The sequence below is a fragment of the Chiroxiphia lanceolata genome, chromosome 12 (genome assembly GCF_009829145.1).
Source record: "Chiroxiphia lanceolata isolate bChiLan1 chromosome 12, bChiLan1.pri, whole genome shotgun sequence".
In the NCBI taxonomy this organism is placed as follows: Eukaryota; Metazoa; Chordata; class Aves; order Passeriformes; family Pipridae; genus Chiroxiphia; species Chiroxiphia lanceolata.
The window spans coordinates 9,859,721-9,979,819 of NC_045648.1; the positions used below are offsets into that span (position 1 = coordinate 9,859,721).

A 120,099-nucleotide genomic window follows, 5' to 3' on the forward strand; every position below is an offset into this window, starting at 1 on the left:
AGAGCTGCAGGGGCACTTAATCACTAATGATCTGGTCCACCTTGAACAGCTGGGGAATTTGCAGTAGCCCTCACCGCGGCCAGCATTTTGTATCTGATTTCTCTGTCCTTTGGTAAGGTCCCCAAAACCTTACATATTTGGATATAAACCCAGTCCCTTCTCCATCATCTGACTTCTGAATCAGCCCCTAAAAGAACACTGTATTGGCACTAGGTACTGTAGGTAGAATAACCTCCATTCTCTGCCATATGCCCCATGTGGTATTTTAAAAAATAACTGATTGCTGCCTGATGGTTCTGCTTTTCCCCATAGCTCTGGGGCTGACTGTATATCTTCGGGTGTGTTAAGGTACGATGCCAGACTAAAATCTGCCTTAAACAAACTCCCAATAGCTCTGATATCACTTTTAATTTATATTATAATTTCTAAATTCTAGTTGCTCCCCGGTGATTTTTTTTTTCTCCACAAACGCATCTGGAGCTGAGAAGCAGTTTTGTGCAGGAAGCAACCATGTGTATGAAATGACACCCTTCTGTGTCTCTTGCTTCTCAGTGCAATCTGACCTCTTTCACCAGAGTGGCCCGTTGAATCCCAGAGCTTCTGGGCAGTTCTTAGTATTTTACCTAAAGTAAAAAATTCCTGGGAGTGTCCACAAATCTGAACCGGCATCTGCTCTTTTCCTGTTGTTTCTTCTTTGAAAATATAAACAGAATGTTAATTACCTTGCCCTGATTTCATCCTGCTGCTCAGTTTGTTTCCTTTTAACTTCTGAATCTATTACCACCTGCCAATTTGTCTAATCCTCTATTCTGGCAGATGTAAGGTTTTAGCTGAGATTCCTGCAATGATCCTGAAGGAAAATGAGCCATATTCCACTAGGTCAACAAGACTCAGAAAGCCAAATCTGTTACAAACGTCACTTCATAATTTGCAAAAATTGGAATCTACACACAGAAACTTATTTCCTAAATTTGTTCATGGATGCATTCTGAGGAGCTTGACAATCTCTCACATGCAGTAAAATAAGTCAAAGCTTGAAGATTTGTGCCTCCAAAACCTTCAGAGCCTTTTGGCCTTTTCATTTTTGTCATGTTTTGTTTTTAATTGAATAATAAAATAAAACTTTAAATAATCTGGAAAGTCCTCTTTAGTTCTCAGCACACACAGGAAGAAAAAGCTGAATCAGCATTTTCACACGTGCTTAACTCCGTAATTGTGTGCTGTGCTAAATTACAGAGCTGTGCACAGGTTTCATATTACAAGGACTACTTTAATTTTATACAGGGAAAAAAAGGAATATTTTACACTATATTTTAATAAATAATTAATATTAAACTGCATCTATTAAATAAAGGTTCAAACTTGCACAGTGCCGTAAGCTCCCACTGGATGGTGTTTATCGACTTGCAAAATCAGGATCTGGTACAATGGTATTTGGAGTGCACTTCTGTTTCATACTGTGCCAGTTCAATATTGCTAACTACAGGTGTTTAAAAAGCATAAAGTGGTCCATCAAATATCAAAAGATTAGCTTTACGCTTGCCAGATCTCTAAAAAATAAATAAATAAATTTGGGGTTCTGCTCATTTGCCTTCTGGTTTTTGATACTCTAGGGTTCAGCTGGCTCATGTTTTCATGTTTTATCTCTAACCATAAAGGTGAGAACTCTTTTTTGTTGGAAGCTGAAGTTTGCATCTACTCACTAGCCCGCAGGAGTAGACTTTAAGAAAACATCAAATATCATTAACACTCATGGGAAAATCATGAAAATGGGCCATGCTGGTTGATAACTTCACTAATTTACAAATTTTTGTAATAGACATTGGTGCTTTGAACTACTGATGTGAATTAGCCAGGTTCTACTACTTACTTAATAGTCTATATTCCTTGTGGCATTGAAATTACTGTGGCTCAGAAACTTACTCGACAGCTGAACACAGTGTTGTTTGCCATGTGAACTTGGAACAGATTTCCTGGTAGAACAGTGGGGTTTTTACATTTTACGTTGAAATAGAAACAGTATTTTAAGCCTAGATTGAGTATCTTTAGTTACTCAAATTGTTTTAATAATGAAACTTTAGGTTTCCCCTCCTGTTTCAGTTCTTTGCCTCCAACAGGAAGGTCCAATTTCTTGCCATGGATCTTCAATTTTGTTATTTGATGGATGAAACACAGTCATAGGTGTTTTGTGAGCCATTTTTAAGAAGGGACTGTAAACCCCTGACCATTTACTTTTCTTGGTTTGTCTAATAGAGGAGCTACTGAAATGAGACACAGGGTAGATTTATTGGAGGAATGAACAACTGAGTAGAAAAGAACTAATATACACTCAGGCTCTATTGCTGATGTATCACAGCATTGTTCCAGTAATGAACTTCTCCAAAGAATTAAGAGTTCAATTTGAAGGCTTGTTCCCTTGTCATTTTTGCACCTGGCTAGATTAACTGCCTCAAGAGTTGGAAAACAAAAAATTAATATCTAAAAATTTTGGACCCATATTTTACCCTGTGTACTGTGAGAAGGATAACAGAGTTCTTTTCTTTCATAAGCTAATTTAGTGCTTTAATTGGCTGTTGGGTGATGTAGAAAATATAAAATCTCATTCTATACCTCATACCTTGCAAGAACTGGATCCATCAGTTCAAACAAGACTATCGTGGTAAGCACAAAACAAAATTAACTGAAAATTAAGGGAAAGACTTCTTATCTTCTAAAAATCTCCCGTGCTGGTAAGTAGGTAGAGTAAGTAGAGAAGAACTACACATAAACCCACCTAATTTAAAAGTGGTGTTTTTATAAATTGAACTAATAATAACAAAAAGCATTTTAAATTATGAGTTAATTAAATGTCTAGATATTCTCTTTACTGTTGCATTAACTTTTACTTTATTTTAGTATTAACAAAGTGCCATACTTAAAATTACTACTGAAGTACTGGATCAGTATTTGTGTACTTTGTATTGTGACAATGAAGCAGTCTCAGCAGTCTCCTGTATAGGTTTAGCATGTTTCTAACAAACTGTAATTTCTATTAACAATTGAACAAGCAGAAAGCTATTCATCCACTTAATAATATGCAAATGTTTACTATTCTAAATATTAAGTGCTCTAAGTATCAGGGGCTGAAAATACTGGTACATTCATTCATGTAGAGTTGTTTTACTTCTGTGTCAACTGAGGAATGAATAACCTTTCATTTAGTTCACCTAAAAACCTTTTCTGCACTCCCTGGCTCTGCAGCCAGCTACCTTTAGCAGAACATGCCAGGGTCCATCACTGAAATCCCACTTGAATCACATTTTAATTGCTGTTAACATCCATGACTTTTGTTGCATATTTCACACTATCCATGCTGACCTGATTGCTAGTAATGTTATATAGGTACTCTATTAGTAAGGTTTATGCTTTCTTACACTACTATAAACTCTGATTTTTATAAGAAAGTAGGATACTTTTAGAGCACTTACGTTTGCGTGAAGTCAGCAGAAGTCTGGAATGGGCAGAATGTAGGTTTGGGCTTTTGCTTTAGTAAACGTTAATTACACAGGTATTTCCTGCAGAAGGAATTACTCTCTTAGAAATACAGAGCTGTATTTTGAGAGTCAGTATTTTTGTGATTTTTTTCACTGTGCTTTTTTGCTTTCTTAATCCAAAAGGGTGGGTTTTTTCTCAAAGTTTGCTTATTCCTTTGGTGTTTTACCCTCGCAAAGTACATCCCCAAGATTTTGATTTTCAATCTGGAATCCTACTGGGTTTAGAATTTCACTGAACTTTTGTGAAGTGTCCTGGCCAAGGAAGGCTTGCAGAACTGGGCACTTTTAAGTGCAGAAGTATTTTTAGTTGCAAATATTAAAAAAATGCACTCGCAGCTGTTCACACAGCAGTGATTGGAGTGGTTGGAGTCCTGGAGAATGCTGATACCTTGATATGTTTTATGAGTGTACTGTAGCTGTGCTTCAGGCAGAAATTCTTCAGAAGAATGAAGAAAAAGAACACCAAGTGGAACTGTTTAAATTTAAAAAAAAAAAAAAGGAGTTACTTTTTTTTTTCCAAAAGAGGCAGAAATAATACCTGTGTTCATATACATATATACAGCAATGGAAGTGTGTTTTCATTTGGGTATACACTCTAATTCTGCTTTAATTACAATTATCTCAAGTAAATGTCCTAACATAAGAATTACATAGTATATTCTTTTAGAACTGATTTTATGTCATTTTTTTCATACTGCTTATGAATATCAAGCTGTCAATTCCATACATTGAAAAAAAATGAGTGTAGAAACACAGGCAAAACAAGATTGTCCAGGGGGCGCAGAGAACGTAATCTGCATATCGACTTCCTCAGTGTCCTCCACTCTTCATCTGCCCCATCTGAAAGGAGCACCAGCATTTCTGCATAAATGTGTTCTACCAAAACCCACCCAACCCCGACAGCAACCTCCTTCTGCATCTGATTAATGGCCCACCAAGCCCAGCAGCCCTTCTCCTTGTAAAAGCCAGTATTGACTATAGGGTTTTGAAGCCAAGCAATTGATTTCAGCCTGTGAAGACCTCACGACCTGAACTTGGCAGTCTGCACGTAGTCTTAGACAGCCAGTTTCAAATTTTAGAGATTTAAGACATAGCAGTTGGTTCAGAGAAATTTGTTGACATCTGGATGCTTTACACAAACAAAAGTTTCAAGTTTAATTTTTTTTTACTTTTTTTTTGTTTGATGTCTGCAATATCTATTTGGAAGAAAGCATAACTGTCATGACTGTGCACTGATACTAATTAAAAACTTCCAATGAAGTGTGCATCAAACACGGCAGTTAAAGAAAATCTTCTGGTTTATTTGCTTTTGTTTAAGGAAGAACACATACAAAATAACTGAATCCTGTAAATAAAATAAAATTATAAATTAAGATAAAATACCACCCTTTTTCTTTTTCTCTATAGCCTCATGCATTCCTTTCAAACATGAAATAACTTCTGAAGGAAGGATGGCTGTGGTGAAAATCAATATTTTTCCTCTAGCTGAGCCTACTTCAGAGAAAAGTCAGATACTGCCTATGCCCTCTGCTTGCATCTAAAAATTTTAGGTTTCATTCCCTGTGGTAACTATCATAACTATACAGCTACTTCATACAGTATATATTGACTTTGTAAACTGTGGTTGTTCTCTGGTGCAGGGATCAGTATTCTGGACTGAGCATTCAAGTGTGGAAACAGGAAAAGTCTGACATGTTATTAGATGCGTCCTTACTCATGCTCTTTGTAAGATTTCCTACATATCCCTGGATAGAAAATCAATGGTTACGTATGAAGTATCTGTGGTTGCCTATTGGAAAGCAGCAATATGCTTCCTGAATTTGTGAAAGAAGCTTGGCTTTCTTATTTAGCAATGGAGGACTGCAAAAGACAAAAATGGAGTTGACATATAATAAGCCTTAGCTTTGCCAAGTTTATTGTGAGAAGCACCAAAAGACACAATGAGCAGGAAGCGAAGACCTTCATACAAACAGTTCCCTGCTAACTACAGCATTAAGATTTGCCTTTGAGCAGAGCAGAATCTACTGCTTCTGCAAAACAAGACAAAGTTAATGAGGTAATATAACTGAAGCTTAAAGAAAAGTGACTGCAGACAAGAAGGGAATTAGAGAGGAGAAAGGTACTTATACAGAAGAATTATTATTAAGTCTCAGAACTTAATATAAGCGACTTCCGGTGTTTGCACTATTCTAAGTTTAAAAAATCATTAAACAATATAATAATAATAATTTTTCAGTAGAATTCTATTTAGGAACAGGGCCTTGTATAATTATCAAATAAAAGATTATTTCCTGCTACAAAGAGCTTTCCCCTCTAAGTGCCAGTCAAAAGTGTCAGACAAAAATATATTGCTAAGTGGTCAGTTGGTTATTTGTTTAAAGTTCTTAAACCAAACTGTGGTTTTAGCATCTGGGGGTGATCATATATCAGCACTGAGCTCACGTTTGTCACAGAGTTGGCAATTGCAGCTTTGCAAGACAAGGTCTACTCCTTCACATTTCAGATGTGAAAACAAAGAAGAGTATGTGCCCTTACAAGGTTGTAGTGTCTGGTTGAGGAATCATATCCTACTAAATATGATAGGCCAGATCCTGCCCCTGGTTATGTGCCTTTGTCAACCCACTGACAACATTAACTACAAAATAATATAAAGTGACACAGAGATTAAGCATTTTTGCAGCTTAGAAAGTAGTGAGCTCACCTAAGAACATCCAGGCATTCTAGGCTTAAACTACTTATATCTTGCAGCTGCTAAATGTTCTTTCTGCAGAGTATACACATTACATAGCATGCAGGTGGCAGTCATATCCTATCACTATTGTATAAACAGTTTATTAAGCATACACGGTGTGACAGGGAAATGGAAGATAGCCAGGAATTTGATCTTACCTGGTGCTCTGCTGCTGCTGCTTCACGGTCTCTTGCCATGCTCAGAAGTCCTATGCTCTGTATTTGCTTCAGGCCTAGAGCGTCAAAGTGTATCAGTTCTTTTACAAAGCCACACAGCATCAGTATGACATGTGAAACTAGCCAGTTCTACAGCTCTTTACACTTCAAATGTTTTCATGATATTGAGCCTTACAAGAAAAATGTCAACCCAGCCTGATCTTTAAGCCTTTCACCATTGAATCAACACATGTGTGCCACAGATATTTAACAGTAACTGTAGAGATGGGTGAACGAGTTTGTGGAAAATCCTGACCCAACATGTGTTTGCCCCAAAAGCCCTCCCAACACTCTCTAAAGTTCCTGTCACATCAGTGGAGATCTTATTTCTTTATTACTCCTTGCTAATTTCCTGGTCATTGTGCTGTTTGCTGATGATGCAGTAAAGCCACATCCATCATCATAACCAAGCCCTTTAGCTGAGTCTACACAGCTTAGTTATGAAACTTCCCTTTGGTAAAGTGGAGAGGCAAATACCTACTGTAAGGAACGACAGTTGCTCTGTTGGAACAAGCAGGATGTTTCACATGCTGGAAGTGAAAAATATGCTTAAATACTCTGCTGAATTTTTCTTCTTATATAACAAGCCATTTTTTTTAAAGGAAGTAGATTAATTCTGAAAAGGAGGCAGGGCAAGAGGTCAGGTGTTTTGGGAAGCATGGGCCATCAATGTATTTGCTGTTTTACATTTCTCTACATTCTCTATTTTACCATTACATGTCTCCCCTTTTCCACTACTTTTTTTTCAGGTTTACTTCCCTTTTATTCTCTGCTGCCCTCCTTTTTGTTCACACCCTCTGTCTCTGTAAGGACTTTGCTTCATAACTTTGTCATGTATAGAATTAATTTAGTACTTATCCATTATTTTGTGTTATTCTGCTTTAAATGTGTAGGTTCCACTGTCCAAGTAGAAGCAAATGACCTGTGTGAATGCTGGTGAGCACCTTGTTCTCTGTGGCTGACAGGGTATAAAGCCTGTCACTCTTAATTGCCACCACAGATGACCTTTCAGCCTGAGTTCTGAAGTTCAGTCATGAGATATATGGTATTTTCCAAGCTATTTGCACATGTTTTAACTGAAGACTGTGTGTATGTGTATGTAGCCACGGGTCATTACACAAAGTGAAACCACCAGCTTGTGTGTCGTAGGCCACCAAACAGTCACCAGCTGATAATGACTCTGGGTTTTTACTAACCAGGGTCAAATTCATGCCAGTGACCTAGAAGAACAGGGCTCCATATCTCATTACTAACATTCTGAGCAGTCCTACAAACCACTGCATTTAGGTCTTCAGGTAAAAAAAACAAAATTAAAAAAAAGATCAGGAAACTAAACCAGGTATTTCAGTAAAATACATGTGTGGTATATTACCACATTAAACACCATCCAGAAAGCACGAAATTCTTCCACTCACAATCTGATAATGCATTCTTAGCATGCAGATACCTTCTTATACAGAACAGCTGAAAAACTATCAACGAGATCCATAGGTATTAATATGATAGAGAAGCAGCTCCAGTCTGCAGAGCAATAACAGACACAGAAATCCCTAAATAGTTATTTATTTGATACCCCTTAACTTTTCTGAGCGAGTCACTCTGGTCTGTTCAGTAAATAAAAATATTCACAGAAGCCCCTCAAGTGCATTTTAATAGAAGAAAAGGCATTTCAAAATGTCCCTTAAGTCATACCAAGATAAACTGTAAACTTTTAAAGAAATTTCTTTTTCTTAAATCCTAAGTCATAAATGAAGTGCATTTACAAATATCAAAATAGGATCCCATTAGTCAAAACTTAGGATTTTAAGTTCTTTTTCCTCATTTCAAGTCCTTATGCAATCTTTTTGTTTTCAGTTTTGAGATTACGAGTAACTGTTGTAAAGTTTTAGGATATTTGGACAGAAAGGACTCAAATCTGCAGGATACCCTTAATGTGATACTGATCCAACAAAAAAAATTGCAAATACATGCTTCAATTCAGTTAAACTGCTGATTGCCAGAATACATTCTGGGATTTAGTTCTAACAGATCTAGGAATTTGAGGTCTTTAAAGCCTAACTAATTTAAATAAATGTATACACTCAGCCTTTTACTCTTCTTAAAATGATAAACAGTACAAAATCATTAACTCTAAGTTCTTTCCCACGTTGTCTGTACTACCATATAAAACATTTCTAATGTAAATGTCCTAATGTTGTCAAGGTAGTCATTAAAGTAGAACTCATAGCCCCTGGAATTGCAGTTATGCCATTCTTGTATTTTTTTAAATACTAAATCCTAAAGTTGGGCTTAGTATGTGAGTAAAGAAATTAATTTTTAATATTTTGTTTTGCTATAGATTGGGATCATTTGGTTTGTGAAGAGCACATTATTCAGCTCAGGCTTTTATATATATTCTCTCTGCAGCAGGCTATTAGCCACCTTCAATGCAAAAAATATGTTGAAATATTGTGTCCAAATTAGTTCATTTGCCTGAAAGGGAGTGGGAGGGGAATAGTGATAGTAAGAAAACTCTTTGTGTATGTTGTTCCAGGCATGATAGCAGCCTTGCCAAATCCAGGTGTTCAAAAACCAGAAGACGGTTCCCCAAAACACAAAATTGGATCAAACATCACAAGACTAATATCTGTTTGTTTTTCTTTTGATTTACTTTATGGCTTCTGAGATTTAATTTTTAAATGAAAGCGGAGATTCTTACCTAACCACAGAATTTTGGAAGCTGAGAGTTAAAGAAAAAAATCATACTGAAAACTTCATCTGCTCCTGCTTTTGCCCACCCTCTGTTGCTCGACATCTACACTGAAACTGTGAGGAAGGGACTACACAGGCCATTTCACCAGAGCTGCAGCACCTGCATTCCCCAGCACACTGTGAACCTCTGGGCTGCCAGTTAATGTAGCAGTAAGTCTGCTTTGTGCTGGGGAAGTGATGCAAGTGAAAATTAATGGCCCAGTGAGTCTGGTCCTGCACCGGAATCCAGTAGCAGCATCACCTCCACTTCTCTGTTGCACTAAACAGAGGCACATCTTCCTGCACTGAGAAACATGGTGGTGATTTACAAACACTGGAAACCGCTGGGAAAGGTGTCATTGGTGGTTGTAAAATGGTTTCCAACTTCAGAGAAGATTTTTTTTCTTAGTTTTTCAAGAGGATCTACTTCTGTAACACAGAATTGTAGTAGACAGATTTATGGAGTTCATCTCAGAAATTAGTTACTGTAAATGCCCACAGCACAACACAGGTTACCCAAATAAATCCAGCTGTTGGTACAAAAAGACATTTCCAGGATGGCAGCCTTCTATCTGCAGTAATATAAACCAGACCCCATCACAAACTGCAAGGTTTTTCAGCTAAATTCAGGACATTCATCCCCAATAAGTGTGAACACTTGGGTTATTCAGACAGATTTCATTTGATCACTCCTGCAAAGGACAATCAGTGAACTCTGAATCTAAATTTTACACGTTTGAATGATTTTGCCTCTACATAAAGTAAGCTGAAGAGACAGATGCATGAAGTCTCAGAGACTTCATATGAGTCCAACATATGCACCTTCAAGTTTGTGATCTGCCTATGATTATCTCTTAAAAAAGAAAAAATGGAAATTGAATAATGATTTTTTTTTTCAGAAGGAAAACAGGGGAACAGGCACATCTGGTGATCAGGGAACAACAAGAGTAAGACAGATCTCTGTTTGACATTTTTATCTTATGTAACACTGACTTTGCAAACAGCTTTACAATAGCAGACTTAAAATATGGTTTCTATTTATAATCAGGCTAATCAATTACTGTGTAAAGTAAACAGAAGTCTACTACTTCTATAAATTAATTAACCCCAAAAGTTTTCAATTTAAATGTAGTCAGTCAAATTTACCAGCAAGTCTCACCTGAGTTTTAAGGTAAGAGTATAAGTAATATACTCTTTATGGAGTAAGTTCAAGCATGGGATGTTAAGTTGCTGTGTTGATATTGAGAAGTTCAATGAGTATTTTCAAAACGTTGTTTACAGAATGTCTATGGAAAAAAAAAAACAATGTTGTGAGTCAAGTTTGTAACCACTGTTAACTCCACTGGCTGCAGTGGATTTATAGCAAGAATGTATATGATGTGTTTAAATGGATTGGCCTGTTCCCTTTGGCATAACAGAGGTCATTCCAAGATGGTGATCTTTTATGGAGCAAGTAGGTAAGAGCATTCAAACCTCAAATAAAATTCAGTTACATACCCTGTCTATTTGGAGGATAAATACATACCAGTTGAACAACCAGCACTTCATGCATGGTTCTTATTCAACAAAGAACTAAATGAAACAACCGAATTTATCACAGTTTCTTCAGAAATCCTTTCCAAAGTGCAGCACATGAGGATCCCACTGCACATCTCCACAATGTCAAAATTGTCCCCTGGACGCTGGTATAATTAGCTTTAGAGACTGTCCTAGTTTCAAAGTTATTTCCACGATACAAAATGTGGAAGGAGAGGCAATGTGAATATGCTGACATAAGCAGGTCTCCTTGACCCATTCCTGGGACAGCATTATTTACAGTGTTTAGGAAACTATCTGATCTCTGAATCTGTTTGTCTAGTTCAGTCTAGTGAGTACACACCTAATAGTGCACTAGCCCAGTCTAGCACTCAGAAAGCATTACTGTGTTTCTAACCTGATCATCCCAAGCTTATGCAACTGTGTTTTCTGTCTTTCCCACTAACTTTTGAACCTATTGGCCAATCTCAAACAAATTCGATAGAAGATCCCAAAGATATCAAGTTCTACCCAGCTACATGAAAACTGATGACTAGATAGATGACTGGCCTCATTAAGAGAAAAACTGCAACGTGAACTCAAAAGTTCTGTTTTGTCTGGCTTACCAGCTGGACAATCAACACACAAGCAGCCACAGGACATGCTGCCTCTTGCCCAAGTAGTAATTAGGTACAGCGATGAGACCTCAGGATACCATGTATGGACAGCAAGAGAGGACAAGAAAGCACAGGTGGAAGATTTGAGGTCCTGGATGGAAGAATCATAAGGCACATGAGAGGAGGCAGCTGATATTACTATCGTGGAGCCTTACAGAGACATAAGATTAAAAGACAAAAGCGTAGGTGTTGATTTTATGACAACATTCTTCATCACCAGGAAGGTGTGTAGTTGGTGGTTATCAATAATGTGCAACTCTTCCTTTTTGATTTTCAAGAGAAGAACCTTTATCTGAGAATCTGATCTAGGTTAGATGCTCAGTCAGAAGTCAGTGGCTCTATAGTCAACTGCAGATTCTATGAATGTCTTTGTTGCACACCACACACACAGGTGACATAAGTTACCTCCTAGATTATATAGATGCTTGAAGCTACAGTATATCACATATCAGACTATATTAATAGATTCAAATAGGGACCACTTGGTGACCATGCAGTCATAATGCTCCATGATAATATATATGTAAATACCAAGGAACATAACAGCTCTTCAGTAGTATGTGACTATATTGACTTACTAAGGTATATGTTATATAATCTAACTACAGGGGTAACAAAGAAATAAAATTCACTCCTCAATTACTACAGCACTGTTATTCTTTACTCTCTGACAATTGTGCATATCCTCATTGTGACCTCCAGTTAGAAGTTTTCAGTGTCCTGAAGAAAACTGAAGAAAATGTGCAAAGATCACAAAGATGAAGTTACATTTTCAGTTGTTACCCTTTCTCATACAAAACTTCAATGAAATTCTTCCCAATAGAATAAGGAAAAATGTAGAACTGGATTCTTTTCTTTGCCAGGGTGCCCATGAACTGCAATGTATGGAGCATTGCCACCATAAAGGAACTGGTATCGATCATGGATAGGGTTTCTTCTGAAAATAATTCTACTGATTTTGAGCGGGGCACCCAAGTACAAAAATGGGCCCTATCATTTCTGAGTGCTCTTGAAAAACATTTTTGATACAAATGTCATGCTTTGGTAGACCCATATGCTATATGACTAAACAAGAGGAATACTTGTTTTATGATGCCTTAAAGAAGGCTATCATTATGCCATGTAAGAGGAAAGCAATGACTATACAAATACTTCAGTATATGGTAAGACAATAAAGGCAGGAGTTTTGATCTGCATCTCTGACTCATGTTCATGAATTCATTTACCTCAGTGGACTTATTTACCTCTGTCTTCAGACAAAAAACTATTCTCAGTGAAAGATTAATATTCAAATGGTAAAACTTCCCCAAACTCGTGGCTGACAAAAGTCATTTTATTGTCGGATATATATTAGGGTTGCTGTGAATGAAATCCCTCTACCTATAATCATCAAAGGACTGGTGCTTCAGCTGGAGATCAACAGGCACTAGTGACACTGTGGAAATGCTGAATATGAAAAGTTCTTATTCAAGGAGAATCAACATCTGGAGATACCTACTGGCTCTCTGGTTCCTCTGTATCCCCAGAACAGCACATTGTGCTCAGAGATCTTGAGCAGGACTCTGGAATTAGCCCCTGATTAATTTATCCATCTCAGTATTTCTACTGGGCTCATCAACAAGATAACTTGTTAAGAAGTGCTTAACTGCCTATTCAGTTGAGCATTATTATTGCCATCAGCATTTCTTGTGGATCTTTCAGTGAATTTACAATTAACCAGAGCACAGCTTGAATCTACAAAATCTTGGCATGTACCAATAGCAATGGGGGACAGGACTCTTCAGTTCAAAATCAACAGCATTAAAGTAGTATCACTGTAGTGCATAAAAATCTGTATTTTCCCAGACCAAAACCAAAAGCATAACCTACCTCTTACTTTTTATAGTTCCTTATATCTCCTATACTTCCCTATAATAAAAATACTATCTGGTAACACTTTCCCTAACAAATAGCAGTGCCCTGAACAATCTTTACTACTATAAGTTCAATGCCTGTCATGAACTTGAGAAACTTAATCATGCTTAAGCACTAGTGGCATCAGTCATTTCAGAACTGGTTTGCAGCAAAAGCATCTCCTTGGAAGTATGGAGCACAGAACTGCCATTGAGCTCAGTAAGACTGACACTGTGTTTTAAGCAGAATACTTTTGCATGTGTTGGAGAAAAATTGCCAGTTTATCCCACAGCTTATAAATTGTTTTCTTGAGAAAAGTTCAGCTCACACAATTAAATGTTTAAATTTGCAAGCTCTTTTCTAAACAATATTAAAGAGAATCATATTCTGACGTATTTGCTCTTGGTGGTTCCTGATCCTTGAGTGTTATTTTTGATGCCCAGCTGCAGATTTCATTTATGCAATCTCAGTGTTTTGGGCTTGCATTAATGAAATCTGTTAGAAGCAATCACCTGTGGCTGTGTCTTTGGCTTTTCCACATCTTGTAGATCAGCAGCATGAAAGATAAAATACTGACACAGAACTACTAATCCAGGTGATTTTTGTCATAAAGCAAAAAGCACAGTCACAGAGCCTTTGGCCTCTTTCTCTGCAACAAATTCCTGTTGCTTTCTAGATTGTGACTATCGGGGCTTGTCAGGTCTCTCCCATGGATAAAATATTTGTACTGGTGTTTTGCCAGCTGGCAGTTTAAACCAACGCAGCTCATTGCGAAAATGTTTTGCCTGGGTTTTAAAATCAGATCTAGGGTTAAACTAAAGATTGTACCAACTGTATGTCTTAAATCCATTCATTCCATCTGACCTGTAAGTACACATCTGCTGCATGTTAGCCTTACCCTGCCGTCTGACAGTGGCACACATTTGAATCCTCATCATTTTGATTAAAGACTTGGTTTTGTTAGGATGTCATGTACAGTATATCAAAGGAGATCAGTAACCAGTCTGAAAGTCAGATGACAAAGAAAACAATCAGCACATGCACAGTTAAGCAGAGTTTCATGAAAAGAAGGCTTAACATAATGAGTCATAATTTGGAAAAGCGTCTCTAAGTGGTCTCAGTACTCCAAACTCATAGTGGACAGTTTCGGATTTTAGAAATGGTTACTAAGTGCAGACAATCACAAGAGATGTGTTGTCATGGGCTCTGTGCTGCTCTGAGTACAAATTGGTTATCTCAGACAATCAAATTGTACAACATTCAGACTTAAGACAGGCAAAGCATAGTATATTTCAGAACATTTGGTAATAATTTTTTTAAGTTTTGGAGATTTTTCCAGCTGTTCAGTAAATTAATGTAGAATAGGAAACTCTTTCCTTTAATCAATGGATAATGAAGAGCATTTGTTTCTGACTTGTAAAGATATCTAAAACACTAACTCTGTCTTTGTTTAGTAAAAATATGATTTTTTTTGCCTACTACATTAAAAAAATCTGCCGGTTTCTGCCTTTCCTCTGATTTCTGGTTTAAACATTGTAACCTATTATGTTTCCTGTTTGTGTTTATTAGTGTGTATATAAGTGCATCTGTGTCTGTGTGTCAAGACCATTATTAATCATAGTAATGGCAGGGAAAAGAAAGAAAACTTCTAAGCCCACTGGAAGAGCAACAGTGTTCCAGTAAGTTCAAGGTCTGCTAGGATTAAGGTTTGGCTGATCTGAGCCACCTGCTCTTCAAGGGAATGCAAAAAGATGTGAATACAGTTCCTGAAGAAGAGAGCAAGGATTAACTAGTCTTAGGAAAAGACAAGTCCAGATCTTTGCTGAGAAGAAATGGTCAGTGTTAGCTGCCAATCCTACCCAAACAAAGTTTAGGGCCTGCTGCTTGTAACATTTTCTTTGATGGTTACCTCTCTACATGTCTTTATGTGATATTTTAAAAGTAACATTATTTATGTAAGATAGATAGATAGATAGATAGATAGATAGATAGATAGATAGATAGATATTTCTCAAGGTGTGTAGGAAAATTTGTTAGAAATCTTTCAGCTAACTTTAAAACTGCATTATAAAATCCAATAATTTGTTTTTAAAACAGAAATCATGTTTTTTATGACCCACCAGTCCTTTTGTTTATATCACTTCAGGATTTCACAAGTGAGTAATTCATAATCACTTGAGCTGTCCAATGAGGGATCAGGCTCCCATCCAGTGTACATATGGCACTTGTGCCTTCAGGCTTAGGGTTTTAAAGCCTGTAAAGAAATGCAGTCAGGCAGAACGTGGACTACCTGTGACCGAGAAACATGTGCTCATTAAAGAACACCTCTGCAGGAGAGCAACAGCACAGCAGCTGGGGAAGCTGCAGCAGGGTGGATTTCCTTGGATCACCATGTTAAATGCATTTGGAAGGCAAAAGAGCAGCTTCTTGCACAAATAGAAAGATATTACGTGGACACACCTACTAACTGGAAAATGCTGATGTTGAACACATGATCAATGCGTTTCCCAGGTTTCCTTTTAGAATCATCTGCGTTGTTTTAATGCACTTAAAGGCATCCTGTGTTGTATCTTCTGCACTGACACCACCTGAAAATTTTCCATGGTATGCTAGTATTTGTGTATGATCTTCAGCAGGAAGCTCTCCTTTGGTCTTCTAAGCCATGTGCTATTTATTATAGAACTAGGAGAGGAGCTGATATTTTCCCAAGCAATTATGTGAATGGGGACCATGAGCCCTTTCAACTTCCAGTAAAACTCACCTGAAGCATTTAAGTATTTTGAAAATTTCAACAACCGAGTTCTGAAAGAGCTTTTGAAAGAGCATGATCACAACCCTGTAGTTAATCTTTATGAAATAAATATTTTTATTTCTTTTTGATACTCATTCCCTCTGTATCTTTACACCACGCTACAAGCAAAGATAACTTTTACTTACCAATCTGAGTTCACAAGGCTTTGTAAGCATTAATTTACTAATAGAGTAAATAGTTTCACTGGGATTTCCTTGCCAAGACTGACTGAACATCTTAACAATCATAAGAAAATGTGGATTGCTATATTGGTGAGACCATCATATCATAAGTGATTTTGACTTGTCTTCCTTTTGTAGGCTTCACTGCCCTAAAAAACACTCAAGTGTCTTATCAGACCAGAAACCACAGATTAATAGGATGGCTATGGTAACTTATATTTTCTGTTAGTGCTTGTGTAAGCTCTGTTAAATCATTCTCTCCATCTTCAGTCACTGGATTAAACTTTGGAAAAAAGGTAGATTGCTCTTATTCAGCAAAGTTTTCTTTGCTGCACACTGCAAAGAATTAATATGATCTTTATTCCAATGGACAGCATCAGAAATTATAATGCAGTTTAGGCTCTTATTCACTGTACAGGTGAATGTACAGGTATATTCATTAGCACTTTTTCCTTCCTCAAGTTTTTGTTTCTTCTTAGTGACCACAATCAATGTCTGGAACATCCCTCCAATATACATCCTCTCCCAACACTGGTTTTTCAGGATTTTCCTTTTCCTTTCCCACACCATTTGACAGGTTTTGTAGAGAATATATTTATATATATTTCTTTAAATAGCACTGAAACTTATTAATGGCATTTTGCTGTATTAATACATAGATAAACCACACGTTTATAATAATTATACTTATTTTGGACAATCTGCAGATGCAATATCAAACTTGTCTTCAGTTTCAATGGTGCACAAGACACGTCCGCTCATACTCCTTAGCTACCTTATAAGCTACTTTATTTACATCCATAGAGAATGAACAGTACCATGGCAGTACACATAACATCAAAAGCTTTCCCTCAAGAAGCAGCGCAGTGTAGTTCCATTTAAAGAATGAGGGGATGAATCAAGCCTCCCTCATTATTTCTGGGAGATTTATCACATCTATTTCCATTAAAAGAACACTAGAACATGAAAATGAGCCTACTGAGTCACAGCAAGAGTCTCTGTATCCTACCTTCCACACCAATGGATGCCTAGGGAAGAGTAGCAATAAGACAAACTCTTGAGAACAACAACACTCAGTGCTACCGATGTACTGCATCTGAAAGCAAATCTTTGCTTAATTCCTTTTCCAGTAAGCATTGACATTTAATCTTCTGTTTTCTTCCAGTTTCTACACTTTCACACTTTTTCACTTCAGCAAACTTTAAAGTGTTTTAGGAAATTAAGTTCCTACAACAACAAAAGTGCATCTTTACCATTAACAAAGCAGACTGACACTGGCAGAAATAACTTTGTAAACACAAAATGAACTCCACAGCATTGTGAGATAATATGCATCTATAAAATGCACTTTTACAATTTTCTCTCTTTTGTCTCACTTAGGAAAAAAGCAAAACATTTCAGCAGCAAGTTTATGGAAGCCCTGTTACAACAAGAGACCTTCAAAGGTACGTGCTAACTCTCGTACCTGGTGCTCAGCCAGCAGATGGGGCTATTAAAGTCACATGAATGAAACAGAGGAACGGTGTAATTTGCAAAATTAATGAAACTCTCTAAGTAATAAAAGTCAGAATAAAGTATACTTTGCAGCTTAGAAGAGATCTGGATGCATTCAATAATACAATAATTTACTGTATTTTTTTCAAATATGTACATGTGCTGGAGAGAGAACTAAAGGTATTGCACATACTAATTTCTTTTGTATGGATGGAATTTTATTGCTTGTGAAGATGCCCGTTTATAGCAATGTGACACTTTTCAAGTCAGATCTAAAAAAAAAGAAAAAAAAAAAGTAAAGGTGTCATGACTGCACACCAAGTATTAAACCAGTATAATTTCAGTGTTTTGAATTGCCATGGGAATAGCTGAGTTCCCATCAAGTTAAGTCTTGCATAGGTAGCAGTCATGCTTCTCTTTTCCTAATGGTGCTACCATCACTCCCTTCCCTGTTGACTATTGTTCAGGTATAATTATAATGTGCCTGCAGAAATCCCATTAAATGTCTCGCTTTTGTTTGTAAATTATATGTATCGTAAGGTTTATGAACTGATTTTGCGTGTTAAAAATTCACAGAAGAATTCCAAGTAAAGAGCTTTAGAACACTATTTTTCAGCAAATGAAAATAGCAAGAGTAGACACCATGTCAGTATTTTAAAATGGAGATTTGGGCCTTTTTCTCCAGCTCAGCTGAACCTGCCTTTCAAATATTACAAAGGACAATTGGGCATTGCCTAAAGGTTGTCTGTTTGCAAGCAACACAGCCAGTGAGCAATTTCTTTATTAAGGGCACAGCAGACATGTCATTCAGCTGCACATTTTGCCCAAATCTAAACCCAAAGATGCTGTTGCAGACCTTGCAGTTCTCAAATTGCTCCTCATCCTACCAAAACATATTACTGAAGTACACTTTTGTTATCAGAATTGATCTGAAAAGTGATATAAGCAGAACGAGATTTCTTGTTTAAAAATAAAAGTTCATCTGCTCAGAGATCTGGAATCACATAGGATCCTGGAGAAAATACATTAAAATGAAAGCAGTGAAGGCAAAATGAAGGGACATATTTCATAAAGTACGAGGTCACCCTGCTGTCTCAGTAATCTTGTCTGTCTCTTCTTATCACTGAATTTAGGTATGAGTTTTCCACATATCTTATGTTTGGAAGGTTAGGATTGATACTTGCTGAAGGGTATAGGGTTCACCAAGCATTCAGACTGCCCAGCTGTGCAGTAGTCTGCAGCTGAGGTCTGTACTTTCATAAAATGTAAGCTATCAAAACTGTTACCTTATTTCTTAAAGGGCAAGGAATACACATGAGAATTTTAAACCCTGCATCTGATGTCTTCCTTCACGTGAGTTTCGAAACAGTTGGCTTTTATACATCAATTAGTTTTCATATATTTAGATGGACTGAGATGGAGAATTAGGTCCAATAAATCTGGAATTAGCACACTATTAGACATTAAACCAAACCCTGGCTTTACTGCAGTGCTCTACATTTTACCTCACTCTAGAGCTGAGAAACATGGAAATGCTAGCACTGGTACATCAAAGCATTGGAAAAATTTAATCAACGGCACCTTCAAGCTATTATGCATATCAAGTGGCAAGATAAAATCATGAATAACAAAGTTCTGCAAAGTGGTTGCACAAACAGTGTTGAAGCAATCTTATAAAAGCGTTCTGCTGGACTGGACATGTCCTCTGCATGGAGGACACCAAGCTCCCAAAGGAAAAAACGTGTAGTAAACTTTTAATGTGTGAAAGATCAAGAGACCGACCGAGGCAGAAGCAAAAAGATGCCCTGGAAAAAAAGAAAAATGAACCTCACCCATTGTGACACAGGTAGCAACACATGTGGCAAACAAAACGTGTTGGCGAGGCCCATTACCATCTGCTGCAGAAAGCTTGGAAGAAAGACATGCAAGCCAAGAGGAGAAGAGGGTAACTGGCAAGCAGAGAGAGTGTGAGAGTGGGAGCACGTGCAGAGAAGCTGCAGAACCAGCCAGCGAAAATGATCCCGGTGCACGGAAGTTGATGTCACACAAACTCGTGCTTATTTCGTCTTCAGAACAACAGGCATCAACCAGTGATGACAAATTCACATTTGGACCTTCATGCCAACCCTTAACCTGTGATGCAGCAGCTAATGTTATTCTTGGAGCTAGACAGTTTTGTCTTGCCTAAACAGCAGTAACCTAAAAGAGTGTGTTCACTTCAGCTCCATTAAAAAATGTGGGTGGGGTGAAATACATGGGAAAGAAGCAATCGTGAAAACAATCCATAAGGAAGTTCATTTCATGCTTCTAAAAGGGTTTGGCAATAAGCAATTGGGGATTTTTGATTAGGGAAAGGTCCTTGCTCTGAAAAAAAGAGAGAGATCATTTGTATGGTAGATTTGAGAGAGAAAGGGTTCAAAGGCAGCCATTTTTATAAAAGAAATCTTCTATTATTTGTATTTTCTCCTTTTCCCCTGCCAGCATCTGCTCTAATTCTTTGTTACTGAGCTTAGGAGACTCTTACTTTCACAGGAGACATGAAAGAAGGACATTAAGTTCACGTCACATCTATGAACGTGTTGCCATGTCAACAGGCAGTACTTTGTGGCTTAATTATTGATTGACTCATGCTCCTTTAGGACATAACACAAGCAATAACAGCACACTGAGCAGCTTTTCTAACTTAGATACCTCTTTATGACATATAAGAGGTGTGGCACTTCCAATCTAGGCATGAGTAAGGTCTATGCTGGAGCTTTAGCATAAAAGACCCCACCACAGTCACCTTGCATAAAGAATATGGTGGTCTCAAACATACGTAATTATATTAATCACATGGATAAAGAACTAGGATTAGAGCCTCTGTCGTTAAGATAAAAATTCCTTAGCCTGCACAACCCCAGCTAAAGAAGATCTTTTTTAGGTAATGCATAGATTAGTTCCTACAATCACTCAGTCATTCAACAAGTCAGACATAGCAACCAGAACAAGTTATTTACAGGCACAAGCTGTGGAGTAAGAGAAGGTAAGAATTTACAGTGCATTATGTAACCCATGGTGGCTATTCATGCACTGTGTTCCTGTGGGGAGTACAAGGTTGATTAGCCCACTTTCATTGAGCAGCAAATGACCTAAACTTACCTTATGTTTACCAAGATGTAAGAGCATATACCCTAATTATTAACCATGCAGTACCAAATACTACAAACTACCACCCTAACTTGCCTCACAGGAATCTGTTCCCACAGCTACATTCCAGTTAATTGTCTATATGCACAAAGCAAGGGACTGTGAGCAGGTAGAGAGGAGCACTGAGTAGCTCCGAGAACTCTCAGTAAAGTTTGAGGAAGATAAGCGGAATTGGAAGAGAGAAGCCATATTTTTTAACATGACAGATCTGAATCTGATCCCTTTTGTAGCTGGGTAAATCAGGATTATCTATGCTGGAGTCTTACGAAGTCTCCTTTGCAAGGGTAAATTTGGATCTTGTATCTGAAGCGTGGATTCTTAGGCACTCAAACACAAAGAGAAGGGCAGGGTCTCGTTTTTTGAAAGAGAGCATTTAAACTAGGCAAAAGGTAAGTAGGAATGCAAGATGGATCTCTAGTCCAAAAAGAGAATTTTAATTTTTTTTTACAGTATAGGCAACTTCTTTGGAAATACCACTTAAGATTTTAAGCTTAGTGTTCTGGCAAGTGGATGCACAGAAAGAACATCTTGGAACATCCTTTTGGTATGTGTGATCATGTTCACATTTTGCAAAGTTTGATATTTCAACCCCAAGTTGTAGACAGAGCAGTGCTCACACTCAATTTGTCACTGCTGTACTATTTCTATATGCTGTGGGCCAAAGTAAGTGCTCTTTGCTGCTTAGTTCTTTTACTGTAACATATAGAAATAATTAAGATATGGCTTTAATTTAGAAAGTTACATTTGCACCAAGCAAATTTAAATTAGGAATGTTGACCATTTTTTTTTCAATTTTTTTCTTTCATCATGGAGAGATAATTCTTCCAAATATGTTCTTAAAAGTAATTTCTAATAAAATTACATTTCTTACAGAGTTATGCTGAAACATACATAAGTTATGCTTTTACAATAAAGTTTAAATTTCTTTTCTGGTTTGAATGTATATTTATTTGGAGATACATTTCACATTTGTTGGGCTGGCAATATTTGTTTTTCAACATTTCACTGTTCTTTGGAATTTACTGTTGTTTCCTGTGAAGTATCATCTCCAAACCAGAAATCCCATCTCACGACTAAGAAAACACATTCACTCAACAGATCTACTGATTTTACTCTGGCTGGGATCAAGTCTGTCCAGGCCTCAGAACTTCCTCTGTCTAATCAGGAAAATAACACTTCCCTTCTTCTGTTCTAGTGTCTAGATGGCTGCTGGGACACTCTCCACAAACACAGTGTGCTCAGCACACTGGGATCACAAACTGAGTTAGAGCACAAAAATTAATAATAATGAGCCTGGTTTAGTTTCAGAAAAGCACGTCCATCCAAGCCATTTATGCAAACAAGTTAATTCACAGAAGTGCTGCAGCCTTGCAAATTCTCCTTCCCCTTTCTGTAAAAATGACACTTTTAGCTCCTCATTGTTCTTGCTTAGAGCTACTTTTCAATTTAATGAGCAAACTTTTCTCTTGCCCCTTAACTCCCCTCTCTTTAAGCATTAATCTCTTGGGGAAAACATTGTCAAATGACTTCTGAAAATCTAAAAATATAATGCCCATGTTACACCCTATCTTGGCAGTGTTATCTTCAAAGAGTTCCAGAAGGCTAGTGAAGCATGACTTCTTTTTTTTCCTAAACCATGTGTACACAACTAATCAGGCTGAAGGATGCTTTTACTAGATACTCCTTCTCCTAATCTGTTAAAATTCTTTCAAATGTCATTCCTACTGATGAAATTAGCCTAACTGGTCTGTAATTCCACATGTTAAGATCTTCATTAAAGAAATCTCAAAGTGAAAGAAAATAATGATACAGAACAGCATATAATTTGTGAGGGCTTGACATACACTGCTTGTGGAGCTGTAATAGAGTCAGAAGTCCTCATTTACCTCAAAAAGTGTTACATGAGTTATGTCATGATGACTCAAACTTACTTTTCTCTTTTAAAACACTGGAGGGGTACACTGACCACTGGCCAGCTCTGAAGGAGCCCTCTGACTGCCTGAGCAGCGAGGGGCCCACAAGGAGTCTCAATTGTTTTATACAACCAGAAGAACACAAAATTCCAGAGTACTTTTTTCTTGCTACACTTGTTCCAGAGATGGCCAGCAGAAAGGAACAGAGCCATGGACCTGTTGCCCACAAAACTGATCATGCAGCTTACATGCCAGATGCCTCCTGCTACTTCCTCTGGATTGATACATACTGGCACTACCCCAACCAAATTAATATCTTTGAAAAGCATATATTAATACATCTTAAAAAAAAGTAGCATTCATTACAATTCTTTGCGATGCCACCTTTTTTCTGCACTGTATATAGTCCATGGTATGATGCAGCATTCCAACTGCCAACTACTGAGTGACAAACCAAGAATTCGCTGTTTCAAGGGTTCCTGATTTCACCATTGTGCTCACATTTATGGCCCTACAGAGAGAAGAATCTCTCAGCTGGTTTCAGACAGAGCCTCTGTAGCTGGCATGGCATTACTGACCCGTCGTCTGGTTGAATGATAACATAACCTTGCACATTCACCCTGTAATAAAGGTACAGGAGGAAACAAGATGAACCAGAGGTGAAACAACACCATATCATTTTCAGCAGTATGATTAGATTGTTTATTTCTTTACAGCTGGACATGTATCCTTCTTATCTACTAGCTGTGGTGAGCCAAAATGCCAAAAGCTTAAAACATAGCTGTATGAGGTCACCGTGCCATTAGTCAAATATTTTACTAAAGAAAAAGAAAAAGATGCTGTTCATTCTATTGAATTTATATACTGACACATGATAAAAATCCTACCTCTACCAAAGATTCATGCAGGGAGACTCTTCAGTGGCTCAGCAAAAATGTGCAGCTGGTATGGATCACTTGATTTTTTTTCCCAGTGGTTGGAACCATCATTCTTCTTAAACACATTTTCCAAAGATTTTAGAATGCATATAATTTACAAGCTTTGTTTATCAAATGCTATGGCTAAAGTTTATTATAAGGCTACAATACAGTAATTATTACATGACAAAGCTAACTGATTCACAACAGAACTACCCCTGTGCCTTTTATTCTTTTGGTAAGTACAACTCTTTTTTCTAACCCAGTTCTAAACAAATTATGGGCAAATGTTGCTTCTCCCATATGTAGTACATAGTAGCATCTGAGTGACTATGATGAAGTCATCACAGTTGAAGAACAGAAAACAACCTGAGGATGAAGAGAATCAGAAAATAATCTGATCCAGGGTCCAGAACATCTCCTTGGCTGCTGGGGTCTGCAGTGGCAGTGTATTAATGAATTACACACAGGAGTGAGAATAAAAGGCAATGATCTTGGTTGAAGTTGGAACAATATAAGCTAATGAAACCTCTGGCCTTAAGTTTCATAGGTCTATGTGGTTTTACTTCAAAGTTGTATTTAGTCTTACTTAAGGTTCAAAGATCCCGAAAAAAAAAAAGAATACTCTATCCAGGTTTGTAGTTAGTACTGTGTAATATGAATGAAAAAAGTTCCAAGTGATTCTCGACAAAACGTTTTAGGAGTACAGTTCATCACATTTCTTTCTCAGCCAAATATAAAAATGAATCCTGAAGTTTGGTTATGTATTTGAAATTGAGTGTTATGTTAAGCACTCCACTAGGCCCAGCCATTCTCTCAAATACTTTTAAATGGGCTTTCCCTGTCTTATCAATTACTGATTTAACAGTCAATTTGTTTACTTGTGCAAGTCTCTGGGTGTATGGCCATGTTATATCAACAGCTGTAACTGCTGCCTGTGGATATTATCTTGGACAAAATGGATGACTCAGTGCATCTTCTCAGAAAAATTTGAGGTGTGGTCACCACCTACTTCAGTATGTTTCTGTCTGGAATAGCAACCTTGACTGACATGCAGCATAAAAGAACAACTTGTGTAATGCTTTTGCTCTTTCTGACAATTCTTTAACATTCCAAATATTCAGGATGTCCTACACCATTTACTTCTGCCCAATAACGTCAGTTAGGAAACGATAATTTTTCAGGAATACAATTTACTCACAGTTCTCCTCAGGAAAAAAATTCCTCCTTCAGTGTTATTCTTCCCACTCAGTTAGCTAGACTGAACTCCTTCAAGCCAGAATTGCTTGCCTGCTTTTCCAGCTGCCCTAGAAAAGTTATAGGAGAGATATCACCCTCCCATTCTTCTTACATTTCTTCATAATGAATGATAAAATTTGAATAATGCCAGGATGAACCACTATATGGATCCTAGTAGTACAACCCAATGTATTGAACCAAATACCTTAATGTGATTAAGAATCACAACATGGTTTGTTGATTTTTGTTTGTTTGTTTGGAGGGAGGGGGTTCAGAAATCCATTCCTGGGGTTCTGAATTGTCTACTGTGAGCAATGGGAAAACAAAAGCCAATTCAATACAACTTTTTTGAAAACCTTTAAAGAAAGTTTCCAAAACTGGTCTGGAACTCTGAGTATCCTCTACTAATCAATTCTGGCTAACCACGCTTGTAGAAGTAGATCCACTGCCTTGGCTTCACTCTGTCTCTTTTTATTGATCAGGTTCCTTTGATAACTAGAAAGAACACACCTGGAGATTACAGCTCTGGCTACACCTCAGAGAGAGCTCTCCAGTGAGGAGATCGTGGTTGCTAGGACACACCTCTCCATTTTAATATATGCATGTTTCAAAGTCAACAGAAGTGCTCATAACATATTTGCATTCCCAAATATTCACACTGATTTTGGAGTATGAGCATTCTACAAAACACTGGGGAAAAAAATGCAAGTATGCATCTCAAACATCCCATATTCATTTACTTTTTTGTGGACTGACATCCATAGGCGGTCCCAGTCCTGAATTCAGACTCTCTCTGTTGTAGAGGCTGACTCTTCACCCCAGGGTTTAACATAACACTGCACCATAAAGGAAACACTAGTTCACATTCCAGCCCTTTCACTAAATGGAATGGAAACTGTATACACTCATTCCAGGTATAAAATTAATCTCTTCCTAGTGCTCACTGGCCTATTAGCTTGGCAGCCTTTCAGCACTATGCTTTTAGAGCATTGACACGTTTGAAAGAAGAAAATAATGAGTCTTTAAACTCCTGTTTATAGAATTGAAAATTCTTTGATTCTGTTTCAAAATCACGATGATCATGACATAAAACAGGAGAGTTGTGTGTAAAATGAGTTGTATGCAAGATCTCTGTTATTCACATGCATGTTAAACCTGAGTATGAAAAGACCTGTTTACTTGAAGAAGAAACACTATGGCTGAATGAACTTCACTATTTTGGTAATATGCTACACGTTTACAAAAGATCAACTTCAGAGACCTTTTCTGATGTGTATTTCCCACATCTTTCTTGCAAGACCAAATAAAGAATAGTACTAAGTTCACTTGTACCATTAAATCAGTATGACTTTTTTTCCCCCCAAAGCTGCTTCCTTTCTGAACAGGTAGAACAACACCTGGCATTAAAGAATTTCAGCGCAGATATTATACCCAACAAAAACCTCCTATTACATCCTCAGATTACTTGCTGCAATATGCTTCATTTATTTACTTATTTGAACATTTTTGTCTGATTAGTAAGTTTATTCTGTACACAGTTTCTTATGTGATTATCTGCGGAGAGTTGGTTGACTTTACTCACTGTTTCCATTAAGACAATGAGATTGCAAAGGGCATAAAGTGATTAAGGGTTTTAAGGTCTGGACATCATACAAGCATCTAACTATATTTTTATGTCGCTATACGAAACAATATACAGTGGTCCTTATTAAGTACATATTATTTAATATATAATAGAATTGTAAAGGTGTAACCCCATCTGTTCACACTGATCTTCCAGAACTGTATAACTGAACTGTTTATCCTAGTTAAAAAGATACTAGTTATTTTGGCAAAAAGGTGCTAAGCTATTTTTTCCCTATGTTTTGTGTATATAGCATGGACAAATATATTCTGTATATGCCACATGATGAATATGCAACAGTCTCTTTTTTTATATGTATCCTGATCCATAGGATCCATACCTTTGAGTCACTATTTCTAAGTAAGTGTATCTTCTTGAGAAGATAACGGAATTCAGACAACAACTCCATTTTCTGTTTGTCACAACACTGGTGGCTCCTCTTAGCTGTGGAAGCCTCTAGAAAAAGAGAAGGTAAAGGTTAATCGTCTGTCACTTGCCCAAGTTTTACACTGCTGTGGGATCACTTCCACTTAACACCGTCTCAGAAGTCCAATTCAGACTTTTCACTAAAATCTTCCTATGCAGATGCACTGACAGCAAAGGTCACCTCTTACCAGAGGGGCCCGAGCACGTTCCCTCAGTGGGCGCGGGGCTCTGCGGAGCTGCCCCCCAGGTACCATTCCCGGCCAGAGACTTCGCTCCCCATCGCAGCCGAGCCGTGGCCTTCTCCAAGCCTGGAGCCTCCAAGTCCGAAGTGGCTCCCAGAGCCTGGCGAAGGCATCCCGAGGCCCGGCCAAGGGGCAGCTCGTGGCCGAGCGGCCGCCACCCGGCGCTATGACCCGAGCTGAGGGGGCTGCAAAGCGCGCCCAGGTGCGGCGGGTGGGGCGGGGGCGGCCCGAGGGGTGGCAGGTGACAAAACCCGCCTGTCATCCGCCCCCGGCGCGGGGCGGCGGCCGTTAAATAACGGGGGGACAGCACTGCTCCCTCCGCGAGCAGGGCGGGCGCTGCCGCCGCCTCGGGCCGCGTCATGACTGACCCGTGCGTCGGATGCTTCGTGGCCCCGTCGGACACGGAGTCCGTGAGTACTTTCCCGGCGGGCGCACGGGCGGCTTCGGGACCTCGGGTTTAAGCGGTGCTGGGAGGGCGGGAAGCCTCGCTAGAGCCTCCGAGGGGGCCGGGCCCAGGGTCTGTCCCGGCACCGCCCCGCGGGCCGCACGTGGCAGCGCCGCGAAGGCTTCGCGGGGCGGCGGGGATGGAGCGGCCCCGGGAGCGCGAAAGGCGCGGGCGGGAGAGCGGCCCCGGCATAGCCGCGTCCCCTCAGTGCCTCGGGGAACTGCCCCGTCCCGGGAAGGGACGAGCCGGCTTCGGGCCTTGACTTTTCGATGACTTTTTTTTTTTGTGTGTGTGTGTTTACTATTTTGAAACTGCCAGAGGACACGATTCTTTGCTCTTTCTATTAGCACGCTTAGGCGTTGCGCATTTAGATGGTGGTTAATTGCTACCTTGTAAAGCCTTTGATAGCAGTAAGGGAAGCGTTTCTGTGGTCATAGGAAGCTATTGAAATACACATTTGTATACACGAAATCACTAACAAATTGGCGGCAATATTACAGGCTTGCTATCAGATGCCTTCTGGAAGACCCTCTAGTTTCATTTTACTCGTTCTGCTAGTTAAGGTAAATTCTCAGATTTAGCTTTGGCACTGGAGTTTTCAATGAGTTACACAAGCACTGGTTTTTTTGTGTTATGAGTTAACGTCTAAGGTTGCTTTCCTCCTGCATTCAAACATCACATCTTGTGTTTTGGGAGTGCCTTTTCTTTCTCAACTACCAAGAATGTGGAACCTGGTTGAGCTCTCCTGAGCAAACTTTCTGACTGTGTTTATTACTCATAGGTGAATGTCACTTATGCTCTTGTACAAGGATCTCTGCAAACCAAAAAGGCAACTCTCAAGGAAAGTGCAGCAATGCTTTAATCCCTTTTTTTCCCCTCTACATCCTAATATATTTGTTCCTGGAACACTTCTTGCGATTCTTCTTGTAGCCAAATCAGCACGTGTTACCTTCAAAAATTGAACTGCTTATCTGTGAAACAGATCGTCTTAATTACATCATTTCATTTGATGTGTGCTTCAGTTGGTCATTTTTTCAGTTGCTGTATGTCTGCTTTGAAGGGCAGTTTTGAAATAGGAAATGTTTTTTAATCTCAGGGATACTTCTATTAAAAATAAAGGCAACAACAAGAACAAAAAAAAAATCAATCCTCTGACTCTTACGGTCTCGTGTGAATAAAAGATACTTCCTCAGCTATTGAGTGACTGACCTTCCCTATCCTCATTCTGGTTTTTTTCATCCTTTTCACTATTTTTAAGCCATTGTAATTAGATAAATGGTACTGATGTTAATTTCATTTGGGATAGCAAACCAAAAATACAGATATGCAAGATTTAAGGATTTTTAGCTAACACAGCAATTGTTCAGCTATGTGTGCAAACTTAGAGCTGGAGAAGAACCTGTGATAGATAAATCACAAAAGTCCATTGTTCAAAGTCAAGATGCCAAAGGTAGCTTTGGAAGTCTTCAATGAAGGGAATTCTTAGGTGGGAAGGAAGACTGGATGCAAGTTTAGAACATTTTGTGAATGTCAGAGACCATCCCAAATATGTTACTATTTTGCTAATGCAGAAAGTTGTGCGTTTGAGGGAAGGGAAAAGAAAAAGTCTGCGAAGCCATGTTGTTATATTAAAAATTGTGTTTGCCTGGACAATCTGAGTCCATCACCCACTATATTATGGTATTCATTTAATTATTTCTCATTATGTGCCTTCCAGGCACATGGTTCACTCAGCACACGTAAAGGATAATGCTGACTTACTGGGGATCTTTGCTATGCCTTTTGTCCTCTTTAATGAAATAATTTGATAGTCATACTGTAAGACATAAAACTGAACTGTGGTGCACACATACTTGCAAACCCTTTGGCATTTCTTATCCAACTTTGCAGCCTGGTTTTGGGGTTTTTTTCAACATGTATTTTAATGTTATTTATCGTCTAAGCAAAAAACTGCAGTGAAACTCAGAGAGCCATGATCGTGGCAATATGACAGGATTCAAAGGGCAGAGCCTGTCAAAGGAACTTCACACATTGGATCTTCACCTCGCTGGGCTTATTGATAACATTAAACATACTGTTAAGTAAGCAACTGGAGAGGGATCAGACTTTTGTTTTGTAAACGGATTTTGTAGCTGTTTGCTAAGTCTCCATTCCTGAGCTCTGTACCCTTCTGCATTGGCCTCCATCTATTCCTGTCCTTCCCATCTCCCCTCAGATCAGTCATCCAAGCGTGCTTCTTTCTCTGTTCCCCAGAGGGGGGAATTTGCAGAAGCAATTTTATTTTTCTTCTACACCATCCAGATGTTTTGAGTGCAGTGTGTTCAAAACAGGCATTCGTTCTCCTCTCTGTTTTGGTACCTGTTGTTACAGTGGCCACTTCCTTCATCTAACAGTAGTATTTTGATTAAAATTTATGTTCAGTCCTTGCATACCCTGCAGTCCAGGGCTTCTCCAGTCTCTACTGCTTCATAAATATGTATTAATTCACCCTTGCTGTACCACTGTGGTGAGGAAGCATTCCTTTTCCTATCCACAGAAGAGAGGGAGGTCCACTGATCACACCACTGATCATTCAGAGGTGTGAAGCACTGACAGTGGGAGCTGCACATGAAACCCCTGGTGTCTTACAGTCAGGTTTTTCTAAGATCACAGAGGGAGTTGAGCCAGGGGTTTAGGTGCATGTGTTCAGCTTACATCCAACACTTCTGGTGCAAAGCCCTCAGGAACATTAGCATCTCTTTCATTCTAGTCTGGAAAAGTGTCACTCAGAATATTGATTCTCACAGTTGGTCTTCTATTCATTTTAATATGCATAAAATTTCTTTTTATATACTTCTTGCCCCTTTTGTGAGTACAACAAACATATTTATAAATTTATGCATCACTATTTAAGTACGGACTGTTTAGTAGATGATGTACTTCAGTTTTTTTGGTCTTTCCCATATTGCTTCATACTTCCAAAGTCAGTTCTTACACCATGACTGGAACCAAATGCTGCTTCCTAGTGAAAAGTAATGTATGATACATGGAGTGTCAGGCAATTCATCAGGAGTAAGGAGGAGATGGCCCTAAGGCAAACAGTTTGCTCTTTAGAATATAATGGTTACTTAACCCTTTAACTCATAGAACACGTGTATAAAGAACAAACCGGAGGGAAAAATCCTTTTCAAGAAGAAATGTTAATTCTCTCTCTTGAAAAGTTTGTAAATAAGAACAAATCCTTAGCCCATCAGTGTTGATATTTATGAGCAACTCTTTTAAATTATAAAAAGCGTATTTGAGTTTTTCTTGTGAACTATGGATAGTTACTTTAGTGCCATGTTCACCAAATGAAATGTAGTTGCAGGCATGTTATTTTTTTTTCTACCTAAGTTCAACCCTGATTATTGTGCATTTGTTTTCAACAAGAACTGAAATAACTATATTACTTTAATGTAATTTCTTCGTTCTTTAAGATATTTAAAGAAATACTGATGCTCAACTTGAATCCTAAACCATTGGAAAGCAAATCAGAAGTAGTTTTAGGAAGTACAGTAGTCATGAGTACCCTTGTCAGTAGTGCTAGCCTTGCATTATTTTTTTCCTGGGTTATCTTTTTGTGAAAAGCCACGCAGAAACTGGAGACATGAACACATTTTGCACAGGAGAGACAAATGAAATTGTGTAGATAGCTGCTTTCAAATCCACAGAATAAACTTGGTGAAGAATAAGGGCCAGTCTTACTCTGAAAGCTGTGACCACTTGCTTGCTGTTTATATCCACAGATACTTTTACTTGCAATAGTGTACAAGTAATTTTGGATACAGTTCCCATTTATTATTATTATTTTTAAATAAATTTGACTCTGCCCTTTTATGTGAAGTGGCATGCATTGATATTTGCTGATGACTTTTAGACTGCTGTTTACCTACTTTTGGGTCAGTACATGCTTTTAAAGCTCAGTATGTTTATTTTGTTACTTTTTTTTCCTTTGATACAATATTTACAGAGGAAAATTATTTTTAACTATGTTATGCTTTGCATGGCTTCTGTTTTCATTTTCAAATAGCTGGTTTAGACCCAGACTGAACCAAGTACTTAAGCATATGTGCAACTTTTAAGCCCAGGGACTATTCACAACCTTAGAAATTGCATGCAAATTTATGTCCCTGGGGCAGATCAAACCCAGAGAAGCAGTTGTGGAGTTTATCGTACGGATTTTGGATTAGAAATCCTGTTGATTTAAGGCCTGAATAGTCTGTTTGGCTGAAGGGCAGTTAATGGGCATTCTGATTCCAAGAAGGTAAAGCAGAGTCCTAGGTCTGAAGAGGTGAACATAAAACTGTTTAGAAATTTTAAGATAAACACATGGGACCACAGCATGGTGTGAAAGAAGGAATGTTGTACAGTGCTAACTCTTAACTTCTAATTCCTGTTTTTAAGGAAATAAAAGGACTGATTTGCTAATTGTCACTGATAGCCCACTGTCTTTTAGTTAGTCAAAAGTTTCTGGGTTAAGGGTATGTTGTATTTTTCTCTCTTTCTACAAAAAAAAAAAAGGAAAGAGCAGTTCCTTAGAAAAGGTTCAGCACAAAGCCCTCGGTTACTCCTGAAGGGGTTAACACCGCAAACCTCTCGGAGACATCTGGCAGAAGCTGTGGGTGTTGGGTGTGGCAGATCCCGGGGCCGTACCAGTCTCTACAAGGGAGCTGTCATCCTCCTTGATTTATCCTTCCCTAATGTCACGGGGTATGGATGTTGAAACTGTGGCTAGAATGTGAAATACGAAAAACATGAAGATTATGATTTAGTGTCTGGGGAGGCTCGTTGTTGGCCTCTGTTCACAAGTTGTAAGCATTGGAGGTAGCTTGACACAGGTTACAAAATCTGGTATGTAGCACAAAAAAAAAAAAAGGCAGGAATATTTTGGCGTTTGGAACTCCTACATGTGTTAGTGCACAGGAGTGAGTGACGGCAACAATTAAATCAAAGGCTGTGCTGATGATATATTACGTTGGAAGCACATTGAAGGTGCTTGTAAATAACATTTAGATAAATGTACTTTCTGGTCCTTCATTTGCAAATAAATATAATAGGTACAGTAGATGAACAAAGTAGTGAACTAACTGTCTTTAGTAAAGACTGTTTGGATAAAGAACTGATAAATTAACAGAGATCAAATGAAAGTGTATTATCCTCATGGTTTGGCATCTTTTTGAATCTGACATCAGTAAGAAGCTAAGTTTTAAAATAGGTTTACATGCAATTTTTCGTAATAAAATTGATTTTATTCTCGACGTTTTTCTATCCTCATACAGATAAATATTCTATAATTACAGTAGTTTGATCAAAATGAATACCGTGGATTTGTGTCAGAATATCTCCGTAGAATAAATATTAACTAAGTGAAATAAGTTTATTGCATAACATTGTTTTGCTTTTTTCACTTTCTTAAAGCATAATCATAAATGGGATTGTGCTTTCATAATGGTAGAATACAGATGTCATAGTCATAGAAGCTGTTAGTGCTTTATTATTTTATCTGTTATCTAAAATATTCTGATACAGCATTATGTATGTAAAGTCTCAGAGGTAAAGTTCTATTCTTTTAGACATATATGTATTATTTGATTGGATAATAATTCTATTATTTTCAATAAAAGTCATGTATTTTCAAAGTAAGTTAAACTGTTCTCTGCAAGTCAGTTTTCTAAAATACTGCTTGCTTTAAAACTATCTAAGAGCTCGGTGGGATATTTAGGCTCAAATAAGTTGTAACTTAGCCACTTGTGGCAGAAATTGGAGCTTGATTCATAATAAATAAGTTCCAAATTGAGAAATGCATTTTGGTGGATTCAGGTATAATTGAGGTATGAATTCAGGCATGAATTCCTAGGAGTAAAGGGTATTTGTGCTGAAGTCATGGATGCAATTTTATTTGTTGGAGAAATCCTGTAACAGGACCTGAAGAACTGTTCCTTCCTTCTTTATCATTCTAATAAACTGGTGTTGACTGTGGAGCAAGAGCAGTGCTAAATTCTTGTTGAGGAAAAAACACAATTAGATTTTTAAAATATTGTGTTTAATATATAAACCAGTATGTTTAAAGCCATATTTATATGATTTTTTTCCTATTTATCTGGGTTTTTTGTTGAGGTTTTTTTGTGATCTGATTTGTTGAGTGCACTTATTTTAAAGGACAGAAGTAGGGTTATGCTGTTAGTGAGGTCTTTTAAATTGAAATTTTTTTGCCAGAGACTGTTACTCACACTGACAACCAGGTAGTTGTTTTCATCTAAACACACCCGGACGTACGATAAAAACACTACAAATCAGTTTATACATCCAGGAACATCTGTGAAACTACTGGTTTTAGAGATGCTTTGTCAAATGTGTTTGGAAAGTTGCAGTAATTTCTGTAATTTAGGGCAGGATTGTGTTTTGAAACGCTGCTGACATCATGTTCCCTAAGCAGTTCTGCAGCCTGAATTGTACTGGGATCCCACACTGACCTACTTCAAAGCAGTGAAGTCGCTGCTTTTCTGGTACCTTTCTTTGTACACTGGAGTCTGTCTTGGCATCACTTTGTATTAACTTTATACAGATCTGGGTGATACACCTGATGCAATAGAAGCTGAAGGGCAGTGAAGACTTAGGTATCAAATATGTGTTACTCAGTGGGTTATCTTTCTGAAGATCTTTGCTGTCTGAATCTTGTTTGGATTACCAGGTCATTTTATTTCAGTTATAGTGTTGGGATCTCTGTATAATCTTATCTTTGCCTTCTCGTGTTCTCATGTAGTACCATCTGAGCTCATACATATGAAGAAGTCTGGAATAGTAGAATATGAAGCCAATAGATTTTATTAAAAAAATATTGTTAGCAAAAATGAAAAAGAAAAGTAATCTCAAAAAAAGAGCATCACAATATCATAGATACTCTCTCACAAAATTATGTAGATTTGGACTAGTCAGAACATCTGGAGGGAATCTGAAGTCAGAGAAAATGGCTCAGCTATACAAGGCCAAATTAACAAAAAAAAAAAAGGCAGCTAGATGGATTCATTATATATGCATAAACCAGGAAATGAACAAAGTGATGAGTTGTAAGATCAGACAATGATGTGCTAATATATAATGTCAACCTACCCAGCATCTCTCATAAACATGGTATGTTTATAAAAACAAAAATCAGCATTTTTTCAGAAACAAAAGCTGTAGTTTTGCTATCCTGCCACCCTGCTGTGTGCAGGGTGCTGAGAAAGCATGTGCCAGGGGAGTTCTGCTGCTGCCTTTAGTGTCTCCTCAGTTGTGTGTGTGACTGGTAATGCATTAGATACTTAGGACTTGTTACTCGTGTCTTGTCATGATCAGGCAGTGGCCCTGCTCAACATCCAAGGAGGGTTTTCCTGATAAATATAGGTATGGGTGTCTAACAACCAGGCTACTCTGCTGGTTTGCATCACACTTTCCTGCAAAAATGGGGTCAGCTGCTTTTCCATTTATGGCTGCCTTCATTTGGGAGATATGTTGGAGCAAGCTAAAAGTCATCACAGAGAGAAGGATTGTTCTTAATAGCTACAGAAAGCCCATGGGCTCACAGTTTGAAAGGCCCTTTTAATTATATGAAAGGATCTAGAGACACACATAAATTCAAACATGTTGAAATTTGGTTTCCCAGAAGTCTTTGGATCTTTCTAAAATCACACCTTTCCAAAGTGAAACCGCACTTGAGGAAGTTTAATGCGTTTTTAAGAGCTTTATTTCAGGTACTGAGAATAAATAGTTAGAAACACGTTGTTACATCATCTTCCATTGGGTTGGTTTTGCTTACTTAGCCTACTCACTACCTTACAAACTGATAATGAAGAATCTAGAGACCTAAAGTGAGGGTGTTTTAATTATTATACTTGTCTTCTTAAAACAGTGATAGATGTGGAAAATTTGGAAGGATGAAAGCAAAGAAGAGTTTTTCGGTTGCAAAACTATTGCATACTTTTCTGAATCTTGCTCTACATAGCAAAACAGCTTTATCTGTGCAAGAAAAGGTAAAATATTTTTAGGACACAGGTTTGTCTTAGGCAAATCCCATTCAAGACCATGAATATTTTTGCTAGCTGTGAATAGGCTTTCGATCATCAGAGTCTTAATAAATTAATCCTGTTGGGTTTATTCATCCTCTGTAAAGAGACTGTTTGAATCACATGCTTAATTTGGAACATCCAGTTTTGTTGTTTTTTTTCTTTTCATAATGATGCTAAAAACAACTTGTTTTGTTGTTGTTTAGAGTACGTCTGTGGGAAAATATACAGGAAAGTATAGTATATAGCCTAGCTCAAGTCTAAACATGATTGCTAACGTATATACAATTAAATGAAACACCTTCAAGATTTGAATCTAACCTGTCAGTCGGTTGCCACATTACCAGAACTTAAAATCTATAGACCCTTCTTGGGTGAGTTACTATTAATAATGCAGAATTTGATGTGAATGTAAGTTTAGCATTTTATCTCTGCTGTTCGAATTTTTTCTTTTTATTTTAAGATGCAAGTTCATAACTGAGAATTCTCTATATTTTAAGGAATAACATTTCAAGCAGTAAGATTTCTAACTTGACTGCAGGCTTTTGGGAACTTCTGGTGACCCGTGACATTTGTGACCACTGTGATAAATAAGATTCAGGTTGGAAGCTACTTACTCAAACTGGAACTGTTCCTCCATTAAATCAGGGAAATTATTCCTTTGAGTAGCTGTTCAGGAGTGTGGATAAGAGATTCACAATCTGTCTGACAAACCACATGCATATTTTCCAAGAGTGTTGCACATTAGCTTCTGTTCAGTCAAGCAGTTGCTTTCTGTGTAGCTAGATCCTCTTCAGGTTGAAGTAACTATGATATTCTTTGCTTTCTGTCCTAAACATTACGTAGGAGTGCTGTGTGCTGTTAAATAGCTTTCATTCTCCACCCAGATGTAGCTGTATTTCAATGAGGAGTGAAATGATCCTTGTGTATCTCTTTCCTCACTTGCCACAGAGGCGGGTGGGGGGGTAATGAATTGGTTGTAAAGGAGTTTGCAGAGCTCACATGGAATGCACGGCTACGGAAGTTTGAAGATATTTACTTTCAAGATGAATAGTTCTTTAAGAGATGGGTTAAGCAGTCTGGTTAATATACAAGACATTAAGTCTCTAAAAAGTCGTTGTACATATCATTTGAAACAGCATAAACCCCTCCCTCCATCTTAAGTTTATAGCAATAATAAGCCTTGCAGATGCTTTTCCTGGGAATTAAGGACCAGCTGGGGTAAACAGACCTCAAACTATCCTCTTAGCCAGTCATTAATCTTCAGGGAAAGCCTGTGCTTTGATCATTATTGCTAAAATATGTCTAGTGCAACCTGGTCTTACATGCCAGTAAAAGCGAAGTAGTATTTTGTCAAAACATGAATATTCTTTTGTTTGTCAAGTAGCCCTGTGTCTTGGACTCATTTTTGATGTGTGTAAACATGCTTGTGTATATGCACACACAAACAGACATGAGGGCATGAGTTTCCCAGTTACATTATTCATTCTGGGTTTATAGCACTCTAAATTAAGTGGGGTGTCTGAGTCACCACTGTTGTATCGATCAGCCTTTTAGTCAGCTTTGGTCCTTCTCAAAACTTGTGAAAAGTCTTGGATCAGGCATCTTTGGTTTTGAAAATTGCTAAGAAATATTTTATCCATTTCTGACCTTATGGAGGCCTACTTTAAATTATGCCAGTGCACCTCACTGAGGACCAAAAAGAATCAGGAACAGTGTGCAGCATATTCCATCCCAGCCTGGCCTATCCTGATGTAAATAATTGAATGAGAATTGTGTTGGTGGTGTTGGTACTCAAAAGGCTGACAGTTCCCAAACCAATTTTTCCTTTTATTTTTGGAAGGGACTTGTGCTGTACAATGTATCTAGGAAATAATCCCAGGTTTCACAAGTCAGCTGTGGTACAATATTTCTGCATACAGGTCACGGAGCTGAAAGTCCAGCGAGCAGCCTTCCTGAATTTCCAGGCTTTAGTTTTCCTGAAGTGTGGCAAATAGAGAATTCTGAGACTTGGGGGTTCCACAAATCACTCTGCTTCCCCAATCAGCTTACCATGTGTTATGTGTTAGACAGTGTCTTCTGGTCAAGAACTAATAAGAAAACAATGTGTACTTCAGATATTTGCTGCTTTTTTTGCAAAATGACCTGTATTAGTTTGCCAGCTTAAGCCTGGATTAAGAAAGATATTCCGTGTTTGCAGAGTTAAAATGTTAAAGTTTTACTAGAGACAGCAATTCTTGGTGAATTTCTACAAACATCACTGAATTTGAGACAATATTGGTACTTCTTTAAGGAAGAAAATTCCCCTAATTTTCTTCTGTAGTTAACTCTCCATTTACTGGGGGAGTGGGGGAATTAGACTTTTTGTGTGTGTGTTTGCTGTCAGAAGCAGAGGTGGTGTGGTGCCCTGTTGCATGAGGCATCAGGTACTGCAGTGACAAGAAAGGAGCTGTAGTGAGGTACATGGAGTTTACGACTGAATTGTATTGAATAGATGCAGAAGAAAAGCTGTTTCACAGCCTGTGTCCTTTGCCCTAAAAGAGACTTTTGGATCTTTCCCGCTACCGCCAGTGTTGATTTTCTTTGTTCTGTGTCCCCTAAGGGGAATCATCAAAGTAGCAAGAGAAGGAAATCATTCTTATATCTTCTTGCCAACAGCATTTTCCCTATTTTACTATAAATGAGCACCATGGAGGAAGTGGAGAGAGGGGAAAAATAATTCTGCAGATCCTTAAACACCCTGAGCAAAATCTCAGCTGTTGCAGAGTGTGAAGCTTGTGGTTGCCTTTGAGAGCCCTGATGGACCTTCTTGCAAAAATCAGGCAGCTGGAATGAAGGCTCCTGCTGGTAGAGGGCTGAGTATAATCAATTACTGTATGGTGTGATCAAAGTACATTGTGTACTGCATATAGAATTGGAACTTAGAATAATTTTTTCTATGTTTAAGTTGTATATTTTATGTTACAAGAATCCCCCTCGGTGATACACTGCTCTTGGCTTTAGTGGGCAAAATCCTGTTGCACTTCACTTGCTCCCCAGTGCAGTTGCCCATGCAATTTTTCATTGTTGTATGAAAGAATATTTCAGAAAACAGCAGTCAATACAGTTGTTTGATCTTGTGTCTTGGTATGAGAATTTTTTTTTTACAATCCCCTCTCCCAAAAGTACAAAGCAATAAATAGCTAGGCTTGGTGCTCTGTAAAAATAGGCTTTTGACCTCTCCATTTATTGGTATACCTTTTAACCTTGCAGGTTTCTGAAAGGCTCTGCTTGGTGCCGTTTCCCTCTCTGTAAGAAGAGAAAGTACTGCTAAAGTGTGGCAGCAGTGTAGCATTGGTTTATTTTCTGAGCAGTTTTTAAACTGTTTCTCATGTATTGAGAGAGTCTTTAGTCAAAAAGTTGCAATTTCTCTCTGTATTTCAGCTCAGGCTGGCTACTGCCCCTTTAAAAGCTTGTTTCTGCTGTGCAGTGTTAGATGTGCAGGCTACCAGTGTTTAACTAACTGCGCTGCCTCTGTGGGCACTTCAGCTACAGTAGGGAAGTAAATCAAGGTGTCCAATTTAAATTCATTACAAAAACTGTATCATTATGATGTTTAGCCCATCCCCATCATCCCCTTGAAGTTACTTTGCTTTCCTTATTAGTAGGCATCCCTGGATGTCTCTGGCCTGGAAAGTCACTTGAAAATTCCTGTCTGTTTCCTGTGCTGCAGGAAAACTGCCTGCATGTTCCCCAGTCTCACAGAACCATTGCCAGCATTTTTCTTTTGCTTCCTAGCAACTGCCAATTTGGCAAAAATGAACGTGTGGGACCTGGAATTTTCTAAACTGCAAGAGATGCAGAAACAAGGGTCTGTTTGTATTGCATGGATATGTTTTATAGAACTTTCAATAGCAAAGAGGTGTCAGTGTCACCAGCCTGCCAGCATGAGAGATCAAGGAATAAATTTTCAGGGCAAAAGATATCCCTTCTCTGTAAGAAGTGTTTGTAGAAGAGAGTAAAGCAGAATGGAGAAACCACACCTGTGCAATGTGTGATACCATTTCTCTGTGTAACTAATGGTCTTCAGCCTTGGACAGTGTGCCCACACTCCAGCCGGGAATGAGGATGCAAATTTAGCTGGGATGTATTCAGGTGCAGTGTTTTCAGATACTCATGGCAAGATAATCATGGCAGTATAAAACTGCCTGCTCACTTCAATTTTGCAGCCCACACTCAGCTTTGTGCATCTTCCATTATATTTTTGGTTTAAGCTTAGTCTGAGGTGTGTTGACACTCACTGTCAACACCACGGAACACAGTGTGCACGTGAGAAAAGTGTCACACCTCTGGCTCACCCCTCACTCAAGTGATGGAAAAGCTATGTTGTCCTTGTGGTCTTTGCCCTACTTTTCACTTCTAGAAAGGGTGGTTTGTTCCTCCATCCTTACGATTGTGTAGGTTGCTGTCTCTTCATTTGATCTGGCCAATCCCAGTTGCCAAATCGCTTGTTGCTTGTTAAAAAAGAAAAAAAAAACAACCAACACCAAGCACCCAAACATTTGGAATTTTGTTATCCTTATTCCTCTTCTCTACTTGCATAATCTGCAGCCATGTTTTTGCATAGCCTTTCTGATAGGAACCAGGAAACAACTTGCTTTGCACTGAGAATTCATAACTAAATGTTCTTTTTTTAATGTTTTTTCTCTTCAAACGCATTTAAATTCTAACATTTGAAGCACCTGATTATTTTTTTTCAGAGCGTTGGAAACAAGTTATCCCCTGGCTGAGATCTTGTACAAAACATTTCAGCCTGCAGCAAGCTTTTCTTTTTAATCTGGAGTTTTAGTAAACCCTCAAAAAATTGGGTTTATAATTGAAGTGACAGCACAACCCTAATTGTAGCACTGCTGGCACACCTCCATAACCAGAAGCATACATTGCTGCAATTTTGAAGAATAAAATTAATCCCTACTATGCTAGTCAGTGGACTTTATGCTTCCTGCAGTTTTCTAGATCTGCTACTATTTTGGAAAAATCTAAGAATTATAATTTGTGGCATTGAGGATGGACTATCTCTACAGTTGGCATAAATCAGTGTGGTTCAGTTAGAGGCAGTGATATTGTGAAGATTAGCCTGAGGTGATACAGTGGCATAGTAAATTTTGAAACTGTGTGTTTGTAACCTTTGGGGAGTTTGTGTTTTCTCAGATGGAACAGCTGGGTACGTTTATGTTTTTTTTGTTTTGTGTACGATAATACTGAAAGTGGCTTGAAATTTCCAAGTCCCATTTTGTTCTAGGAAACATCTCTTCAGTAAAAAAAAAGGGGGGGGGGGCAGCTTCCTTAACTGCATTTCATACACAACCTTATCTTTTCTGTGAGTTGTTGAATTGAAGAAAAATAAAAATGTTCTGTAAGAATTTGGATTGTGATCTTACATCAGACCCAAGTAGCCTGAGCTGCTGGGTGGTCCCAAGGATGCTGAATCCTACCAGTCAGATTTTACATTGTATAGTGACAGATAAGGGTGAGGAAAATAGACTGGTGTCATCTTCTCGTGCATGTCTCATGATACTTGTTAGTGTATGAATGTGCAATTCTTTATATAATCACCTGTAATTCTCTGTGGTGTAACACATCTAGCCTTGGGACTCCAAGTCTTTGGCAGCCACATAATTGCACATGAGATACTGCTTGTTATTGTCAGTTGTCAGGAGTGACAAGTGGAGCAGAGTATCAAAACAGTCATATCTTAACAAGTGTGTGTGGGGGGGAAAAAGTATTTTGAAATTGCTTGTATTCAGCTCAGCAGCCAGAAGTCATGACCATGAGGGCAGCCTAGGATCTCTGCTAATAGTTCTCAATTAACTCAGGCCTAACCAGACTAGAGAAAATGGGCCTTTCACACCTAGCCAGGGCTACTGACCTTTGCCTTGGCACTTCTGTCACTTGTTATAAACCTTTGCCACTGCCAGCAAAGCTTCTGCTGCCACTGCTTCCAGTTGGAGGAGCAAAGTGCAGGCACAACCAGGCTTGACCTCACATGAAGCAAGCACAGGTCTAACAGAGCTGGTTTTGTTTGGGCTGTACATGCACAACAGAAGGTGCCCACTGCACGATTGGTGGAATTTGCAGATCTGCATGCCATGCCTTATCCCTCCATCCTGTTTTTCTAGAGGTGTGCCAAGGATACAAAGGCACAGTACCTTGTTAGCAGTTGGATTCCCCTTCTCCCTGTGACAGAAGGGAAAACTGATGGTTGAATGTTTATAGAAGATAAATGGTGACCCTGTCTTGAAAGAGTCTCTTCTGGCCCGGAGTGAGGTCTGCTTGTGCAAAGAGAGACTTAAATTGCCGATACTATTTCTTGTGCTGCCTTTGTTGTATGGACTGATAAACATTTTGTCATTTAACATCTGTTAATCTAAGACACCTCACAAGTATCCTCTTAAAAGGGCACATAAATGACAATGTAAATTAATGTGCTTAGCACTTCAGGCAAACCTGCACGTATTTAATGGTTTAACTGCACAATTATGAATTTAATATTTAGAGTCCTGCCCCTCAGATCAAATGGCTCTGTGCTCCCACCATAGTCCGTATCGGGAGGTGTTCAAATTGTATTTGATTCTCCCTTGAAGAGTAAATGGGGGAGGCACATGACAGAAATCACTGTAAACATACCAGTCTGCATCACTTCCACCAGCAGTTCTCACTGGTGTTATCTCTGACACTCAGGCTAACTTTTTGTAACCATCATGCAACATCATGAGTAATAATCTGTTGTTAACACACTGTCCATCAGAAGTGTTTACTCACAGAGTGACAGCTAACACATCTGGACTACATACCATGTTTGATCTGAAATACCAGACTGACTCTGCTGTAACAATGACAAAACCATGCCATGGTTTTGCAGTTCAAAGCATAAAATGTAAGGACTGTATGATGTCTGATTTAATTTAAAATATTTATATAAATATTGGTTATTGTAAAATATACATTAGCAAATACTGTCTAAAAGGAAGTTTGCAGTTAGTAGCAACAGACTTCTAGTAATTGCATTTTTGCAGTGTAATTGGTACTATTTTAAAGTTAAAACTATTCTTGAACTAGGTTTTCTAAATGTACTGTTTAGTGAATGCACTGTACAGTAGCAACATGAACTGTAAAATCTATCTTACTACTTCTAGTAAAGGTCTTCTGTCAAAGCACTCCGTTTTGAAGCCGGGGTATCTCTATTGTCATCAAAGCTGTATTGATGTAAATCAGGAACTGGGAATTGCTGCATCCCACAGTTTATTGCAGAGAAGGCTTTTTGGACAGGGGGATCTGTAGACAGCTCTCCCACCACCTGGGAGCCTCACACAGGGCTTCCTGCGGCCTGCAGTATTCCTGGGGGAATACTGCATCCATCCTCTGCTGTGTGCCTTTCCATGGAACTTTAGGACCCAAAAGAGAAGAGCAGCTCAGCCCCAGCCTGCCTGAGTCCCTGCTGCAGCAGATCCAGAGCTGTTCATTTCGCCAGGGAAAACAGTAGCTGTTGTGGGCTCAGACCAAACAGAAAACGTTTGCCCTCCAGCCTATTAAGTGGATAAACCAAACCCAACCGTTTGCCCTGTTCATACCCCTCATACATGCACAGTTGCAGTTGCATTTTTCTCTGGGAAGGCATTCTTCTCACTTCTAACCATAGCCTATAACTTCTCCAGTAGACTGTCATTGTATCAACAGGACACAGGTATAATACTTGTCTGTGTATACAGACCATAGCTTGCAATCTAATAAGATACATATTAGAAGAAATTTTAACATTTAACAGAAAGCTCATCGTTTTGGATCAATTAATTTAATAAATTGTTAGCTAGGACATAGTGGGTTTTTTCCTTCCAAAGATATAAACCATTCATATGCTTCAAGCTGACAGTTCGTGTGACTTACCCTTGTCAAAACTCACAAGCAATAGGTTTTCCTTTTACATTCCTGGTGAAGTTTTCTCTCAAGATTTCCTTATATGTACCAAAAAAAATTATATAATAACCTTCCTAAATTAGATATTTATATTTTCAGAATGTAAGTGGAGGAGATGACAGCAGGGAAATAGGGATAACTGGAATGGGACAGACAGGAGGTAATGACTTTTATCTACTTCTCTGGATCAAGTTTAGCAGGATACTGTGTGACAAGTTTTTCTGTGGGCTGAAGAAGTCTGAGATGCATATGTTTATTGTTAAAGGTGAAGAATCAAAGAGTGCTGGGTGGTTCATTTAGAATGATGCTATAAGGCAAGATAAAGCACTATTGCATGTCACATGAAAAAAAATTATTAAATAGACATTTAATGACTGGAAAAATGAGGACTAAAGGGACTTATAAGACAGGAAAAAATAATTTTGCAGAGTTGTCTCTCAGTTCTTCCTTTAATGATCAGCCTCCTTTATAGAGGAGCTCCACCTTTAGACAGAAATAATCACAAAACAACTGTAATTTATATAATTTTATCCCTTGAATCTACGGTACTGCTTAAGCCTAAGAGTGTCCTTTTGCCATAATTCTTTATTCTAAGATGTAAGCACGTTTAGTGGGTTTTTTCCTTTGGTCTTTTACGCCCCAGGGGAAGAGCCCGTTTGGGGATTTTTGTAGCACTCCATTGTTCACAAGGTACACAGGAAAGATTAGGTTCAGGAGAAAAATTTAAAATAATTTTGTCATCTAATAGAAATTAGAGCATTACTTTTAATTACTAAATAGCAGGGAAGGTACTGCAAAATGAAGAATGGTGTGTAGGTATTCCCTGGAAAGACCTGATTCATGTCACGGGCTGAAATGAGATCCTTGGAAAACTGGAGACGTGACGGAGCCCTTTTTTGTTCCTGAAGAGGTCTGTAGGAGTGTGATGGGATTCCCAACTGCAGTTGATTGCACTGGCAGGAGCTTTCAAGCAAGCTGACTTTTTCTTATTTTTTCTTATTAGTGAATAGAAAAGATTTCCAGAGTGAAAGCAACTGGACTTGTGGATCCTTCTGCATCACATGAACCGTTGCACCCTATCTAGGTTATCTGCAGGTGAATTATTTCTAGAAATTGCAGCTCTTCATTAAATTTCTTACTGTCTTGTAGTTCTAGAACTGTGAATGACTGCATGTCTTGTACTTTCTTTGGTTTGTGCAAGGAGATACCTGTGAGAAAAGCAGAAATACAACACTTTGACCTTGAAGTTCCTGATTCTGGATTTATGACATGAACGCAATGCACTGGCACAGCATTTTGATGACCTCTTTACTTGCTTTCTGCAGGTTATAGTGATTAAAGTAATGGAGAAGCTGAGAGATGCTATCTTCTATTTCTCTGCACAGAAGGTACTCCTCAATTGTACTCAGTTGTTCACTTTATAAGTAGGTGGAACTATGTACGCTTTAAAGTTATAAATTTGATAAACATAGCAAAGTTAAAACTAGCCTTGAGAAAATTACTGAATTCCCTGGGCTAACAAGAGTCCTCTTGTTTATGTTTTCATATATTTCATTGGACAGTTTTTATTTTAAAGCCAGCTGTCACAACCTGATGTTTCCCAGCCTTCCCTGTTGGAACATGCGTGTGTTCTGGCATCAGTCTCCGTGGAATATCTGTTTGAACAAATGTAGTGTCAGGGCGTGCCAACTATGGCCAGTTGCATTTAGTTATAGCAGTTGCTGAATGTACCTGGAGGGTCGGCATTCAGCAGGGAGTGAAGTCAATTTTGGCATCTCTCTAATAATACTTTGACTTCAAACCTTGTACCTCATCCTAGTATGTGAGGAAAGAAATGAGTTTTCTATCAAAGCTGGGATAGTTTGCCTGGCTGTGGGACCAGCATAGCTGTGAGGACTCGGTTTGCAGTTGGATCATGAAGGACATTGCAAAGGCTTGAGTGAAATGCAAGTCAAACTGAAACCCTAAGACCACAGTAAAAGCCCTAAAACCATTAACTGCTCCCTGAATTGTCTCCTCCCACAGATTCCTTCTAGTTACAAGAGAATTTCTAAGGAAGAGGGACAGTTTTATGTTGCCTGCAATGCAATTTTGACATTTTGTAGGAGAAGTATGTGTATAAGAATGCAAATAATTTATTAGAAACACTAATATATTAGAAACACTAGAATGTATATTAGGCCTAACTGCAGCCCTAGCATTCAAAAGTGTAGAAGGTTCCCCTAAAACAACCCACTAAATTCACAGCTTCATTCATAGGAATTAATGCAATAGCATAAATGGTCCCTTCTGAAACTTGCAGTATGTTCATCTTTGCAGTTGTGACTGTTTGAAGTGAAAAAATCCAATAGTCTGTACTAGACTAGTTGCACACAAATCAAGTTGTCATTAATTACACTTGGGGAGAGCGTGCCCTTTTTGGAGTAAATTATTGTCAGGAAACTACAAAGCACAGCTAGATCATTGTGGAGGAATAAAAAGTCTGAAGAGTAACAGCCACTAAATCTAAAGAGTAACACGTAAAGTATTTGGGAAACTAGTAGATTCCAGTCAGTGAGTTAATATGGGTTTTAAGAGAAATATTCTAATTAATTGATTCAACCTGTAACAAATGTTATGTCTACAGGTAGGATAGATAAGAAATATTAAGCAAAGGAGATATTTCCTTTCAGAAATGTAGATAGGCTGTTCCTGACAACTCCCACTGACCTCCTGTTGAGATTCAATGAAATAGTGGATCACAGTTAATTTTGGGATCTGTCTGGTGCTGGGAACAATATGGAGCAAATACACCTCAGGATGGTTCTGCTGAGTGTTGTTTGAATACTGTCTGACATTCCTGGGAAGCACAAGTGTTGCTCCATCTTCTGTCTACTTTCATAGTTCTGGTGGGATGAAAAATGAGACATATTTATATCTGATTGTAACACTCCTATTGGGGTGCAAGGAAGGAGCAGGAATTAGTTTGTGTCCTCTGAAGAGTGGACACACTCTGAAGGCTGTAAAATCTAACCAGTCCATTAATGTGACAGAAAGGGCTAGAAAAAGTCCCCGTTGTTTATTTTTCTTCAGTTCCAAATGATAAAGAAAAGCCATCTCAACCTGAGCATGTTGAATATGCTGAATCATGACCATTGTCAAACCACTGCAAGGGAAAAAAGCTGAAACTTCAAAGCAAACCCTGGAATTGCAAGCTGCAGGCACCAACCTATAATCCAAAGATGCCAAATCTACTTTATGTTCTGGCGTGTAGAAGGACCACTTACAGCAAAGTTACAAAATTCTGCACAGTTACACATAGATAAAATCTAAATTTGAATACCAATATACTGCTCCTTTATATTTGGCACTGCCTGAACCAGTTTGGGGCTGATTTGCTTTGGGGAAGTGGCATAGCTACCCTTGCATAGTTTTGTCCTGGCTTAAACCCTGGGAGGAAGACTCAATGCAAATGTGACTTTACTGCTTCCAGGCTTCAACTGGTACCTGCAGAGAGGTCTGCAGAGCTCTGTGAAATCGTAGGGTGTGAGTCAGCACTCTGCCCATGCACTGCTGTGCAGGTTTGACATGAGCCAACATTCATGGGGAGCCCATGGGCCAGGAGATACTTTACAGGAGTGAGCCCACCAGCTGTTTGCTTGGCACTCAAGCTCTAATTCCATCCTCAGAAGTATTATTGCTACTGAAGTGCATACCTCCATGATACACCTTTTGTGAGAGGAGCTTACTCATTAAAGAAAAAGTTTTGCAGGGTCAAGCCCAAAGGAAAATGTGTGGTCACACTGAATGTAAGGTGTGTAGGTGTTACACTAAAGTTGTATTGAATAAGGTGCTCCCCACAGGGAAAGCTCTGGAAAACAGAGCACTAAGAGAGGTTCCAACACTGGCAGCAGCCAAGTCTAGTTTTCAGTCTTTAACCTCTTTCTAAATAGTTATTCTACTGCAATGTAGAAATAGTGTTTGACATCCACAACTAGGACAGGCCCTTAAAAATATTTATTTAGGATAATTCGCAGCCATCTGAAATAATTCTGAACTTGTGTACACACATCAGCATGTTTTCATTGGGATGTGAGGGGGCCAAGTTTTAGAAATTTTTTGGGTTTTTTTCTGATAGATGGAGAGAGATTTTTTCACAGTGCAAAGCCAGAGGATTTCAGTGATGGATATAACACACACAGGGCTACAGAATGGCTTACTCCAAAGAAGTAGGAAATGACAGCCATGTTATTTTTTCATATTACTATATGTGCGTTCCGTATAAAAATAACATAATGAGACTGATGGGAAAGTGGAATACTTTGTCAAATAGTGTTTAGATTTCTGTTGGCAGCCATGTATTTTCCCAACTTCAAATGACAATGTTTTTGTCCAAAGAGAAGTCTTTAATTTTCAATCTGATCTGAATGATTTGCATACAAAGGATCTATGGCCAAAACCCCACTTAAATGTTGGTATTTTTATTGGTTTAAAAAGACTTGCGTCTGCACCCTTCATTTCAGAAGATCAACATCTCTCTCAAGATCTGTAGATAGATAGCAATTACAGAAAGCAGTTCGCCCACACATACAGTGGCTTAACTCTTTAATAACAGTTATTTTTGCAAAAAAAGCATGAACTTACCTCAATCAATACACTTCTGTTGTTCTGCAGAATTTCTTATTTCCTTCAGGGACATGAGCTGGTAGCAGGGTCACAGCAGTACAACTGTTGTGTTCACTCATGTCCACACGCTTGGACCTGATGATCCTTGTGGGTCCCCTCCATCTCGACGTGTTCTGTGATTCTGTGACTTGGGGTAAAGCCTGAAGAGCTCGTAGTTTATTCTCCCCATATTAGTCCCAAAAAAAGAAATGAGCAGTGAATACTTCTACAGCATGTAGTGCAGAAAAATGATGAATATCTTATGAATGAAGACTTAATTTAATGTTACCCTTGCTAATACTGAGGCAGCCTATGGTTTTGTATGAATATGTACAGGTTTATATTTTTTTATATGGTTTTATGTCGTTTATATGAGGCAGCATATATGGTTTTATATAAACAATGAAAACAAATGCTATCATGTGAGCTTTCAATGGTATTTAGGTAGTGCAAAGCCATGTTTTATCCTAGACTATAAGAAAACTCAACTTGATACCTGCTATTTCTTTGTATTCTGGTGTTTCACTTATATCTTTTCCTTCCTTTGCTGTTTACACTTCTGGGATGTTGGACAAGTATTGATACTGTTATTTTGACTCCTGCAGAATCCAGTCTGGCAGTCAAAGACAAAACCTTCAAGCACCACAGGGGATGTCTTGGGGACCCTTCACTTCCGTTCCTCTATTAGCCTCTAGTTAGTCTTACATAGGAGCCACAGCACATCACTTATTCCTCCAAGGAGCAAAAGCTTTTTGGATAGGGAAAGTAGCATTCAGCAATTCTTTCACTAAAGACTTGAGGGAAGGAGTTGTGAAAAATCATAGTTAAGTTTGTCTTGCTCATTTTCTCTTGAAACATTTAACTGTTCTCTCCTATTTTATTTTTTTTCCTCATTAATGCTCTAGCACCAGAATCAAAGAATTTGCCCTGAAACCATTCCCAAACATGCTTTGGTGAAGGAGGAAAAGCCTCTGAAGCTGTGGAAATGTCAGATGGGTGCTATTGAGGTGAAAGGGCAAATTTGCTAATGGAGACTGTGGATGATGCAAAGTATTGTATAGCTGACATGCAAAAGGTATTTGGTATAAGGGCAGTTGCCAGAAATCTTTTTTGACCCAGTATAACTCACAGGTGAGCAGAGCAATGGAAAAATCAGGAGAGAGCTGAAAAAAAAGAAACCCAAAACCCAACCCAATTAATTAAAAATCTTTTCTATCAACATAATTTAAAACATTCTTCACTGTCTGGATGGGAGCAACACAGGAGGCACAAGTGTACGTGTGTATTTGTGTGTGTGTACTTACATTCACACGTTTTTGCTTTTTACTTCTGTTCCTGGCACTGCCATCTGTGTCAGGTATCTTTGTTGCCTTTCATCCTGTACTTACATAGATTTTGGTCTTGTGACCTTCTTTTCATGGTGTTTACATCTGATTCCTAGTGCAGTTACTGGCTTAGTCCTGATCTAAGGCTATGGAAAGCCCCATTCTCGAGCAACGGTAATAGTCAAGGCTTAGAAATGGAGAAATGGAGGGGGGACATGACAACTTCAGATGGAGAGTGGATGTTTTCCCCTCATAAGCTGGCATGGGTTTTCTTAACTCTGATCTGTGGTGGTTCCTAGAAGAGTTAACTTAAATGACCAGCTATCATTTTTTCTGAAGTGGATTGCAGGATGGACTTTTCGTTAGGCAGAAGAACCCTGCTTGTTGTTTGAACTTGAATATTGTTTGAAGTCACCTTTTTTTTTTTTTTCTTTTGGCCTCTTGGGCATAAATGGAGCAGGTGTGTGTTTGCCACAGGCCACAGCTCGGGAAAGCTATGTCAAAGCACAATGAGGTCATTGTGAAACATCAGTGTTCTTCCAGAGACCTGGCTATTACAGGCAGGAATACTTAAGAAAGCGCTGTGGACTGGATTGCAGGTGATAGACAGAAAAGACTTCAAGAAAAATCTTTGTCTGCCTAATCGTGTTTGCCCAGTGAGAACTACGTCTTATCACCTACCTCTGAACAAGCTATTTGAAACAACTGCTGTTGACAGTGAAGTGGGTTTGCACAGGTCCAGTGTTGGGTTGATCTTTGAGTGCTGAGGAGATCTGGTTTCTTTAAACAAATTGTTCTGCATGTGAACAAGGTGAATATTTTCCTTGTAAAGTGTTGCTTTGACTTTGAGTGTGTCGGGAAATACTGTATCCATTAAATGATTATTAAATGGAAAGGAGGGAGGAGTTCCCAGGCATTATGGAGCCAGCTCCTACTGCTGGACTCTGAGCTGACACCGACAGCACTTTGCTAGGAGTGAAAGAATATGTTGTACAACTCACTGGCTCTACCAAGTACGTAGTGGTACTCTGCAAATAAACTTTCTATCAAGGTATTTTTGGACTTCTGCCTCAAACCAAGCGGATAAGGAGCATTTATGGCTCTAGCAATAAAATTCTGCAGATGTTCTTTTTTGTATGTGCAGTACTAAAAAGGAAAGCTGTGCTATGCTTTTATCAGATCAACTTGAAATCAGTACAAGTGTAGCTTAGAGTTGGGATTTATGCTTTTGCAGCAACATACCTTTTTACTCTAAGAAGCCTTTCAGTGTTTGTGCTTGAAGTCCCACACTTAAGGCCCCCAAAGTGACAACAATATGGTTTTCTTTGTGAGATTTGAATGTCTGGATTAGGTCACTTCTCTCTTTTATAGCTTTAACCAGCTTCAACTTGTACTGTGGTGACACACATCTGCTGACTCGATGGATCAGTGCATTAAGCTTCAGGCTGACTGGTGGGCCATGCTTGAAAGACTTTTGGCATGTGCTGGTGCCTGCATTTTTCACCCTTGACTGAAAGCATATGCTTCATACAATTGAGACAGTGTTAGCATGTGGGTCTCAGGCAGCCTCCTACACATCTGGCAGAGCCTGGCCCTCCTTCCAGGTGAATCATCTCTCCTGGGAGGGTGGCTTGCAGCACTGTGGCATCTGCAGAGTGGCAGGAAGTGTCTGAATTCATCTGAGAGTGATTTTTATCTTCACATGCTTTTCCAATTTCATCAGGCCCCTCATGCTACATTCCAAGTGACATGATTAAACCTGCCAAAGACAAAGGGAGGCTGATTGATAAAAATTATCTCTGACCCTTCACAATCTGCCATAGCTTAAGATAGTAGTAATAATAGTAGTAATGATGGAATGAAATAAGTGTTATGCGAAGGAAGTTATTATTGTTTGAATAATATTCTGTAAAACAGGATTACTTCCTTGCTTTTTGTTTCCATTTTATCACCCAAATTAACTTGTCATCAGCGTAATAGAAGAATGCACTGCAAAGGATTATAAACTTTACATTGACTTTAAGTGGCACTTTACTGTGATTTCTATTGTCTTGATTTTATTTTAGCATGTAAGTTTGAAGGCACAATAAAGATGCAGACCAACAGCAAAGGATCAGTTTTCACAATGGAGGTCAGACATTTAGGCAGAGGTGTTTTTTAACAAGGAGTGTATGGATTTTTTTTTTTTTCCTCAACATGAAAAGAAAATCCTTAAAAAATAGAATATTTTATAAGCACGGTACATAAAAATATTTTTATTCTTTAGTCTGCTGCACTAGTCCAGGCACTTGGGTTATATTTCCTCCTAACCAAGCATCTGGACTGATACAGATGATCTGCAAGAAAGGAGATTAACTCTTTGCACCCTGAGATGTGTGACAGATCTGTTGCATTTGCTGCCATTTCAGTAATGCCAGCGACAAAAGTTCTGACAGAAATATAGTCAGTCTCCTGCCCTTTTTAGAATCTACCCTTGATTTTGCCGAAGGCAAATGAAAAATCCTTAGGCTGTAAAGCATATGGATATTTTGAAGTACAAAAACTAGCACACTTGTGTAAGTCACAGTGGAAAGACAACTGTGCAAACTTAGTTCCTGGTCACTGTGGTGTTAATGACGAGTAATTCTGTTGATTTCATTTCAGTTATTCTGAATTAATGCATCGAGTGAGGGCAGAATCTGACCCAACCGTCTTTGATGTGTGCTCTGCTCTGTCAGGAGCTGCGAGGTTCTTTTGAACAGATGCCTGTATTCTGCTGATATGCAGGGTCATTAAAAAGATCAAGATGACCAAGCCTGAGACATTTGGATAGCTGCAGACAGCTGTGCTTTGCCTCTGCAGTCTGCACCGAGTGGATTCTCTGTGAGTTTTCCCTCTGAGGTTAGTTGTGTGTGGGAGCACTTTGCATACTGACCATGGCCAAGCCCCAGCCCGATGGCTGGATGTACAAACCTGGGCAAAGGCTACAAATTATGGCTCTTTCTGAGAAAGCAGTAGGTTCCCATGTGTCATGTAGAAGGAAATCTATTCAGGGCTTTTGCTAGGCAGGCTATGAGAAGGTTGCAGGGCTTTTCCCAGAGAGACAAGGCAGCAAATAAATAGTTGCTGAGTGTGTTGTTTCTGTACTTAACAAAGGTTTGGTGTTTAGTGTTCTCTAAGTACAGGACTTTGCAGTTTGCTGCTACCACAGCAAAGCAGCTGGTCACCAAGTAGCTGAGTCAATGTTAGATAGCCTGCAAGGCTTCCTTCCAGATATTTTTATGGAGGAGTTAAAATTGCACAGGATACTAAGATATCCTCAAGTGATTGCAATGAATACCAGCTATCAACATAATCAGGAAATAATACTTCAAATCTTGCCAACTTGCTAACAAGAAACTTCTTCAGTGCTTTGGCAAAGACAGTCATACCTTACTAAGAACCAAATGTTTAATTCTATCTGTTCAGTGTTGTTTTAATGCCTTTTTATCTCTTTACTGCTGTTATAGGTACTTGAATCCAGTGTATGTTTTGGTGGATTGCACCAGTGTGCATTTGTTAATTTTGTGATTTTTTTTTTTTTCATTTAAAGTCTATTGGAGGTAAAAAGTGAATGACATTATTGCTTATATACAAACACATACATAAGCAGAATAGCATCATCTAACATAGTAAATATGGGGTTTGTTCCTCAATGCGAATGAAGTTCTTCAGCTAAATGTAGCTCAAAATATCCAATACTTCAAATGAGAACAGAATAAAGTTGTACTTCACTGGAGAGTGAAGCACAATCTTCATGTTTTTTTAAGAAGTCATTACACACTTGGGATCTTTCCCAAACATATTCCTGATTCATGAAATCTGTTGGTGAAGGCTGTAGGGTGGAGCTCTGAAGAGCAGGGCTAGATGCAGCCATCATTCGGATGTGGGCTGGCAGAGCTACTTAGCTGTGACTTTTCCACAAGAGCCAAGACACAGGCAGTGCCTTCAGCAGTGCTGTGGGTGGGAGGAAAGGCTGGTGTACTTTCTCCCAGCAAATCCATTCCAGCTGAAGAGGAACAGCCCAGTGATGAAACTGGGCCATGTTTACAGCACTGTGGTAGAATCCTGTGATGGGGCAGCTGAATAGGCCGTCATTTAGACCTGCCTGGTTTTCTGGAAGAAAAGGAGAAGGACAAAGTTGGCTGACATTCGATCCTTCTCTTGGGAAGCCTCTTTCATTAAGTAGCTGCTGATAGGAAGTGTCATTCAGCAGTTATAAAGTCTGACAGTTGCAGATAGGTCTCTGGAAAGGCTGTGGACCAGACTGAGCCGAGGAGGGGATGCAGGTGCAGGCGTGCTGAGGCAAAGCCCTAAAGGACAGTACTCCTCAGTCAGACCCATGTGCCACTTGCCTGTCTTGTCCACTCTGCAGCCAGGCAGGTAAAACTGTTTGATCTTTAGAAATGTTGCAGTAACTTGCACTTTTGGCAGTCTGTGCATATAGTAGTCATTGCCTTTTTTCCCCCGACCAGTTAAGGTGCAGGGGATTTTTTTTTTTAATGAATCTGTATGTCTTGCTAGTCACCATTTAGCGGCTTGTCTAAGAATGTAAAGACATACAAGCGCCAGGCTTCTTACATTCAGCACTAATTCTCTTTGAAGATAACTGTATTAAGGCATAAAGATGTACTCCATTGTGGCAGAATTGTCCCTTACCTGTCAATAACAGAAGTAGGGCTGCAAGGTTTGTTCCTGAAAACAAATACAGTAAGAGTTGTTCCAGAATTCCTGTTTGCAGTGTTCCCAAACCTGCCTTCATTTCTTTTGTCTTATGCTCACACTTGGAATCTCTGTTATTCAACAGGGGTTTCCTTCTTTTCTTCTATGCTTTGAGATTGCCAAGATGAGGTATTTTAGATCAGGAAATTATATATGCAGTTGTTCATATTTACTCATGTTCCTAAATGTGGATGTACAACACTACAGGCTATTAACAGTGTAGATATCCTTCTTTTTCCTACTTAGTTGCACGGGTTGAGAGATGAGTGTTTGTGAAGTGACACTGCATGTGTAATTGTGAGGTAATGGAGCAAAATGTAATGTTCTTACTGTATTTCTTGGCACTTATATTTAATTCTAACCATAACAATGAATTGATTAATTCAATTTGCTAAGTGCAGGGACTGAACTAAAACTTACACTCCCATAACTCTTGAGTGCCTTTGCCACTAGGCAACAGTCTTTTTCCAGCTTGTGTTCTCCTTGTCTGGTAAAAAGGTCTGACAAATAGGTGCTGGGTGTGTGTGTGCATGCATGCACATGTGCATGTGTTTATTTTACTCTCATTTAGAGCCATTAAGAACTTGATCCCATAAGGTTCTGAGCATTTTTATTTCCTGACGGCTTTTCAGGGGGAATACCTTATAGAAGGCATTCAGCCTTGATGATAACATCCATGGCAGAAGGAAAAAAAAGGTGTGGAGGGATGAGAGTAGGAGGGAAGATGGGAGAGAGTGAGTGAGGACTGTGACCAAAAGCACTGAATCCACCATTCTTGTATCTGTCTGCCCAGTGTGTTTGCTGCCATGAGGTTCATGACAGGAGACAGGACTTTCATCAGGTTAATAGGTGTGCATGGGTTTTATCTGCCACTGCCCTCTACTGAATAGAATATGAGACATGATTTTTCAGCTATCTGTTTGTAGTAATTTCAGTCTTGAGGTACCTGAGACTCCATTAGCTCAGACAGTAGAGGTCACTTACTTCTGAACATGTTTCATTTTGTGCAGGAAGTGATATACAGTCCTATCATCTGATGCAAAGGCTCAGAGAAAACACTCCTACTAATGTTAAAATTGCAACACAGTTTAAATTCCTTATATTCAGTGCTTCTAGAATTAATAGTTCTCAAGTCAATGCATGAAATGTATGCTTAGATTTAGAAAACATATGATTGTCCCCTACTCTTGGTACATAAAAAACCCAAAACAAATCACTAGGCAGCCTGTAAGTAGAACAAAGTTTAATTTTCATGTGATCTTCCAGTCTGTGAGAAATTACTTTAATAAATTAAGGAGACAATCAGTTGTAGCTTTTAATTTCTTTCCTTTAGATAATTCATTGCAAAAAAATTGTATTATTGTTGGGTTTTTAGCCTCTGACATGGAACAAAATAGTGACTGAAGCTAGATGTAGTCCAGGTTCCTCTCAATTACTGGGAAAAAAACTCTTTTGGGCTGTCTAACTATTTCATCAGCTTTCCCTTTAACTAAAGCAAGGGACACAGTTTCGTGGTGAAACAACAGAAAGCAGTAAGAGAGCTTAACAGGGCCCTCCAGGTAACATGAAAGAGTGCCTCAGTCATCCTCTGTCTTGTTACTCTAAACACCAACTGCATTGTCTCGAGTCGTTTTCCCTTGCGGGAACACTTAGCCTTACCAAACACAGCTCAGCCTCACAGGTACATTCCCACCAATTAAAGAGGAGGGGTTCCTCACAAGTGCTGCCAATGCACCCACCTCGCTTGAGCGAACATTGCCAAGTACAACAAACAGTGCCAAAGCGTGTGGTGGTTTTGGGCTCCGCTCCAACGGGGACCAAGATGAGACACTCAGTCACAACTTAGCCTTTACATAAAGCCAAATCTTTGTGTATTCCTCTGGATTATACTTGGAGCCGTCCTCGTAATGCAGTGGTGTACCTGGGCGGCTGCTGGCCTCATCTGCTGTCAGAGCTCCAGCCTGGGAGAGACTGGGCAGTGGTGCATGCTTTGGGTTTGGGGGTTACCAGTTAGGTTGGCAAGTCTGGTTTGTGGCAGTCAAAATTGAGATTCTCCCAAGATTTTCAGCTGTGAAGTGTATGAATTTGGGGCCTTGCAAAACACCAGCCTCCCAGAAGACAGAAAATAGGTACCTTCCAGTCTTGGATCTAACAAAGTACTGAACCCAGAGGGTGGGGTTTGGATGAAGGTTCAGATCTGTATTCCCTATTTAGTTTCAGCATTGTGGTTTTGGACCATCAGTAGTGGTAACATACAAATGATTTTTCACTCTAAAGAGTACAGTAAAATGCTATTATACTTGTTAATCTTCTTTTTTATATCTTGCCAAGTGAGGACTGCTACACTGCAGCAATACAGCTGGCACAGTGGAGGTGCCTGTGTTTTTGCCACTCTTTGTTCATGGTGGAATGAGGACAGTTTTCTGTACACAGTATTCTGCCCTCCCCTTAAAACATCTGAGTCACACAGCTGTTTCCCAGTTAAATCACAGGCTCAATCTGATTGTACATTAAGTTGTGTTATGCAACACAGAACGGCAAACTTGTCCACTGATACAGAAAAATCTGAAGGTGGACAAAATCCCATCCCTGCCAAAGGTTTATACTCCTCTTTGTGCAGGACACTTCCACTATAAGCTCACTCTGCCTTGGCTTGCTAAGAGGTTTGGTCACCATTACTCCTCATTGCAGCAGGCTCTGCCAAACACTGCTGTGAAATCTGCTTAACCTCTGTTACAGAGCCCAGCGTAGAAGATGCTCCCACGTGCACCAGGGCACCTCGGGGTGTCACAGCTGGGAACCTGCCCTGGCCAGACTGCTCTCTCTTAGTGCTGCTGCTGCTGCATTTAGACCCCCAACAGAGAGGAAGGTGGTGGGTGCTTTCCACTGCTGCAGCCTCTCCCTGCTTTGCTGGCAGAGGCCGCGTGTCCTGGTTTACATTGGCAGAAGCCAGCATAGCTCAGGGATGAATTTAGCCCTTGGCACTCCTGGGAGAGCTGACTCAGATGACTGCACATGAAAACTACAAGCTGGTCTCTTATTTAATTCTCCTGAATGTTCAGTATTTTATTTTATTATTTTAATTTTTACTTCTTGTAAAGCTGTTTTTGTGTTTAGTGGGAAAGCTTTACTGTTGGATTCCCTGGGATGTCATGGAGTTATTACAAGAATAGATCAGTAATAGTTCTCACCTGTACAGCACCTTGCGCCGAAGGATCTCAACTTCTTCACAAAAAATAAATTCAACCTTATGGGTGGGCCAATTGATAGATAACATCGTTGATCTTGAACACGAGAAAAGGAAAGTATGGAAATTTTAGGTGATGTGCTCAAAAGTGCATGGCAGATGAATTTCAGAACTAGGATAGAAGATAAATACCACAGTTCCTTCCTCTGAAATCTGTGGGCAAAAGGATGTCCTCCAGAGCCAGGATTTCTTTTCTTCTGCCAGCAGCTTCTGTGGATCACGTTAAGACCTAACTAGATCAGTTTGTGCCTTGGACATCTTTGAAATTTATTGATTACTTCCAAATTTCAGCTCATATTTTGAACTGAGCATCCTTCTGGTCTTTGCTTTGAGGAGGGGAAGCTTGAAAATGTGGCCAGAGTATAGATTTGGAAGGTATAGTAGTCTCCATAGCAGTGATTTCTAGACAGTAGCTCTGGGAACGTACCTGCACTGCTCAGTGAACTACTGGTAATGTCCAGTGCTGCTGGGAGCCTGATCCACAAAATTTTGCAGTGGGAAGAAGTTATCAGGAAGTTATCAGCCAGCCTGTCTGAACAGATGCAGGGTATCTGCTGTGTGTGGTAGTTGAGGGTCTCAGACAGGAGGAAAGGAACCCCCGCTTTCAAATCTTCAGCGAGAAGGGAATCTTCAGTTAAGTATCAAATACCCACGAGTATAAGCTTGGGGAGACTTGTGCTGTCCCAAGTAGGTGACAGGGTCACATTGTATGCATGTTTTGTCATTTGGGAGGGTTACATATTACATGTTAGGAGGTGTCTTTTTAGCAACCAAACATTATCGGTGCCTGGGTCCTCAGGGAAGCGAAGGCTCCTGCACTGTTTCTGCTCACTTGCAGTTTTGCAGCACATAGCACATTCCTTAGATTTTGAGGCAGAAAAACTGGAGTTTGTCTTTCATACTGTGTGAGTACTTTGGCCTTGGAGCTCTAGACAAAGACAGGAGGAAATACAGTAGGGATTTGCTTCAGAAATAAAATTCCACTGCCCTTGTTGCCATTCCCTATGAAGCTGCTTCCTGCCAATTTGACGCACAATTTGTATCGGAAACAGAATTGGTCAGGGCAAGTTTGTGACTGTAGCTGGCATTTCTGTCATGCCTCATGCTGAATGCACAGCCTCTCCCTGCATCCTGGGTGTCTGAACACATTAGGAACATTGTGGGGAGGAGGACCTTGGCAGTGAGTGCCAGAGGAGCAGAGCCAGGGGGCAGAAAACTGCACAACCTCAGCGAGCGGAGTCCGCTGTCACTCCCCTTGGGTGATCAGAAGACTGGGAGGACAGTGAAACTGATGGAAACATCTGGAGACACCATTTGCTTATATGATCTATGAGCAAAATCTAGCTAGTAATGTGCGATTTCTGTAAAACTCTAAAAGATTTTTTTACTAAATTGGTCTTGCATGCAACATGTAAACATACCAACTTCTTAAAAAAACTTAATGGGGAAACTGAAATCTCTGGATTAGTTTGCAGTGCAGGGACTGTATTAATTGTTCTAATAACATTTGACTGAAGAATTGCCCTACTACTTAGTAGTGCTGGGGTTTGTTTCTTAATCCAATCACCTCATGACTGCTCTCTAAGCTTTCCCCTTTCTTTTCTATTCTTAACATGCAATTAAAGGGAAAGTCCCCTGTATTATTACTGCAAATAACATGAAAGTGAGCAAATGCCACTGCTTTGCTCACTCCTATCAGTTAAACAGTATTTCTCTGATAATTTAACTGACTTCATTGGACTTAATGACAGCACATGATTTGTCCCCTTACTAGTAGAAATGTTCAATAATGACTAGATCAGATTGTGTTTGATACAAAGGCAGGGCTCGCTCTTGCTTTAAAGAGCCATGCAGGTCTCTTACTGCATCAACTGAAGAAGACACAAACAGGTATGGGGAAGCTGCTAAACTACAGAAAACTATCCTTTCTGGAAGTTCCCAGTTTTCTTAATTATTTCTCAGTATTAAATATAATATAAAAGTCCAAATTAATTGGAAAAAAATTTAATTCAAGCCAAGTGATTAATTCCAACTTTTCAATGAAACTGTCTAATGTCATGCTACTGAAACATTCAGTTTTGACTAAGTTTCACTAAAACTCTTCCAATTAGAAAGTTTTTGACATTTCTGTGAGCTGCTTTAGAAACTTATTAAATACTATGACTGAGTTCTATTGCTCATGAAGTTTGAACAAATGACAGTAGCTGGATCCTGGGCAGGCCGTGCTGCCAAACTGCATAAATGTCTTCTGAGACCAATAAGCCATGACTTGGATCTCAGTGGGCTTTGGAGCAGCCTCTTTACATGTGTTAATTCAGGGCAGCAATGCCTTTGCAAACCTCTGAGTGGGATTCTTTAAAAATGATTGTACACTATGAAGCTGGCCAGATGCTCTGAATTTTGTGATGAGGGTAAATATCCAGTAGGAATTAAGGTGGACTAGTCAAACTACCTTTATATATTTGCCAAGCTTTCAAAAGTCAAAGGCTGCCACTGAGCCACAAGACCCTTACCATAAGCAGCATCATGCTACTGTGACTGTTATTTAAATAATTGCAGTGAAGGGTATCTCTTAATAATCGTATTACTAGTGCAGAGTTGCCTAATGACTTCACAGGCAAATAGATAATTAAGCCATTTAACACTGTAGAACTGAAAATTGTGTCCCCAGCGAACTTCAAAGTTGTCTGTCTCCTTAATGGACTGTGAAAGCCAAACCCGGGTCTGAATCACAATGTGAAGTAGAAGGAACCATTGGAGAATATGGATTTAGATTTTGCAGCTTGAGCCATTCTTCTGATTAGTCAGGTTATTCTGAGTTATCTACTTTGTAAACATGCATGTAGATGTTTACACCAGAACAACAAAATTTATCAAGTCTTGAACTATGAAGGGGCTTCTGTATATATAGTGTTTTTTATTTTCCCTCTTATGATAGAATAATATGGAGTTCAGTTGAGGGGGACTCTAGTCCTACTTTTGGATTTATGGGCACAAGATTTCTAATACTGCAGAATCTTTGGAGCACTTGTGTTAGGTGCATTTGTATTTGGAGATAGGGCAAAAGTTATATTGTGGAACTGGCCCATTTCCTCACTGGAAGGAACAGGGAGAAGAACATCTGTGTGTGTGACAGAATGGGAAGAGGTGGAGACTTTAGTGAGGTCTCCAGTATTCCTTGGAACTTGAGTCATGTATGATACTTCTTTTCTGTTGACAATTTGAAGAACACAAACAGCATAAGTCTCAGATGGCAAGATTTGCAGTAGTAGGGTTTTTATAAAGAAAACAAGAAGCCACAGATTTGGTCAGTAAATGCCATGTCATTGGGACACATTATTTGATGTACACTTCTGTTCTAGTGTATGCATGCATCTTTTTCTGTAGGCTAAAACTAAGCATTTTGATAGAGAGCTCTAGCAGACCACAGTGTTTGTAAGATTAGAAGATGAGGTCATCAGGCCACAGGGTGTCTTCGGTTTCATCCTCTGAAAATAGGTGAACATATTAAAAAGCTTATGGGAGAGTTTTTATGAGTAAATTTGACTTCTATAACAAGACTCTTATTTCTTGTCACCTGTCTGTTTTTATTAGATTTTTCAGTTTTCAAATAACATTAAAAAAAAAGAGAAAAGCCTCTGAAGAGGACCCTTGCCTGTAGCAGGAAGTATAAGCTCCCTGTTTCTCTCTTTCTCTCTCTCTCATTATATGCTGGCATGAACACTCTGACATTGCTAATTGCCTCCACATTACACTGGCTGAATTCCAACAGTAGTGGCATAAAAATTAATGAACAAGACCGAGCTCACACATAAGGAACATATGGTGCAATAGCGGTCAATTGCATTCGAGTTTAAAATGATGTCTTGAGAGAGTCATGATCAAAGCACTTTCACAAAATGGAAAGGGCCAGATTCTCCTTGCACTACATATCTATGGTGCCTCACTGTCCTCAGTGACAGTGCAAATGTGAAGGAAGGAGATTCCCCAAGCTGTAAATAGAGAATGCCAGAAAAGCTGTTTTGTTTTCAAATGCAATAGGAATTTCCTCCACATTCTTATTGTGAAAACTAGTATGAGTTAATCTTCTGCTGTGAAGCAAGGCTAGGGAAAAATGTTCTTAGAAATGGAGAGAATTCTTCAAAGATTTTATCACTGTCTCTGCTAACAGTGCCTTCACAAAGCAAGCTATGCAGTTTACAGAAAGGTGACACACAGTTATTTCCCATTATCCTAAAACGTGCAATTTAAAGTTAACACAAGTTACTTTTATCTGCTTCACGCAAAATCCAGATTTCAGAGCAATTAAGATAGTGTTAATACGAGGTACTCTCAAGATTCTTTCAAGTTGAAAGCTTGCTTAAGATTAATGTTAAAATTCAGTTTTTATTCTCTTGCCAAAGTACATGCTAGGTAACCTCTTGTTAACATTAATGGGAGTTAAATATTTGCACTCAGAGGAAAATAGACCCCAGATATGATACAAACTGTGCTTATATTACATAATATAAATAAACATCACTTGTTTAATAACTTTTACTGCCTTATTATGGAACAAAGTGTTACAATACTGTTGCAAGGTCTTATATAAATTATTGATTTTTATTATGCTGGTGATTTCCTATCATGTTCTTTGTCTCTTGAGATTTGAACAGTAATTTTAACTTATATGGGACAAGTCCTACAGCAGTTTAATGAATGGCCCAAATAAATCACTGTATCAGTACAGAGTTCATATGCATGGACAGGAGCTTTATATCACTGAGTGTCTGTTTCCTCAGCCAGAGGGGGTGCTTTGGTCTGTACCCCAGGTTAGAGCAGCCTGGGTTGGGTTTTGCCCAAACTGAAATGTGGCTGCAGATGGCCCTGCTGGGTCATTACAGCCACTGGAAAGAGCTGGAATGCAGAAATGCTCAAGCCACGTCCCCAGTGTGCCTCCTGCTACTCTGCAGGAATTTCCTTGGGGCTAACTCACACTGGCTCCTGGCCATTTCTGCTTTAACTCCTAGCAGGATAAAGGAAACTTAGGACAGCTTACTGGGGCACTGGGAATGAAGGGTAGACACTTCTTTACCTGTCTGGATATGAGTCTTATTTGCATTTGAGTTTTTCTCAGCTACTTAAAGGAAGTGTTTCTCAAAGAATTACTGAACTATCCTTTAGGTAATCCTGAAGCAGTAATTGCTTCTCATTTGGATTTTCTGAGTATGATATAATACTGATTTCAGTTGAGCTTTTACTTACTTATTTTAATGTTAAATAAAATAGTTGATTTTAAGTTTTGGACATAGTTTTGGGTTTTGCTTAAGACGTATCACAAATTATATTTTAAAGGAAAAATCATACAATAGCTGAGAGCTGAGTTCATTGCAATATAGTGGCTTCAGCATAACCCTTTCCATTTACAATGCAATTAGGTGCTATTCTTGTTCAATTAATGGGCCAAATGACACTCCCACTTATTACGATAAGCTTCCTGATAAAAATCTGAGATAACTCAGATTGATACTGAGGCTTATGGAAATGCCCTATTCTGCAGAGATGCAACTGGGAGAGGAAAGCAGCAGCTGAGCTGCTGTTTCTGCTGCTCCTGCTGCTCTCACCACAAGCTGCTTTTGGCCCACTGTGTCTTGGTCTATATATGAGGAAGCAGCTTCTCTCTCGACTCTCCCTTTTCATAAAGGAAGGCAAAGGGTACCAGATGGCATGTGTTACAGAGCTTTTCCTTCCAGCACAGAGCTTATTTCCAAGATGTAGAATTGTGAGGATTCCTTCAGTCATCCCCCCAGAGTCACAGGTTTGGTATCTCGCCAATGCCATGTAATACACTTCCTGGCATGCTGTAGGAGAGGGAAAATTAGTTCAGAACTTCACTTTACTGTTCGAGGGGTGTTTTGGTGTTTTGTTTTTTTTTTCCCCTGTGTTTTTTGAACATGCTTGGAAAAGGATCAGTGTTTAAGATGTGTTAACCATTTCATTTCTGATTTGGACATAGCCTCCCATCCTGGCTGTAGATTTGGGAAGTTGTCAAAATGTGTGAACACTGAGTCTTGTTGCATAATGCCACATGCAAGTATCACTAATGCTTTATTTTGTTTCCTTGGTATGGGCTAAAACATTGGGAGGGAATTGAAAGTGATATTGGGAAAAAATCCTTTGTCTGTGTAGCTTTTCTTACAAAAATTATTTGGAAAAATTTATTTTTCAGGAGTTGGGGCTTCCAGGTGTGGTTTCAGGGTTGCTTTTGTAGACAGAAGAGAAAGAAAACAAGCTAGAAAATTCAAGTGAGTAATTATTGTAGGCTCTTTCCCTTGCTAAGGTTTTCAAGTGAATTTAAAGCCTTGTGGAAAAAATCCTCATGAAATAGTTATTACAGCCCACTGATTATTGTGTACTAGTAGATATTTCTCTGATCTGCAAATTTGGGTGCAGCTTAACAAGTTGAGGTTCAAAAGAAAGTTTATCTCAATGGACTTCTGCAAAAAACTTCATTTAGCTATTGGGACATGACAGTTAAATTCTTTGACATTTGCTTGCTTTTTTTTTTTTGCTTTAGACAAAAATGTTTAGTTGCATTATGGCTATGAGTATTTGTTCAGTATTATCAGGGAAACTTCCTGTGATTGATTTTTTTTTTTTTTTTTTGCTAGCCCCCTTATACATTCCCTTGTCATGTTATGGTGTGCTGCACTGTTATCTCAGGAACAATGCACATCACACCATGTGCATGTAGTCGAGGGCATGTTTATATGAAAAAGGAGTTTGTTTCTGTCTTGCTGTAATCCATGTTTGTACAACTCTTTCAATGTCTTTAATTGTTTTGAACTCTAAAATGAAATGACTTCTAGATAAAATGAGCTTTCAGCTCTCTCCTTTTGTGACAGATTCCAGAGCATCTCTACCTCAAGGCACGTTTGGTCACCATTTTGCCTTTGTGACCCTTCCTAACCTGTACCACTCAGCAGGCTAGCACTAATGTCAGTACTGTTTACTTGGCCAAGACTGATAGCATCCAGGTGGAGTTTCCAGTCCTCTTTTTTCTTTTTTTTTCTTTGTTTCTTTCTTCCTCCCCCCCCTTTATACAGCCATGGAATACATACCCAAACCAAAAAGTCAAGCAGCAGACTGTTTTGCAGATCTGTCAGGTTTTTACTTTACATTTACTACTTAACATTGTCATTTTCTTTTACACAAACACAGGACAAAACCTCAAGTCAGGAAATGTCGTGGTTTGACCAATCTCAGTCATCTTATGCTGCTCTGAGGTGTACGAAGGATCTGGCTTGTAAATCTGAATTTTTCCCTTTGTTTGACCTCTTCTAAATGCAGTTTCTTTACACTTTGTGGTGATCTTGTAGTCTTCACTTCTCACTAAAATACGAACACCAGCACATCTCTATTTCATTGAGTTAATCACTTGTATGCTGGTTTAGTGATACAGTTTACTCAAATGCCCTTTCCCCGCTTTTCTTTCATTATTTCATCTTGATGAACAAGGTTGTTCAAATTAGTATAAATCAGTCCACTTACAGCTTTTGACACTTATGATTTAAGTACCGAATTACTGTCCTTGACAGCTGAAAGTTGCGCAGTTTCTCTCCCTTCTGAATTTAAGACTGGAATGTAATTCTTGGCAATTAATAATAGATCATTAGAAATACTCTGAAAGTATCCACAATTGATCTGTAAAAGCAGTGTGGCTGATCAGAATCCTACAGAGTGCTGCAGCAGCGCCTGTCAGGGAGAGAATATTTAACAGCGAGTGCTTGCCTGCCTCTGCTCCATCAGCTCCTCCAGCCTGTATAAAAGCAGGATAGGACAAGTCCCTGGTCGTGTCTTTGGGGACCAACCTTTGCAAAGAGCTTAAATACCATTAGTGTGGCAAACTGTGCCGGGTAGTTCTCATAGCCAAGTACAGGAAGTCCAGTATAACCCCAGTGCTCCGCTGAGGTTACGTTTCTGTAATGCACAGAGATCAGGAGCCTGCCACTGGAATGCAGCGTGAGGCTCCAGCCTTCGGCTCCAGTTGCAGAACTCATGATCTTCCCTCATTTCCAGATAACAGCTAGTGTGGGAGCTGTTTTCCAAACCTTTGACTGGAGCTCGGTGTTGGTACCTGTGTAGGTTCCAGGAGGAAATAAACAGATGCAGCCCACTGAATTTTAGAGAGAGGTCGCTGGATGAATTATTTGCCCACTCAAAAAAATACAGATTTTGTCAACAGTTACAAACCTCTAGAGATGAAGCTTTGTAAATATACTTTGCTTCCTCCCTTTGGTCTTGAAAGTGATTTCCTGACTGTAGGAGTGGTGTGCAGCACTCCTTCCTTCTGTGCTCACCTTTTAGTGCTGCAGCATCCTTGTAGCTATGGCACTGATGGTTTGTGCACTGATGACCTAATGCTGAGATGATAAAGCTAAACAATGTACCTCAAAAATAACAATTTCCTTTAAGTTTAAAACTGGAGAACGTCAAAATGTCATGACTTTGTTTCTGATTAGAATTGCAGAGCAATTTTACACATAGATAAGTCCTTCATTGTCTGTTCTATATTAGCTTGGGCATCTGTCTGTTCAGAAGTTGAAGTTCCCTGCAACAGGATAAAAAACCTGTTTATTGTGCCTATTTTCTTGTGAAAGTGAGTCACAGCTGCTTCTGTTATATTTATGATAGTTGATTAAATATGGAGCAAGAGCTCATTTTTGAGAAGGTTCCTGGCATTTGTGGACTTGTTATAAAATGCCTATTCAAGAAAGCAGTCGAGATATTTAAGAGGCTCAAACTAAAATTTATTTACCACACAATATGTGTCCTGTTATAACTTACTGTACTTACTGCAAGAGCACAGTCACTGTTCCTGCTTTTATCACTGATAACATACTAGGAGCTAATTTTAAGTACCTTTTAAAGGGAATTTAAGAAATCTGTGGTTTTATGAAATTACCTTGATTTAGTAATGTTTTCCTCAGCATGTCTGGAGGCAAGAGAGAAGGGAGGGAGGAAAGATGGTGCTTACTGAAGCTAATCTTCCTAGGCCCCATGTATCAACATTCTGTGGAGTACTGTGCAGAGCTGGCAGAATATCTGCATTAGGCTTCTGCTTTGAAACACCCACAGAAGGAGCCTCTCCCTCTGCCCTGAAGATAGAGGAAGCCTGGACAGAGTAAACTTTAGGAATATCCTCTGCTGATCCTTACTAATTATCAGAGAAGTCAGAAAACTGTTGTCCTAAAAAAAGTTTATTCAAGTTTCATTCATTCAAATGCATGGTCTTCAAAACTTTACAAGCAGGTAACTAATGGTACAGCAGCACAAGGCTGGCCCTGAAACAGCCCTGAGCAGAGCAGCCCAGGGTTCTTTCTCACTTCTGCAATAGGGCAGATCCTGCTGCACAGGCAAGGAGAGAGAGATGGTATCACCTACCCTGGAAGAAGGTTGGGAATATGGTCTAAAGTCAGCCTTTAGTCCATTAGGCCAAATTCCCTGGAAAATTGTCTAATAAATGTATATAAGTCCAAAGGTATTTGAGCTTAAACCTTCGTTAAAAAGTCGTACTTTTTTAACGTAAAGAACCATTTCAAAACATTTGTTGAATGCTGCTGACTGAGTGACCTTTTTATGTGTAGGGTTGATTTTGTTTCTGTGAAAGTTACATGGTTACTTGCAATGCTCAAATGGACACTTGCTCAAAAGATAAGAAATGTCTGGCTGCATTGCTACTTCAGAAATTAAAAAAAAAAAATAAAACTACACCAATAAAAAGGTCTTGCATCATGCCTAAGGTCATTAGCATCTGGCTTTGGGAAGCTGCCAAAGGGAATGAATTTCAAAGGCTGAGACTATTAGTTGAAAGCCTGCCAGTCCCAGGAGATCTTACCTCAGTCTTAGAACAAGAGCTTCCTGGCAGATCTTAATAGCTGTGACAGTGCTTTCAGTGCGAGGATATCACTTATGATTGAGTCTAGAACTGCACAGGCCTTGGAAGAAACTTTTGCAGCAGCGAATGGCTCCAGGAAGCCCCCAAACCCAGGGAACGGCCGGTGCACAGGTGTTGCCTGCTCACATCGGTTCTCTCTGCTCGGGGGGAAAACAGATGCTTTTCTGCACCTGCTCTACTTTCAGCCCAGCTCAGAGGAATGCACTGCATTAATCTTGCACAGAGGTGACCAAGGCAAGGTGAATCGGCAGGGTCTCTTCCCCAGCCATGAACAGGCAGCTCTCTGGACGAGCACTGCTGTATAAACCTGCAAGCCAAGAACAGTCAGTGCATGTGCATAGCAGGCGCTGCTCCTGCTCAGTCCTCCAAATACTCCTCCAGCCAAAAACCCCAACCTCTTCTGGCTAATCTAAAATGAGTCACAGTCAGATGGTTTCATAAAGTCCCCTGTCTTTGTCAGGCACCAAGAAATGGATCAATGGCTGCACATCCTGTGCCTGTTAATGTGACACTGCAGATCAAAATAGGTGCCCATCCCTTCCAGCAGCTTTACAGACACAGTAGGGAGGTCAGAGGAATGCAGGCTTTTCTGGGGTACAAACAGCTGCCCAGGGGTGTGCTTTGGAGCACATCCATTCATTTTAAAATAGGAGTGTGTGTGTATGTGTGTTTTAGCACATAGATAAAACCAAGAAGAACTTTGGCTGAGAGGCAAGTGAACTTCCAAAAAAACCCTAGAAAAACAACAAACCCTAGTAAATAAATCAAGCAAACCTGCAAGTCAAATACATCACAAGTGTAATTCCTTTTCTTCAGTGCTTTGTGCCCCTTTTCCAATGTACCTTTGTAGTCAGTGTCAATTATTGTCTCCAGACATTAAAAACATGGTGTCCTCACCATATTACTGGTGGAAGTGATGAAAGTATTTTGATGATAGTAAAATGAGTGAGCATAAGCACAAAGGTATTTAATGGTTCACCAAAATCTGCCTTGTTTCACTTTCAAGTTCATTCTCCTGTTGTTCTCACCTGCTCTTAACAGATCACTGGTAATCCAGGTGTAATTGAAAGAAGTGCCTAAAATTACTTGTATAGCTCTTTAAGTGAACAAAGAAACACATGACATTTGTTCCAATAGTGTATTGGTGTTGCTGTACATAAAGATATGGAGAATATCTTTTTCTAATAGAAACCGTCCGTGTTTCACAGAGAACCTGTGGCCCATCACTCTTCTACATGAGATCATTGCACAGCAGAATGAATTTTGCAAAACATAGTGCAGATAATTTTAAAATGGGGTGGATTACTGTCTTGCTTTAACCTCAGTAATGATGACTGGTCTCAGTTCAGTTCCCATATGGATTCAGTTTAGTTCTCACTTGCGAAGGTGTACACTTTGCCTGAACTGCCATCTTTTTTTCCGTTCTTTTTTCTTTTCTTCCCTGATAAATGAAATCATATTCAGCAGAATCAGGGAAAGAAGCATTTGAGTGAGCTGTGAAAAAAGAGCATGTTTTTTTTAAAGTTGGTCTCTCCAGAGCTAGATTTGGGTGGTAGATGGGACAGGGTAGGAAAGTGTGCCCAGCTAATTGCTGTCTGTAGACCCCCCAAATGTCTATTTGATGCCTTTCCTCAATAGCAAAAATAAGACATAGTTTAAATATCTGCTTGTGCTGTTGTAGGGCCTGTGATTTTGTTATCTGGGGAGCCAGATAATTTTTTGCAAGAAGTAGAGAAAACCTTTCTCTCATATGGCTGGGATTTGTTCATTTGGTTTTTAACTGTAGGTTCAGTGGCATCCTTTGTGCAATTTCATCTGTAAAGTGAAAATTTGAAAGTGACACACAAGTCACTTAAGTATTTAAGAAACATTAACAATCCTTTCATGCTTAAATTTAAAGAAACCATCTGAATCTGAAATAAAATATTTTTGACATGGACTAAGCAGTTTGATCCAAGAGGTGCTCAAATAGTTTTTTCCAGTTTGTAATTGGAAAATAACTTGCCAATCTTTTTACTGTCAATATTAAGTGAAAATCAAGTTCATTGTTTTTAAAAATTTAATTATTGTAATTTTTTTTACAAAAATCTGAAATATTTACAGAGAAGTTAAAAGGAAATCAGTGCAAATGTCCCTCCTGCTAGGCAGCTCTGACTGCTTGGTGCCAGGTCCTGGCTTTGGTAATTGGGTGTGTTGTTGCCTAAGGCAGCACAGCGGGATGCTGGGCCTGGTGTCCCCTCTGCATTCCCTGCCTGTGTGATTGAGTGATACTTGTGCTTCCTGCTAAAGAACTGTTTCATTTCAGAGGGGAGGAGCAAATGCTCTTTTCTATGGATGTCTGTCTTTTCCCAAGATTACTGTTACTTTTTACACTTATTTGTCAGCCACATTTCAAAGTTAGCTGAGTGTTCAGAGCTTGTTGTGGAAGGTCTCGGCCAGCTGGTGATTTCCAGTCCTGGAGAGGGTTGTAAGTCACCTGAGATTTGCAAACTGCAGGTCTTTGGTAAACACTCGATATTTCAAACTGCATTTATTTACTAGAGAGACAATACCTGAGGTATGTGCTGTACTCCTGGTCACAACTGTTGTTTACTTGTGCTCATTGTGCCAGTTTTTGTAATTATGACTGGAGAAAGTGCATAATTGGTACATAAAACTAGCGGCGTGCTCCACTGCTAATGGCTGGGCTGTGTAGGGCAGTTCCTAATTAGTCTAAAGAAGCTCCAGATACTGGCATTGTCACAAACTGGCTTTCCAGCAACTTATTTACATCATAAAACCTGTGTATGAAAGTAGCTCGCACCCCTCCTTGCCTGTAAACACACGTTCCACGTTCTGTGAGGCAGATGCTGCACAATGAATGTCATCTAGGTAATGTAGTTTGGAGTATGGAGAAAGCATCTTGATAAACAGAATGCACAATTTCTATGGCTAGAAATGAGGTTTTAGAGCTTTCTAAAGAAGCCTTTTTTTTTTTTTAATAGATGTATTGCAAAGGCTCTGCTGTTTCTCTTTCCTGGCCAATATAATACAATGGTTCAGCACAAAGACATCTTTTTTGAAGTCTATGGAGAAAGAGTTTGTAAAGGCTGGGATTGTACCTGTATTCTACTGGTTTTATAAACAGCATTTACCACTCAGTTGCTAAAATGGAGTTGTGGAGAAAGTACTGTTCCTGGGAGGAGGATAAAGCCACAGAACTGACTGAATGACAGGCTGTCTCTGTCACAGGTTTATTATATAATTTTGTTTAAAACACAAATTTACCAGTTCGTCAAAGGGAGATGAGGCTTACAGTGAGGGTTGTGATGTTTTATTGGTGTTTTTATAATAAAATGCATTGAGGTTACTTGAAAAAAATGGGCTCAGAAGTATATGGAATTTATTACAAATCTGGTATAAATTGCATTTCTTGGAACTAAACTGGTTCATACCAATGAGGATTTGAATCTATTCAGAGTACAAAATGGCATTTTTAGTAGTCCTTCTTTATAGTAAAGATAATTAAAGATCACACTAGGTGTTTAATTTCTATTTAAAATTGCAACAGTTTTTTAACAAAATTATGTTGACAATATCACAGCCTCATTTTAGCATGAGTGATTCAAAAGAAAATAGCACTAAATATTCATGCTGAATTTAGCATTTCTTCCCTATTCAGGTTTTTGTCTTATCGGTCTAGAGTTTTAGTGCTCCTTTACTCAAAAGTCACAGAGGCTGGTTGCCAGCTGCATCTCCTGTTTGCAGAAGAGAGAGTTCAAAAAGAATATTCTCTTAATAATCTGTTGGACAAGGAGCTTATGGTAGAGCCATCCTGGGTGAAGAGTTTAACACAGAAAAATTTATGACAAGCCAGGGGCTTTGGAGCAAAGCATGTGGCTGGACTAATAAAAGTGTCTCACAGTTACTGCTACAGGGCTCGGTCCTGCTTCCCTTCAAGCAAGGGACATAAGTCACATTGGCTATGCAAAGGCAGGATAAAGTCTTTCAGCTTGTAGAGACCCTCAGCAGGAGGGGACACCTGTCCTAGCCAGTGAAAAAGGCATCAAAAGTAATCCTGAGCTGCCATTAACCCCATGCTGTTCCAGCACGGTCTGCTGCAGTATCGCCACCTCTACATCCCACAGGGCACTGACCATTCAGCTCTTCTCTCCAGGAGCCTCAGGCTCCTTCTTACCACCACTGCATGGCTTACTTTAACATTAGGACAACATAAAAGAGAAAAGGAGGTTTGTGAAAAGTCACACAAGCCGTGTGTGTGTGTTTAGTATACCTGAAGGCTCGTTACTTCCTTGTGGTAATCCTGCCAGGCCTCCTTCTTCAATCACTTCTGTGTCAGTCTGGCAGTCAGCTTCCTGCAGATATTATACCCCAGACCACTGCTCCATAAGAGACTTCTGTTTTACACCTGCCACCCTTCTTATAATTGTATGATTTCACACCTTGTTCTAGCCCTGGCACTCCTCCAAGGAGTTCCCAAACGTCCACTAAAAAGTGGTTGGTCTTGAAGCACTTTTCTTCTTTTCCACTTTTCATGCTATACATACTTCCCTATTATTTTAAAGCACGGTATTAACGGAGGGAAACCCCTGGTAACCAGTCCAGGGCTTCAAAGTTATTAACGGGGCAGCTCTGGCTTCACCCTAAACTAGGCTTGTGCTGGTTCAAGTACATTTCAAGATGCATCCATGCTAAAACTTTAAGAACTCAGTAGGCAACACAATACTTAATTCACAGCAACTTTGTGTTTCTTGAATTGCTTCTACCTGTTGCAACATTCAAGCATTCCCGCAAGTTATTTACTTCCCAAAGTTGCTGGCTGTCTAGATAAGCATCCCAGCCACTCTAACCAAGTCTAGTGTCCAGATCACCCAGAGAGATACAGGTTGAGCTGACAAGGGTTTAGCTCCAGTCTGAAGGCATTTAAGCTGATAATTTCCAGTATAAATGTCTGTTGTTAACGTTGCCTAAAAAATACCAGGTAGAGGAGGAATTCTGCTTTTTCTATGTAAGCAGTCTCCTGTCAGAAAGCTGAGTGAGACAGGGATTGGCAGAAGGAGGAAAGGGACTGGAAAGCCTGTAAGCAGAGAAGAGCTCTGTGCTGGAAGGCTGCTCTGTATCCTGGGTTCAGAGGAAGGCAAAGCGGTGAGGGGATGAGAGGAGGGGAAGTGCAGAGGCTGCCTGGGCAATGGGGCACGGCAGAGTCGGAAAATAAATGAGGGCTCACGGCAGATGCCGATTCCTCAGCCAGCTTTTCTTGGCAATGAATAAAAAGGTTAAAGCAAGGAAAAGTTATATTTATTTATATATGTGTGTGTATGTAGATGTATATGTATGTATGTATTTTATTTTTAAAAGGTTTCTCTTATTTCCAGGTTTTAAATTATTTCAGACGTTGCCTCTATTGGATGTGCCACAATAACTCAAAGCTTCACAGAGACAAATCTATTATTGCTTATATCACAGGAATGCCCAGAGGCCTCTTGTAGGGACAAAGCCCCATTGTGTCAGATGTTATGGAAACATCATGTATATCTTTGATTCATAGTGGATTTTGAATCACCCTTAATAGTTCGATATTTTTTTCCCCATCAGTAAATTTCAGTTTTCAAGCTTTGAAAGGGGCTTTGAAAGGGCTTTTCTAGGTTCAGGCAAAAATTTCTACAGATCACTATAGCCACCTCTGCATACAATTTCTATATACTACCATTGGCAAATACCAACAGTAGACAATAAATGTAGATGTAAGTGATTCTGGGAATGTATCAGGGTGGTAGATTCAAACATTAACTGTAAAAAGAGTAGGAAAACCAGACATGTATTTAGACATCCTGTGACCAAAAATGAGGGAGAGAGAAATGTAATGAAAACACTAAAGGATCTTTTGGAAAAATTCAGTGTAATATTTTCAGTAAAGTATTGTCAGTTGTATTTTTTTTCCAAGAACTGTAAGATCTGTCCTAGCTGCTGATAAGCTGCTTTTTTGGATATGATAGTGTAACAGACACAAGGCTGACTCTGCAGTGTAAAGTTGTCCTTTTGAGCATGCCAACAGTGGGATAGTTGTTTGCACCATTTAACAGCAAACTCTGTAAATAATCTTTGGAGGCCACTAAGACTATTAATTTATTTTAAGAAGTGCTTCTGTGAAGTTCTGGCTTTGTCCACAAATGGTAATTTTATTAATTATCTGAATGCATCAACTTTGAATTGTTTCAGCATAATAAAATAGCATCTACTATGCACAAATGCTGGAAGACATTTAGACTATGACTGTATGAAGTGATGCTTTGTGTTGTTTAGACTGGTGTTAGCCAGAATTTTGTTAGCACTGCTCACATCATCAAGGTATATCCAAAACTACAGCCAACTACCCAGGCAGCTTTCACTGAAAGTTTCTCACATATTCTTCTTCTTCACTCCATTTCTAAAGTCTTATCTCCCTTGTCCATAGCCAAAAGCTACTAACTTGGAACAAAGTTCAATCAAGGCCCAAACATAATGAAGAAGGAGAAATCACAAAAGATGGAGTTAATGGCTGCAGCTACCGCTGTGGATCCTTTTGCCACAGGCTCTGAAAGTCTGGAAAATTAATCAAAGTTCAATCAAGGGTGTATGATATTGCGGCTGCTGCAGCAGCACTGCCTGGTGTCACCTGGGAGCTGTCCATTAAAACCAGCTCCCTGCAAACCATCCTGGTATTGATGTGCTATCCCGGTCGGAGGGGGTAGTCAGATGCTACTCCAGGACATTGCTATGCCTTCTGCTTTCACTCCTGGGTAAACTTCGAGTTCAACACGTGTTTTAGACATAGAAAGAACAGGCACATGTCCAGAGTAAGTTGGTAAAAGAGGCGGTTTTAAAGCAATCTACTTAGTGGAGGATGGGTGAGCCTTTCAAGGAAGTTTTCTTGGAATGTCACTGTAAAATAGGAACTGAAATTTCTTCCCAGTCAATTAGAAGAGGATATTGGTGAAAAAAAGATAACTGAGAGTAAAAGTTTCTGGTTAAAGCATAAAGCTTCAGCAGGGTGGGAGAGCTGGTAAATATGTCTCTAACAAGCATCGATTGTCTAGGAGTAACAGCACTTGAAGTATGGTTGTTAGACTCAACCATGTGGTCAGAAATTTGTAGCTTATGAGCTTGGAAAAGAATCTTCAGCAGATACAGTCTAATAATTTTTTTACAATAATTCTTCATCCAAAAATTCATTTAAAAATACAGAATGTTTGCAGTTTATTTTATTGCCTGGGAAAAGGTGTCCTGTAACCTGTTTGATGTTTATGATTAAAACTTGGCAACAGTTGTAGGCAGGGAAAATTCATCTTTCATTTTATCAGTCTGCCACTGAGACATGTCCTAGTCATCTCTCTAATACTCTAACACTCCCATGAAACAAAGCAAAATTGCCACCACTGGTATTACTGCAATGTTACTCATCAGTTATTATATGCCATAGCTTAAACGGTTGAAAAACCACTACCAGGTATTAAAGAACAAGAAGGACAGAAAAAAAAAGTGCAGAAAAAAACCCCAAACCCACAATGAAAAGGCAAGAAAATGCTGGAGGCTGTGAAAATAAATACAAAGCTCCACAGAGTAGGTGAAAGGTCTCCTGTATTGGTAGGACTCGGTCATCTTTGGGAAAAAAAAAAAAAACCAAGAGCATTTACTGTTTCAGGTGTCACATTGCCAACTCTCCTTTGCTTTACCCATGTGAATATGAGTGGCTACCAGTTTTATGGCAGGCATTTTATTCTGAGTTTGACACACCTCTGGCCTGATGTCACACCCTTTGGCCCGAGGGCACAGTCATGGTTCCTCTTATGACAACACCAGGTCTCTGGAATTCTGTCTCAGCCCTTTCAATCAGATAGCATAAACATGTCTGTCTCCCCATTGTATTTCTGCCTGGTTCATCAGTATATCTTAACTGAAATTACTGGTACTCTTTTGATAAACCATTAGTGTTAGGAAGGGGGTTGAATTTTTCTGTTAATTACTAAATCTTGGTGACAGGCAGAATCTGCTTGTTAAAACTTGTGTTGTAATTTGAGGATTAAATGCTGCACCTCTGAGAAACATCAGTATCAAAACTGATTTGCTCTAAGAGACTTAAGGTTGTTAGGAGCTGCAGTCTGACAAAGTAGATTCCTTAATAATAGAGTTACCAATTAAATGTTTTAAACTCCTCACAGGACTTGCAAGATTAGAAGGCAGTCAGTAGAATTGTGCAGGAAGGGAAATGTGTAGCCAATACAGCTCTTACCTTAATCCCTGACAGTGAAAGACTTCGACTCCCATTATTGTTTGGTTATTAGATAATACTTGAAAATCGCATTTCACTTGATAGTGTCTTTCTCATCTATCCCAAAGGTTTACAGGTTCTTATTCTTTGCTAGCACTTTTGTATAAGCCCACCCTAGACTGACCATGCAAAGAAAGATGAGCAGAGCTGCCAAGAGCCCTTGTGGGTGTTGTCCTCACTGCAGCATTCCCATCTCACCCACCCAGCCAGAGATATTGCTCTAAAGAGTATCTCAGACATATGACACTCATATATAAAAAATGATGCTGCTTTTTCCCATCCATTTAGACAGAAGCTGCATGCTTCACTGCAGTTAAAATATTTAGGAAGGCAGAGAACAGAACCAGTAATTAAGACAGTTTTCTATCTCATAGCCCAGGGTGACGAGGAGGGAGCAAAAAGAGTCCTTTAGTGCATGTCTAAAACTTCTGATTCAGGCAAGTCACTTTAAATATGCTTTTTTCGGGTAGCACTATGTTGGGATTCTTACTTTTGTAGCAACTATTCCCATCTTAATATTCACTGCATATCTATATATCTATAAAATATTTCTACTTCTGTATTTTTAAATATATTTTCAGGAGTTACACAACTTCAATTTTGGTACTTTGGCCTCTTTGCAATCGTTAGTTACAAGTACAGATTTGGGTTGTGAAGCCCTGTTCTTGAATTTTAAATTTTGCTTTACAAAACATTTTAAAGATGATAATGTCACTACGTAAGCTCTTTATAATTTCTTTTCTTGTAATCTTTGATTGTACATGTTGAAATGTAAGTATAGAAAGCTACTAAGCAAAAGGGTGAAAGGTGTAATGTATTTAGTTTAACATTATAAATGGGTAAAAAGACAGAACAAACAATAGGAGCAACCAGTGAGTTCCCAAATGGCTGAGAGTTTACCTGAATGCTCCAGGTTCTCCATTGGGGCAGATGGTGTTTATTGAAAAGCTGGAGGAGAGTGGAGAAAGGATAGAAGCAACACTGCTGGCAGAGGAGATACAGATTTTAGATGCATTAAGGCTCTGAATTGTAAAATTCTCCAAAAGGATCTTATAAACTTAATTAGAAATTTTTTGTAAATGCCGTCAGACCCTGGAATGAAACTGTAAGCATTTAACAGAAAGGCCCAGTTACCACAAAACTGATGAACTCACCATTATGGCTTATGGGAGCAATGGATTAACTCTCCTGCTTTCATTGGGAGGGAGAAAATGCTGTATTTGTTTGTCATCAAGTATATGCTAAAAGTTGTGTTTCTTTTGCTCAGTGAAGAACAGCACTGAAGGGAGGAAACTAAAACACTAGAAAGCAAACAAGTGGAATAGAGTAATACCTGAAGTACATGAATGATGTCAACAAGTTAAGGGGGGCAGCATTTCCTTCTGGTGATCCTAAGATATCTTCAAAAAGATTTGCACAAAGAATGGAGAATCCAAATACACAATTATAAAAATCATCAAAAGCAGGGGAAGGCTTTGGTAGGAGAATCATCAGCGGGACTACCTCCAGTAGCAAAGAGATTAATAGGATATGACGTGAACAATTGTACTGATTAGCTCAGAGAAGTCGAATCAAGTATCTTGGTTTATTCTGTTTCACATTTTAAAGTAACATCCTTAACACCAGTACACTGAAAAGCTTTTGCTGTGTGATGCACAACTACACCTTGTTGTAAAATGTGGTACCATTCATGCTAAGAAACCGGTCTTGAAAAAGGATGTAACCTAAAAAACCCAAACTTTATTAGATGGCAAAGTGTTACAGAATCAAATTTTTCAGAGACAAATACTTTGTGGCATAAAGCAACCATTAATAAATGTTAAAAAGAAACTTACTGTTTGGGCGGGTCTTTTCATAATTGTTAATGGCAGAGTTTCTCCATCCCAGTGCCTCTCAGTGGAGAGGCACAGTTTCACAGGGATGGGTCAGTGGTGCTGATGTTGGTGATGTGTCTCTGGGTTTGCCATACACACTACTTTAAATATTAGCATTTTGTAATGGTCAGTGCTCACTTCACTACTATTGTAAGCTACAGAAGAAGAGTAATGCATTGAACAGTTAGATGAAAATTAGTGCTGAAGCAGAGGTGCAAATGCAGACAGTATTCAATGAACTTATTTTTGTTGGGTTCAATTTGTCCAGTTGCACTAAATGGGATGTAAACAGCAAAATAGGGATAAATACTTGAACTCTGGTTAAACTGTTAGTGGAAAACAGTTTTGGACACTTCATACCTCAGTGTTATCTGCTTGGCCACCTTACAAAATTGACCTACCTGGAAATACTGAACAAGAGATTTGGGGTTCTCTGTTACTTAGATGAGAACTGGAGTGCCTTACCTGTTCTTCCACAGAACTTAGGAAACCTTCTCAAGTACTTCATGCCTTTAACAGGCCTATTTGTAGTTCGGCTAGTGCTCAAAACCTATGCTGCAGCACACTAAGTTTAAAACTATTTTCATCTTCATGTGCACAGATTTGTTAAATTTTAAAAAACTTCAAACTTGCAAGTTGTTTGAAACCCACAACTGTCTCTATGCCTTGCTGACAGGGCATCAGTTCTCCTCATTGTCAAGGTCTGTTTCCTCCTTCCCCTCCTATCTCCCTGAAATCTTGTGTGCCTTCAGTCCTGGACAGCAATTCCTGCTCCTGTTGGCTTTTCTCCCTGAAAGGTGACCCAGTGCCCAACAGTCTGATCCCAGGGCTGACCGTTGCTTCACGTGTCTTCTGAGAAGTGAAACCTTTAATCCACACATCTCTCCAAGGCAATAAGCGAGCAAAGCATTAATTTAGCGCTAAGATCTTTGCCAGCACTGATTTAAGTAAGAGGGGACATAGTGTATTCTGTGTTTGGAATGCAGGCCAAGCAGGCAGGACACAGAGGTTAACGCCGTTGTGCAGCTGGCTCTGGCAGAAACAGTGTGAAGCAGTAGAGTGTGGTTGGGAAATTTAGGATTTAGGATTTACATACCCATTTGCCTAGAGAACACAGAGCAAAGACCAAACCTACTCCCAACATTTTAGTCAATGCTTGATTAGTTTCTTGATATTCTTTTTAAAATGCTTTTTTTGGAATCAAACACCAAAATTCAGGTCACAAATGAATAGTAAAAGTCAAGAGAAGTCTTTTTCTATGGATTGTATTGCACTTTGTGCTGTATCCCTCAGTTTCCATTGCAGTGATTCAGTATAATTAATCCTCATTTTTAAAATATCCTAGATAATAAAATCAGTTGAGAGCAGCAGCTTTTTGTTTATAGTCAGTTCCATGTGTTGGAGTTCTTCTCAAAACTATGAACATTCTTGCATTTTACATCTCTCTCCATTTGTGCTGCTCTGTTTCTTTCCACAAGACACTGGTTTGCCATTAGGTTTTGGTGCTTGAAGAAGAGTTATACAAGTCACCCTCTGGTTTCCATTTTGGTCATTCTTCGAGAGACATCTTGGTAAGTGCCCTGTACAAGCAGGCTTGAACCTGCAGTTACTGAAAACACTGTTAATATGCCAGTATTTCTTTAGAAAATGACCTGTAGGTACAAACTGTGCCTTGCACATCACATTATGGTAGAGATCTTTGGGTTTTGCTAAAAGGTGCACAGATAGTAAAACACTGAAAAATTGCTAATCAGAAATAGTGAATAGTTTAAAAAGAACAAGGCATGAATATGTTCCCATTAAATATTCATTGAAAAAGCTTGAATAATGAAAACAATGCTTGAAATAAAAGACTCTTAGCAGATAATTAATTAACAAAAAAGTAAATTGGTCTTAAATTGTTTGCTATGGATAGTTAGCCTATTTAATAAGAATTATCATCTTCCAGGCAAATGGCAGCTAGCTAGTAAATAGGTTTTTCCTGGGAACTGGCTAGAGGGGAGAGCAGCTCTCCACACATCTAAGTTTTAGTCACTTATCATTTTGAAGTCAATTCAGAGCTTCTGGCAGTTTATGTAATCTTAAGACACTCTTCCCACCTTTGTTGCAGAATTCTCAATCAGGTTGAGCCCTTTTTACTTACATCGCTGCTTATTTCATTAAGAAGGAAATATGATTTTAGTAACAAAGTGTGCCTTTGGCTTTGAGTTATCATCTTGAGAGAGCAGCTAGATTTTGTCCTCATCACAGAACAGATGCTTCTAAAACACTGCTGTTAAGATTTACCTCAGATAAGATGATGTTGGCCGTGACTTCTCAGACAGTTTTCCCCTCAGTTTACAAGGCCAGTGATAATCTCTGTGTAACTGTCTTGGGTTCCCAAGAGGGAAGTGCCTGAGGCACCTTGCAGGGACCAGAGGTGGTACTGGAGCCTCCATGCAGTGCTCTGTTGGGTAAGGATCAAGTCACCACTGGTGGTTGACTTTTCTCACACCTCAGTGGTTTTTTACCAGAGGTATCTGGCAGACCATTCTATGAAACTAAATCCTCTTCTCTGTATTTCCATCTTGGTCAATAGCTTAGCAGAAGAAATAAGGTACAGGGTGGAGAACCCTAGGGATTTAGGCAAGCATACAGCTCGTGATAGAACCAGATTCTGGTGTCGCATTGGCTTTATCCTGGCCTGGTTCCAGTTACTGCCATGGACTTAATCTTAACTGTACTCCAGCATATGACTATATGTAAATTAGGTTCTCCTTAAGGGTTGTGCATTTATCTAGCAAATAGTAAATAGGATTAGTAGAAGACGACTAATAAACCAACAATAATAATATGTTAGCTGTCCTCTCCCTACAGCCATCTTATTTTTATTTCCTGCTGCCTTTCCTATGGGATTACGGTATTCATCTGGTCAAACGTTGTCCTGGTATGTTCTTACAAGGATTCCCTCTGAGTTCAGTGCAACTTGCTCATGTTTGTCTCTGGTACAGTACAGAGTATTCCTGAGTTAGGAGAGTGCAAAGAAATGATCTACAGGAGTTAAAAGTAGAGAGCGGGGAGAAGTGTTTTGTCCTGGGGTGTTGTTTTGGTTTTTTAAATAGGTGAGAAAGGACTATGACAAAAATCCTGCTCTAACTCATGAATGCAACCCAACACCTGAATAACTGAAACCAGATTTTGGCCCAATTACTAGAAAGTAATTCTTCTCCTGTCTTTATGACCTGTACTTCTGTTAATAGGAAGCTTCAACTTCATAAAAAGAAATAAAATTCAGCCCTAACTCAGAAGTAAGTTGATAAGGGGAAATGTTTTAACTTTAAAAAATGCACACCCCACTCAGTGAACCTTTGAGACCTGCAAATGTTTAAAAAGAAAAAAAAAAAACTGCAGCAGCTGCAATTTGAAAAACAACACTCCGACGCTAAAAATAAGTAATTTTACTTGTAAGTACCTCACAGCTTATTTGCAGATAGTTGTACACTCGGAGAAGAAAAAAAAAACAACCCTGTAATAGGCCTTAGGTCAGCTGCATTGATTTAATGCATTACTTAGGCTGCCAGAGCAGAGGTAGAATCTCCTCGCACTGCATTAGGAGCGCCTCAAGCCTCCGTGACTCCTTTTGATCAGATCTCTGTGAAAGATGAGTGTCATGCCCTCTTCAAGCCAGCTGTGAGGGGACTGCCCTGCGACTGGAGGCGCGCGCTGGAGCACAGCACTCCGGGGCAGCGAGGTGAGAGCTGGCTGCAGAGGTGAGAGGCAGACACAACTTCGTACTGTAGGTCTGGAGAACACCAAGGGGGAGGATCTTATTTCACTCCCCTGTGCACAGCCTGAGCATACATCAGACCTTGAGGTGCTCAGAGTCAGACAAGAGTAAAGAGGCGTGTGATGGTTCTGCCTTAGTACTTGTACAGGCAGGAGTGTTTCCAGTACTTCTTTGTACAACTCACTGAGGGAATGGGAAACTGTTTTATAGCTCTGGAAACATAAGCACAGTAAGAATGTCTGAGGTAAGGAAAGTTCTTTGCAGTTCTATATGAATGTGTGTTTTTACTGTGCAACTTTTACTTGTGGCTATGCACTGTGGAGATATAAAAAATCTTGCAATGGTGTTGTTTTGGGTAATGAACAATGGAGATGAGAGCTGTAGGGAGCTGTAGTCTCCATTTCTTAATTATAAAAAGATACTTGGAAAGTAGAAAACTAGTTTCTGTAAAAAATCCAGGTTTTCTTTCTGCCGTGAACTGTAAACAACTGTATGACTTTTCTGTTCTACAGTAAGTAATGCAGAATTGCAGGCTGATTATAATAAGCAGAGCCATCACTTGTGTAATTGTTTTCCAATTGAAGTAGTAGCATCTAAATCATAAATACTTGACAATGTTTAATTGTACAAGTCCTCAATATACATTAATAGCAATAAAATCTGTGATTTGTGACTCAGATGTGTTCTGAGTCAAGTGCTTTAAGCAGATACATTATCATTATCATGACGTATAAATGCACTGGAGAGGAGACAACAATGTAATTTCACTATGAAGTTCTTTAGAAATTACCACTAAAGTGGAGTCTAATGTATGCCCTTTATATACTATTTATTGTTGACTATTTAGCATCCAGAAAATAAGGCCAGTAATTCTTTTCTTAGGATCAGTCTGTTTGTATTTCAGGGCAGGGGGGAATGGGGAGGGGGGGGTGAGTATGAGGGGGGGGGTGTCGGGGTTTTTAAATATATTGTGCTCATTAAATGTCTTGTTTTCTGATGCATTTAACTTCTTATTTAATTTATTTTGATTTTTTTTTATCACATAGAAAAATAAACATGGTTTAATTGTCAGGTCATACATAATGAGGTTTTTTTAGATGTGTTTAAGATACAGCATTTTACTTTCTGGTTTATTAATTGGTCAAATACTTCCAGTGCTCTGTGAAAGGAATTCTTGGTTTAAAAATGAAGAGAGGGCAGATCACTAACCCAGGGGAGGACTACTCATATGCACAGGCTGTGGTTTATCCTTCTGTAAAATCCTATGGATAAAAAGTGACACTACTCCCCCCCTCTTTCTTTTCTTATTTTTTTTTTCTTTTTTCTTTTTTTTTCTTAATGTTTTTCAGTTTGAATAACCTGGAAGCCAGGCAACATTCTGATATTTTGGGATATATGGGAGAGGGAAAATAAACTAGTTTTGTTTTAATTTAAAACAAACCATTGTTTGAAAGGCATTTAACAGTCAAATTTCACATCTGATCTGAAGTTGGATTTTATTGTGCTCATTTAGTCGAGATTGTTGTTCAAGCAATTTCTGTACAATTTTTTGTAATTCATGTAACTACTTGGCTTCTTGAACCTCGGGAGCTGATTGTTTGTCTTATCTCTTGGTGAGCTAACTCTGCGTTATGTTGCAAAACCTTGGGGCATGTTGTGTTTCTTCGTGTTCCTGCAGTCTGCAAGTGAAGTCAGCTTCATCAGTTTCATGATGGCACATCAGTGCATGGCTGGTGTTGCCGCTTCCTTCAAGCTACTCCCGGAGCATGATCTGGGCTGCCTTGGTTTGGATAAGCTTGTAAGGATTTGTCAGCCAGATGTGACAAGATTGTCAAGAGGCAAGTAAAGAAGGAGATCTGATATTAATCAGTGCATAGCTTGGAGCCAAACTTTCTCAAATGCAGTGTAGCAACATGTTCTTCTCATTTACTGCTTCTCTTTGTGGCTATAGAACTGCCACTGTCTGAGTTTGACGGTTAAAAGGGATGCCAGCTAATAGTCTTTAATTGTAAGGATACAATTCTAGGTGGGAAAAGATCATATGCTTCTATTTTTAACATCCTTTTGGAAAATACAGTTCAGTTTGCTGTAAAATATGCAAGCGTTGTGTTAGACGAGAGTCTCTGTTTCTGTACTTTGATTTTTAAAACACTGAAACTGTGGCTCAGCTCTCAGTGCTGGAGGAGTGGGAAGTGGGGAGTCTCGCTCCACTCCAGGTCATGGGGCAAAGGGGGTCTAGCATTATTTTAACTACTAACAACAGTGTTGGTTTGCTTTGTTCTAGTGATTAGAACAATATACACTGAAGAATACCTTTCTATCTGCTTCTTTTACAGAAAGGGGAAAAATACGGATTTTGAAACACGCGTTGTGTATTCAATTAGATTATTTACCATTCTGTGTATAGTGCTGATAGGGTTTCTTTATAATCAGTATAACTGCAATTCTGTTTGAATTAAATGCTAGAGTTTTGAGTAGTTTGCAGCTTAATCAGACTTCTGACAATAAGTGAACATGTAAAAAGTAATCTTATGTTATGGAAAATACATTTTTAATATACTTAATATATATGGACTTTTGATTGATTGGTTTGTTGTTTGGTGGTGGTTTTTTTTTTAAGCAATTGTTCTGTTTATTCTTTGAACTACTGAACCATCTACAACCATTTCAGAACCCTAAGAATAATGGTAACTGCAAGCATATCCAAACATATCCAAACCTGCAGGAGAGCTGAATCTTCACAGAAATAGGAAAAACTATTACAAATGCTGGGCCACTTCACAGGCTTTACTATAGCCGAGATGAACTTCTACCTCCTGAGGCTGCAGCAAGGTTTGGCCTTTGGATACCAAATGTCTTGACTTCCAGCTTCCGTGTCTGTTCGTGATACTGTTAAAAGATCTGTTCATACATATTGAGCTTGTCACTCCATTTCCAATCCAACAAGCCAGTGATTTATTTGGTTTGCAGTAATAAAGCCTTCATTACGATAATATTAAATACACCTCTGATAAGAACAGAAATGTTCTCATTTTATTTTAGATTACAGCTTTTGTTATGAACACGTTTAAAAAGCACTTTTTGTGTGATTTGGCATTTAGTAAACATTTTTCATCCTGATTTGAGCTAAAATTTAGGTATGGATCTTGAATTGATTATTCCAGCAAAATATCCACCAAATGTAAGGAAGAAAAAATGGTTTTGCCCTCTGGGTCATGTCCTGCCCTCTCTGGCTTCAGTGGTGCAGGAACTCTGAGTTCCTGTGTGCTGGCAGCCAGCAGGTTTTGTCCTAGCAGATGCTACAGTTGAAGTTTTACAACAAATGTCATCACCTTTCTTCTATTTAGTTTTTATTTCTTATCATTTTGTTTCTAGTTGTCATTTAAAAAATCTGCTTTCAATATTCAGACCCCCAAAAAATATTATTGAGGGACTAAGGAAAAGTGGCAGTTTTTAACAGACTCCAGTCTTTTTAGAATAAAGAACAATGACATTTTCATTCCACACTTTAAACTTCACTACCACACTTGTGGTAGTATGGTTTCTTTAAACAAATAGGGCAGAAGAAAAAAAAAAGTAAAAAAAAAAGTACAGATTTTTTACTTCAAATTTCTGGTATAGATTATCAATGAGAAATGGGAATCTTTCATATGGAAGTAGCTGGTGTCTGAAAACCAGTGAAAAATTTCCTCACCTGTGTTCAGTAAAAAGGGATACTGAGTTTTACATTGTGAAATTACCAATGGAGCTACACTGTTGCATAAAACATTGCATAACTGGAGCACCATAGATAGCATCATGTATATGTGTACAAATACTGTTTGGGTTTAAAATTTATGAAATTGCATTAAACGGAATTGTGTAACATTAAATACTTTAGAGAGCTGTTATTTTTCTTTTATTCTTTAATCTGTGTCTTTGCTCTGTAACAGGAAAAAGGAAGAGATTTAAGCATGCATATTTTATGGCTTTGAGACTTAAGTAGCGGTGTGAGGAGCTGAAAAATTTAGGATTGTCTTTGAAACGTTAACTCACCCCCATTGCACACATGCAACATTTTATGAACTAGGTAAAAAAAAGTTAAAGACATCTTAAAGGCCTTGTGTTTGATTTCTACTAATATTCCTCATTTCTCTGATGCTTGTGCGTTTGTGTTAACACTTATTGCCTGCTAACATAAGGCTTGGAGTTGAAGATTTAATTAAACTGCCTTCCATCTCAGCATATTCTCTGATTCTGTGATTCAGTTCATGGCCAGGTCTGTAGGTTCAGCATTTGTGTACCATGCTTAGCATGTCAGTAGAGATAAGTAGTATGTGCACAATTTATTTCTTAGATTAAATAGCATCAAGTGCTTTATCATACGAAATTTCACACCATTTCTGTCCAGTGACTTATCTTTACCCCTAAAGCCTGAGCAATTTTTCTCATCAGTAAGCAGCAATCTGTTACTCATTTTGGAAATGCATTAATAAGAACGATTTTTTTCTGTAAATTTATTAGAAAGGGAAGTTACTGTAATATCTTGTGATAGATGCTGCTTAATACCAATAAAATGTTTCTGACCTACACAGGCTAGGGCAGGGACGCCGTGGGAACTGTAGCATCACAGCCTTTTTCAGAATCAAAAGTAAATAGCAACTGTAAGATAACGATAATGTGATCTTTTTCCTTCCTTGATTTGTATTTCTTCTTTTCATTTCCAAACTGAACAGTAAAAGAGGCTCTAAATATGTCCCCGAGGTGGACCGAGCTGTCTGTCAGCACTCACCTGTTGTTAACAACTGAGATTAATTACAGCATCAGCCAGTCTATCTACAAGCATGTTGCTGAATGGCAAAATTAAGTTTTGCTGTCCAGTGCTTTTTGTTTAAAGAGGAGCAGCCTGAGTGTGTGTGCTCTCTCTCACACACACACACACACACACACACACACGCACGCACATTCTTTTCTCTTTATAATTATTTTGACAGTGCCATTAACAAGAGCTGCCCTAAGGGGCCCTTTAGGGTAGGTGACATGCATGAGGAGTGATTTTCATCCCACAAGCCATGCCGTGATTAAAGTTTGGCCTTGTAGCGTCGCTGCCTTTCTCAGAGGCGGCTCCCTGTGCTCCCCGCCCGGCTGCAGTGCCCGGCACTGCCCGGAGCTCCCCCGCCTCGGCCGCCAGAGCTGCCGCGGAGCCGGGACCGCCGCTGGCTTGGGAGGCTGTGCTTCGTTCAATCCCTTATCTCAGCTCCTCGCTCTTAGGACTCCTCTCAGTTGGAAAAACTTTTTAACCAAGTGGCAACGTGCGGACTCTCAGTCCATTACTCAGTAGCCAGCCCAAACTGCCTTTTAAATCCACAAGCGAGGTTGATTTGACAGAGTGGTGCCATCCTGTGAAGGTATGCACCGCATTTCAGTTCTGTCTTACTGAGCTAATTCACTCCCTCCACCTTTTTTATGTTTTTGAGGATGTTTTAGTCAATTATTACAAGAACAATTTAACATTTTCAGCTCAGTGTGCTCAGCTGCGCCCACAAGAGAGATTTGGTGAAATTCTAGGCCAAAATTGGCTTTGTTCAGCCCTGCTGAGGGAGAGGGTAATGGGGTAATGCAACTTGCTGCAGGATCTGTGTTGTAATTACTCTGTTCACGTGTATTCTCAGGCTGTGGCTGTTTAAAAGGAGGTCAGGTTTTGGTATCTGACCCCAAATAAACAGTATGAATATATACATAAGGATCCAGATAATTAATGGGTTGTATTCCATGGTCTTATCTAGAAAATGTATTGAACTCGTGGCCTCTGTGTTCTTTTAGGAGAGAAATCATAACATAATTCCCCCACAGAGAAGGGGTAAGTGGGACTTGAGTGGTATCAGCACCAGCCAAAATTTTCAGTACAATAGGTGTTAAGTTCAGTTCTTAAATCCATGTTTGGGCTCTGAAACAAAAAGCTTTTTGTCTGTGCTTTTCAAAGGTTCTTGTACCTCCTAAGCTTGGTAGGAGTAGATGGTTGGTGTGAATGAAAAACAGCCCAGTCACCAAGGAGTCATGGTCAGTTTGGGGACTGAGCTGTGAGCGTAACTTTGTGTTTAGTTGCACTGTGAAAGGCAAGTTGTGGCCCACCTTCTCCATCTGTCTCCTAGTTGGTGTCTTAAGCAGGAGAGAAAAAAAATTTTGCTAAAATATTTTACAAATAGGCAGTTTGTCAACTTAATCATCTGGGCCAGCATTTTAGACATCTGTCTGAATGGAGAAGGTTGGAGCTGTTTGGTCAGTGCTCTGTTGCATCCGTGCACAACTTTACGTAATTAAAAGCTCAAAATACAGAAGATATCAGACTAGATACATACAAGAAGCTGTAAGGCTTGTTTGCTTCTCATGAAAGTTGTTTGTTGTTACCTATGTTTATTAAATAACTATATTAACAGCAGCTGTTACTTCATAAGAAAGAGGTTTTTTTGAGATAAGACTGTGGAAATAATGTATGCATTCAGTCCAGTATAATTAGAAATCTTATAAGGACTTTTTTCTCATTTTAATAATTTTATGTAATTATTTATTTTAGTCTTGAGTATTTTTAAAGTTGAGTGTAGAAATAGCAGAACTTGCAGCAACCAAACGTACTGGAGTAGGCAGAAATGTACTTGAATGCAAATCCATTTGTTTCAGGGGCTCAGCCTGAGAAAGGCAGGCAGTGTGTGTATGCTGTGGTGCTGGTGAACTTAGCAGGGCCTTAAACAGGGGACAGAAGAAACCACCACAATCCACAATCCTGAGCTGAACATGTGCAAGTTGAAGCATAGGCCAAGTCTTTGTGCAGAGTAACTCTCAAATGGGCCTTGCTGTCAGACCTGTGCACATGTAGGTGTGTTTCACTGCCCTGTTGCTCCCTTTTCCCCGTTCCCTGGGTGTCCTCCCAGCTCTACTCCCAGGCAGCAGAGGGGTTCCATATTCTGTCCATCCTCCAGGCATCCTGTTACCTCTTTGAAGTGAGCATGTCAGGAAAAAGAAAATGGCCCAGAGCCTTTCCTTGAAGATGCTGCAGGGGCCCTGCTAATGGTCTCTGCAGGCAGATGGAATTCAGAACCTTATTAAATGTGGAATACATTGAAACTTTCAAGGAACAATTAGAGGTATAAGGTGCTTAATCTGACAGATATAATACTAATGTGCATTTTAGGCCTAATTGTTGGGCTATGTCTTCAAAACGTACTTGCACCATCTAGAGCAGCCCAGCTCGTTTTGGGATTGTACTTGGAATATGCTGGAATATATTTTAGTTTCAATAAACTACAGGGAGCTCAACAGTGTATTTAAAACTGAAGTCTGTCTTTAGGAAGAATACACACAAGGGCTAAATATGTACTATGGAGTGGACAGGGGGGATACAAATACATATGAAATGGAGAAAACTCCAAATATCAGTCTGATATGAGTAAGCACAGCTGGATTTTGATACAGTGAAAATAAGAAAATGTAAATTGAGAGCTTGTTTTAAATCATGACAAAACTGACAGACAGTATTATTTATCAGCAGAGTATATCCTTAGGGAAAGTGGCAAAAGTTGTCTGACAAACAATGGACAAAGCAAAGCTTTGCTCATTGTATGATGTGGAAAAGTATGGCATTGACAGAGATGCTTAAGATAAGGGGGTTCTAATTTGTCTCTGCTTTCAATGGTTGTGCTTAAGATTCAAACACAGAAGTAATCAAATGGGTGATGAAAAACGAAGACTTGCTTGAACTTTGCAAGCACAAGAAACCTGGTGGATAACAGTAAAAACAGGAAAGAAAAATTGATCAGGAAGACAATGTCACACTCATTTATAGTTACTGTTCTCTTTACTGAAAGATGCACACAGATTTAGATTTGGCTTTTGATTTAGCTGTGGCCTGTACTTTTAATTTAGGAGGTGGTAGAGCTATTCATCACTTTGCTTCCCTTGCAGATCTTTTACAAGGTGCAAGAAACAAAATATTTCCAAATAACCAGACATATGTCCCATGTTTAATTTTATTTCTTCCCCTGCTATAAATCCTGCCTCTTCTTATACAAGTGTTCTTACTGTGGAGCAACTGCACATCTATTCTGCAGAAATGGGACATGTCCCAGTTCTTTCCTATAGGATTTGTGCTTACCAGAGCACGTATCATGGTGGGTTACATATGTTCAGTGGGATTACCTTTTCTAGGAAATGATGGTGTGATGGCCACAGGAGATATGGCTTGTTGCTAGAAGCCCTCAATAGAGAGCATGGAAAGCAGTATCTGTTACAGCTCATCTATTGACAGTTTCTCTCACCTATTTGTTTCGAGTAACTCCTATTTCTTCTTCAAACGTGCATTTTAAACTGATAGGAATTTCTAAGCCCTGCCTGCAAAATGTGTTCCTGTGCATTAATAACACCATTTTGTCAGTAATCCTCGTAGCAGAGCAGGGAAGCTCTCAAGCTCTTCAGGTGATGGCAGTAGCTTAAAAAAAAAGGCAGGAGTTTCTAAAGTGGGGCGTAGCTTTGTGCAAAAAAGACAAGGGTTTTTCTTAGATGCCAGGAAGTGCCAGAAGTGAGGGTGCTGACCTGTGCATTTCTGAGGCTAAATACCACCGGGGTGACCTGGGACTTGCTCTTCCATTTCACTGGTGTCTGCACTTGCAGCTCTCGCTGTGTGCGGAAAGCCAGACCAGCTTTCCAGCATGAGCAGAGATCTCTAACCCAGTCCTGACAGGGTCTTCAATATTTGCTTACTTTTTTTTTATTTCCCAAGCCAAAGTGCTGTCAAACCAGAACCCACTTAACACTGAATGAGATTTGATACACTTACACTGCCCTTCTCTTGCTGCGTTTTCCTGAGCCTGCTGCTGTGTGTTGCAAGTGAGCGTAGGTCCCAAAAGGCTTCAGGAGAGCATGGATGATCTCAAACTTGCTTTGGGAAATGAAGCCTGATTATGTACCCAGAATGGGAATGAATATGTCCCATTAGCTTGGGCTTATCTTTGGCTGTGAGGGCTATGAGTGGGTTGCAAAGAAACATTCAGGAACTTTTGAAGCATAATCAAAGCCACATCAATATCTGGCAAAAAAAAAGATGTGAGCAGGCGTGGCTTTCAGGCAACAGAGGTTAAGATTCAGTGATTAGTAGTTAGATGTTTTACAGAGGCCAGTTTAATAGTTAATCTGTCTCCCTTGTAATGAGGAATCATTTGTATTAAAAGTCCAGCATTCAGATTCCCACAGTCATGCTGGTAAAACCACAGAAAGTTTTGATCAGAATTTTCAACTCTATTTTTTAAAAAGAATTAAGGAAGTGTGGCTGATAATGGATTTAGAAAGATCCATTTGTGAAGGAGAGAGTGACTGGAAAGCAATAACGAGATCCTTGATGATAGCACAAGATTTACTTTTTTTGGACATCTACCTTGCGTTTCTGGAAAATGAAACTAAATAATTATGTGAATGAAAGGGTTGTACTTTAAAAAATTTCCACTTTAATTTCCATCTACCTTTTCCAATCCTTTAATTACAATTTTCAAGCTTTACATGTATGCAATACAGAAAGTTTTTCCTTTGTTCTGTAGAATGAAATTGTGTGTACATTCCACTTGTTGGGAAAATAAAGCTTATTAAAAGACTTGATATAATTACAGTACCTTAGAATAGGCGTATTAAGGATTAACAGGCAAAAGACAAGGGTATTATTGTCATGAAGTTTTGCTACATTTCTCTTCATTGAAGTCTGATATAAGTTAATTTTGGAGATAATCAAAGTGCATCTTTTACAAGTACCTTTTTAAGCTGAACATGACAATTTAAAATTGTGACTCACTGATTATTTTAAAAGTTAATTTTGCCATGTTCTATATTCTCTGTGACTATATTAAAGCAAGTGTTGCTAAAAAAGTTTTAGGAGACATAGACTGTGACAGGCACAAATGAAGGGAAATGCTATAAACCTGAAAATAACACTTGTTTCTTCTTAGGGTTTCTTTCAAGTAATTTTTTAAGTCAGCAGCAGATCCGTGATTTGAGAGTACACCTTTGATATATTAGCAATATGCAAGCTAACTACATCTAAGACTAGTATCCAGAAGCAATAATGTATTAACCTTAGAGGGGATAAGTTCAATATTTAAAATAGAAGGGAGTTCTCCTGCCTTTTTAACAGCTGCTTTCATATATGTAACACAAAATGTCCTCCTTTTACTTGTTCTGGTTTTTGCATATGCAATCTTCTACACATACACAGGAAAGCAAAATAAATACTTTACCATATAAAAGTTCTTAGACAAAAAATGCAGAATTTGGTGTAGCATATCTTTCTTGTCTAAGTACAAAAATTAAGTAAAAAGTAGTTTTAAAGGTCAGTGGTTTGTGGAACATGTCCAAAGGAAAAGGAATGACAAAAATTTTGAAATCTCAATTAACTTATCATCATGACAGCCTTTTTCATTGTGCATATTTCTGTTACTTCTTGCAGAAAAAGGAAGTACTCATTTGTAATTTTGTCTGAAGGGAATGCAAAAGTTGCATTTATGGAGTGCACTGTAGCTTACCAAACGTAGCAGGGTCGCCTGTGGAAGGTGTTCCATCCACACAAGTCACAAAATATTATGTATGCACAGAGGGAGAAGACTTGAACTGCATTATTGTTTGATATCTTGTGATAGAAGTAAATCAGCAGTCAACTACACCTTCTTTTCCCCTAGCCTTTCTATAAGAAATGTATGGCTTTTTATTGCTATGTGAAAGGATTTCAGCATCTAAGTGAAAATGTATCCTCCATTAAAGTGAAGCAATTCACACTGTGTATGGTATTGATGTGTATTTTATGACTTTATGGGGAGCATAGAGCTTTTCTCAAGAATTCAGTATTTTGCAATGGCTCCTTTAAAAGATTAAAGGCAAAGTGATTCAGAGATTTCTACGGCCCTGTTGCCACTTGTTCCAGTCCTTCAAATACAGAGGAATCTCAGCGCAAAGCCACTGCACTTTGGAAATGTGCATGTGAACTAACTCCTGGGTAGGACAGACACTGAGATTTTAAAATCTCAGTCCAAATCTATTACTATAAAGCACTAGACATCCAAATGTTATGAACATGCTTGTTTGTAGCAGGCTTATGTATATAGTGTCCTCTTCTGCCCTGAGTCAGCCAAATTCTTCAAGTCTAACGAAACGCCCATTGCAAAACCCAGTGAAATTACATTTCTCTCATGTCCTTTTGATTTTAAACATTTCCTCCGTCCATCTTTCTTAGCCTGACTGTCCAAAAACTTGCTGTTTTGTATGTTTTCTGAAAGTGCCAGTATGGAAATTGCCACGTTTCTTTTTTTCCCCAAAATCTTATCTTGCTTTCCTATGGGTATTATAAGGAATGGAAGTCCCCATTTTGGATAACGAGGAGCAGGAACATATTGCTTTAAAGGCAGAAAAATACAGACATCTTACAATTGCATAATCTAACCTTTTTTCCTTATTATTCCACTGCAGACTTTCTGCACATCAATTTCTTTGCTTTCCCTCCCTTAATTAATATTCTGTTTATGTGGGAACTATTTTCAGTATCAGATCCAAGCAATGCAGAATCCTACAAATGCATTGCTCTATAGCAATCCCTATGGAGCTTTAACTAGGACCTCCAGATTGTCTGTTTGCCTCTCCAGCAGATGGGCACATACAGAGGAAAGCATATATTCCAGGAAGCAAGTTTGCATCACCCTGTTGATTATGGATATCTGAATACTAATTTGATTTGCATTATAGATGACCTTGGTGAGAGTAAAGTGATGCACAAATTGAACCATGCAACTGGTTGCTCTCTGTGTGCTCTATTTTGCTTTCAGGCATTTCTCTTACAAAATGTGATTGTTCAGTCTTTGAGGAGTTGCAGTACTTTTTGGTAGGCTCTGTTCCTGAGAAGCATTAGGGAACCCCTGTGTGTTTGACAGAATGCATCTATTCCGTGTGGATCCTGCGTGGGTAAGGCATGGCATCCATGCAGAGCTAATGCATTGCTCATTAGAACTTCCTATATTGCAGGATGGAATTCCAGCAAAACTGCAAGAGAGACATCTGTATGTCTTTGTTTTCAGACCTTCCTGAAAAAGTGATCACACATGAGGATCATAGCTTAGATGAATGCATAATTTATGACACTTTATAATTGTTATAAAGGTGCTTCAGCCTAAATAAATGCAGAGAATTGTTGCTACATATATCATTAAATATATTGCTTCTGTAACATTCCAGTGTTCCACCTGGTGACCAGTTCTCTTTCAAGCAGAGGCAGTCTTGTATAATTCAGGTTTTGCCTGGATTACTTATATTGCACATTGATAGGTATGTGCTGGTATGTTAACTCTGTCTTCTGTGGATTTTATGGGTGTACTGTCTGTGTATAACCTGCACACTCTAAATGGTGCCTGTATTACCTCTCATCCTTTCCGTTGATCCGCAGGCTATCCGATGCACTCTCGTGAACTGTAGTTGTCAGTGTTTCAAACCTGGGAAAATAAATCAGCGACAATGTGACCAGTGCCGGCATGGATGGGTAGCACATGGTAATACTTGTTTTTACAATCTATAAAAAACCATTTAGGATCCTCCTCCCTGTAACGTGCTTTTTGTGTCACCCCCTCAACCTCCCCCACTGCAATATTAGTTACATTTAATTTTACCTCTCTCTTGTCACTCGAGTTTACTTATATTTCGTGATTTTTATTTTCAGCCCTGAGCAAATTAAGGATTCCCAATCTCTACCCATCAAGCCAAGTAGAAATAGTTCAATCCAATGTTGTCTTTGATATCAGTAGCCTCATGTTGTACGGAACCCAAGCCATTCCTGTGCGCCTTAAAATTCTGCTAGATCGGCTTTTCAGTGTTCTGAAGCAGGAAGAGGTAATACAGATCCTCCATGCTCTGGATTGGACACTGCAGGATTATATACGTGGATATGTGCTACAGGTATTCAGAGGGGCTTTTTTAATATAAATATGACAGTTAAGTAGTTTTTCTAGCTTAATGTTCTCAGTGGTTCACAATGTGTTAACAACTTGGCACAGCTGAAAGGGAGTAGTAGACCTGTACAAGCTTAATGCCAGAAAAGAAAGGGTACATTTTTGGTCATTGGTCTCTTTTCTTAGTTGGACTTAATTGAAATCTTCCTACTTGCTCAAATCTATCAACAAAGGTAAGCAAGGATAAAAAGAAAAAGTTACTGGGAATGTATCAAAGTAAAGGCTTCAGAATTTTCTCCAGTCTTATTTAAACAGTGAGTTTGCCTTTATACAGCAGAATAATACATCAAGAAATGAACTTGCCATCATCTTAAACACCAGGGACAATATTCATCTCTGGTGTAGTGCTACTGACCTTACTGGAGCTACAGCAAGGATATATTTGGGCCTATGAGCTTACACTGACATTAGTCCTTGCTGCTGTGGAAGTTACCTTTTATGTAAAGTAACATTATGATCTTACATTATGACACGAATCAATATTTAATGGTCTTGATAATCTTGCTTTTTAGTGTTAGGAGTAAAAATATGGAATCAATTACCTTGAACCTCTACCACATGAAAAATTTATAATGTTACGTTCTTCATCATCTTAGAAACTCTTACATGCACTGTGAAAAATCTCAGTAGGCCATCAAATACATGTTCTGTGATAAAATATTTATTGTAGTTATTGGGAAAAGTTAGGCATAGCTAGAGTTTGAAAGAACTCCAACACTAGTGTAATTACAGCTGTGCTCTGTGAACACTGGCAATAGATCAATACAGGTTCATTTGTTCTCTGATCTTAGTTGCTTGGAAGATTATTAAACTTGCAATGAAAGAATACTTGACTTAAATGAGGAGCTAAATCTTGGTCTGATTGCTCCATCTCTGCTGTCTGTACTTACAGGATACTAACTGTTGTTCAAATAACGTGTCTTAATTTTTGTAGAAAAAAATAGTTTATTGAAAGGTATTACTGTCAGTTCAGAAAGAATTAATATCACCAATGTGGTAACATTTGGAAGAAATTATCACAGAATTGGCATTAATCTCATTAAATGGAATTTTTTTATCATTTTGCTGGAGAAGAAATTTTAGTCCCTGAAAAAAATGAGAGATTTGAGGGGAGCTGTTTTTCGTTTGCTTTAACTGACTCATTTAAATATTTTTGGCTTTAGGATGCTTCAGGAAAGGTGCTGGATCACTGGAGCATAATGACCACTGAAGAAGAACTGGCTACTTTGCAGCAGTTTCTTCGCTTTGGAGAAACTAAGTCCATTGTAGAGTTAATGGCAATTCAAGAGAAAGAAGGGCAATCAATTATAATACCACCACCAACTGCCAATTTGGATATTAGGGCATTCATTGAGAGCTGCAATCCACACAGCCCAAATTTTTCTGCTTCCTTGGACAAAATGAGTCCCACCAACATTCATCCCTTTGAGAATATTGTCAATAACGTGGCTTTCATGCTGCCATTTCAGTTTTTCAGTCCAGTGCCTCCACCTTTGATAGGTTCACCACCAGAAAGACATTTGATTGAGCAAGGTCAAGAGCACAGCAATGAAACCAAGCAAGATCTTCAGATACCATTTTCTGAAAGCAGCTTCTTAACTTCTAGTTCTGCACCATTTCAAGTTGAAAATGAGAGGAGCTTAAATGGTCCAGATGTCACTAAAACAGAAGATGATGCCCTTTTAAGTGATTCCAGTTCACATAATACAGCAGCAAAGCTTGAAATGACAGCACTATCTCCAGAAAACAAAATTAAATCTGTTGAAAAAAACGGTGCTGGGCCTAGGAAAGGGCGTGTTTTCTGCACTGCATGTGAAAAGACATTTTATGACAAAGGTACTCTGAAAATACATTACAATGCAGTTCATCTGAAGATAAAGCACAAATGCACCATCGAGGGCTGCAATATGGTATTTAGCTCTTTGCGCAGCCGAAATCGTCATAGTGCAAATCCTAACCCCAGACTCCACATGCCGATGAATAGAAATAACAGGGATAAAGATCTAAGAAACAGTTTGAGCATTGCTGGACCTGGAGATAGTAAAAGGACAGAATTTACAATTTTAACTCCGGATAGCAGAACTATTTCCAGCTATGCCAGCTCTTGTACAGATTCAAAAGGTCAGGCTGGATTTTCCAGTATTGGACACAATGGTGTCCTCTTTCCAAACCTGAAGACAGTACAGCCTGTTCTTCCTTTTTACCGTAGTCCAGTCACACCAGCTGAGCTTGCTAATACTCCAGGTACTCTTCCTTCTCTGCCTCTTGTTTCTTCCTCAATACCAGAGCAGCTTGTTTCAAATGAATTGCCCTTTGACATGCTCCCCAAGAAGAAGTCTCGCAAGTCGAGCATGCCCATCAAGATAGAGAAGGAAGCTGTTGAGACACCTCACGAAAGCAGCGATGTCGCCAGTTCTGAAGACGACACACGTCTGCAAGTGGTAAGCGATGGAGAGCTTGAGACCTGTGAGCATAAGATAGAGAAGCGAGTGGCCGACAGGGTGGAAAAGCACCCCCATTCAGGTAATTCATGGAAATCTCTCTCTGGGGTAGAGGGCCCAAAGTATTTTGAATCTGTCTTTGCGCCAAATAACAAATACATCGAGGATATCTCTGAGAATGAATTGCAACACTGTGAGAAAGAGGTTAAACCAGAAGAAAACCAACCATTAAAAGTAGTTTCCCATGAGATTATGTATGAAGATCCAAAACACCACCACAGTGATGTTATAAAACCAATGACTGAAGCCCCCATGTATATTAAAGAGCAGTCAAAGCACAGGATTCCTAAAAATGACTGCCCTGAATTGCAACACCACTTGCTGACTGGGGGCTTTTTCAGCACTTTGTCAAACAGGGGTGCTGCCATTCCTTGTTTTGAAGACTCTAAAGATATGGATCATGTCAGTCAACATGCACTAGGGATTCAGAAGGAAGAAAGCCGCTTTCATTGTGACATCTGTAAGAAGACTTTTAAAAACCCTTACAGTGTAAAAATGCATTTCAAAAATGTACATCTCAAAGAAATGCATATTTGCACAGTTGAGGGCTGTAATGCTGCTTTCCCTTCTCGTAGAAGTCGAGACAGGTAAGAAAATTATAAACAAAATTGTATTTATTTTGCCATCACAATGGAGCCTGATTTGAAATTAAAATGAGTGTTTGAGGAATGGAGCCTACGAATATTTTCTGTGTATCCTCGTATAACAGGTATGATAACTTATCAGAACATTCATAAAATGAAAATCCATTGAAAGAAACATTTCCTTTCCACTAGACTACGAGGTATTAAATAAAGCCATGAAAATTTCATAACTGATAAAGACTGCAATAGTTGAAGGAATACTTTAGAACATAAAGGGAAAGCCACAAGGGTTTGAATTCAGCAATTTTCCAGTGGATGCATGTGTGGACTTATATGTTTAATATGTACTTTCATGTTTATTTTAATGTATATAGTGTTCTTTAATGGAAAAGCAATAAGATCAATTCAGGAAGTCTTCACTTGCCCTGGTCCTTGCTTTAATCAAGGATTTGCAACAGACTGGTGAGAAAAAGCCTGTAAGAAAAGCAACATTAGTCTTTGTCAGTACAAAATTAACATTATGCAGTGGTAGTCGAACTAACCCTGTCTGGTGTGTATCCACATCAGTACTGCTTTTCTATGAGATTACATACTAATTCCTAAACTATACCACAACCTTGATTCAGTTTACTGTTAGCTGCAGCATTGTGTGGCTGTAATTCATTTTATTTCAGCCTATTATGCACATAGGCTGAGAAATAAGAACAGAAGTTTTGTTGTTGACCCTCAGTTGTGTATCTGAACCGGTCAGTGATAGGTAACAAACAAACCAAGTGCAACAAAGTGTGGTAAGTTTTCCAGCTCTCTGTAAGTGTTACAGCAGCTTTTGGCTGCAGGAAACACGCCTGGATAGTAGTTCAGAGTGACACAAGGTTTAGATTGTCTGTAATCTGCTAGGAGTGCTGGAGCCAGCTGATGCAGTCCAGAGAGAGGATGGGCTGGTCTCTGAGGACTGGCTGCTGCATCTGAGATGCACAGTTTCATCTGCTGCTGGCAGGGCTTCATACCCTGGTCTGCTGCCTGCATCTTCCCAGATGTGAATTCCTCTCCACTGTAATTGCGATATGGGCCACAGGAAAGAAGGCCAGCAGTAAGATTTGCATCCACATGCCACAGATTCCTTCCCACACCAATATATTCAGATAGGCTTTAGCATAGGTGCTTTTGGAAAATGGTTTATTTAAGGAAAAGAAAAGGCAAGCCAACTCAGAAGAAAGTTCACAAGCTTTGTACAAAACAATAGTTATTTGGAACAACTTTGCAGAAGTTTCTAGACTTTAACATAGAGTACTGTGACTGCAAGCACAAAATATTTCTGTGCCTTTTTGAACAATGCATGGTTCTGATTAAACCATGATGGCAAGGGGAAAAACAAATATTTTGCCAGTCTTATAATAAACTCAGTCTTCTAGACAGAGCCTGGAAATTCCCAGTGAGCTGATTGATAGTATTCAATGAGGAGCAGTGATTTTGTATGTTTTGGTGGTCTTAAACAGAATCCAGAGATGCCCATTCGAAAACTGCAAGTTGCATAAAATTTAATATTCCTTTTTTCAAGGAACTTCCTGTCAAGAAAAAGCTCTGTACTGCTGTGTACAGCTGCACGCGGTTACAGTACTTGAGATCATCAACAGGTTTTGCAGACTCAGGTGTCACTCCTTTCCTGCTTTGTCCATTGCAAAAGAATCTTGCTTCTTACCCCTCTCAGTCTGTTCTCAGCTCTCAGTTCAACCTGCAGTTTTAAGTCTGGCCCCCAACTCTTTTAGGCCCAGCACTAGATCTAGCAGAGCAGGCAGCTGTCCACAATGCAGGAGAGAATCTGAAACATTGATTTCTGTAGTTATTTCTGATATATGCCAGTGCAAGGAAATTCAGAACCCAGTCATGTGTAAATCGTCCATGTGCACTCCCAGTGTGGCAGTTGGTCAAATTAGAAGTATACAGTTCATGCATGCTACTAAATATTGATTTTTTTTCTTTGTTAATGATCATTATGAAACAGCTGTTAAGTGAGGCGAAACACTTTCTTGCTAAGCTTGTCTTTGTTCTTCTAGACATAGTTCAAACCTAAATCTTCATCATAAGCTTCTGACTAAAGATACACTGGAATTCAACAACCATTTCAATGCAACATACCTCTTGAAAGACATGGCTAAGGAGTTTTGCCAAGATGTCTCTTTAAAACAACATGTTGGACATACTTCTGTAATCTTCAAAGGAATGAACAGAGCAGGCAGCTACGTTTTTCCAATGAGCAAAATTAGAGAACCCTGTTCTGAGAGTTATGGATACGATCCATTAAATGATGGAGCTGTTCTGGATCTAAGCACTACTTCCAGCATTAAATCTGAGAGCAGTGCTCATTCTTCTTGGGATTCTGATGGAGGAAGTGAAATATGCACCATGCCCTTGGATGATAGTGATGAAAGCTGTGAAGGACCCAGCCTAATGGCCAATGATGAACTCTACCAAGACTGTACTTTAATTGACAAAGCTAATCAAAACTTTACAAATTTACCTTCCAGTTTGCCAATAACTTGTCATATATGTCAAAAAACATACAGTAATAAAGGAACTTTCAGGGCTCATTACAAAACTGTGCATCTCCGCCAGCTCCACAAATGCAAAGTCCCAGGTTGCAACACAATGTTTTCATCTGTTCGCAGTCGGAACAGGCACAGTCAAAACCCCAATCTGCACAAAAGTCTGGCTGGGTCACCAACTAGCTTGCAGTAAGATCAGACTGATCTTAATTTATTTCTGCTAAGAATTAATCATTTCAATTAAGGAATGTGTTAACATTAGTTTTATTGAAACTCATTTGACTTCTAGCCCGCTCGACAACCACAGTCAAATTCTTTTCTCCTGTGTGTGCTCTCTGGCAGTTTGAGTCAGCAAAGCTTGGTGCTGTCGTTTTTGTGCAATTCTTTGGTTTGATGTTGAATAGCTAAAACTTCTGTAAGGGAAAGAGAACATCTTAGAAATGGGGGAAATACGGAGACATTAACTAGAGTATTTCTGATACCTGTGAAGTATTACTTGCCAAAAATAGGAGCTTTAAATGAGGACCGTCATCCCTTGTGTTTACATATTAAATGAGTTGTGGTGTTGTGTAAGAAAAGAGTTAGCGATTGAGCTGAGTTTCCTCTGGTTGGGTTGAGAGTTTTGGGGCTACCATTTTGTTCATGAGACCTTGACCTGAAGCTGACTTGCAGTATTAGTGGAACAAGACATTTGCAGTTTACTATATCCCAAAATCCAAAAGAGAAAATACAAATTTGGGAGAACTTTGCATACAGTCCAAACCTTCTGAAAATCCTGCAGTCCTTACTCCTTAAGTTTGCATTTCACTTGAAGAAAGATTGCAGTGTTTTGGATTTCTTAGAATTTAATACCATTTGCTTTGCAAGAGGAGGGGCTACTTAATTTGGCAGCATTGCCTGATAAATTATAGCGACAGAAAGAATGAATAGGTTACGCTAAAATTTCTGAACCACAACAAATGCATCCATAAAACAGGGGGAAAAATTAAACCCTTTAATTCTTTAATTTAAAATGCACTTTTTGAGTTCCACTTTCAGGAAGAGAAGAATTTTTGTTATTTTAAATAGAAAAAAAAAAAAGGGGGGGGAACCCCAACCAACTATCCAAACTGCTTATAAGAATTTGAAGGTGCAATTCTAAGCCTTTGAAAGGAAGAGCTAAAATGGATGCAGTAGATATCTTTCATGATTCAACATTTAGTGTTTCTTTTACCAGTGGGGGATAAAACATGTTGATGTTTGTAACAGTAGAAGAATGCTTGTTCTCATTCACACCTCTTTTTAATAAGAACATTATTCAATATCGGTTAAAATGTTTCGTGTCTTTGTACTTGCCCCTGTAACTAACAGTATTCTGCATTACGTTCTATGCACTTAAGAAGATTGGCCTTGCATTGTATTTAAAAAATACTTTCATATTTAATTTGTAGTCACATAACACAAACGCTGTGTCTGTACTTGTGGTGTGTCTTCTTTGACTGAATCATTTCCAAAGAGAAAAAGAAATACAAGAGCAAGTCTTACAGTACCGTTTTTACTTTAATTCACCGGTGGAAATCTGTTATCAATTCTAGTATGCAAGCATGACATTGACAGCACAATCTGTACATATTATACCAAAGTGCTTACAGTATTTGTGGTTTCTAGAACTAGTCTAGTTTTCCAGTATAACTGGATCTTAAGTCTTTATTCATTTTTGTGACTGAATAAAAATAGACTGAAATTTGGGATTTCATATGTATGTAGAAAGAATAGAACAATGCTATTGCCATATGTCTTGATGTTTAACTTATTCTAAAAAAATACTATGGTATTGTAACCATTTCATATTGTATAAAAGAAACAAAAGTGGACTGAATATTTCACTAATTCTTTTGAAAAGTGGTTTGTGTGTGAGTATGGGTTATGCAAGGAAAAACCTGACACCGTTGTAAATGTTTGTGCTCACTACAAATGGTTTCCATGCATTGTGTAAAGTAATCTTCTATTTTTTTAATTTACCGTAGGTTTATGTGATATTTAAAATAATTCATTTGTGCTTGAAGCCGTCAGGAAAAAATACTGTCCTGCGGAAAGTTGTGCCATTGCTTTGAGGTTTTGTGTTTTGGGGGGAGTTGGTGTTTTGGGTTTTTGGGGGGGAGTTGGTTGGTGTTTGTTTTGTTGAGGTTTTTTTGTTGTTGTTCTCTTTGGTTTTTTTTTAATAGAAACTCATATCAGTGGAGGTCACAGTTTGAAAGTTAAGGGCACAATCACAGGGGACACAATTGCTCCCAGCCTTTTGATAGTAAAAATCGATTATTTGTTATCCAGCTATTTCAAGCTCTTTTTTTATATATATATATAAACCTATTTGTTTAATCATAAACTGTGTTTTTTTTGAAACAAAATGTGATGTAAACTAATGCTGTAATGCCCATTTATTTAGTTTTCACTGTGTCAAGAAAAGGAAACACATTTGTATACCCTAATAATTTTGTATGTGTTAATAAAAACAAATAATAATGCCTCTGGTTGATTCAGAAGAGTAGGCTTTTGTGATTGAAAATATTACTATTCTTAATTTTTATTTAAAAAATATTTGGAAAACACTCCATGAGTAGAGAGCACTGTTTTGACAATGGTACTTATTCCATAATACGGAAGTGTCATTTTAATGAGCCATTAGAAATAACATAATAAATGTTGCCAGATATATTATTGATTTTTTTTTTCTTTTGTGCAGTAGGCAAGGGTAGAGATGAGTTTAAATGCCGTCAGCTAAACAGAAGGTAAATATCTCATCACTGATACCTATGCTAAAAAATAGATATTTTCTATCTTTTGTAAAAAGGTTTTTTTGTTATTTCTCAAAAATCTGGAGAGGATGGCAGATTTCTCAGAGCAGACTAACCCTTAGCACCCCTAGAACAGCATATGTATCTCATGAAGCATTCGTGTAGCTCCCTCCTCCTAATGACCACAATGTGGTTGGACCAAGCCTTGACATCTCCTGTTAGTTTTAAATACGTGTGATACTTAGAGCAGCCTGTATCACATATTCACCCCAGATGTGGAAGGAAGTAACTTCAGAATAGTAGTACCGTTATTTTTGGAGCTTTTCAGAGTTGGTCTGGAAAGCTGAAGCAGCTTGCCCTGACTGAAGCTGAGTTCCAGAGATGTTTACATCTGCAGTCTGTGAGTATGGACAGTTGGAGGCTCAAATCTTTGCATGAGATACGAACTGGGCCTGGACATGCCCACCCTTGCTACCCAAGTATGTTGCTTCATTTTTTTATTTGTATCTTTTTTTTCTTTCTTTCTTAGAAAACAAGAGCCTCAAAAAGTAGATCCTGTCATCTTTCTGTGACTCCAAGGGAGAAGGCACGGGTGCACACTGCGGGGTGGCCACTCTGTCTGAGCATCCAGTGTCTCAGAACACAGGTATTTTGAATAGTTTGTGGTAGCAAGTCTACATCACTCTGGAAAATGAGTACCATAGTGTTTATCAGGAGTATTTCCAGAAATCTGTTTGGAATGGAGTGTAAGTGATCTGTTTTTACAGCTCCAGTTTTCTAAGCACTTTGAAAAGAACTGTGGTAAAACCAGAGGGTATTGTTTCTAATGAATCTTTACTGAAGTTATACACTGCAAAGCCCAGCAAAGTGGAGAAACAAGTTCTGAAAATACCTGTCTGATGCCCTGAATTGAATAGGGAAGCCTAAAAAACAGCTAAACTACTTGGACTTAGTCCAGGGATTTTTAAATAGGGTGCCAGATCCTCCTTGAAAAGGGTTCACAAGCAACTTGTGATTAATCAGCAAGCGTAGATTTAAGAAAAGCAGCTGAACTAAAAACACCTTTGGAGTTTGAGATACAGCCCATAAGGATTCCATTCAGCCATCAAGTGAACATTCATTTCCAAGCTGAAATGAGAGTTTTACTCTGAACTGGGAAGGAGACAACAATGCAATAAGAGAGGGAAGGTTGGATCAAAGGTTTTGTTCAGAGCAGCACTTACTGCCAGTGCCCTGGATTTGAGAGGAGGGCAAGACAACATATAAAAGGTAAAAGTTTGAAGTTGGATTAAGTATGCATAGTGTGATCAAGTCAGCTTTGAATGACTTGGAAAACTTTTGGAAAACTCTCAACAGACTGCTGGCTAGAGAGATTTGCACATAGCCTCAGCAAGCCTGTTTCTGGATGTAGACTGGCTTTTCATTTCCCCTTGCCCTCACCCCCCTGGCTCCCCATGCTTTTTGGCACTCCTTGGATTACGTGAAGTTTCTAACTTGCAAATGCACTGTTGAAACATCACCCTGTTAAACTCCAGCCCTGTCAGCTCCGTTCCCTGTGAGCAGGCTTCAGCTTTCACGTGTGTTCTGTAAACAGGTAAAGGAAAGGTAATGCTGTGAAGTGACAGCCCCTCTCTGGTGACCACTTCATCTAATTCTGCACTGGTTTAAAGCTTCACGGAAGCCTCTTGTATTGTGTCTCTGTAGCTCCTATCCTAAACTGGTAAAACTGACTGTGAAGTGCTACCCATTGTTGCCTGCAGATGCGTGTGTTTAATAAGCAGTGAAGTTGCTTTGACTGCCGAGCGCAGCATTGAAAGAGTTTGTGGAACTTGTGCTTGCCAAAGCCTCTAGCAAAACCCTCACTGGTTTGGATTGTAAGGAGTACCATATATCAGCATCATTCTGCAATTTTTTGAAAGTTTTTTTTTTTTTCTTTTCAATAAATCAAGGCCAATCCAAACATGTCTTAAGTGTGAGCTGATTCTTTGCTTCAGCCTTTTAAATCTTTGGTCACTAATCTTGTTCTGTAGTTTCTACTCATTCAGTGTAGGGATTTCCATAGTGTGTTGTTTCTATGATATTGTGGTTATTGTTAGTTCCTGCCTCCATCACTCTTTTGAAGCTTACAGATTTAGGTAGGGGCAGTCATTGAAGCCTATAGTAGTTGCAAGTCTGAGAAAGTCTTCAGGGTTGGACTGAAGAATTAGTTACCACTTTTTGGAGAAGGGTGTTGATGTGCTGCTTGAAAAAAGGTTGTAGACGCACACACCACGTACTAGAAAAAGCCAAAGCCTTCCACATCATATAATATGTGAGAGAACTCAGTACATTTGAAGTTTCCTTACCTTGACTTTTTCAGGTTTTGAGTAAGACTGTAAGTTTCTTAAGGTGTGTAACACATTTCCTACTCATTCCCTGTCTGCACATATACTACCACAGGCTAGTGTTTCTCAAGACCAGGAGAAGCCCAGTCTGCCCTTCTCACTGAAGCCTAAAGACAGTGAAGTGGCTGTCAAGGATAAACTGAATTACCCTGGATTATTTTCATCTTTTTATCCACTCAAATTTAGAAACAGCTAGTCCCAACATTTGTTCAGTCACAACAATAAACTGCAATGGCTTCCTAAGTTTTTTAAAAAGAGGATCCTTGAGTTGCAAGTAACACATCACTGTTAAGGTCTGTACTTAGCAACTTGCACTGCAGTAAAACTGAGCAGACAAAAAGATTGTAATCTGAGTTCTCATTTTAATTCCAAAATTATTAACTATAGTCATTATACAATCTGTTTTCTAGGAAAATATCTTATTTGAATCTGCTGATTTATAAGAATGACAGTATATATATGCACTGTATGCATAGGTATTTTATGCACACATATATCAATACATAGTAAAATTGCATATGCATAGGGCTGCATATTCATGTTAAACCTAATTCTGCTTTCATTTATGATAATATAAGTTGAGATTAATTTCAGTGGATTCAGTAGAACAGGGCATATGATACTGGAATCATGTCTCAACAAGGGTTGTTACACGTGTGTGTACATAGGCTCATGTTGGCTGCTTACACTGCTTTGTAACTGGTACTTTACTGAAGCAGGTCAAAATATAATACTTAAAAAGAACAAATAAATTTAATTGATTTCTACACCTCAGCTCCACTATAAGTTACTAATTTGCAGCTATATTTCTACATGATCAGTGTGGCAACTGTACTAGTGTTATCTTTGCTGGTAAGAGACCATGAGACAGATCCTGTGCAGATATAAAACACTAAGTCTGAGTGAGCTCTGCCAGTTTAGGCAAGTTCAAAATCTGGACAGATATGCCTTATGACATCTGACAGTCTCCAGCCAAAAATTTTCAAAGTGAACAAAATGTGTGAGTGTATGGTGTATGGAGCTGTGGAAGAACCAGGAGCAGCCAGAGTGACTTCAGAGGAGACGCTGGGAAAACAACATAACTTACTGGAGAGGAGACATGTTATTGCTGCTCTGGGAAGCTGACATCTGCACCTCTGTGTGGGATGATATAAACCTTACGTTGGATTCCTGAGCACAGAGAGGCCACATGCAAGCGAGAGGTACATGCAGGCTCCTTGGGCTGCACACAGCTTGAACAGTGTGCCCCAAGCTATAGGAACTTGCCCAATACTATCCTGTGCAAAGTAGTGCAGGGCTTGGTGATAATACCTACAAAAATGAGGGCTTCTCTCTCCAGAAAATCACCGTGCAGAGCTTCCAGCTTTTGCTAATGTCCTACAGACTGTGAGCCCCTCTGCCTCCCTCTAATTTTACCCTCTATATCCAAAGTACAGAGTATGTAGAGCTTCTGCTGTGCCCATCCTTATCTGTTTCTTCATCCCCTCCCTTTCCAAGGCAGCGGGGATGGTTCACCTGGCTTTCTTTCGCTGCTGTGGAGTTTGTCAAAAACCTCCAGGCTCCTTTTATCTTTTTCTCAGCCTTCTCTTGCACAAACAAGAATGAAGAGCAGTAGCTGGGAATGAAATTTGGGGGCTGCAATTTGGAGAGCAACCACAGGGTGGTTCCAAACAGTGAAGGAGTGCATGGAGCACATAGTTATTAATGAGGGTGGCATTTGTGCACTTCTGTGTTATCACCATTCACAGAGAGATAATCTTTTATGAGGAGTTCTTTCTCAAGTATTATTTATGGCAGAAAGGGAGGAGATCTTTGTTGAAGAAAACAGTAGGAACTGAATGGAGGAGAACCCATTTTGGAAGTTGTGCAGGTATGAACAGCCATGGCCAGTAAATGGATGATGCCAGTGCCAGTGTGGGAAATGATGCAGGAATGGAGAAATATCTGCATGTTGAAATGAAAGGGAAAATTTCTGTATTCTCTGATTCACTTTCTCTTTTCCCACTCTTTTCCCTGTTGCATTTGAGAAGGGTACTCTCCCTTCTGTTTCCTGTATTCTGTTATGATTCTATAAAAAATACCTCTTCTAAGGGTTCAGCTGGAAAGCAGCCTCAATTTCTCACCCAATGTTTGCAACACTTTTTATGGGAAAGGGATGGGGGTTTCCCCCTTACTCAGACCCTACAGTTCAGCTGGAAACAAAAAAAAAAACCCCGAAAAACCAATGCCTGTTCTCACATGGAGCTGCCAACACCGCGTTACACACTCTTTGCTTTCTTGCTGGTGCCCTTGAGCAGATGTGAGTCTGGTACGTGCTCTCCATGTGGAGGAGGGGAAGGGCTGTCTACAGGTAACTGAGCTGGTTTGGAGCTCAGGAGACCTACAGGAAAATTCCAGCCATAGCTCATAACTTGCTGTTTAAAATTAAGCAGAGATCTGTAAAGGCATTTTATACCACTGTCAGAGCAGTAGTTTCCGACCTCATAAGAAAATTGTGAGAGTAACAAAATTGGAGAGCTGATAAAGGCCTGGATGTATATTGTGATATTGCAGAACATTTAAGAATACAATTCTGTAAAATCCTTTTTGTGTTCCTGTGGAAAATTATTGCAAAGGTAGTTTTTGGATGATGTTATTACACTCCCCCAATCTTTAGTTTCTTATTTTAAGAAAATCTTCAGTATTCACAATCACTTTCTCGATTACTAGTCTTTTTGTTTACAGCAATGTAAATTACTCTGTGTTCAGAGCTAAGGAGGAATAGCCACTCTTTGGTCAACTATCATCTCCTTTCTATTGCCCTTCTCTGTGACTGAAAGAAATCAATTTGTTGTTAAATTGTCATTTATTTTGTTTTACATGTCAGGCTATTATTGCAGGGAGTGAGTGATTTTTAAATCTTTTTTGGCCGTTTTCTGACTGCCCTGTGAGGACACATTCAGCACAGGTATATCCTGCTGCACTCTTCTGGCTGAAATTAGAACTGACCAGACCAGCCTTTTCATTGCTAACAACGGGAGCTGATGCTGGTTCTGCCACATGGTAGATGCCTGTGTAAAATCTAACAAAGGCATGCTTTAGAAAACTAAAATCTAAATTTTCTTCCCTTTTGTTTCAAGTGGTTGATAGCAGCAATATCCCAGGCAATGCCTCACTTCACATAGATTCCTTACAACACCCTGTATTTTGTCTTATGAGGCCTGTTGGTCATTGTAACAGGCCAAGATCATGAAGTGTGCAGCACAAACCAACTGTTACTGCTTCAAACATTGGGATAATAAATACACATGATCATGTTAAGTAATGGAAATATATCCAGTGTTGCACATCTGGTTTCAGTGATGCATTAACCCAGACAAAAACAATAGTCAAATAGGGAAAGTAGAATAATTTCCAGGTCAGTAATAATAACTGTTCACACAGCACTCAGGGGAAATCAAACATGCATATTTGCATTCAGATATGTACTGAAAACTCAAGAAGTCTGCATATCCTTCTAGAAAAGCATGCCAAATTTTCTTTGAAAAGTTGTGGGTTTAATCACACTAATTACATGTTGGATTTGGGTAGAAGACCACCATCATGACATTACATCAACAACTTCTGCACTAATATAAATACCACGAAGAATCCTGCAAGCTAAAGTGAGCACACTCTGTCCCAGAAATCCCTGCAGAACATGGTTTAGCAGAGCAGATGAGAAATACCACCCTACTTGGCACCCTGCTCCTGGAATTTAGAGTACCTCATGAAGTAGTGATGCTTTTCTAGAAAGGAAGAAAGATATCTTTCTGATTTCCAATTTCTCATTTTGTATTTATAGTTTCTATCCTTATATTAAATCACAGTTCTTTCTTAGATGTATTTCGCTTGTGCTTTAACATGCATGTAAGTGGAAAATCCCAAAAGTGCACAAATTCTGTGGACAGCAAAGGGTGCACCTTTTTCCTAACTCAACATCAAAGGAGAGTCTCAGGGCATTTCAAATTAAGATAAAAATGTTTAATTCTGCATACAGAAAATACTTTCAAGTGAAACATAGCTTGGAAAGAGAAGTTTTGGCCAGAGTTTTGGCCTTGAGGCCTCTCAGAAGTCCCAGGACTGAGTCACAAGTACAGTTTGAATGCTGTTTTGTTGCTGTTCTTGTTAAAATAATTATAAACTGCCATGCTAGCAGAAGGAGGTTACTGTATGGAAGAAGTAGCTAGGGGCAGTTGGATATTCAAGACAGTTGAAAGCTTTACAGGAGCTGTGTTTGATCTGGAGGGCAGACCAAGTTTCTGGATCCAGGTGCATGACCCTGTGTCCATCCTGGTGCAAGTTTCAACTCACAGCCCTGTTGTGTCTTAAGGACTCATGCCCAGATGCATAGAAGGTTATTCTCACTGAAAATTTCATGGCTTAACATGTATCACAGTTGTATAGTTGGGTTGAGTGTGCTTTGAGGTTTTTCCCTGTGACAAAATGATTGACCTTTTCATCCTGCTTTTCCAACCCAGGGTTCTGACACAAAACACTACACTCTCCTTAGCAGATATGTGGCTTCTTTGCACCAATGTAAAACTTCAGAAGTAAAATTTGATTAAATGAAGGGAAGAAAACAAAGATATTTTTATTCTCAGTCATGAGAATTCTTACAGAATCTAATGCTAAGTGGGAATTAGAAATGTGAGAAAAAGGACCCAAGCATAGAGAAATTGCTGCCACTGGCAGGTCACAGTAAGTGTGTTTTGGGAAAGCTCAGATGTTCATCATTGTATTCTTCCAGCCAGCCAGGCCAAAACGTAATGCATTATAATTCCAACTGCTGTTAATATTCCATTTTTATCTGTTGTTTACAGTGTGAAAACCAAGCCCAGTGTTGCATCCTTACACAAGGACTATGTTATGAGATCTTTCTCATGTGGACTGTGACATAAGGCAAGATTATTCACATAATCAAATCATGGCCTTCCTATTTCCTCGGGCCTTTTGCCCTGAAAAGGTGACTCTCACTTTTAAAGTGCTAACTTTTAGTAGCAGTACACAGCAAAAATATATTATTTTTTAATTTTTAGAAATGAATACTGTCTGTGTGACTTCATCATGCATAAAATTGGCAGTGGCTCTTGGAATTATAATGTCTCATCAGTTAAAAGCCTTGAATTCACACCAGCAGGTAACTGAATTAATAGCACTCAGTTTTGTAAAACAACTAAATAATGGCAGTATTGTGCCAAATATCTGACAAGTGGAATAAATGTGAGTTCTCTTCTTCTGCAAGTATTGAAATATTGCTGAGATCTTAATATTCTTAACTGAGAGTAAAGAATTGTAATCTCGTGGCTTCCTCCTTTCTCCACATTGTTCGGCAATGTTTTTCTTCTGTTGTTGAGCTTTTTTTTCTGTTGTTTTCTTGTGCTCTGTTAAAAGCTGGACCACAGCTTTCAAAGCTTTCAAAGTGAGGATCTTGGATAATTTGTGCACTTCTGTCTTCCGTTATATTCTCCTCTCACATAATAAATGTATATCTCTGTTGAAGTCAATATGTAGAGGGGGAAGTCTTTGTTTTCAGGCTAATGGCAGTCTTTCTCAATAGAAGGACACTTTAAAAAGTTTTGCAATAGCAGATGTAAAGCAGAAGGATAGATGTTGGGGGAAGATGTGTGGTAAGATGGTTCTGAACCCTTCTGCTATGCTAGAATTTTCCTAAAAAGACCACATGCCAAGAAAAAATATCCATAAACCCTCTTTACTGGTTGGATTATGCCTCACCTTCAGCTGGGCCCCTGGTCTACTCTTGCCCTATTTTCATTTCTTGAAGATAGCTCTAGGCTACTGAAAAGCCACACGTTTTTTCTCCTTAGGAAAGGAGGGACCTGACTCTTATCTAACCTAAACAAGGACAGAAGTTCCTCGGTCTTGCTGCTTCTTTCATGTGAAGTGAATGTAAGAGCCCCTTTTGGACACAAAGCAAGGCCAAAGCATCTTCTCTCTTCTTTCTCTATTACTAATCTTTTCTTTACTTGATACTTTTCTTCTGCATTCCAGTCCCTCATATGGATCAAAATTCAGTTAACAGTTGAGCTCGAGGCAGACCTTTAATCTGTGATCAAATAGACTCACTTCGAGCTTCTTCAGGTACAAAACATGACAAATGTGCCTTTGATCTTTTAGCCTGAGTTCATTTTCCTTGTTTTATTTCTTCCTAATGTAAAAGTTTTGAATGGTCTTGTTCTGAAGATCTTGGCTCAGGGGAGGCATTTTGGGACAAAATGGAATGTTTATGGAAAACTAACAAAAAAGCACTAAGAAGGAGGGATATGGTCAATTGTACTTCCTGTTCTAGACCACAGGGATATTTGTGTGGTTGCTGCAGAGCTCAGAGGTGTTAATGAAACAGTTTTTGTTGTTCCTGGTGTAAAGGAGAATATTGCTGTCTTTGGCTTTAGAGAAGGGAAGGATAATCTCCTCAGATGTAGTCTCTTAAATAGTTGTGACTTTTCAGAGGTTCTTAGCATGAATAGCTTCAAATGAAATCTTTGTGTTGTTCCCAGACAATCCTCTGTCCCCTTGTAGCTTCTTCCAGGGCCTTTCAGTTTTAAGATTATCTGGCAGGGTAGAGAGAGCAGGGAGTTTTATCTACACTGTCATTCCGGCTTGCAACAGCTATGTGGGAAGAAAGAATCCAACTGCAAAATATTGGAATTGAACCCTGATATCCAGGTTTGCCTCTTGTCTCCACATTATCATAATCACAATACATTTGTTCAGCTAAATGCAAGGTAGCAGGACAGATTAGATTATGGTGTCTTCGCAAAAAAATCTACATACCATCTTAAATCAGAGAAAATACTAACAAAACAAGGATCAGCTTTAGCTGGAATGTGGGTATTTTCTGGGAAACAGGGAGTGAAACATGAATCAAATTCTACCCAGAGTTTGCAAATCAAAGAACTACTGAGTTGCAAGTGATTTTTTTCAAAGGACTGCAAGAATTTCTACCAGATTACCAAGGGACTTCTGTCTCATGGTGAATTATAAGCAGAAGACAGGTGCAGGCATTGATTTGACTAAAACATTCAGTTTGAGACACAGTGGAACTTTTTGCTGTTTGATTAAAATTCCTTGTGCTAAATTACAAGCAGTTCTTCCTCTTTCACTTTGTCCCAAAGGACTTGCTACAGCAGTGGACACTGAGCAAGTGAGCACATTTATCAGTCTGTTCGTTCCATACATACACCTTCTGCTTGCTGGGCATGAATAGGAGCGAGTGAGACAGAGCTGGACAGTGAATTACAGTGATCTTGGAATTTGGCACTAAACATCCATATAATGCCACCTTAACGGTTCCAGTATGATTAGTTGGTGTAGGTTGGAGTAAATTTTGCTCCTGTGCTAAGGTGATTTGGAGGCCTTGTGCCAGGTGTTGCAAAGAGCATTAATACCTTTTCTCATTTGTTGTTTGTTGTGTTCTAAGGCTGAATTTGTTTTCAGTGTTTTTCTCAGTGCTATATGTGCAGCTTCCAGTCTTGCCTCAAAGCCTCAGCTTGTAATATTTTGTGGAAATGAAGGGGGTGACAGCATGTATGTACGTAGACTTACCATCCAATAATGCTAGATTTTATGACATGAATAAGAGCTATTAAGAATGCCTGATTCTTCAGGCATTCCTCACAAAAACTACTGCTGTGAGTCACCCCACTGCGATGGGTAGGATCAGACCTTGCCCATGCTCCAGTGGTATTTGTCCAGTGGTCTTCTCTTTAAAGAAGCTGGTGGTGGTGACACAGATGTGCTGGGCTGGTCACTGGCCTTGCTTCAATTTGGAATATGGAACTGTGGCTTTTGAACAGCCAGAGACAAAGGGAATGTGCACCTTTCACATCACAGTTGAGAGACTGCACCAGGATGTATGTTTATCAAGAAGATTTCAGGGTGAACAGCCATTAACTTTTGTTGTTGTGCCACATTTAGCATCATGTGGCACACAAGCAGGTGTTGTGGTTGTACTAAGAACTGGGGAAATTGTGGTGGTTCTGCTGCAAAACTCTCTTGCATTTCTGCTGTAACAAAATGTACACACCAGCAAACAGCTTGGCACAGGGTAAGGTTCTTTCCTGAGGTGAGGGAAGGGAACTTGCCCTACCCTGATGCTATTGTTTCAGCTTCAAAAGAGCCTCTGTCTGAGACTTCTTAATGTTTCTTAGTTAATTGAGATGCTGCACAGAGCAATTAGAGACCAGACCTAAAAGTAGAAATGTTTAATGCTTATTTTTAGCACCTTGCTTTTTTTGAGTGCATCCCATGCAGTGAAGTAGACTGGTAAATAAAACTAAAGACAAGGAAGTGTAAGCATAAAAATAAATAATTTTCTCATAAGCAGATGGTACATTTGTGTTAGAGCCAGATGAAATGCAAAGAGATTTTAGCCTGAAAGCTAGATGTCTCTTGGAGCAATTCCCTCTAAGCATGGTTAGATCTCAACTTAGGGATCACAGTTACCTCTGAAAAGACAGGAGAAGTTTCTTTTCCTTGCTTGAAATGAACTTGTCTGTTTTGCATGCAGAAGTGTGATAGTTACAGTTTAATCATTCTCTTATGTACTTGACAATGAAGGGTTCTTAATTCTTAAATTCTTTGAAATGCAGGTTTTGTAGGTAGGCTACACGTGCTGTGCAAATCTCAAGAGAATTATTTAAAATAACTTACATAAGGAAACCTTCCTTGAGATCATCTCTGTGTATGTACCAAATGGGCATTACTGCCCTGCAAAGTAGATGATGATTTCCCAGGCACTCAGATTCGTGAAGTCTTGGTTTCATTTCTTACTCCTGTGGAGAGACAAAGCCTAACACTGACTTTTGAACCCTGTGGTGCAAAAGCAGTCCAACCAGACTGGAATTATTAGTAGGCAGAGACCTCTGCTGGAAATTATTCAGTACTTCAGGGAAATACAGATCTCTCTTTTGGAACGAAGCTTGGAAAACCCTCCTGATGAGAAAGGTCAGAGGCCTTGGAAGGACTACATTAACAGCAGCATAGATATTTTTCATGTGGCTTTTCTCTCTGTCCTTTCTGTGAGAGCTGAATGACTCTCTTTAGAGAAAATAAACTATCTGACTTGGATCTGTACACAAGTATAACAATGGCAACACTTTCAAGCTATCCCTGGGAAACAGCAGTCCATTTGACCCAGCAGTGTCTTGGCAGACAGCCGTGCTGGAGATGCACCTTTAGCTGATGCAGGGGAATGCAGGGAGAGGAGAAAGTCCAGGTGGACAAATCCTTCTGGCAAGTGCACTATGGCAGTAGCACCAGCATGTGCTAAGTAGCTTCAGAGAGAGCTGTTAACTGCATCAGCAAATGATCAGCAAAACGTTGAAGCCACAATCCCCACGCTGGTGTGTTCTACAGAAGCTTCCTGATTGGTATTGTCTTATATCAATAGTTGCAGTGCTTTTGGACACAGTGGTACAGCTCTCAGTACACTGCCAGTTCCTCAGCGCAGGGCAGGTTGAATAAAGCTAAAGCAGGACTTGACCCAATAGTTTTTTTTCGTCATGTTGCAAAATTTGGTAGCTGTCAGAAGCATTGGCTTCCCATTTCTGAAAAGGAAACTGGTTTTGCTCTGGGACAGCACCAGAAACAGCAAATCAGCAAAGGCCCCGAGGTTGAAAGAGTGTCCACCAGGCATCATTCGGAAGAGTCCCAAGTTTGTCTCCTGACAATAGGATTCAAACTCAAAAATAAAAGAATACTTCTCATGGAAATTGCAACTCATAAGCATGTGCTATTATTTTCTCCACAAATTCATAAAAAGACACCATAAAATGTCTAGAAGTATAGCTGATCAGTCAATCTGCTATGGTACGGTTACAAGCAATTGCAATTTGGAGCTAATTATGCCACAAAATGGCTCTTATGCAAAGTTTATTAGTTAATGGAAAGATTCCTACTGACTTCAGGTTTTTGATTGTGCTCAAACAGAGCATCTCCACCAGCTGCATAGTACAAATACATCATAGATTACATTTCAGCAGTTTCCCTGGACATTTACAACTGCAGTTTTCTCTGCTTTAAACTCAGCAGAGTGTAGCTGGTGGCCACATGTACAAGGAATGGTAGTGAACTTTTTGGTGTGAGTGACAGTCTGACAGACTTCTTGGAGGGGTTCAGATATTAATTTCTAAACTTAAGCCTCCCGGTGGAATTTCCATTTGTCTTTAAAAAAAAAGAAAAAAAAGGGGAAAAAAAAAGCGCCAAACTTTCTTGGCTTATCCTCAGACCAAAGCCCAGTTTAGAAATCCCAGCTTTGTAGTGTTTTATAGTTCTGTTGACTAATGTTTCTTTCAGCTAGTTTTCATACTAACACATTCCTGCTCCTATTGACCCAAACAGCCAATACTGAATACTTGTGGACTAGCTCAGTTCACACATATCTCTTCATTTGAAAGAATATTCAGAGTCACAGACTTTTTGATTAAGGAAGAAATCAGATAATCTAAGCCTAAAGCTCTTTCATTCAGCAGCCCACCCCGAAGTCCAGCCTCTATAAGTAACTAATTGTTCAAAATTCCTTCTGAGTCAGTTTTCATGTTCTGCCTCTTCTTATTTGACAAGCAGTTCCTCACACCAATTCTAGATATATCTTAGGAATTCCTGGGCTGCTTGGCTTTTGATTTTTAGAGGAAACCATGTGTCTTACAACCTTTGTCTTACACAAAGAGCCCATTGACCTATTCACTGATGTTTAAGAGGCAGAGGATCTGATACCTCCTTCCTAACACATTGTGTGACTCTTCTTGGATCTGCACTAATAACATCATTTTTCTGTGGTAAATAGAATATGCAACCTTGGAATACTTAAAATATACAGAATATATTCCCTAAGAGTTTACTTTCCCTGACATGCCAGAACAAATCACTCATATATATTTTACATTATTTTCTCCTGATCACAAATAAAATTTACACTGTGATAACCCTTGCTATGATATTGAGCCTGAATATTGTTCCTTTTTCCAGATGCAGGCAGGTTTTATAACCTGTCTGTACATGTTTTTTGTGACAAACATTTGTTACAGGCATAGGCTCTACTGGGCTATGTGCTAGACATAAGCAAAGCAAGCAAAATTTCTTATTTTTTTTATACACTCCCCCATAACCGTGGCTGAATTGGGTTTTGTATTGCTTATCCCTGTGAACCTGCCAATCTGCACTGACATTTTAGGTAACTTAAGCACTCTAGTGGCCATTTTAGTGTCGAAGGAGAAACAAATATAAATAAGATGTTCTGAGTGCTTAGTTTCCGTGTCATCCTCAAAATTATTCTAAGAGGTCTTGTAATCCAAACTGAAAATAATTTGAACATTTTCTGATAGAAATTAGCACTACAAGCAATATTCATAAATAAATATGTGGCCAACTTAGGATAGTCAGTACAAAGCTGCAAATTGCTCCATGATTTCACAGAGGATCAAACACTAGGCAAAAGTTTCCCTACACTATGCTCAACCCTGATGAAATAATTGAGATTGCAGCTGGAAGGAACATGTAGCCCATCAAATCCTTAAAAATGTCCATTGTTTTTATTAGTATTTTTACCTGTTATGCACATCATTAGCATTGTAAGGAAAGCAAGATTCATAGTACATATACTTCTCAAAGTAAGCCAACTTTAGAGAAAGCCAACATTATCTTCCTTTCACACTACAAATAAGATGTTAAGAAGTACAACAGAAAGCAAGAACGTTTAGAAAGTCTGTTTTGGAGTCCACTTTAAAAGCATTTTTATGTTATAAATGATCACAGAAATGAATATTAAGAAATACATAGCTGAATTTTGAAATTGTAGAGATTTTGGCAAGCCAGTGAGAAGCCTTTTTCACATAGTGTCATCTGTTTTTACTTTAACACTAAAACAGCCCTGCAGTATCCTTTTAAATAGTGCAGGAGCCCCCAGCTGGGCCTCCCTGACTTCTAGTGCAAAACCCACCAAAATGTAGAAAAAAGCTTTCCCTCTAAATAGCAAGAGCGATGTGTCAGGGTGCATGTGTGTATGCTGTAATACAGAATGGAGCTGGGTGATTTGTGTAGATTTTACAGGTTAGAAATTAAACCACTTTTGCCACCATATTGACACTTTCTCCTAGTTGACAAATTCAGACCATCCAGAAAACAAAAGCCCAGCATTGGGACTAAGCCTTAAAGATGGAATAAATTAACATTTTAAAATCCACCCCCAGCAGTTTTGTTAGCCAGGAAAGGGAAGGCTCCACAGAATCCAGCAGAGATTCAGCTGTTGACACTGCACAGGCATATCCCAATGCATGGTGACACAAAGTGACGTGTTCAGTCTTTCAGAGTAAGAATCTCTAGTTTGCCTCCATGGGATTTTTCATATGAGGTGTCTGTACTACAACATTCATTCTACTCAAGTCATTTATTCTTGGAGTTTTCTGTAGGACATCTGAGTGATTCACTCAGTGTATGGACAGGCTGTAACAATTCAGCTCCAGGCCTTAGGAGCATCCCAGCATAACCCAGATTCCCATCAATTGCAGTAATAACAACTGTACATGTTCTGACTTGGCTTCTGCTCATTCCTGTAGCAGCATCTCCAAATGCCACTGCCCATTCAGTGGCAGAGTGGAGCTGAGCATGCTCTGTTGTGGGGCAGCAGCCTTTGACATGCCTGGCAATGAACTAGATGGCATGAATCTGGAGGCAAACTCTCAGGGACTCAAAGCCCTAGTTTTTAAAGTGTTTGAAGCACAAGCTTCAAACAAAGGAGCTTGCAGGAGCACTTCACTAAGAAAAATGAGAGAAATGGAGCATTTGTCCTTAATCTAAACCAGAGTGGTTACTGACAGAAGAAGGACACTGAGAGGATCAAAGCTATTGCCAAAAAAACAAATGTGATAGTTAAAAGAGAGGGTACAGCAGTATCCTCATTCCTACAGATACTTCCCTGTCTGCAAAACGCGGAGAGAGACGGCACATAAACATTTTTATTATCATGTCACATGATGGTGCTGCACTGACGGTGATAGATTTCCTGGCAAATGTTTGTGTAGAAAGGCAAACATATGGCAGAGTGATCTACTCTGAGAAGGCTCCTTGGACCTGCGCCCAGCCCTTCAGGGATGTCGGGATCAGTCAGAACCAGTAGGTTCGTTATGGGATGGGGGGTGTGTGTGTGTTTGTGTGAGAACGTGTGTGAGAAAGAAAATGGGTTCATATTCAGTGAAATAAAGGAATGTCTGATGTCTGAGGATTTACATCAGTTTTGTGTGTACTTTGCTGCATAAAATTTCACATGATAACAGTTTAAGTAACATTTAGTATTAATTTAATCTACCAGTTTTTCATTAGTAGCCTATAAATGCGCAGAACTACATAGTATTGGTAAGACTGAAATTCTGTCTGGAGAACTCAAATGCAAGATCTTGCAGGCTTGTGTGAGTGTGCTTCCTTTCATTGCCTTGTGCAGCAGAGTACTGGGTACACCAGACACACAGTGACCAAATTATTTCTTGTGTTGCTGTCAGCAAAGTTGCACCAAGACCATTTGGCCTGTTGACCTTTGTTACAACTACAACTACTGTAAACTACATATTTGCTGAGAAATTAATTTCTCACTTTAATTTGTATACCTCGCTTTAATTTGTCACTTTATTAACTTCGGGAAATGGACACAAAATGGAACCATCCTTTGCCTGTTCATTTAAAGTCCCATTGCTGAAACAAACAGACAAACAAATTGCACAAAGTTTATACAATGGCCAGTACTGATTTAAAACAGCTTATAGGTTGTGGTTATAGCACAGCCTGCTGTTACTTGTTTATATTACTGCCCTGAATCCCGATTCTTCTTATCCCTTGTTAACAATGTTAATTTTATGTTATGTGGACATTACTGACATATAGTTTATACTGGTTTGAATGCTTCTATATTGGCTGCTAAAGTCTACATCCTATGAATTCCCTATGCTACCATTGTAAGGTACAAACTATCCTGGAAGGCTGGTAGTGAGCAGAGGATGACACTGCATGGGAAAGCAAACTGCAGCTCATTTCAATTTCATGCTATTGCTGCCTGAGAGTTGTATGGAAAAGTAGATCTTTTCCTGTTGGCAGGGTCCAAAATGTCATGTAGGTCCAGAGTTTGTTTAAACCAAGGCTTGTGAGACAGCACAATTTAACTAAAGGTCTGTGGTGCCTAACTAGATGTACCAATTCTTGCCTTTCTACTCCTCTGCTAGACATGCTCCAGAAATTCACTGTTGGTCACTGGATGAACAAAAAGCAGCTGTGAATATTGAAGCTGTTTCTCCTCTTTGGGCTCCATGGGCCACATGGCAACAAAGACTGACTCTTACCTGCAGAGGACCAGTATGTGCCCAGTACAGGAGGCTGTCAGGCCCTGTGCAGTTGCAGAGGGAGGATGCAGTACAAGCAATTAACATGGGCATTACATGAATGGACAGATGATTTGGGTATCACTTTTGGTCCCAAGGTCCCTGCTCAGCTCTAGGCTGGCAATATGCCCTTTGAAAGTTTCAGTGGGAGGTTTGCCTGAGTGAGAGAGGAGCATCATGCATGTCCAGTGGGAGAAACAGTCTATTAATACTTGTCCATTATAAGACTATCATTGCCAATTCTGTTTGGCTGCTTCATCTCATAATATTCTCTTTGACTTTCCTAATACTAACCAGCCT

General features: G+C 39.1%; 1 protein-coding gene and 1 long non-coding RNA gene across 5 annotated transcripts; one reads left to right on the forward strand and one right to left on the reverse strand.

Annotated features, from left to right (window-relative positions):
- Positions 1–3,281: 3,281 nt before the first annotated feature.
- On the reverse strand, positions 3,282–27,521 carry LOC116792914. Of its 2 annotated transcripts, XR_004359302.1 has the most exons (7): positions 27,258–27,521; positions 26,984–27,099; positions 24,982–25,087; positions 6,961–7,009; positions 6,423–6,496; positions 3,922–4,005; positions 3,282–3,554 (listed from the first exon to the last, which is right to left on the reverse strand). It is a non-coding gene; the product is annotated as an uncharacterized LOC116792914 (long non-coding RNA). The 2 variants fall into 2 exon arrangements; XR_004359303.1 differs by lacking the exons at positions 3,282–3,554; positions 3,922–4,005; positions 6,423–6,496; positions 6,961–7,009 and adding exons at positions 16,159–18,033; positions 23,442–23,483 and having other exon boundaries at positions 27,258–27,518.
- Positions 27,522–27,621: 100 nt separating this feature from the next.
- Positions 27,622–102,904, forward strand: BNC1 (basonuclin 1). 3 transcript variants are annotated; one of them, XM_032700371.1, is made up of 6 exons: positions 27,622–27,721; positions 45,095–45,157; positions 94,053–94,155; positions 94,323–94,558; positions 95,775–97,699; positions 99,751–102,904. In XM_032700371.1, exons 1-6 carry the CDS (start codon positions 27,671–27,673, stop codon positions 100,430–100,432), a joined length of 3,060 nt encoding a protein of 1,019 aa, XP_032556262.1. In that variant the 5' UTR covers positions 27,622–27,670; the 3' UTR covers positions 100,433–102,904. The 3 variants fall into 3 exon arrangements, with proteins under 3 accessions (XP_032556262.1, XP_032556263.1, XP_032556264.1); XM_032700372.1 differs by lacking the exon at positions 45,095–45,157 and having other exon boundaries at positions 27,623–27,721; positions 99,751–100,432; XM_032700373.1 differs by lacking the exons at positions 27,622–27,721; positions 45,095–45,157 and adding an exon at positions 81,710–81,854 and having other exon boundaries at positions 99,751–100,432.
- The last annotated feature ends 17,195 nt before the right edge of the window (positions 102,905–120,099 follow it).

What these genes read in the sequence shown, in the direction of transcription:
- BNC1 (XM_032700371.1), top strand. Translation starts at nt 27,671, where the DNA reads ATGACTGACCCGTGCGTCGGATGCTTCGTGGCCCCGTCGGACACGGAG. An exon ending in TCTATTTCTCTGCACAGAAG is followed by an intron (nt 45,158 to 94,052) that starts GTACTCCTCAAT and finishes GTTGATCCGCAG; the next exon opens with GCTATCCGATGCACTCTCGT. An exon ending in GCATGGATGGGTAGCACATG is followed by an intron (nt 94,156 to 94,322) that starts GTAATACTTGTT and finishes TTTTATTTTCAG; the next exon opens with CCCTGAGCAAATTAAGGATT.